Source organism: Motacilla alba, chromosome 1, assembly GCF_015832195.1.
Source record: "Motacilla alba alba isolate MOTALB_02 chromosome 1, Motacilla_alba_V1.0_pri, whole genome shotgun sequence".
Taxonomy (NCBI): domain Eukaryota; kingdom Metazoa; phylum Chordata; class Aves; order Passeriformes; family Motacillidae; genus Motacilla; species Motacilla alba.
This window is the reverse complement of record NC_052016.1, coordinates 52,412,597-52,534,492: the sequence shown is the minus strand read 5'-3', so window position 1 is coordinate 52,534,492 and position 121,896 is coordinate 52,412,597. Positions and strand designations below refer to the sequence as shown.

General features: G+C 39.1%; 2 protein-coding genes across 3 annotated transcripts; one reads left to right on the top strand and one right to left on the bottom strand.

Annotated features, from left to right (window-relative positions):
• Positions 1 to 6,042: 6,042 nt before the first annotated feature.
• On the top strand, positions 6,043 to 23,171 carry CENPJ (centromere protein J). Of its 2 annotated transcripts, XM_038157824.1 has the most exons (17): positions 6,043 to 6,082; positions 7,614 to 8,124; positions 9,209 to 9,332; positions 10,126 to 10,359; positions 11,021 to 11,168; positions 12,315 to 12,420; positions 12,718 to 14,341; positions 16,414 to 16,546; positions 17,375 to 17,540; positions 18,587 to 18,826; positions 19,442 to 19,541; positions 20,728 to 20,834; positions 21,527 to 21,628; positions 21,739 to 21,879; positions 21,986 to 22,070; positions 22,165 to 22,285; positions 22,847 to 23,171. In XM_038157824.1, the coding sequence occupies exons 2-17, from the start codon at positions 7,747 to 7,749 to the stop codon at positions 23,037 to 23,039; spliced, it is 4,002 nt and encodes a 1,333-aa protein (XP_038013752.1). In that variant the 5' UTR covers positions 6,043 to 6,082; positions 7,614 to 7,746; the 3' UTR covers positions 23,040 to 23,171. The 2 variants fall into 2 exon arrangements, with proteins under 2 accessions (XP_038013752.1, XP_038013760.1); XM_038157832.1 differs by lacking the exon at positions 6,043 to 6,082 and having other exon boundaries at positions 7,607 to 8,124.
• A 1,113-nt stretch (positions 23,172 to 24,284) lies between these two features.
• RNF17 (ring finger protein 17) lies at positions 24,285 to 64,749 on the bottom strand. The gene is made up of 36 exons (XM_038141708.1): positions 64,673 to 64,749; positions 63,983 to 64,074; positions 63,247 to 63,305; positions 62,242 to 62,297; positions 60,895 to 60,994; positions 59,721 to 59,798; positions 58,226 to 58,323; positions 57,256 to 57,427; positions 55,869 to 55,945; positions 53,517 to 53,591; positions 52,257 to 52,348; positions 50,552 to 50,713; positions 49,765 to 49,957; positions 49,134 to 49,299; positions 47,621 to 47,811; positions 46,908 to 47,046; positions 46,276 to 46,429; positions 45,464 to 45,579; positions 44,406 to 44,526; positions 43,545 to 43,662; positions 41,692 to 41,913; positions 40,568 to 40,718; positions 39,401 to 39,519; positions 38,666 to 38,756; positions 37,660 to 37,775; positions 37,044 to 37,351; positions 35,747 to 35,910; positions 34,840 to 34,959; positions 32,358 to 32,438; positions 31,583 to 31,708; positions 29,133 to 29,237; positions 28,411 to 28,561; positions 27,374 to 27,509; positions 25,872 to 26,061; positions 25,452 to 25,553; positions 24,285 to 24,554 (listed from the first exon to the last, which is right to left on the bottom strand). The coding sequence occupies exons 1-35, from the start codon at positions 64,747 to 64,749 to the stop codon at positions 25,455 to 25,457; spliced, it is 4,515 nt and encodes a 1,504-aa protein (XP_037997636.1). The 3' UTR covers positions 24,285 to 24,554; positions 25,452 to 25,454.
• Positions 64,750 to 121,896: the final 57,147 nt, after the last annotated feature.

The window sequence follows — 121,896 nt, the reverse complement described above, 5'->3', positions numbered from 1 at the left end:
GTACATGTTTCCTGGGGAAAAAATACTTCTAACAGCCTTTACATATTGACCCTCACAGAGTAACAAGAATTAACTTACATAATTCAGGCTTATGTTGTTTACTGATTCAATTAGTAAACCATCCAGGCCTTTCATGGAATTATCAGATACATGGACATAACAGTCTGCAGATCCCAAATTCTTACATTAACAATAACATAACTAAAACCCAATTCAGTGATGTGTTTTTTATTCAGAGTTTCCTCTCTCCAACAATGAGAGAAGAACAACAGCATAACAATTTTAGCCAGGGGAAAAAACCCTCCCTAGTTCTTTTGTGGAGAGAGAATATATTGCTTTTCATTTCTTTATATAACATTTCACTACTACAGCATCACATGCATTAAAAATATAAATGGAATATTTTAATTGAGTCAAGATACAATCTCTACAGTTCTTGTTTCTCTGCATGAAGGCAAAACTCTACAACACTTGCATCACTTGGTATTTTCCTTCTGAAATCTCAGAAATAAGTATGGCACTCGCTTTGTTATTCAGCACAAAATTAACTACTCTGCCATTTTCCTTTATGGATGCTTTCAAATTGCTCTTCTCCTGAATAGGCATGAATTTTAGTTTAATAAAGCACACACAGTTTGCAAAGATTGCCATTGCTGTTCTGTTAAAAGAGAAAAGATTTTTTTTTTGGCTGAGAAAACTTCTGTTCCCGATAATCCACCTAAGTAGTCTCTTATATTCTTGTAATTCCAGGGAGTTCCAAAACAAATCCCATTTTATCAGCATGCTATTCAAAGCTAATTGGAACATATCTTAATCAGTTTTATTCATTTTGTTTAATTACGTGGAAAATTTAGTGTGACCTACATTTTCAGTAAAATCATGGCTTGAACTAAGTGCAAACTCTTTCCCTAATCTCTTGCTGCTAATACATGCTGTTAGTAATGTGGAATTACCTTAATTTGGACTGGAACAACCTTGCCTTCGGTTCTCCTTTCACACAGAACCATTATAAAATAACTCTTTTTCAAGAATGTAAATTGCATTTCATGTTTCCACTCACTGATTTATAATCTGAAATTATTAAAACAAAAAACCCCAAACAAAAACCTCACTGCATATTATCTTAAAAAAACCTTTGGAAAACTGATCCAGACTAAACTCAATGCAGAAAACACACAACACATGTCTCAACCACAACAAAACCCCCAGACCCAAGAGGACATGAATCCAGATCTTTTTTCTGATAGAATTCACCTCTGGCAGTGGAAGTGAGGCTGAGGCAGGGGAGACATGGAAGTAGGAGTGCTGCCCTTCTCAGCAGTGTCTATCTAAATCATCTGTAAAACAACTTGAGTGAAAATCGGCTGCCTGTCATTTGTGACAAACTATGCTAAGATATGGGAGACTGGGAAAGTTTCATTTAAACAGGAGTAGAATTTATGACAACAAAATGTCAGTATTTGGCTTAAGTGATTAAAATAAATCATCAATGTCTATTTGTTTTCCTGGACACCTATGAGTGTAAGGTTATTTTAAAAGCTGATTTTAAAAGAATGATAAATGCTGTGTAAATGAGCACACGGCAAAGCAGTGACCTCTTTATATAGCATATGAGCTCCTCAGCATGTCATGGGGCTTTCTAGAGTTTCAGAGCCCGTCAGTGGTAAATAAGTCTTAAGTGCAAGCTAGCTGGTCTCATGACTGGTCAGGTTCAGACAAAACAAAGCCAAAAACAATGCACCCATTAAGCTTATTTGAAGCACAGGGCACAGTTTAATTTTCTCTGAAAAGGCATTCAGAGGGTATGCTTCAAAACTACTCTGGGAACTTAATCAACTTTAGGAAGCTCTTGATTTGGCTGAAAACTGCATTACTGCTCCAAGCCAAGCTAATGCAGACACCCTGCTAATGCTACAGTAACTAGTGTGAAGAGAACACATGCTGGTAAAACAAAACATACAAGTCATAAATTTTTTCACCAAGGAATGTTTGGATCCCAGTGCACCGTGTCCATATCTCATCCAGAGGGTATCAGTGTCACTTGGGAAAGACTTTTACTCTACTTATATTTCTGAAAAGGCTACTTGATGATGCAAATTTTCCACAGTGACCTAAGGCCAAGTAATTTTATTTGTGAGATAACTGGACAGAGCTGACACTCTAGAATACTTGGCCCCTCTAAATTCATCCCGCACTTGCAGGATGAGGCAGAAGAAATCAGAAACTTCTTGTTCAAAGGTAACGTGAAAGGAACGCAGCTCTTGTGCTTTGCAAAAACATCTGATGTTAAACTTCCCTCTCTCTTGGAGAGGCCCTTTGGAACAAAAATGCCTTTTTTCTATCTTAATGAGAGCTCCACATAGACTGCAAATTCTGATTAAGCTTCTATCCTTCTATAAATAAATCCACACTAAGGACTGAAAAAAAAAAAAAAAAAAAAAAAAAGGGAAAGCAGATGCTATTTGAAGTACTTGTGTTCATTTCCTAATTCATATTTTTATACCCTATGTATGTACAAATGGGGAAACAATAATTAGAAAATATAACTTAATTACCCAATAGGTCCTTCCGGCTTTAAAATTATTGGTCAAATTGTGCCAAAGCCTTTATTGACCTGCCAAGGTCAATAAAACCTTTGCACAAACCCTGCAGAAAGATTTTGCTTTAGTGCAGAGAAAGAATAAATCAAGAGACAGTGACAATGCAGAGGAGATGTTTAAATGGCACTGACATCAGCACTTGACAATCTGATATAAGATTATGATTTGATTAATTTATCAAGGGCCAAGTTGAGAGGAGATGATTAGGATAAGGTTTCAGATAAAAAAATAAAAAACTCCAACAAAACACATTACCCTGAGATAATTTTAGGCTGAGACTGAGAGCATGTTACCTACACTACATTTAAAGAATAAGTTTATTTTCTTACTCTCTGACCTTTTTGATTTTCAATGTATGCATTGTTTCTACAACCCAGTAAAAAGGAAATCAGATGGCTGCTGAGAGCATCATGATTCATTTGAATTTGTGTTTTTATTAAAACCTGGAAAATCAACACTACAAGATGCAATTTTACACACATCTGTATAGACTATACACCTGATGGAACTGGCAGCTCTATAATGGTAGTAGGTGCATTTAGGTCAGGTAGATAACAGATCAAAGGGCACATGAGGTCAATACATACCTATCTATGGTGGTTCTTGTTTTTGGTTCGTTGTTTTTGCATTAGCAGTAGTTTTGGTATAAAGCACTCTCTGCTCACACACATACAAAATGGGACAATGCAGTCATCAGTCACAGCCAGCATGAGGAGAAAGTCCTGCTTGACTAACTTAATTTCTTTTTATGACAAGACCCCACCTAGATGATCAAGGGAAGGCAGCTGATGTAAATTTTTTGGATTTCAGCAAAGCTTTCAGAACTGTCTCTCACAGTGTTATCTGGCTGAGGGGGGCAATTGTGCAGCTCTGCTTGAGCTGGTGTGGCCTCACCTTGAGTCCCACGTGCAGTTCTGGGTGCCACCATACAAGAAAGACAATAAACTACTAGAAACCATCCAAGGAGGGCCACAGGGATGGTGAAGGGCCTTGAGGGGAAGCCTTATGAGGAGCTGAGGTCACTTGGTGTGTTCAGTCTGAGAGGAGGAGACTGAGGAGAGACATCATTGCAGTCTGCAGCTTCCTTGTGAGGGGAAGAGCAGGGGCAGGCACTGATCTTTTCTCTGTGGGGACCAGTGAGGACCCAAGGGAAGGCCTGAAGCTGTGTCAGAGGACGTTTAAGTTGGACATTAGTAAAAGGTTCTTCCCCCCAAGAGGGTGTTTGGGCACTGGAACGGGCTCCCCAGGGAAGTGATCACAGCACCAGCCTGGCAGAGCTCAAGGAGCATTTGGACAGTGTGCTCAGGCACATGGTGTGACTCTTCGGGGTGGTCCTGTTGAAACACAGTCCTCAATTGACATAAGCACGTTAGCATAGGTATGAATTAGTAAAAGATTTAAGTGTAACTGCTGTGTCTGAGTGTAACCACTTTTGCAAGCAGAGGCCTAGCCCTAGCAGGCTAAGGTGGTAAGAAAGGAAAGGCATGTTGGCTGTCACAAAAGGAGAATGCAAAGTCATAGGGTTTGTTTTCATAGATAGAAGAATGTAATCAATAAAGCACAGTTATAGAAAAGCATAACAGCAGTTAGGGGAATGTGATGAATTGTTAGATAGGAACTATTTACTGTGTTTGTAGCCCTAGGATAAAGAAACCACACATTGTGTAAGACCCCATCCCTTATAACTGCAGCTTTTAGATAAGCAAACAAACAAGGGTGGATGCCAGAACTGTGAAGTATAAAAGCCTGTGCAAAATGAACCCCATCAGATGTGCACTTGGAGTGCTAACCCCTGCATGATTTCTTGGCTGCAATAAAAGTGTGCTTGACTTTACAGTACCTGCTGTGGAGGAGATTCCTTTGAATCACTGTACAGGGCCAGGAGCTGGACTCTATGGTCCTTGTAGGTCCCTTCCAACTAAGGATATTCTATGAGTCTATGAACTTTGGAATACCTGACAGAGATCAAAAATTCGAGTTAAAACCTGCTCAAAACATCTACCCCGCATCTTTTCTCTCCCTTGATTGAGGGAGATTCTCCCTGATCTCTCTCATTATCAATTAATGCTATCACTGGATTGCTGGCCCTTTTCTCCTATTCCCTAGAGAATGAAAGTTCTTAAAAATTTTAGCAGTGTTTGGCTGTACTAGTTTTGAATGGCAAAATTTACAAAATTCAAAATCAGAATTTGCATTTGAATTAAAACTATTGTATTTAATCTGCGTGTTCAGGATTGATTAGCTGGTAATAAAAAATTTTATAACTGGAACACTATGTCGTTGTAGCATCTAATAAGGAAGTTATGCAAAGTCTCACTGCTGACAACTTTCCCTGTTTTAATTTTTACAATTTTATATTGGTGGAGATCCTTAAGGTCCCAACAGCCTCAAAAGGATTTCACACAAGCACTCAAGCTTGTAGTTCATGATTAAACCACAAACTCAACACCGCTGTCAGTAATGGATTATATTTTTAGCACAAAGAAAGAGCCAAAAATAAATTTCCATGATCCAACAACAGAGCATCATTAATCTGTAGTCCTGCAAGACCATAAATGTGTAGATAAACTGAGAAAAAAACCCCAAACCCATCTAATAGTATTTTCCTACTAAAGATGTCAAAGGAGCTGAATGTGATGCTGTGGTTTAGAAAGGCCAAGTACAGATCCTTCTGTATTCTAGCACATTAGCTTTTCAATGTTAAGGAAGATTCGAGTCTGAGGACAATCATGAAGACACTGTATTTGTAACTTGCTAAACCAAAGTCCGGGAAAGATGGTGGCAGCATGGCAGAAAGAGCCCTATGGGACTACAGAAAGAATCGGCGAACATTCAGACTAATAGAAGGCACCCGAAGAGGCTGTGCCGGGCTTACACAGCCCAGAGCGCTGCCCACAAGAGCCGCAGCCCCAGGACACGGCCGGAGACGCCCCCAAGGCTGCGGCTGGTGCTCTATGGCTTACTGGAGTTTCTAATTTCGCTCAGCAAGACAGAGCACGCCTAAAGCACGAAATGTCAGAAGGGCCCGGGGCTGCCTTTCGCCCATTTATCTTTGCGTTCCTCCCGTCCCGCTGCTGTTTAAAGTTTAAAAGGCTGTGAGCAGCCGCAGCTGAAGCACATTGGCGTCCGCAGCCTCTCCCCAGCAGCGGAGCGACGCTGCCCCAAGAGGCCAGCGGGAGCACCCAGGAGCCACGCCGAGCTGCGGGGCGCCTTCGGGAGCCGGGACAGCCCCGGCTCCGGAGCGGCTCCCGCCGCCGCTTCCCGCCCGGACAGCCCCGGCACGAAGCGGGGCACGGCCGCCGCTCTGGGCGCCCATCAACCGCCTTCCCGCCGCGGAGGCTCTTGGGAGCTGTAGTCCCAATCTGCGGTGTTCCCCGGGCAGCTGCGAGGCGGCCCTGCGGCGCTCGAACTACAGCTCCCAGCATGCGGGGCGGCGGGGCGGTGCGCGCCTGTGGCGCCGGGCGGCTGTGCGATGGCGGCAGGTTTGTAATAGAAGGAGAAGGCTGTGGCAGTCGGAGCTGGGCGCGGTTGTGGCGGCGGCCTGAGGAGCGGGGCCGGAGCAGCTGCCTCGCTATATGCGCGGGGCTGCGGGTCGGAGCTGTCGTGAAGCGGGTGCTTCGGGGCCGGGGGTGCGCTTGGGGCGTGCTCTGTGAGGGCGGTGTCGGTGAGGGAAGGAGGGCGCTGGGCCCGACGCCTCGGGTCGACGGAAAGAAAGGGGCTGTGCTCATCTCATCTCCCCGCTGTCGACCTGTGTGGGGATCCCTTTGTCCCTCGTCCCCTTCGCGGGACGAATCAGCCTGATCCCTGCTGGCTGCTCCGCTTGGCACGAAGGTGCTGCTGCTGTAAATTTGATGGGGAGGTTCAGACTGGCAGGCGGCCCTCAGAGGGTCTCCCAAGGGGAATGAGTAAAACAGACCGTGAGCCTTGCAGACTTCAATATGCCACTGCGAGGATCTGCACCATGCTGGGAAATGTTCAGATGCAGGGCCAGGCAAGCCAAGGCACGTCCCATCAGTATTATTGGTAATTAATTCCAATAGGGAAACAGAAGGCAGTCGTTTCTATATGAAATATTTGTATGTGTCTCCAAGTGGCGGCTTCAAACTCTTGTTGGAAACATGAGCATTTTGACTGCGGGAAAATTAAGTGAGAGCTGGCATGGGCTGATCTCTTGGGAATGAGGAAGCTTTTAAGAAGTTATTTCCTGATTAGCAGGACTCTTGAACCTGGGCTGCTGTGGTTGTTTGTCCTTGGAGCCCTGGCCCCTTTTCTCCTCTGTGTTCCCCCTGATACACCACATGCACGGGCAGAGAATCATTTGCCCTGGATTATCTTGAGGAAGCATGGCTGAGCGGCCCGGCTCCTGTTGCCACACTGTCACGGGCAGCAGTTTTGTCTTTTTCTTCCTAAGTGAGGAAATCACTTTGGGTCTCCTTCCTACATGAATTCGTTCATGTTTTATGGCACTTGTAGGATTTGTTGCTGTATTTAAAATTTCCTCTGGATGCATTTTAAAGAAGCTTTTTGGGAGAAGGAAGATAACAGGCATCATAGTTGCAGCATTTCCTTGAGAAACTAAGGAAGACATGAAAATGATAAGTGTTGCATTGAAATACGTGCAGTCAAGTGTTTGTATTTAGATGGACATATCTGAAACTTTGCATTAATATGGAGGTCACGTGGCAGAAATCTCTCAGCTCATCAAGTCACTTTTTTTTGTTGCAGATGTATCAAAAAAATTTGAATCCCTCTCAGTACTGCTGAAGAAAATATTATGTACAGCTTTGTGATATTTGAGATTATATTGGCTGCACTCAAATAATACAATTAAGAGCTGGATTGTGTTGATTTTCTGCACCAAAAGTGTTTGTTACTTATTATCCAAATTGTTTCTATTGACTATGACTTGTTTTTATAAATGTACTAGGTTGGTTATAACAGAGTTGGTTGTATTCTTTTGCTGGGAATCTGTTATTGTAAATTTCTGATTTTGTTTATCTGCTTAATTTCTAGGTGCTAGAAGTAGATAGATAACTGTCCATACCAACTACCTGGAACTTTGAAAGTGATATTGTCTTAAATCTACAGAACGTAATATTATTGTGTTAATGCTGATCAGCAAAGAAATTGGAATACAATTTGCAAGATGCCAACTGTTGAAAATCTGAGTGGTGAGCAAAGCTTCAGTGCACATTGGATGCTCAATAGTACCCGTGCTGGAGTTTTACTGGGTCCTAGTTTTACTGCTTTGAACTTTAGGAAAGAAAATTTGTTACCTGGACCTGAAAACATCACAGCTTTACCTGAAGAAGTGCTGCATCTTTCAGACAGCTGTTCTGTAAGTGATGACTCCCTGTGTGAAGAGTCTGCCAGCTCTCAGACACTTCAGCAATGTGCCGCTGGAACACCTTTTCCAGCAGCAGCTGGAAACATAGAAAGCTCTAAACCAGACCTAGTCCAGGGTGAAGTGGATGGTCAGAAGAAATCCAGTCACAGTGATCCACTCTTACAAAAGCTTGAACAGGTAATAAATATACCTAGAATTCCTTGACATGCTTGCAGTAAGATTTATTTTGTTCCTGCATATGATTTGTTATGCCTGCGAGTAAGCAAGCCCCTTGCAATGAGTGCGTAGGGCACAGCAAGCTCAAAGAGCAAATCCTAAGTTCCAGTTATGCTCACATGGAAGGTGGTGTCCTCCTCATGACGCGCATTTACTGAGAGTGTTACTGCTGTTGTTTCCAAGCTGCACCAGTTCCAGTTTAAAATGAAATTGTTCTCAAAATCATTTTACCTGGCAAGGTGCACTCGGTTCTAGTTCGAGTTCTTCACTTGAGGCTGTGGAAATGGGGTGCTGGTCATTACAGTGGTAGTGCTTGACCACAGGTATTCACAACTCAGTGGAGCTGAATGTTCTTGTATCTATAGCAACATCTTTTGTTAGTTCTCAAAGTAGGTGTGGCATACCTGGTTCTGTTTAGATGAGGAGATATGTTAGTGTTGAATGTGATAAAGTTTCCAAGACATCAGGATAAAAAAGGCCTGGAATTGTAGTGCTGTTATGTTACTTACTTTTTTTTTTTTCTAATGCAATTGTGTCAGTCAATCCACTGTAAGTGACTGTTTGTTCACTTAAAGCTCTTCCCAAATACTGGATACAGATTGTGTTGGCTGGAAGTCTTCAGCAGCACTTTAGTAGATCTTGCAGTTAAGGACTAAGAAGTCCTTGTCCACGCTGCCAGCAGTCCTTGTCCACGCTGCAGCCAGTCCTTGTCCACGCTCCACATCAGCATAAATCCCTGTGTCTGTTGACTGGAGTGGAGAGAGGGAGAGAGTGCGTGTCTCTCTAGAGTAGAATTCCACAAATTACCAGGTGCTATAAAAGTTTTCTCCTGTATTTTACATGACAGGAGAATACTTGCCCACTTTTTAAAAATATTGTCAGTAGTATCAATCAGTGACTAAATAAATATTAGCTGATTTATTGGTATCTTAAGAGGAATTATTAAGTGTCTTTAGAAAGTTAATGGCAATCTATAACAAAATAATTCTGTGGTACATTATAAATAAACCTAGCCTCTAATACATTTATTTATTTGTTTGAAAAGCTGAAGGAATTGCAGCAGCAGAAACAGGAACAGTTAAAGAAACAACAGATGGAACAACTTCAAAGGTTAATGGAAGAGCAGCAGAAGCTACTTAGCATGGTATCTGGCCAGCCAGCAGCTCTTGGTAAGTTGAGAAAGAAAGCACAGGATTACTTTGTATAAACTGAAAAATGTAATCTCATGTTCCAGTTAAAATCTGAAAGTGTCTTCTGGGTTCTTCATTTTAAGATGACTTGATTAGTCAAAGATAAATGCTGCATTGCTTCAGTGCCTGAAAGTTGAGTGCTGCTGAAGAAGGAATATTGTCCTATTTTTATAAAATGTCAGCTGTAATTGTGGCTTGGTCAATATGTGCTGTGATGGGAGCCCTTGCTTCAAAGTAAATGTATTGAAGTGCAAAACAGTTTCTTTCCTTTCTGATTAGCTGCTTCTCACAGTACTTCTGATTGCTTTTAGCTTTCAGTGTAGCCAAATGAAATGGTCCCTCCTTGTTTGTGCTCACACATACCCTATTCAGGTGATACACTGAACAAGGATAGAGAGCTGATCTGTGTTTAAAAACAGAGACTGTATCGGTTTTCCAGTCTTGTTTGCTGGGTGCAGGGAGAAGGGACAGCTCCTGGCTGGGAAAAACTTTTAGAGCTGAGAAGTGGTACTTTCTGCTCTTGGCAGTGTCAGTCCAACCTGACTTAAATGATTGTCTTTCTTTCACTCTGCCCACCTGAGAAGATTACATTGGGGCTTATTTTAAGAGACGAAAATCAAGATTGTCCAGTCACTTATTCTTGGTCAGTGACATAAGGGTGGAGGCTGGGTGATCAATCCTGCCCTTCAGTGCCATTTCTTTTCTCCTGTGGAGCAGTAGTTTTGTGCTACAAATAGAGTGACACAGCCATTTTGTTCCTTCTCCTTTCAAGATTATATTGTAATGGCCGAAAGTCAAAAGCTGAGACCTGGGCATTCCACAGGCGTAGCACCTTCACCTCAGTTGCCATCGTCTGGATATCAGAATATCTTTGAAGACAGAGCTCGTGCTCTGGTTGTTTCTTCCCATACACAAGACAACGATTCTTTACAGAAGCTGAACAACAGAGAATGCACCTCATCTTTGAAGAACAATCTTTCAGAAGTGTCTGCCTGTGAAAAGCAAGGTCTGTGTGCCTCTGAAAAGGCCAAATTGTTTGAGAAACTAGGAAGACAAATACATTACTGCTTAGTCATTTTTAGAAAGATAACTTGATGTGTGGTGCTTTTTTCCCCTTGTCACTGAGAGTAATTTTCTGCTACTTATTTTGAAGGTTTTATGATTTTATTTGGTTTACTTGGTATGTTGGCTTGTTTACTGACAGCTTACGGACCTCAGAATCTTCCTGTTGTTGTTTTCTGTTCAAGTTTGGTTAAAAGCAGCACGAGCCAAAAATCAAATTCTTCTCAATTTATGCATATATGTGTGGGAAACAAGAAGCTTGGTAAGAGAGCTCCCCAGTACAGCAGATATCAGCGTTTGTTCAGTTATGTTTTTAAGCCATACATTAACAATAGCAAAGCAGATGAACAATCAGAATGGATTATTTAAGGTCCGTGGAAAATTTTTAATGCATAATTGCTTGTTCCATTAAAAAGAGAGTGCAAATTCAAATAAGAATTAATTTGGGGAAATCTTAGAACTGTTTTATGTAGGAATTCAGATCACATGGCAATGAAGCTCCCTTCTGGTTTTCACCTGACCTGAATGCTGTTTAAAGTATGTGCTGAAAACTGATTTGTTGTTGGGATGAAAAAAAAACCCAAACGACTCTGTTGCTTTCACAGGAAAAAACCTGTGGTGTCCAGAAAAAAAGATGGAATTATTAATGGAGAATGGAGATAATCACATTGATCACCTATTAGGTGTAAGAAGTGCAGATGTCTCTGAAAATTCCCGTGGAGGTGAACAGTTGTTGACTAATGCAGAGGAAAGGTAATTCAGACTATGATTATGGATTTTTTTATCAAATTACACAAGATTGATTGAACTCTGAGTCCTGAATGAAAGAGTATGATGCTCTGAATTTGTGCAATTTCTTAACAAAGGATTTTATTTTTCTAGGTACTGTGGAGACCTGTGGTAAGAGAGGTTCTTGCTTGGAATTGCTTGTGCTGTAAGAGATGAAATGTTGTGTGTTGGATGAAGAAGTGTGTGTGCAGCCTGGGGTAATGACAGCATAGAAGCACCTTTCAGTATAGCTGGGTATATAAGCAGCGATGATTGCTGTTCCCAGTTTGATTTATTACAACTTCCTATCCACTGTTATGTTCTGAAAGTAGTACTGTGAGGGAGGAGGGCGAGGCTGTGACTTTTTAGTTTATTATGGGGAGTTATGAGTGTTTGAAATGTCCAGGGCCGGGCTGGACAGGGCTCTGAGTGGAAGGTGTCGCTGCCCACTGCGGCAGGGTTGGGAGGTTGCAACAAGATGATCTTTAAAGTTCTTTCCAACCCAAACCATTCAGTGGTTTTGTCATTCTGTGAAATGTGGCTGTGTCTTCCCTGGAGTGGGTGTCTTCCCACCCCCATCCTGCTTCCTGGGGGGGGGGGCAGATGCCTGAAAAAGCAAAGAAAGCCCTGATGCTGTACAAGCAGGGTTCAGTAATAGCTAAAATATTATGTTATCAGTGCTGTTAGCTATGAAAAAAGTTCACACCGCTCACACCATGCCAGCCAGACCCAGCACTCCTGTGAAGGAGGAGGAATATCAAAGAGGGAGACAGGGAACATTATCTCAGTAGCATTCCTGAGTGGAAAGGTGACACTGGAGGAATTGGCAGTGTGACTAAATTATGAGTGGAAGTTTTGGTGATTTGTCTGAAAGAAAGGGTCCTTAAGAAAAGCAGTGAAAGAAAAAGCAACAAAACCTGCAGACAGTGTCTTTTAGGTATGTATATTAACTGTTGCAGGGACTGGATAAACATGTAGTGTTAAAATGCATTTCTCAGATTAACTTCATGCCTAAATCACCTCAGAATTTGTCATCTTTTATGCAATTGCACCATAGGTCTTTGATTACCAGTGATGTTAAACATAGTTATTTTATAGAGAATTATAAAAGTTGTTTTTTAATTACTCTAGACCTATTAAAGCTGCAATACGTGGGAAGAAACAAACTTTTGAAGAGTTCTTGGAAGAACAGATACAACTAGAAGAACAGCGCCTGGAGCAAAACCAGATGTTACAGGTTATTGATTATTACTTTAAAAACCTTCATTCTTCTTTATATATTGTGCTGAGATGTGATAGGTGCTTTAAAAGTGTACAAGGGAGATGCTAGCAGGGAAAGCTAACACTGAATGCAACATTTACATTCTGAAAAATAATAAGCCTCAAATACTCCACTTCCTTAAGTCTTCAGAAATCCAGTAGAGATGTACCATGTAAATTTCTACTGATATCTGGGATTTATTTGAAGAAATCTTCAAACTGTGTATGGAGCTTTTTAACGTTTTATTGTTTGCTTTTCTTTATTCACTTTCAGGAGACAAATGGATCAGCTGTCCAAAAACCAGTGATCAAGAGACCCTTCCTGAAAAGAGGGGAAGGTTTAACAAGATTCACTAATGCCAAGTCTAAAATGACAAAACTTGGAGAAAACACCTCAAAACTTCAACAAAGGGCTTTAGATGATAGAAATGTTATTAAAGTGGACAGATTACAAATACAGAAGAAAACTGCACTTCCTGGCAAAGAACTGGTTTCTGAAAATCCTCTTGCACCATGTAAAAAATACAGCCACCCCCATAAAGTAAAACGTTGTCCTATTCAGAAGACAATGGTACTCAGGAGTCACAATGGAGAAAATATCTTGCCATTAGAAACAAGAATGCAATCAGGAAAAAATCATGATGGACAGATGAGAGATTCTTACCCATCAGAAATTAACAACAAAATAGAAAATACAGAGAACAGAGTAGAATTTGCTAAGTCTAACACTGGCAAAATCAAAACCAAATTACCTGGTGCTGAAAAGTCTCAGTTGTCTCAAGAACTGACCAGTGCCTTTTCTAGTTCTAAACGTCCCATAGGTCACCCTGTAAAAGATTCAGAACTGTCTTTTGAACTTTCATTTCAGAATAAACTGAAGAACTGGGAAAAAGAAAAAGAAAAAGAGAATCTGGAATTAGATGAGTTTTTGTTTCTAGAACAAGCTGCAGATGAAATATCTTTCTCAAGTAATTCCTCATTTGTGCAAAGGATCTTGGAACGAGACCAGCAAACTTCAAAAGGCCGTAGGATGTCTTCTACTCCTATCAAGGCAAAGGAGCAGCAAGTCAAGGCGCTGGCCGTCGAACTTACAAATGAGAGAAATAAAAGGGCAGACAGCGTGGCACAGGAAAATATAAATGATAGCCCAGTTATGCATACAGCCTCAAATTCAGGAACAGATTTTAGAATGAAGGATCCATTGAGTAAAACAGATGGTGCAATATTCTCAGCTTCTTCCATGAAAGCAGCTCCTGCTTTAAAAAGTAATCATTGGATTGTAAATGAAGATAAGAGTGAGGGCAACAGTGATACTGCTACAGATTCTGAGAGTGAATTTGGGGCCACATTGAAGCATGACAACAAAGATGCTAAGACAGCCCTTGTGACCCATAGAGAAAGTGATCCAGAATTTTTTGATTGTGGAAGTTCTGTTACAGACATCAGCAAAGAGGGCAGAAATGGAGATGCTGACCTTGGGTTGTCAGACAAAGACTGCGATGCACTGTCAAAGCAAAAGATTAGAAAAGCTACAGATGAGCACAGAAGCTTGTTGTGTATAAGTAGGAATAAATTTGAGTTTGATGATGAAAGAACATGGAGTGATCTTGATGAAAATTATGTTAGCATTGACTTACCTGAAAAATATACTAAAACACCTTTGCAGATGGACTTTTCCTTTAAGAATGATACAATGGTCCCAGACAAAGCAATAAAGAGGAAAGTTGCCTCAAAGAAAGGAGATGAAATGTCCAAAGAGTTTGCAGTGGACAGTGATTCAAATGGACCTCCTGTATCAAACCTGATGATGAAACTGTTTCCTTCACTGAAGCCAAAGCAGAAGGCAGGCTGCCATCCAGAGCATGAAACCAAACCAAATGTGGAACCAGAGCTGGGAGGTGAGAGAAGAGCAACTGGTAGGAAGTGGTGAGGAAGGCGTGTCGTACAAGTCTTCCCTACTAGTGCTTAAGCTCCAAACTGAAATTACACCAGCGGGTTTAAGTACAGAGCTCTGCTGTGAGAAATGGCCCTATTCTCCCCCTGCATCTCTGGTTGCATGTCTGATGCCAGATCTAACAATTGCACAGCTTGCAGAATGACTCTGATTGGTGAAAACTTCTTTTAAAAAATTATTTATGTAATTGGTGGGTTTCTTTCTTTTCCTTCCCTCTGGAGGCTTCAGCTCATTGAAGTAACTTGATCTGAAGCTGCTTGATCACTGTTTCCAAATGAAGGAAAATAGCAAGGGCAAGCTGAAAATGAAGTGGTACCTTCCTTTCCACCACAGTGGATTTATACCACAGGAGGGTAATGCTATTCACTGTTAGGTTAACTTTTTCCTCTTTTGAAATATAAAGGAGTGGCAGACTAAAACTCTGTGTTTTCTGAGAGTAGTATAGTATCTGCAGACTTCATTTGGAATATGGGATATGTGGATTCATTTTTCTGCTTTGCACAAGTTTGATTTCATCTATGTGGTTACAGTCTGTGCAGAGCTGCCAATAAAACCCCCTGTTGCAGCTGTTGCATTTCTGCTGTCATTAAAAATGGAGTTGTTCAGCGAAAGCATGATGGCACAGCCTCGTATTTAAATCTTTTGTTACTGAGGTTGTGATCTTTGTTCAGACTGCTCTAGTGAATGTTTAGGATTTTGTTTAGATTTTTATGGTAAGCCAGTTGATATAATCTTTTTGGATTTCAGTAAAGCTTTTGATTTCATCTCTCTGTGCCCTTCTGAACAAAATGTCCAGCATTCAGCTGGATAAACACCATCATGTGATGGGTCAGCAACTGGCTCACAGGTCAGGCACAAAGGATTACAGGGAATGGGGTGACATCAGACTGGTGACCTGTCATTACTGGGGTTCCACAGGGCTCCATTCTCTGCCATGTGCTCTTCAACATCTTCATAAATAACTTGGAGACAGAACTGGAAGGAATACTAAGGAAGTTTGCCTACCATACTAAATTGGGAGGAGCTGATGAGTCCCTTGAAGGCAAGGAGGCCATGCAGAAAGGCCTGGACAAATGAGAGGGCTGGGCAATCACCAACCAGATGAAGTTTAGCAAGGGCAAGGGTTTAGCAAGGCTCCCTTCCAAGTCAGGATATTCTGTGATTCATATGAAAGCTGCTACTTCTGCTTATTGTTTTCTGGAGAATTGATTGTGTAGGCTGTCTAAAGATGGCTGCTTAAAGTTTGCAGGAAGAGGGGTGGGGTTGGGGTTTTTTTTAGAGCATTTCAGAGTAAAGGTGGGCAAGGAAACCACCTACACAGCAACATCGATATTTCATCTGTTTTGTTGCATACTCAGACTCTGAAATCCCGTGGATTCTTAAGTAGTGACTGAACAGCAAACTGGGATGGGAAAAAAGCTCACAAAAACCCCTCCCTATTATCAGCCTCTGCAACAGATTCCCCATCAGGGATGGGTGTGAACAGACTTTGTAGTGACTAAAACTTGAAAAAACTTACAACCATAAACTCTCCTGTTTGATATCCCCTATACCATCATACTGTATATATGTACCTGGCATATATATGTGGTATGTACCTACACATGTGCCATATGCACTCATTACACCCTTATACCTTCATTTAATTTCTCTGGTTTGACGTGAAGCCCTTCACATTCCGGTTCCAATATAGCTTTAGTTCTACCAAGATGAAAGATACATTCAGTACTTAAAGTACTACAAAAGTAATGGATCTACTCCATATTTGAGGTCCTTGAGTAAATAGTGCAGTGTTTTAAAACATAACTTTTGTGTTATTTGGATAGTAGAAATTTTTTTGCAAAATTTCTGCTGTCTCTAAATGGTATTTACTGTGTCTCTGAAAACAGTATTTACTTGGTTTTTCTTTTTTTTTTTTTTTTTTTTTTAACAATTTTTAAGCTGGTGTGTGATAATTGTTCACTTCAGCCTTATGAGTGCCATTTGGATAATGCGCATGTGGCTGTGCTTTGACAGGAAACACTGTTCCATCCCAGCTACTGAGAGAGAGACTCGCTGAGTTGGAGAAGGAAATTGAGAGATTCCGAGCTGAGAACACAACTCTGAGTAAGCTCCGTGAAGAAAGAGAGCACGCCCTGGCAAATATCAGGTAATTTTTACTTGAAACATTTTGGTGCATTCACTTTCACAGCGCGTTGCAGACTCTCCTGATGTCCAGTTACCAACAGCACAGGTAAACAATTCACGTGCTTCAGTTACAGTGGAGATTGGTCCAGACACAAGTTGTTGCTCTTTGTGTATGTTAAAATGTAATTATTACACACAATTTAATAGTGTTAAGAACCCCTGCTCAGTTAATATGATGTCCCTAAAGGCTGTATTTTGGAGAATATGTACTTTTGTTCTAAAGGATAATACAATCCTGAATTAGCCTTGCAGAACTGGTCCTAATGTTTTCGCTTTGGATTTGACATTTGTGTGTACGCACTGAGAATCTTTTAATTTGAACAGGGGCATTTATAAGTGGCATTTATAAATTATAGAACAGAATAATTACCTCTAATGACATAAATGGGGTACATCTGTTCCTACCACAGCCACTTTTGTTTTGTTTTGTTTAGGAATAGCATTGTGACTTTAGCTAACGTTTAATTTTTGACCTCCTATTAGCAGATTCTTTTCTCTGGTGTTTTTGGGGGATGGTGTTCTAATGTTTTGAAGAATGTGGCAAGATTTTGGCCAAAGCTTTTCTAAATTCAGGATAATGTTTGTGACTTGAAAATAGAAAAATATATATTGTTGGACTTCAAACACCCGCTGTGTGACAATTCTTAATCCTTAAATAAGTAATACTGTTTATAATTAAGTCTTCCTGGGGGTAATAAATGCTGAACTGCATCTGTAACCACAAGACACTGAGTCTTCCAGATATAAAGGAGATTTGGGCTAAAGCAACAACTTTGTTTCATAATTACAGGAAAGAAATTGCAGACTTTGAACAGAAGAAAGCCCAAGAACTGGCTGAAATAGAAGAATATAAAAAAAAGGAAATAAAAAAACTGCAAAAGGAGCGTAAAGTTTTTGAAAAATACACCACAGAAGCTAGAGCAATTCCAGATAAAAAAGAACGGGATGAAATTCAGGTATAAAAATATATTATTATTCTAGTCCACATAGGAACATGTAAGTTCACTTAAAGGCAGTCAAGAACTAAATTCTGACTTAGTTCAAAGATTACAAGTGATTTCAAGATGTGAACTGCTAGCAGACCTGGGTTAGTGGTGAAGTTGGCAGTGCTGGATTAACAGCTGGACTCCATGATCTTAAAGTTTTTTTTCCAATCTAAATTATTCTAATTGAGGAAGGGAACTACAGTCTTTACAATGCTGTTTGATGGTTTTAAGGCAAAAACTCCTCATGAGCAAATCTTTTTGTCACATTTCCATACGAAAAACTGCTAGTGACTGATGGAATAGCTTCAGCTTTGAAACAAAATTACTGAAGTTAAAATATTAAGTTGTAAGTTTTTATTCACGGTAGTGGATCAAAGTGCAAACTAGAACTCCAGAAGGGTTTTGTTTGTAACTCTTGTACAGCCTATGTAGTAATCTTCTACAATTTTCAAAGTTACATTTTATTATCACTTATAGGTCTTTAGGTATCAGTGATGTAAAGAACAAGATCTTTTTCTTCCTTCATTGTCAAGATGTATGGTATATGAGATGCATAAACAAACCATATTAAACATCACACAGGGATTTCCCTCTTCCTTCCCTACAAATTTCCCTTCAGAAAACTGAACTGACATTTTCTAAATTAGGCAGATTTGCATGTGGATTTGTGTGTTTGTGTCCTCCCTGTTTTCTGTGCCAAGATTTTTGAAGGGCCCTCCAAGGGTAGCATTAAGGATTTTGTGTTTGTATTTGTACTAGCTAATCTAGGAAATGTAAAGGATGCCAAGAAAGCAAGAAAAACAATTCCTGTGATTGGAGTAGAGCTTATAAAGTTGGTATTTAATGTAAATAATCACTCTTTCAGGAAAGAAAACTCTTCCTCACCTTTCACGCCTGCACTAATAAGCTGATTTGATCTTTTTGCCACTTATGCCTTTTTTGCTTCTGTTTGTATTTCTATTAGAAACTAAAATATATTTTATTATATTAAAAATGAAAACATGCATTTTCCTAAGGCTTTAAAACAGCAGATTGCAGAGTTACAGGAAGATCTAAAACGAAAAGAGGCAAAATGGTCGACCACCCATCGACGCCTGAAAGATCAAATAGAAGCTTTAGTAAATGAGAATTTTGAGCTAAAAGAGGAAATCAGAATTATGGAGAAGTTTCGTCTAGAAGCCTGGAAAAAAGTAGAAGCTGCTGGAAGCAAGAAAAAAATAGAAAATCCTGGGATGAGTCTAAATAGAGCAGAATCTGTAAGTTATTAATCTTGGTGCTTTAAACATACTTGTGTGAGTACTGGTGAGTTTTCTGTTATATACTTGGTCTCTAATAGCTACAACTTAGCTGTTTACTTTTAATTTACTGATGTGGGGACAACACTAGTGGTGACAGACACAGAATTTTGTTTATGTCATATTCACTGCAAATGTCAATGCTTACAATGTGCAGCATCCCTTTTGTTGAGGAACTCGTCTTGGAAATTAAAAATGATGCAAGTATGAAAGAAAAGTCTGATGGAGTCTAAGCTGTGAACCTCTTCCCCTTTGGGATCAACCAGCAAACCAAGCAGTTCACAATTGTCTAAAGCAGTTATATAAAGTTTTGAAACTATAACTGTTATTCTGGATTACTTGCATCAAATTAACATTTGAGGTTTTTGATAGCGAGGGAGCTGATGGAGGAAGAGTTCAAAGTGCAGCTTGGGCTACATCACACAAACCCTTCTGCTGATCAAGTCTCAAAACTGTATAGTTTGTGAAGAAAGCTTCCAGTAAATTTAATGTCATATGGTCTATAAATTTTATGGACTCTGTGTGAACAGTTATGATTACATGTCACATAAACCACAAATACTTCCTTTCTTTTAGTGTCTACCAAATAGAGGCCTAAAAAGTCGAAGTGCATCTCCACTTCTTCCAGTACAGAAGTGCAGCAAGATAAATGGCAAAAGTTATTCACAAGCAAAAGGTAAAAATATTTGTCTATGCAGAGAATTCTGTTAAGTCTTTAAAATAAAATGAATGTGAAGTTTTGCTTTGTGGAGCGCATTACCGCCTCAAAAGGAGATAAGAGTGGGAGGTGTTATGGGCTTGAGCATGTGGATAAATACCTCATAGGGTGGGATTCTGGAGAATGCTGTGCTTTCACTCCAGTTTTGGAGTGAAAAATGCTTCTGGTCATACTTGATGGTCTGGAGCACTGTAGAAGCTGTTTTCTATAATCAAAAATGACATTCATTACTGGTGTTCTCCAAGCTGCAGATGTTGGTTAGATAAGAGTCACTGAGTGGTTTGGGTTGGAAGGGACCTCAAAGATCATCCAGTTCCAACCCCTTGCCATGGGCAGGGACACCTTCCACTAGACCAGGGTGCTCAGAGCCCCATCCAACCTGGCCTTGGACTGTTACGGGAAAGGAGCATCCTCAGCTTCTCTGGGCAGCCTGTTCCAGTGCCTCACCGCCCTGACAGTGAAAAATTTCTTCCTAATGTCTATTTGAGTGTTTGATAACATCAGAACTGATGTGTCTCTTCAGAACCTTCTGTTAGCAGATCTGTAATCATATGGGCAATGCTGTGGCAGGTGTTCCTTGTTCACAGTTAGTTAGTGTCTGCCTTCCTAAGGGATAATCACATATGGAAAGTAACTGCAGGGTGCTTTTTTGACACCTCTGACAGCTCATCCAACCATCATGTTATCTGTTACAGGAGTATGTTCCAGAATTGAAGATAGTTTTATTTTGGTAATTTGATAGGAGAGACATGGGAAAAATATGCTGATCAGTTCCTTTTAAAAGCTGATATTCCTCTTTGTTCATTATAAGGCATCACTAATAATGTTGTCTAAATTTCTAGGAGGGGCAAATCCTTTATAAATCTACAGAGATTAAATAGGAGAGAAAGTGCATTAAATGTCCATTGTAATGATTCTTCAGTTCTAGCTCCTTGCTGACACACAAAACAATGTCAGTGATTGATTCTTTTCTGATTGATTCTTTCTTTTTCTGCCACATTCTGGGCATGTGCCTACCCTTTTAATAAGTATCCTGCTTTCAGTTTCTACTGCAGTTAAGAAACGTGAGTGTCCTGTACAGCTTGACCTCCTATATAACTCTTAAACCACACTTTAATTTCTCTGTCCAATTTAACTATTACAGGTGTCTCAGTAGGAAAACTTTCTAGAACACCTGCATCAGGACCTGCTAATGAGAGAAAGACCTCTGAGGCAATGACAGCACTGGAAGATTCTTCTCCGACTTTTATGGTAATAAGCCCTGTGTCTTGATTTGATTTTCAAAGGAGGGAAGAAAAAGCATGAAATAGAGAAGTTAATGAGTATCTGGAGGGTGATTGATGAGGCTGTTAACTCATCTTTTTGTGTTCTTCAGCTTTTATTGTCATAACAGAAAATGGCTATGCACTAGTCAATGAGGAATGTTTTACCTTTGTCTAGTAGTTGCATTATTCTTTGGCTCAGGAAAAATACAAAGTAATAATCTCCTGCTCTTTTGAATTTTTTACCTTTTGGGAGGGTTAAAGAAGGATGGATGTTCATATGCTCCATTTAGGGCAACTGTGCAAGGATCTTTTAAATAGTTTAATTCTCTCTTACATTAATTGCTGCAGGTTACACTTAGGCTTTAGAGAACTTGATAGTTTCATACCACGATGTGGATTTCTTAAGAAAATTGAGCACCATGTTACAACACATCACCGAATACCACTTTAGTCCAGACCACAACTGACCACAGATATCCAATGATAGCTCAGTCTCCATCTCTTGTACCACTTGAATTATATTTTGAGTTGCTTAAACCCTAGATTGTGTTTATGCCTCCCCATATTCATCTTCCTTCTGTGATGCTCCTTGTCTCCTAAAATACCTGTCACTCTAGGAAAAAAGTATATAAAGACAAAGCTTGATTTGAGGATTTGAGTTTTTGCTTGTCATCTCAGGACACTTCTCCTAATGAAGCTTATGTGTCACCACCATCTGCTCCTGTATTCACTTCAAGCAGTGAAGAGATACAGAGAGAAACTGCTTATCCTGATGGAAAGGTAAAATGAGAGCTTGGCACTTGGAAATTCTGGAAGACAGCTGTTGGGAAAAGATGAGTGAGAATGTAAGTGTGAAGGCTCAATACTGACCCCACTCGTGTTTTCCTTAGGTTGAGAAGGTTTTGAAAAATGGCTGTCACCTTATATTTTTCCCAAATGGAACATGGAAAAAAGTGGGCTCTGATGGGAAGACTGTAACTATAACCTTCTTCAATGGAGATGTGAAACAGATTATGCCTGATCAAACAGTGGTAGGTATCCTATTCTGCATTTTTCAATAAATGCTTATTTAGCTGCATGTGTACCCTCATTTAAAACTTCTCAGTAGTTACACTAAATCTCAACTGTTGTCTGCAGATTTATTACTATGCTGATGCTAAGACTACTCACACGACATACACTGATGGCCTAGAGGTCTTGCAGTTTTCAAATGGACAAATAGGTAAAAGAAATCATCCAATCCAACTGTCAGAACTATTGCCCAGATATAAATACGTGTTTATGTAATAAGCATATTGTCTCAAAATACATTTCAGAGAAGCATTATCCTGATGGCAAGAAGGAAATAACCTTCCCTGATCAGACAATTAAGAGTCTATTTACAGATGGCCAAGAAGAAAGTATCTTTCCTGACGGCACCGTTGTTCGTGTGCAGCGGTGAGCTTTTCCTTCTGGGCGCCCCTGGGCCGGGCAGGGGATGGGAGCACTGGGGCTCGGTGACAGGGGCACTGTATGGTGACAGGTGTGTTTCTACATCTGCAGGTTTACATTTCAATGGTCTACACTGCGAACACATATTTACTGCTTGAGTTTTGGGGTTTTTTTTGTTTTGGTAGCATGGAAGAGGCATAAAGAGTGTGTTGTCTCATACCCTAACCTTGGAGACTTCTTGTACATAATTCTAGAAAAAAAAAAAAAAGGAACCTGGATGGTGTGGGAAGCAGGTAACTGATAGTGCTCAAAATATCAAGTTTTAAAATTCCCTTGTTCACAGTGATGGATTTGATGCAGATAAAGTGCAGTGGAGGCTCTCAAGTATAAAGGTAGTCTATCGGTTTTGAAGAAACACATTTTTGAGTATGAACCAGCTGAGATATTTAACAGATTTTTCCACAAATACTGTCTTCCTTCACTTAGGCTTACATATCCAGTGCTGGTTCTGAGAGTAATCTTACACCAATGCATAATCCTTGGGGTTTTCTTTCCCCTTTAATGCAGAGATGGAACTAAAACAATAGAGTTCAATAATGGCCAGCGAGAACTGCACACAGCACAGTTTAAGAGACGAGAGTATCCAGATGGGACTGTCAAGACTGTGTACACGAATGGACAGCAGGAAACCAAGTACGTCTCTGGGAGAGTCAGAATAAAGGACAAGGATGGTAATATTATCATGGACACTAAGTTGTAGACCATTCAGACTTCTGCTGAAGTGTTAGCACATCAGCAAAAATAATGTACATTTCTGTAAACAAATGAAAAAGCTTAAAGCTTGTTGTGTATATATTATTTATAATTTTCTCTAAATAAATTTATTTTTCAGTGGGTGCTACTACATCAGCGCTTTTGCTAATTCTTTTTTCCCATTTCTATGTTTAAGAGACAGTTTATCGATTTGGTATTCGGCCATGGCACTAAAAGGGTGTTTTTTAAATCAGCTGTCAGTGAAGACTCAAACAACTGCAGACTACACCTTATTCTGGACATCAGTTTACTTACTGCTTGACTTGAAAGACCAAAGGAATGGCAGTCTTGGTTTGGACTATTATTTTTCCTTCATCTCAGAGTTAGGAGGCAACAGCATTAGCAGACTGCAGTGTCTGTTCTACAGACTGCTCTTCTATACTCACAGGGCTAACACAGGTGAGACTGGGGGACAGGTTCATTCTCCAAGCTACTGAGAAACACCAGAAAATTAAGAAAAGTCATCTCATCCAGTCTTCCCACCTAACAGGTATTTTCAAGCTGACTTGTCTTTCAAAATTCTGCAGTACCTACTATCAAAAGGTTGCTGCTGGGCTGGCTGCTTTAAGTCTCCATTCCTGTGCATGTTGAAAAATTTGTTTCCTTCTCTCACACAGCAGAAGATACTTTCTTCTCCTTGTCTCCTCTGCCCCCTCCCCTTTTTCTCCTCAGCAAAGACCAGCTCTGTCCTTACAGGGTGGCAACGAGAACTGTGCTCACTCACACCCAGAAGTTCCCTGGCTGGGTGCAGAGACGGGTCGTGGCCTTTAGGGTCAAACTGCTCAAACAGCAGCTGTTACATAATTCAGGGCTGAGTTGCTTTCAAGAGGGGTGATAAACAGCAGGGTTTTGGTCTTCTTTAAATGAAAACATTTTGAAAATGAGCATGAGTTCTCTGGGACAGCACCTAGGACTTGTCTAGTTAGTACCAGAATATGTACTGGAAGTGTGACAGGCTCCTTCCATTGCTTGTCCCATTGTGCTTTCATGGGAGCTTGAAGGAAGAGATGTGTGCAGGGCTCTGTGTGTATGAGCACAGACTGAAGCAAGCAGGTTCCCTCTCAACAGCCAGAGAGCCAGAGGCTGCTTTACTGGAAGGGTGACTGAGCCCTGGAACTGGCTGCCTGGAGAGGTTGTGGAATCATCACACAAGTGTTCCTTGATAATCTAGACAAAGCTCTCCTTGGAGAGACTGAGCTTTACAGGTAAAGGATTTAGTACAATGAAGAGACACCCAAAGAAATCTCACATGCTACAGCAGTAAAGGAAAATAAACTTTCAGGTGCATGCTGACCAAACTGTTTATTCCCAAACTCTGAAGTGAAAGAGGTGTAACAACACCTGAAAGTGAAAACAGAAACCAGCAACAATACAAACGTGTTCCAGAACAAAGACACTAATGCAGCCCCAGCTGTTTGCTCCCTGTCTGGTGCTGGGTGGAGATGTCTGTCACCAAATAAACCTGAAACACAACAAGAGTTCTGTCACAATAATATAACTTCATCTTCCCTCCAAGTCTTTTAACAAGATGCTAGGAAAAGTGTCCCAGCATCAGCTTTTGATCTAATTCTTCACCCCTATGCATTAGGTCCATCTACTCCTATGAGAAGGTTATCACAGAACGATACTTAAGGCTCCAAGGCCAGAAAAGACTGAGATGTGGATATATAGTTTCACTATTCAATATTATAAAGTGTTAGGAAAATCATCTGTTCACATCTGCTAGAAGAGTGCTTATTAAATGGGGAGGAAATGGGAATAAATAAATGGGAAGGAAAAATGACATAACAGGGTTGGGCAAGAAATCTGAAAATCCAAATCTCTAGTATTCCCCCTGGATACCACATAACCCTAAAGAAGAGCTTTATACACATAGTATAAAGCTCTTCATTAAAAATATTCCATGTGTGTCTAGACATGTGGACACCAGCATGTTATCATGGATGTTTGCCTGAGCAACAACCACCGAGAACCACCAGCACCTGACAAAGATTAAAAGCAGAAAATAAAAGATTAGTTTTGGTTGGGCAGAGTACACTGCCACATCTGCAAACTGCCTTTTTCAGTTACTGGCAGCAGAAGCTCTTTATGTTATACCACTCCAGGGTTCTTTGTTTCAGTGCCTGTTAAGTTCTTAAAACTGTGGGTTTCAGTAATGGTATGTGAAGAAGTTAATTATTAACAACTTTTTGTTTTATGCTAAATCCTTTACTAATAAAATAGATATGTGGACAGAAGGGATTTTTTCTCAAATAAACTTAAGTTGTCCACATTACTGGCAGTTTACACTTCACTTAGAACTTCTGAAATCATCCTGCCGCAGTGGTATGAATTTGTAGTTCATGTTCACTGTACTTACGTATCACTGATCCAACTCTGCAAGACCCATTTCTATCAGCTTCAGATGAACCAGGTTTTTGTCATCTCCATACAAAGAAATGGTAACCTCCGGTGAAACAGTCTGAAAGTTTACAGTGTTGACAGTTACGGATTTAAATCTCAAGCTGATATTGAATGATTTCACTGTCTAAATGGAACCATGAATATAAAAAGAATACCTCTGTTTTAAAGTAAACTAGTTTTAAAATAATAGGAATGCTCGGAAACTTTGTGACTGCAGAATTAAGAACATCACCCCATTTTCTCTTAGTTTTCCTTCATGGTAAATGGTTTTCAATTTTAAAGTATGAGAATTCACAGTAAAACAAAGACTTAGAGTGCTAGTAAGAATTTTAGGCTCAGCAAGAAGCAGGGAAAGAAAAAATAAGGCATTTCTTACAAGTATGGAAGCAGAAAGACGCTTTCCTTCAACACAGTCCACCATGGTCCACAACGCTTTCAGGCTCCATTCTGGGGAATAAGGAATTCTTTCCACATTTTTATCATCTGAAGCAGGTCTAAATCCAGCCAACAGAACTCGTACTGCTTGAACGGGGTACTTCAGCAGATGACAAGGTATGTGACGCAATCTGAAAGCAAAATGAGAAGCGTTTGCCCACAGCAATCCACTGGCCAGTAAGGGCATCAGGATGGCTGAGCAGCTGATGCAGCACTTTCATGGTGTGGGAACCAGGATTGGAGTCTGGGCTCTACAGAAAAATGCCAACATCAGACCCAGCAATTCCTCAGGCAGGGCTAGGCCCTCTGAAAGACAGCACAGGAGCTATCAGAAAGTAGCCCAGCATTAGAGACTCCTCCCCAGTACCCTGCTCAGGGAGGAGTCCCAAGAGCCAAACAAAGACTGCAGCACAGGAATCCAGGAATCCAATCATCACAATGCAGCTCCACAAACCTTTGTGGTCCAAATGCTTCACACCTGAATGTGCTCTAGACACGCTACTGGAAATAAGTACCTGGGGTTTACACTGTCACCTCCCCATTCCTTATCTTTCTATCCCAGAAGCAAGGGAAAGGGGAAGCAGAGAAATGCAGCTCTGAAACAGAAGAGACTGTCTCCCAAGACCCTAACAGACTGTAAAGCACAAAAATATGTAAATGTGTTCAAATCTGCACTTCTGCATCATCTTCAGCAAGGAAGTGTACATTCCACAATAAGTCACTGTGATTAAGCAGTACATATGTGCGTGTATATATACATATATATAGGTTCTATATATGTACTGTAGTACTATGTCTTATCCACATATATATATAAATGTATATGTATGAGAAATTCAGCCTAATTTTAGGCTTATGGAACTCTAAAAGCCTGGGATGTTTGAGACACTCAGCTGACATCTGTGTCAGCACAGGAGCAGTCCAGAGCATCTCAGAACTGCAGAGAACAGGGATTTGAACATCCATTTTCCACACAGGCAGAGCAGGGTGTGTCCCACTCAGATACTCCCTTATCCCTTGGTTTATTCCCCAGAAGTCTTCTGTGTAGACGACAGTCACACGGGATTGGGATTTGTTTGTACACCTGGAGGGCTCAGCCCTCGTTTTGAGTAAGGTTCTCGGATGCAGAAGCAGATTAACCTAAGCCCACTAACAGGTTAAGTAAGTGGAGGTAATGGAGAAATCTGGTATTATAATAATGGGCTTCTCAGAACAACCTGAAACAGAGAAGCAGGTGCACAAACCCCACAGCCCAAACCAGCCAAACCACTTTCTCTCTAACTGAAATCCAGTAGTAAATGATGGTAAAAATAATACATGTAGTTCTAGAAAAATTAATAATAAACGTAACATATATTTATTTATAAGTATGTATTTTATGATTTAAGTGCATACATACATACACACAGACATTTTACATGCAGTTATTTCTTACTTCTTTACCTGCTTGTTGGGGCAACTAAGTAAGTACCATAGTCAACAAACTGAACCAGAATCTGAACAGGCACAAGCTGTGTAATAGAGAGGAGCTTTGCTCTATACCATAAACCATCCACATACTCTGCAAGGCAAGGCAGTTCTGTAAAAGAAAGAAAAAACCAAAACCATCACATAACCCCCCACAGTACTCAGTGCAGTACAAACTGACCCTGAAAATCCACTTTACTCTGTGACCAAGATTAAGTCTCCTCTTCCTTATCAAAACTGTACTACAATTTTGTTCTATGCATCCTCCAATTCTATCTGAACTCCAATCCAATCAGTACTATGCAATTTAAGTCAAGTATCTCTACCTCACATGGCAATGGTGAGAATTAATAGCAAATTGCTTGGTTAAAAGATAGTGATCCAAACAGCTTAATGTTCCAGCTTTTCAACTTGGACTCATCTGCACAATCCAGTTAGTAAACAGATGGATCTCCAGGTGAACAGACTTGTCTGGAAGACAGGAGGCAGATAATGCCTAAAGCCTCACCCAGAGTTTTATGAGTTGGCAGAATAAAGTATGAGTGAGAACTGCTTTCTTCACCACGTTTAAGACAGCCACACTTGGGTTAGCTTAGGCCCAACAGCTGCGGACATTAAAGTGGTGCTCCTTAGGGCCACACAACTTCTAAATATTTATGACATGATTTTCTGTACATAACTTTTGTCTTTTGAATATTTAATACAATTGTCACAGTTCAGTTACAGGTGCCTTTAGGGTTAAGTTTTATTACTGCCAAATGTGATCTAAAGTCAATTCATAACTCTAACAGGCATTGGGAGTTCTGTCCATCATTTTCCAGTGGAGGAGAATGACACAAAAGCCTCAGTTTAATCAAGAGTAAAAACCTATTACAGTGTATCATGTAATTATAGTGTGATCTTACTCCTTACTCTCCACAACTTTTATTTAAAGATACATACAAATACAAAAGGAAACTCAGGCTTTCTGAATATCCACACAAAACAACAGGGAAAATAAATACACAATGTACCTTTTTTGAAGTTTGTTAGATGAGGAAGTGTCTTTACAATTTTATTGCACCACTTCAGGGCTTTACTAAGGCTCTCTGAGTCACAGCTGGCAGATCTCTCAGTGGCAGAGCACTTTGTAAGGTTCTCAGAAGAATCAAGACAAATATAAACCTATTTAAAGAAAAGGCTCTGATGTTACTATTTTTTGCAGTCAATTTAGAAATGAGGAATTCCAACCATTATTAAAAGATTACTTTTAATCCAGATCCCATCTTTGAAAAGTCCAGCATCTCCTTGTTCCCCCTTTCTTCTCTATTTCATCATTCAACATTAAAAGTCCACATAGGAATCTTTTATTCAATCAATGCACATGACATTCTGCCTCTTTCCTGGGAGACTGGCAGAACTCCAGGAAGTTGTGTGGGCTTACACATAACTCATTCTTGTTCTGCCACGTTAAATTCCAACGACCTATTTTCTTATTAAAAAAGCTAACTACCAGACTGCAGCAGTGCAATCCTTTCAATTAATTTTTCTAGAGAAATGATTAGTGTTTCACTGCCCCCACCTATGAGGTTATTTCAACTAAGTGTTCATCCAGAGAGCTGCCCCACACAACCCCCTGCACCAATAGCTCAGGACCATGTTGCAGCCTCTAATGCTCTAACATTGCCAGCTGTGATCTCCTTTTCACCAGCTCGATGGGACTCCAGCATGTGAGATGTTGACCAGACACACTCACCTCCTTGGGGGACACCAAGTGGGTAACTGTGACAGGAAAGGTTTCTCCTGGAACAGGCAGTGGTTGCAGCAGGTATGAAGGTGAAAGGTCTCCTTCAAATACCCCCTAGACCAAGACAGACTTCAGCTGAGCATCATACTGAATACCAAAACAGAAACTATTAGGTATGACTTCTGGTTCAAAGGAGTTACCTAAGAAGGTGTATAATAACAATAAGCAGTGTGTCCTTGATGAAAAAAAACTGACATTGCAATGTACAGATAAAGATTTTTCTCAGTAGCACGGCATTGCCCATTGTATCTTCTTTTAGAACCATGTATTTTACAGTCTGAATTCTACATGTCATTACTGCATTTGGTTCACCACGAAATAAACCCTGGTGCATTAAATTATACTTTTAGAAGGATGTATGGCACACAGCTCAGGTAGATCATAGGTCATGAAAAGAGCTCTTAATATCTCTTGTACTTAAAACATGAGGAGTAACAACATGTACTATTTCTCCAAAATACATTTTTACACATTTACTTGAGGAACACTTTCCATTATGCCCCAAGAGAAAAGTAGAAGCAACATATATATCTGAAAAATGAAACAATAAATTGTGACCCTTTGTTTCCCTTGCAGGATTTGACAGAGGATGCAGTACAAAAAACCATTCTGCTCCTCAAACTTAGCTAGTATAAAAAGATTTTTTTCCATTCAAAGTATGTACTCCTACAAGTAAAGAAAGGATGTCTAACTAAATCATAGATACACAAACTGAATGCCAGATTTCTGCAAGACTTATCAGGAGCACTGTGCGTCAGGAGCCACCTGACTACGCTTGGACACACACACCTGGAATAAGAGTCACTGCTGTAAAGCTCAGCACACTTGGAGGTTCTGATGCATTCTCCAACATCCTACTGCCATTCCAGAAATCTTTCAGGCTAGTGCCTAAGCTAGGATTGTCATATGGTAACAAAGACCAGCTCCTAAGCTCATCAGTGAGATGTGCTTGCCCTGTGCTGCAAAGACAGAGACGCTGTCTCTGGGTGCAGTGAGCTCTGCATAAGCCACCATTAGCCGTTGCAAGGCTCACAAAACAGAATGAAGTCCTTATCAGCTTAACTTACCCCAAATCACAGATTTGAAGCCGGGAAATAAAGTTACAAAGCTATAGAATAAAATAATAGATAATGGTTACACCTTACATAAAAATAATTCACTTTAGCTGTCTTGCGAGCATGGCTGCTGAGTCTCTACAGCTAAAACCAGAGCTGATTATGTCTGAATGTGTTCAGAGCTGCTTGCTTCCCACTTCTGCTGATCCTGAGATTCAGCTTGAGTTCTGGATACCTTGCTTCTTCTCTGGTCTACAACTGAACACTTCTGGTGTCTGTTTTCTTACAGATTGTTCTGAGTCACTTATTCCTGGAATGGATCCGCTTAATGCTATTATTCCTTGAGGAAAGCATTTCAGGCTTTCTGAATGCTTCTTGCTTACAACGTTCTTACACAGCTTCATTTTTGTTTTCCAAATTTAATTTTTGTGTTAAAGGCACAAATCTCATTTCCAGATCCATATTTAGTTTGCTGAAAGCTGTGCGTCCTGCTGACTTTATGAAAATGCAAGAAGAGATTGATTTACAATGAGGTTTTCCATGGTTACTCAGTTCTAATATACACTGAGGGATTTTTCTAACTGCATCAAGAGCCCAGTGGCAGACAACTCACGCTTTGCACCAGCAGTGACAGCAGCAGACTCTGTACTGGAAAATTATTTTCTGAAGCAAAGATGTACATTGGAAAGAAAAGTACATTGGCAGACTTAAACAAAATTAGGAGAAAAATGCAATAACAAAGTCTTAGCAATTTAAATAAACCTGATCCTCAGATTTCAATGAACAAAAAAATGAAAACAAACACAGAGGAATTACTTATGTATGGGTTTTTTGTGTTAAGACAATGAAGTTAGGTGGAAATTTCAATCCTCCCCTAAAGATGATTAAGTAAGCATCCCAGACTATCGGAATAAAGAACCTAGGTAACTCCCCTATAAAGCACTGGTTTTATGATTAAATACTTGATTTAATTTACTCCACCCTTGGATATATTTCTATGAATAACTAATCCCTTCAAGTGATAAAAGTACTACCCTATTCCTAGTGTTCTAGAGGAACACAAAAACTAGCTGGACTTTAAACAGAAGTGCAAAAACCTCTTTTCATTACAGAGCCCATGAACAAACTCTTGGCAATTTGCTATTCCACACAGTCTTACCAGCACATTGTAGCTCCCCATGTTGTGCTGCAGACCTGTGTGCTCAGTCCTACTGCTGCTTACAGCACAAAACCACACAAATATTAAAAAAGTAACAAATCCTCCTAGGTCACAACAAGCAACTGAATAATCTTTCCAAAGTTAGAACAACAACAGCAAAAGGGACACACACACACAGGTCTCACCAGCTTTTGTATGTCCTGGCAATCTTCAGCAACACAGTACCTCTGGTATGCCATGAAGGACGAAAGTGACATCCCCCCAAAATACAGGCTGATGGACAACTTGCCCCATGGGTTATCTGGTAACTCCTGTTTTACACAGGACAAAACAGGATTGTAAACTAGGACTGAAGTTTTAGAAACAGTGACCAAGAAATTCAAACCTCTCATGTTGATATAAGCATAACACTCAAAGACCAAGATGCCTCTTAACACCAGTTGTAACACAAATGGGTGTCTCTCTTTCTGACATGGAAGCACCAATTGCTCATCCTAACACTGAAACATTATCCTATGTTTGCTCCCTCAAACCCTTCCCCTTCACAATTTATCATTAAGCTGTCTGAAATGGCTTGTTTTCAGACAATACAGATAATGTGTTTCCCCATAATTTTAACAAATAAATTTAAGCACATCGATACTTAATTATGCCAGAATTTTATCACTTAGAATAGAATTGAGAACAGTTTATGCTGCCAATAGGTAGGTTACTTGTCAAAATGTCAACTCAACATGAACAGGGTGAAAAAACAGCACTAACCTTAATGGAGATATTTAAGGCCTAAAAGCTATAATAAAGGTAAAGTCACAGGAGAATTAAGTTTAGTTGAGGTTTTTCTTTTGTCTAAGAAATACATTTACTGCTATACTCCCTCATGTACCATTCCTAATGCCAGTTAAAAGGAAAAAGAAAACAAAAACTTTGCTTCATTCCACATCTACAAATAAATTAGGCTACCTTAACATGAATTTCAACCTCTTCATTTTTGAGAAGTTCTTGAAGGTATTCTACTGCCTCCTGCTGCCAAAAATTTCCAATCTATTTAGAGAAAAGCAAGAAACCAACACATTATGATGCGACAAGTAATGTTCTTCCTATTCTTATGGTAGATGGAAATACACAACTACCATTAAAAAAGAAATCTGACTAGAAAACACACATCTTTAGTTTGATTTGTCTACAATAATTTAAATATTATCTGCTATTTGGTGCATTATAATTTAAGTCACAATGCAACCCACAATTTTCAGATCCTGAAATGGCTTAGAAAGAGATGCTGCTTGCCAAATCTAACCCATACTATGTACACAATAATGCACATGTACCAAACTGTCTGAAGCATAATCCAAAGAATTACAGGAACTAAGGTAACACTCAACAAAACACAGAATACCCTTAAATACTTTTATTCTCTGCTGTCCAACCTTTATGCTTACAAGCCTGTCTTTCACAGAATCGTGGACTGGTTTGGGTTGGAAAGAACCTTAAAGATTGAACTGGAACCTTCTTGTATGGGCAGGGGCACCTTCCACTAGACCAGGTTGCTTCAAGCCCCCTCCAACCTGGCCTTGAACACTTTAGGGATGGGGCATCAGCAACATGCCTAGGCAGCCTGTTCCCATGTCTCACTATCTTTGTAGTTAAGATTTTCTTCCTAGTATGAAATCTAAACCTGCCCTCTGTCAGTTGGAAGATATTCACCCTTGTCTTATCACTCCAGGACCTTGTAATGAGTCCCTCCCCAGCTCTCTTGTATCCCTTTAGGCACTGGAAGGTGCTGAAGATCTCCCTGGAGCCTCCTCCAGGACGAACCAGCCCAACTCTCTCAGCCTGTCACAGGAGAGATGCTCCAGCCCTCTGATCTTCACTGCCCTTCTCTGGACTGCTCCCACAGGTGCTGCTCTTCAGGTGCTCCCTGACCTGTGATCCCTCTCCAGGCTTGGCATGCCTACAGACCAAAGAGGCTCTTCTTCTCTGGGACACGGGCCCCACAGGGCCCCACCAGAGCAGGCTCCTCAAAGTGAGCGCCATCATCCAAGCAGCCCAACCGCTGGCTGTGGCAACAGTCCTGTAAGGATTTCTTAACTCACCAGCCTGGAGTGAACCTTTCAAACCCCTTCCCTCTGCCAGACAGGACTGATGAAAAAACTACTGGCAGGCCACAGATCCTTATAAACACTCTTGGGATCTGCATCCCCTGCAGAAACAGCCAGGAGCAGTCTGAGGAGTATCACTGGTGTCACCAGGAGTAGGTAACTAACTCATGGCACTGGGTAACAGTGAGAGGACTGCACAGGGCCTGGCAGCTTCTCAGTGATGTCCCCAACACAAAAAGGCAGGAGCACCATCCCTCTCTAGAGAGTGCTGGGTCAGCACGTGGGCTCCTCTGAGCCTCTCTGAAGGGAGCACCCACTCCTGTCTCCCACTGCCTTTTGTCAGCTGCACTGGGGGTTACATGGGGAGCAGAGGGTGCTGCCCTCCTCAGCCCTGGCCTCTCTCCTGATGTGACAGCTCTGTCCTCACCAGCCTGCAGAGTGACAAAGCAGTGCTGCAAGAGCACCTCACGCTCTGGGGAAAATCTCTTCTTCTTGCAGGTCCTTGCCATTGCAAGCTTCCATTCTTCTGCATTACTGCCCCTTCTCTCTTCTCCACGTGCTGCTGGGAGGGTTTCTGGCTGTTTGGCTGCAGGTCCACTGCAGACTGCACTTGGAATCAGCTATCCAACCCCTCCTCAGCCTCCCTGATGCTACACAGCCCTCTCACCACCTGCTGCAGGAGCTTTCCTACCTGGGTAGGCTACCTTTCCCTGTCAGGTCTGCTGCCTGTCCCTGCCCCACCAACCCTGCAGCCTTCCTAACTCTATCAGTTTAACTATTTCCAGCAATAAAAGTAAGCTGGTAATTTCAGTATTTCACTTTTGCTAAGTGCACCACTCAGAGTAAGCAAGGTGTGATGGTATGTGAAGATGTTATTTACATGGCAATTACTTACTGACAAAAACCCCTGAAACAATTCAGCTGTATTAGTTTAGATTGTTTCCTACACAGGCAAGATCAAAATGTTAGAAACAGAGTTTTGCAGGATTTGCAAATTTCAGACAGTCTGGCCATTCTGCATTAAGAAACCCCGGACTAACTTTATGTTGCTGCTACTGCAAACTGAATTATCATTTCAGAGTATCTCCCTGCCAAGCCAGCAGTGTCCTGTCTCACAAAGGTTTAACTCCACTGACAGCTGCCTTTCAAGCATGGTCCCTTCCTAAAGCAAACCTCTTGGGCCCTGACAAGGACCTGCTGAACCAATCCTCATCAGCTCTTCTGTGAATCCTTGCAGGCAAGAGAAGATACCAGAGGTATCAGTTCCACTCTCAGCCTTTCTGACTAAGCAGGGTATTGATGCGAGTAACCACCCACCTACACACGGATGTGCCACTACTCACCGGCAGCGTCTTGTAGAGCTGACATGGGATGCAAAATGGAGGAATGCCAGTGTAGAATGTAGTCGGATACAGGTGACACTGAGGAATGCTCTCTATGTAACCACGATCTATGTACTGTACCTACAGGAAATGCAAAGATTTCCTGAAATACTTAAGTTTAGTAAGGGAATGTGTTCGTTTACAGCATTATTTTTATGGAGGAAAAAAAAATAAAGGTTTGATGGTAAGTAGGTGATGTGACAAAGGGAAAAAGTGAGAAAGTATTAAAAAAAGTGGTGTGGCAGATTAGAAATTTAGTTTATAAAGTTCTCTTGCAAGAATTCCTACGTTTTGTGGAATAACCAACATCAATTTAAAACTGAAAGGAAAAAAATTTGTGAACTAGGATAGATTTTTCAAATCTGCATTCAAAAGTCATGAGCAGACTCAAGAGCTTAGGTAAGATAAACTGCTAATGAGAAGAAGGCTCTATACCTGTGCAGCAGAAAGAATTTGAAACAGACAGCCAGTACTTTTTAGGTGGGTATTAGGGCAGGTGTGGGATTCTAAACCTAATTCTTTTCAAAGCATTCCACATATTGTAAGAACAGTAAAAGAAAAAACCTAAAAGGGTTTACTTACAGGAAATCAAGAGCAGCTTTTTACTTAAGAAAATTAATCATTACTAGGGAAACTACAGGAAAAATTGTGACAACTGAAATAGGTAGACAGATTTGATCTTTAAAATAAATGTAAAAATGAGGACAGTAATCCAGAGCTTTAAGCAGAATGAACAACTGCACAGGTCAGCTGAATGAAACAATGTTAAATCCATTATTTATTTTAGAGGATTGGATTATATACCTTTTTTAAACACACATATGCAAATATCATACACCCTCCCCTTACCCCATACAGTCAAACTTACCTGGAGAGTACTACCGCTGACTTCTACTATTTTAGCTCGATACCACACAGTATCTGATCCTCTTACAACACAGGCTTCTCCCTTCTTCCAGCAGTAGGGTATCAGAAGACCAAGGCCTTTGAAAGTATTTTGTATTTCAGCCATCAATTTGTTCAGTGCAGTTTCTTGGGAGAGGAGGTGGAAAAAAAAAATTAAGAATAGTCTCTAACATTCATGCAAAATATTTCTATCACTAAACCCCATCAGATGCAGATGACATGTATAAACATAAACACATGTGCAGCTCTAAAATATATTTTCCAACACTGATACAATATGTATGTTCAATATGTAGTATATACAGAAGAGTCACTAACAGTAAACTGCATTTCCAATTCTGAAGCCATTAGAAATTCTAAATTCTAATCTCAGAAGAACTTGTAGAAGAGTCTATAAATTTTGGAAGTGACACCTAGGCAGCACTATATCAGAGTAAAACAAAGCATGAACCAGACAACAAATCCCAAACCACTGTTTCAGTGGTAGGACACCATGAAACAACACAGAAGAGGAGTCCAGAAGAACCTCTCCTGCTATGGTGCAGCCTACAGCAAGAACTGCAGGAAGAACACACAGTCCTGTTCAAGTGGGGTGACTGTACTTCGAATTCCAAAGTTTTAGGAATAAAAACAGTTACATAATCTAGTAATTAAATGCACTTGCAGAGCAAAAAAGATAGAATTAATGTTCTCATATGTAAGTATTTCTCTAAAGCACAATATACTAACATGGAACTGACAAGTACACTGCATCAGTCAGAAGAAAATGGACTTCTTTCAAACAACACAAACAGGAAACATTGTGAGATATGGAATGTATCACAATGCAAATAAAGGGCCTGAAGAAACTGAGTACTGAGCTTAAACTGAAGGAAAAAAAACCCAGCAGTCTGAGAACCAAGCTAACTTCCAAGACTCTTTATGACTGCATCTGCATCACTTTGAAGTAAATTACTACATTTACTTTATCAGCCAACATTACAAAATAAAGCCCTTGCTGCTTTACCCACTACAGTCCAGAGAAGAAAGACAAGTAACCTGCCTATCCAAGCGCTTGGGGTTTTTGGATTTCTTGGGAGAGTGGGAGGACAGGAAAGCTGATTTAAGGACAGAGAGAATCCCTGCCCCTCACACCAAAGGACATCACCTCCCAAGGGGAATCTTCCAGACCAGTGAACATGTACTAGATAGGTGTTCTAGTATTCATTCTGATACCCAAGAGCACTCAGATTCATGTATTTTCTTCTATGTAAACTCACCAAATGATTTTGGTATTATATAAATAGTTCCATCACCTCCAATACAACTCACTACAGCCTGGAAAATTTTTGCTTCAGGAACAATGGGAGATCTGTATACTTCATCCATTTCTGAATGAGGCAGTGGCTCATGTATTTTGAGTGATTTTTGTTCACCCTCTGAAATAGTGGTATTTTCCTCTGGAACAGTCCCGTTTCTTGCATATGCAATTTTGGAATTACAACCATCCAGCTGTGTGCTCTCCTGCTCAAAATGTACTTCAAGATGTTCCTTGGAGACTAAAGAAGCCCCATTGGCTTTACCAGTTCTAGGAGATTCAATCAAATATCAATACATTAACTGACAAAGAACTTCAAAAGTGCAAAACTACAAAATAATACAAGTAACACAGAGAAGTGGCAAAGGTATCTCAAAATACTGTCAAGTATCTCATCTACAAACTTAGAGAACTGAAATGTACCATGGATACAATAAATAACATCATACTCAAGTAAGTCCACTGAAGATGGAGGTCTATTGCTAGAACTGTAGAACACAACCCAATTTTTTTTATTTACTTATTAGTCAAATATGAACATCAGAGTCTGAGAAAATATAAAAGAAAAGTATCCAAACCTTCTGGTTCTAAGAGCCAAACCCTGTTCAATAAGGTATTCAGAAGTATCAGTCATTTTTCCTGTTTCATCTTTGCAAAGAATTTTCACAGGCAATGCACAACCCACAACATTTTCCTGGAAAAAATGGGAGAGCTGGACAACATACTACAAATATGCATCTCCTCTAAACGACAGGCATATTTTTCATTTTATTGGTACTGACTGTCAATCAGACATCCTTGAACAACTGGTGCCCATATGAGAAGACACAAATTTATTTAATCCATATGACAGCTCCAATCATTTTACCAACTGTTCTACGCTATACATGACATTAAAAAGGATTTGTAGAGTAAAAGCTTACTTTTCCCCTCAGCTTTTCTAATAGAATTGAGTGCCAAACACTTATTTTTCAGCAGGAGATTTAAACCCATGCATAAATAACTCCACTCCACTCATCACTGCTTTTATTTCCACACACACTGTAAAATATCACTGGCAGCTGACAACAGATGCTGAACAAATCAAACCCTTCTAATAATCTTTTTTTAAACCGTGGAAGAAATAAATTACTAATGATATTCTTACAGCAATGGATTAATTCTTCCAGTTTCTGAGGCTTGAAAACTATTAAAGTAGCTGCTGAAATAATTCTCATAAAAAAAACTGAGCAGCTTGCTTATATGTCCAAAAAAGGCTGTCAGCATCCAGTGGTCCCAAAGATATATTTGGTTACTGAAGAATAGCAGATGTATCAAATATGAAGCTCTCTCCACACTGGGTAGCCAACTGCTCTAATGCTCCAGTGAATAACAAAACTAAAGCAGAAAGAAGAAAGCACCTTTTCCCCTAGAGCAAACAGCTATACAATCAAGTTCTAAACACGACTTTTCCAAAGGTAAAATATTCAGAAAAAAACCCCCAAATTAGCAGACAGCCTGACAGAAATTTTATAAATACCACTGGTATTTATTACAAACCTGTATTGTGGTTTTTATTACAAACCTGTGGTTTTTATTACAAACCTGTATGACCATTTTCACTTGTGCTCCAGTTAGGTAATAGGACAAGCATTCACACACTGTTGCTGTCCACTGTGTGCTTCCACCTGTGGGTCTAACACAGAACAAATGATAATCTCTAGGTACAAAAGAAGTTGGTAGAACTACCAACTCTTCCCTCTACTAAAAACTTGGTTTTTTTTCTAAACTGCCTAAACTATTACAGGAAAAAAAACTCCATTACAGTCAAGAGTAACATGAAATCACCATTAATTTCTGGATCTCTACAACTGGAAAAATTAAAAAATACAAGCCCAGAATTTCAGAATGAGGAGGATCATGAGTTTTAGAAGTTATGACACCTGTCATAACTAGAGAAAAAGGAAAGAAGAGAAAAAGTCTAGAAGAGAGACCTCTAGAGAAAAAGTCTAGAAGAGAGACCTTCTGTACAGTTTCATAAGATCCTATTTATCTCAAATTCTGAGTCAAGGGAAAAAAGTATTCAATGAAATAAATCTGTTCAATATTTTGTAACTCAACCTATAACATTATTTATTTCTACAGCACAGTTTCTGCTTTACTACTATACAGTATAACCCGTAGAAAAAACTCCAAACCTTTATTAAAAATATATCACAGCCAGCACCCCATTTCTTCATTCAAAAAGCAAACCACATCCAAATCTTACATAATCAGTGCTAAAAAAGATATGCCATTATTAGTTTCTAATGCTGCCACTCAGTATAAGGGAAAAGCTACCTTATTTCTGTCAGTGAACATTCTACTGCTAACATCCTGATGGTCTTCATGTTTTCCTCAAGTTTTCTTAGACAGCTGATCTCCACTGTTTTTTCAGCTCCAGAATCATAAAGTAGTACCTGTTACAGGCAAGAAACCATAAAACAGAGAAAAAAACCCTCTCTTACTGTTATCTGTAAGAAGTGAGAATTCAAAGCATTCCTGAGAAGGTTAAAAAAATTTCAAACATAACTGGGATTTAACAAATGCCTTTTGCACTGAAATACTTCACCACAACTAAAACAACTACCACAGCGTAGCAAAGGGACAAATCATACAAATGTGCTCCAAGGAGGTTAAACAACTTTACTGACTTTTTGGTAAACCAAGAAACACTGAAATAGCTCTCCTCCACCCCTCGCTTTTTATTCTGATGGGGTTAAATAGCTGTTTGAAGGCTCTTGGGCTCAGAAAGCAGATAATGCAAACCTGAAGTACACAAAGTCCCATTTCTACTTCCAACTAAAAAGACCCCTGGGCACAACCTGATGATGGTGGAAAAAAAAAAATCAATAGCAATGCAGTCCTGCATTATCTGTATGATCAAAAAGCTATTCTTACTTCGGAGACATGTATCTAGTCACAAAATGCTTTTTTTGGTGCTCATTATTCTCAAATTGGTACAACAAAACACATGTTTCAAGCACTGCTGTGTGAGGTTACTGTGGAAGATGTTGTAGCTACATGGTACAGTGCATCACCATCAGTTTAGGGTTCATGCAACTGCCTGCCTGTGGTGTTGCACTTGGTTCAACTGGCTCCCTCTTTTAACAAGGATCATTAACTTTGAATTACTGCAACCCTCAGTTTCACACACCTGCTGGAATCTAAAACAAATTGTTAAGACTATAACTTGGGAATCACTGCCATGTTCCAAAGGACAGTGTAAATAAAGAGGAAGTCAACTTCATAAGCTTCCTCAACTACCAGATTCCCTGCTAAAGGCATCTGAGCTTTGACAAGACAGTCAACTGATCTGCAGCAAGGTACAGCATTACTTAAACTCTCAACACAAGCAAAAGAGAAAATATGAACACAGAAGAAACAAAGGTTTGACCTTACCGTAATCAGTGAACACTTTCAAGTCTAGAAATAAAAGTATGAACCCTGTTAAGATAAGAGCTTTACCTCTGCACTTGTTTCAGAGACAATTCTGCTTATCTGACCTCTCTGCCACTGTCCCACATCGTGAACGTAAACTGCACAGTGCATTTCCCTCTCCCACTTCACAGACTGTGGCTGAGACTCTTTGTAGATGGAAGCCATCTCCTCCTGTAAACTGACATTCAAAAAAATGCTTTTCTAGTGATAAAGTTTAATGCAGTATATAAAAGCTTATTCAGTCATTGTTTAACTAGCATACAATGAAGTTGTACTGCTGTAACAGACGCACAGTGTTGCAGTTTTTCTTCATGACATGTTAGAAATACATGAAATGGGAGTTACAAAACACATGCATGCTGATTAAAAGTATGTAAACCTATCATGTTAACTTAGACACTGGAATTAATCTGAGCAATCCCAAGTGCTTTGTATAGCACTATGTGAAAACTACACTGTTTGCTCTTGACCGCTTGAGAGTGTGGTCCTCAGTGTCATGACTACATAAATGGAACTCCAGGCAGTTACAGCCAAGAAGATTAAAAGAGAAATGAATACATAAGCAACTTGCACTAAACCCTGACACACTCTTTTAACTATTGCCAAAGAGTAGGCATGACTACCTAAATGTTACCTAAATATCTACCAAAGGCAGGCTGTCTAGAAATATACACTGTGTCTAGAAATTGTGTTCAAACTTCCTAACAGGGTACTGGAAACATTTTGAAAAAAAAAATAAACAAAAACCCTGCTACTACCACTAAGACTAAAGTTCTAGGACTTCGGATACAGGTTTTATTTAACCAGATCTCTAATGAGGGAATGGGAAGGAGAGAAGAAAGAGCAGGAAGATATTATCTTTTTGGACACTGTTGCATTCATCAGGCTCCAATACTTACTACAATAAAACTGATTTGAAATATGAATGAGATCATATACTTAATGTGGAATCAGAATTATTTAATAAACCACAATATAGTGCCAACCTCTCTTCTGCTCCTATACTTTCCTCAACAAAGGCAAGTAAGTCAGCAGCCTTCAAGAAGTACACAGTATCAAATGCAACTCTCATCAGAGTTTGTTCTAACTATACTTCAGCAGTTTTTAATAAGGACACTTTAACTAAAGGAAATTTCTTTGAATTTCAGTACCTTTTCAGTATACTTTCTGATGCCAGCAATTGTACAAAAATTTTACTAGGAGATACAACATGACTAACTCTCCCATGTAACTCCTTGTTACAAAGTGATCTGAAATCTCCTTCATTCACAGATTCCATGTCTGCAGGAATAAAAGCTTCCGAAGTTTTAGAAATTTCTTCTAGAGGATCATCCCATATTTCATTAGGCTTTACTTCAGTTCTTTCAGTGTACCTGTAAAGAGCACAAAATAGTTAGAATGGAAAGTTGAAACAGATTTCAAATGAAGTGAAAAAAGCTCAATAAAAAATAACAGGAATTATTCAACATGAAAAAAGTGAGATGTAGCTTAGACAAAAACATTTGTAAGTGCTACTTTTGAAACACTAATGATAGTAACACTTTTATTCTCCTTCAGAAGGTATCCTTGCACATTCAGGGAACAGAAAAAAAAGCATAGGGAACACCAAGATCATAAGAACAGAAGATCTGAGTGGGCCTCTTGCCCCATAAAATAAGGGACAAAGGCCTGTGGGGGGTCCCTTCTAAAGCACACGAAGAAAAGAAGGAAGGAGCAGCACGCATAAACTGCTGTGTCCTGACCCCAACTCCCTGCACTATTCACTGCCTCCCTGAATGGGCTGAGTGTAACTCAAGTGCAGGAGAGGAATGAGAGCTGCTTGGAATAAATTTGACCCTGGGAAAGGGGGTAGGTGCTATAAATCTTTTCTTCTGTGTACCACTGCCCAAATTAGTAATTCAGTGTTTATGTTAATTAGTAATAACTAAGTAAAATCAAGTCTGTTTTGCCTGCAACAGTACTTGGTAAGTGATTTCTCTGTCTTTATTTTGACCCACGAGTTTCTTGCTTGAGTTTATTTTCTCCCCAGTCCAACTAAAGAAGGGGGAATGAGCAAGGGATCATAAAATCCATCTTATTCAAGGGATCATAAAATGCACCTTATTCAAAGGATCAGTGTTACACAACAACTTAGGGTAAAGGAACATACCCCCTTGACTGAAGGCTGGGAACAGGCATCTAAGTACAGATGGGACACAACAAAATACCTCTGTGACAGGGAAAAAACAACTCAGCTGTTCAGGTTGCATAATTTACAAAATCTTACTAAAAACTGACTATGACCAGTATTGGAGTGTTACTAAGATTTAGTAACATTTCTGAACTAGGAGAGAAAATCCACTTACACGCTTCCTCCTAAAAAAAGCAAATTCAGGAATTTCCTTTTGGAATGAAAACTCCCCATTATGATATATTTCCATCAGTATTAAAAAAATATTAATGAAACCGTAACCACAGATTTTCATGAATACAGCCCATGGATTATCTTGGTAAAAAGCCAGCAAATTAAATGCAGCAGTGTTATATCATCTTCCCCACCACACTTCCCAACTCTGCTGTCTTCCCAACCCTTCTGTTGCTGTCATAGCTGGTTACCCAAGTGTTTTCTAGTAACAGACCTCCCAAAGAAGCGACTCACCCTCCGTATGTGCAGGTTTAAGACACAAATTATTTTTCTTACTACCTGGGAATGGGAACTTAAAGAGTGAACACTTTGGGAAGATTTGGCACTTAGGGACACTGCAAGTACAACAACGCAAACATTTGATTTCATATTTTTTCACAGGTACAACTTCAATACATTAGTTAAGGTTTAGTTAGAGGATTTAACTATCGAACTGCAGTTACACTCTAAATTACACCAGCTGATAGATGTGATCTTAAAATCAATTTATTGCAGATGTGGTAAATTCCAGCCACTGGAGGTGACGCACCAGAATCAGCAGTTTCAATACACAAATTCTGTATTTCCAAATACTTTAAAAGTAATGCACAATGTATTTACCCAGGTATGTAGGATGCTAAGTCTTCCTCAACTAGCTGGCAGTTAATACTAAATTTTTTCCCATTATCAGCAGAGGCATTGAAGAGTTCAATAGATAAGACATTATTATCTAAAATTTCTGTGAATGAATAATATCAACATAATTAGTGCCAATCAATGACAATAAGAAGACTCTGGTTTTAGAGCAATGACAAACAGTGCCAAAAGACAGAATTATCCAAAATTACATTTGATGTACAAAATAATTGATTCTTAACATCAACAATATGCAGACACTTAGCTTTGCACATATCCATAAAATTAACTTAAAATACACCAATAATCACAAAATGCTTTTGTACAAAAACTCCAACTGCTACGCATAATTCCATTTATCAAATTGGCTCCAAATCATCATCCCACACAAGGGCTGAAAAGTAAGTAGCTACATATGAACAATATATGGTATTGAGAAAAATCCTACTAAGACATACATATGTTATCTGAAATTATTTTTCTTTTTTGGCAATATTTTAGAGCAGCAGCAATCACACTCCCAGCTACCAATAAAGTCAGGAAACATCATGGACAGCTAGTGCTTTTGGGAAGAAGCCCACCTGAATAATCAGAATACTTACATAATGTAACACTGGTGTGGTCTGTAAGACAAGACATGAACAGAACTTTTGTTTCAAGTTTTGTGTGTTATGCCTCCTCCAATCAGAGGAGAGAATTTAGATATTCTCACTCCAGGCTATCTCTAGCAGGTACGAGCACCAACATTTCAAATAAATACTACTTTAAATATCAAAGTGATTGCTTCTACATTTGAGACAACTTAATAATATATAAATAGAAATTAATACACTCCTGATAACTTACCAATAACTGAACACAACATAAGCTTATCTTCAGTCATTTCTTCAAATCTTTCCTTGGCTTCTCTGTTCCACTCATTTGCCCCTCTGAATGGCTCAATGCAAGCCAGCCTACACCTGATTGCCTGAAGAATAACCCAAGGTTATGCAACTAATACCACATACAGATCAAGATCATCTCATTATGACTGGATCACAGGCTTTGCTTTGCACTCATGCAAGACAGCACAACCTTGGCTTCTGGTTCCACATTACCAAAATCTGATTTAGCTCAAAATGATCCCTCCCTTCCCAGTAGCTGAGCATGAACCTCACATTCAGAGACCTTCTTGCTGAAATACAAAGAGCCTAAATCTCTTTTTCTCCCTTTATGGTAAGGCATAGAACTGGTGCAGAGATCAGTAAAGATTACAGCACAGAAGTAATAAAAAAAAGCCTACTGGTGCCTTAAAGGAGTTAAGAAAAACCCCTACCAACATATGAAGTTTCAAAGTTCAGCAAATTGTGATTGGTGACCAAAACTATCAAATGAATAGCAAAGAAAAAAAAATTCCATGTATGGGCATTTTTTTATTTGACAGAAATACTTTGCCATTTTCTTTCCCAGTCAGTTTTCCTCCTTGTCAAAAGGGAGACACTCCAACCATTCCTCAAGTTAGAAAAACACCAAATTTTAAATGCAAACAAAAATATATACAAAACCCCCCCTCTTATTATGAGATTATCATTTAAAAATGAAAGAATGCAAAAATTCATTTGGCTTATTATGGAAATAAGTGAATTAAATACACATGTATATACACATTGTATATATATACCTCTTCTGCAGTATATATACTGCAGGGCAACATTAGACTTAATTTACACCAGAAAGATACAAAAAAAATTTAAAAGTTTTCAATATGCACCCAAAGCATTAAGTGAGACACTTCATAATGGTGGGCAAAAATGAAGTTCCTTAACATTTTATTTATTTAATATATTTCAGAAGATGAACAATTCTCTTTCCCCTCTCATTCACTGAGATGCTGTCAATTTTGAGTGTTTAATCCAGGCATTTACCTTTTCTGGAAAGCTCAGAAACTCCTGTTTCACTCTGCGTATGTCTTTATGAGTTAAGTTAGCAGTGTTGCCGTAGTCAACGTATTTTACCAGAACTTCCTGACAACTTGGAAGCCCTCCAACAAAAACAACCCAAGATATTTTAATAAAAAATTAGTATCTGATACAGGTTAAAGCATCAGAATTTCAGAGCAGATCCCACATTCATGCCATATGATTAACCAGTAATTTTTTTTTTGAATATTTATACTCAAACCAAAATGAGTATTCTTTAGGAGCCAGCTCTTTCAGGTCCCTGAAATGACAGCCCTGGCATTTTGGCCCCCTTTGTGAGACACTGGCACACTGAACACATGCCAAGTAAACATAAGCAGACATGCTACACTGCCCACACACAGCCAACACAGACTCAGCACAAGCACAACCCCCCAATCCCTTTGGAATGACTGTGGATAATTATGAGCCAACACCAGATACACTCACAGGTTGGCTGGAATAGCCAAAGCTGGGGTTCACACTGTAATAACAAGAGAAATGCCACGTAAAATAATTACGTAATAGAACTTCAATAATCTCTAGAGAATGGAATATGTTGCATCTCTGTTTAGACAGAACAGGTGTATAAACCAGTCTATTTAAACCAAAAGAATGTGAATTAGTACTACTGGCTTTATGAAGCTACCTGGTAGCACCATAATTCCCAGTAAAAATACTGGCTGGATGTTACTGCTGATATCCAGTGTGTTAACTCTGACCTACCAGCACATCTGATTTTGCAACCTAGCATTAGAGCAAAAGAATCAATACTTCACCTATAATCTGTGCTCTATACCAATTCCCATCCTCCTGCTTTGCAATGCACGCTTGGCCTTCAACTGGGTAGAAAATTTGGAAGTTTTTACCATTCTCTTGTTTATATATCTCCTGAATTTTCTCTGGGAGAGCTAAAGATTCCACACTCTCTCTCTGAAATAAAAAAAAACAAACCACACATACACAGCAGATGATCTTTTTTAACGGCATTTCTACTCTTTTAAGGAGAATTATTTTCCTAGTACTGTACTTTCCAGTCTTCCCTCCAAAATTAAAGTGGTCATGAATATACAAAGTGAATTAAAGAGGCTAACAATTATTGAATAGTGCCCTGTTCAATCAATTCAAACCAGCAAAATACTGCACACCCACAAAAAAATGAACCATGTTACATAACTGACAAAAACTTCATGGGATTTTAAGAATTCCTGAATTTTAACTAGGCTGTTATTCGTTATTTGTTATTATGTGTTGGAATTAATCTCATCTACTAATTCTAGGAATCCAACCACTGGTAACAAGTCACAGAACTTAACCAAAGTTGTAGCTTATTTAGTGTGAACTACAAAAAGCTCAACATTAAAATGTTTATTCATAGTTTCATCTGAACAGGCTTTATTTCTAAACTTACCAAGCGAAGATAGAAATCACTTGGACTATTAATGTGACAAACCACAACAAAGACCTCCTCTCCTTCCTGTGGAATATTTGGTGGACTGTACTGCAAGACGGTGCAGTTTTCCAACTGGCTGGGAAGCTGTAACTTAAACCTAAGGTGAACAAAGTGAAATTTTGAATAAAGTCAGTCAAAATGAATGGCAAACAAACCCTTTTATATTCAAATGTCAAATTTCCCATTAAAAAAACCACAAAATGATCTTACAAAAATGACTTGATTCATACTTATATGTATAGCTTAAACTTTCCTTCTGGCAGGTGGTGCAGCCAATTATCTGTAATGCTTCTCCCACTGCCTACCAGCCAAATCAAAACAGATCCTAGGCTCATTTCTGTGTGGTCTTCTATCAGTGATAAGACATCAAGGGCTTCTCATTTAGAGAGCCTCCCCAGTTATATATTTCTGTGCAAATTTTAAATATTTTGCCATTTTCTAAAATAAAGTTTCCTATCTAAATGAAGCCTGACTAGTGTAAATGAGTATAGCATGGTGCTCACTGGTAAAGATGAAAAAAGGAAATCAGCAGACACTGCTGAAGGTTAATACATCACACCTTAATATATGGAACACTGCAGAAGCAACCAGCTTTGTAAACTTCACTTGGACAGCATTACTCTGTTAGCAGTTATGGCACAAAAGAGCAGGAACCAAAGGAAGACACATACCTTGCCAAATCTAAGAAAACCAATGCATCCTTGAGAGACAGTGGTGTATTACTGCTTACTTCATTAAACGGAGGTTTTCTCAGATCCACAATGAGAACACCATCCTCTTCTCTAAATACCATCATTGAAACAACTTTATTATTTACCATTTCTAAAAATTTTGTCTTTGCCTCCTCTCCCCAACCTTCATCCTGTATTAGAAAGAAAAAGTTACTGAGGATGTTAGACAACGTTAGACAAAAAATACAAACCTTAATTAAAAGTAAGATAAAGTAAATGCAAGGAAGAAAGCACAGATGCACCTGAGCAGATTAAATACTGAGCATGGTCAGACTTGTCTAGTCCATAGCCAGCACTGAATGGAATGCTTTCATTATGGATTAGTATGTGTATTAAACTGTATAAAACTGAGTAATGTCCAAGGATTGCAGTTTCCACCATGTTTCTTCTGAAGATCGCTTCAGATTGTTTTGATACATTAACCAGAATCATCTTACCTTACTTTCATTACATGACTTTCCCATGAATTGAGAGAGCAGAAAGCTAAGTTTGTCTTCTTGTGTCTTTACACAAATGCACATCCTGATTTGATCAATTCACACACTGCTGCTCTCCACAGCATCCTGTGTAACATTTTATCTGCCTTGAAAAAGCCTGTCTGAATTTATTTCTCTGGGATCAAGTTAATGCATTTCTCATTTGATACTGCAAATCTGTGCCTTTTAGGCACAGAAAAAATTGAAAGCACATATAAGGAAGGCGTTTTATCTATACTTGTGAAAACTGTTCCAGGACTTTCCTATTTAAATTACTTCACTCAACATCAGACTGGTAAAAACCCCTCAAACTGACCAACAGTTAATACTGTCAGAAATGCACAAGCTGTATTGCACTAAGTTCATTTCCACGTGAGTGTGGCAAGAATAAAGCAAGCCTAATAAAAAGTAATACTGAAGAAAATAATTCTGCAATATAGATGCCTTTTTTTGTAATGGAATAAAGGTTGACAGTACTTTACTTGTGGTTATACTGAAAAAGAATAAATAACACTTTACAATAGTGGCAAAAAATTTTAAGTAACAAGTACAATCCCTGAAGGGATTCTCTTAAAATTTTTAAGAAGCCATTTATTCTTTTTTTGGATGATCTTTGAAAGTTACTACTTTCACAGTATCAGACAGACACAAAATAAGAGGATCAATTTTGCAATTACTTTTTAAACTTCACAAAAGAACATGTCTAAAGTATGAGCAGTGAAGATTTAAGCCTGAAATATGCATTTGTAGTCTCACAGGCTTTTTAAGACAGATTTCTATAAGCCTTTGTTTCTTTTCCAATGAAAGCAATGCAACACATCTTTTTACAAGAGAATTTAACTTAAAAAAAATACACCCTGTACTCTTGAGTTTCCCTCTGTTTATGCTGGAATAAGAATTTTAAATGCCATATTTAAATTCTTTAACAGAAATCTTATGAAGAAGTTCCTGAAATACTTCAAGCAGTTTGTACTTACTTCATTTTTGGGAACAACATCCTTCAGTGAACACTGTACTGCTAAAGGAGGAATGGCTGCAAGCTCTGCCTCAATGAGCTGGTCAGGCTTCCTCACAAACAGACAAATGTCATGGGTTTCAATAGTTTGCAGAGTAGCAGGATCAGGCCTTTCAGTGGGATCACATCTAATGTCAATGGGAACAAATGCAGCTCTAGCTTAACAGCAAAAAATCCCAAACCCAATGCCTATAGCCCTCCAAACCAAATCACAGACTTTTACTGTAAGTTATTATTGCAGTAATTGGCGTAACGTCATGTCAATAAAACAGAATTTTCAAGTCTCAGTGAAATGCATTTTTTTAAAAGGATTTAGTACTTACATGCTCATGAGTTTGTTTTTACAATTCATGTCTCAGTTAAATTTAATGTGTTAATATTTTAATGTGTGCAGGCTTGTACACTTGTGCACTTAAACACAGTGCCACTTTTTTCTGAGGGGAATATATATGAAGAGAATACCAGAGCCATTTGGGTATCTGGTTATCCGCCTGTGTGAAGGTGAGGAAGAACTTGTTTCTCAGAGGAGATCTTGAATAACAGCCGTCAAAGACAGCAACTGCAGACAAAGACCCCTCTCTCCATAAACATACCCTGAGAAAATCAGAACTACAGAGCTTCCAAAATCAATCAGGAATACTTTCAGCAATGCAACATCACACACTTTGTATCTTATTGGACCACAAAGCTTCTTCCTCTGATTTTTACTTCCTATAGGAATTAGTTCAGTGATAGTTCCACGACACCACATTCCAGTGTCCTTACTCTTAATGAAGACTCTAGCACCTATATGGAAGCAAACACAAAAGGACTAAATTTAGTATTTTAAAGTATTTCACACTGAAACTATTATTACAGTTCTGCATAATGCTCCCCTGTTCCCATCCTCCATGCAGGTAATAAAAGTGCTACTGCTACAATGAAGACACAAAGACTATAAATCTGGTCTCCATAGCCACCAGAAGCTCCCCTCACATTCATTTACACAGTGTCTTTAAGCCTAGCAGGTGCTTGGCTTGTATCAAGAAATAATTTCTGGTATTTCTATAGTTCTAAGTAAAGTGGCAAAAACCCCACTGACATACAAAGTTATTACATACTTTCCATCAGTTTCCTGAAGACATTATGGAAGTGGGTAATATTATCAACATGTGGGCTAGGAAATAATGATTTAAGAATTATCAACTGACATTTGTATTACTGTCTTTCATTTTTCTTTCTAGAATGGTTTCTATTCAGTCAGTGAACTTCATAAGGACTGCTTTAGCACATAAAGGAGTGGCGTGGAGGAGAGAAAAAAAGACAGAACGTGATACTAAGGAAGGTATATTACAAGGTAGTATTTTAAGCTGTCTAGACCTTTAGAAATTAACCATTTACCTAGTTCCAAAATATCTGAAGGCAAGAGATAGGAGTTCTTACTACCGCAGAAATGTTCTAATTTTGTCTGCAAAGCAAATGCTTCTTTCTTCTGTGAGTATCTCCGAATATAGAAATGGCATGGATTTATAACATGGCTTACCAACACCAATTCTGTCAGACCTGAGTGAGACATCACAAATTATCAGACACCCTCCAAGTGACTCCAACAGATATTATCAGACATAGGACTGAGTTTATGTTGCATTAAACATGATATTAAACAAACAGATTTTAATCTGACAAGTCTGTTCATACTTGTTTCAAACCATCACCATGTTTGCCTCCTGATGAAGTTGCTCTTTTGAACTACCTCCCTTATGCTACCCTCCAAAACAAAACACCAACTCACAAAGTGGTAGCCTGAATTTAAGTGGGTAATTCAGAGTTTTCATTTCCTCTAACAAAGACATAGAAAGCAAATTAGAGATTAAGACTTCTAATTTTAAGCACTTTCCTATAGTTACTCAGTGTTAGTGCAAGAAGACCAAAGAACTAGCAAAGAGATGACCCTAGGTAAGACAGGACTTGTGACTAAGCATCCAAATCCTCTGTACTGCAGGTACCTCCTCTCCATTAGGGATACAAAAGACAGGTTTCTCTTTCTGAAGCCACTCAACAAAGTTAATGGGTCAGAGGGTTTTAGAAGCCCCACAATGCAATTATTGCAGGAGTATTTACACCACAAAGCTTCCTGCAAAGAGTGGACAACATCATCTAGATTAAATGTCACCTGCATGATCAGGGCACACTGACCAGACAGACTTGCAACATCCTGGAGCACTGCCACCTCTGAACTGCAACACATCATGGGTGAAAGACTACACAGAATCTGGCATCTGAAACAATCGGAGCAGGTATCCAGCAATGTGCTTCCAAGTTTAGGAAATGCTCCATCCAGAAGAGATGCAAGATTTCTCTTGGCCATTTCCAGTGTAAAAGGTGGCATCTGAACAAAAAGTCTGAATGACTCGAAAGACTTCCCCTATAGGGACACAGCCTCTTTTGGATCACCCCTGGTCACCATCTCCAAAGAGTGATGAGTCAGCTATCTTGTCTTACATACAGAATCATGGAATTATTAAGGCTGGAAAACATCTCTAAGACCTTGAGCACCTCCTGCACACCAGCCTGGCAGGCTCTGCTGGAATCCCTCCTGTGTGACAGTGACGTTCAGTGCCACAGGGTCCAATACTGGACACAGTACTCCAGATTCAGTCTTCTAACAGAGGGGAAGATCCCTTCATGGACTTGTCAGCTGTACTCTTACTAGTACAATCCAGGGAAAAGCTGAGGAACCTAGCTGTTCCTGCCAAATATCATAGTACAATGGCCTGAGAGAAGATTCAAGAAGCGGAGGTAACTGACAGAAAAGAATTCTCCAGGAGCCAATGACAAAATCTGAGGGGACTGCAATAACCACAAGTCAATGTAAATCACTGTACAGCAGATAATGCTTTTGAACTTCTTTGGAGAGCATGTGATAAAGTTTTCAATAAGCTAAACAAGAGAACAACCAAAAAAAAAAAAAAACCAACCTCAAAAGAATTCCAACAGACACCATTAAAGAACTTGCATGAGCCAAACACACAGCACAATACAAGACTCAAAGACAGGATAACACTCACAATGGAACACTGAAAGCATGAGGTACTAAGACACTTGCCTTCCAAGTCGTCTTCAAGTATTTCTTCTATTATGACATCAGGTGTTTCTTCCTGATCATCAAGGATAAGAGTGTCTTGTTCATTATCTTCACTGAATTTGGGAAAAATTTAATTTGGAAACAAATTAACATAATTCAGTCTGTTTCTAGAAAAGCACGAGTCAAAGCAGAGCTTTTATTAAGAATGCATCACTATGTAAAAAAATGCCTCATAAGACCTGCTAGAAATAAACTGAATTACGTTTTTTAAGACCAAGACAACTAAAAACCAGTACTATAACTCTGAATCCGAGGAAGAATCGTCACAGACACAGTACATATGCTTGGGCACAGCTTACTGCAGAGCTATGCCCCCACCTAGATGATCAGAGACCACAAGTACAAATACTAACTGTTTGAAAAAAATGTTCATAATGTGGTAAGATAGCTCATGTTGAAAACAAAAGGCATATAAGATGCTTTTGTTCTAACAGATACTACTCACTCTCATATGTAGGATTTTCAAATATTACAGCATGCAATAAATCTTTTTTAGCATACTCAGTGTTAACTACAACAGCCCTAACAGGAACTCCATTCCATTTTTTCAAGTATTAGTCAAAGACCACAGAAACAAACAAACAAAACAACAAACAAAAAGCCCCCAAATAAAATAAAAACAATTGTAATTTAAAAATAAAAGGGTTTTCTTTGTTAACCTTAAGAAATTTCTCTTGGCATTTGACAAGATCTGTATTTAGACTGTGAACTGGAAATACTACCAATTTCAGTACTTGCTGTTCATTAGAGATTCATTTACATGCATTTTCACGTGCTGAAATGACTAACATCTCTATTGAATGTAGAACAAACATAGCAGACACAGCACCCAGGGAGATAGTTGAGTGGTTGCCTTGGCATTGACAGGTTTACAGTTGGACTCCAAGACCTTTTCCAGCCTAACTGGTTCCATGGTCAAATCATTAAGTGCCAATCAAAGTTGAAAAGTACACAGCATAAATGAAATATGGATAACTTAAGTGATTCAGCAAAATATAGTAGGGCAAAACACAAGCAAAACCAAAATGTGACAACCGAAACAAACTGGACTGACTAGAATGCTGATTGAAATACTAGTATATAAAGATTTGCTTTGCTTCAATAAACTCTTAGAATTTCATAAGCACCTACAGTTTTTAAAATTTGATCTCCAAAAAATACTTAACCACTAGAGCAGTTATAAATTACTATACCTATTCTCTTTCATTAAAAAATACTTACTTCCTTGTCATTCCCCTTTTAATCTCTCCCAAATTTTCTAATGAAGATGTAGTCTCGAAAGTGTTCAGGAACAATCTCAAGAGAAGAGAACAAATATTATAGAGGGTGACAAGAATACCTAAATCACTTTGACAGTTTGAGATCTATGGTGTTTTTCAGCACAATATTCATGGAGGGGCAAAGTAAGACTAATTACCTACTCCAGTTTATTTCTTCCTACTAAAAACAGATTTGGCTGCTCATTTATCTTCATGTTCATATTAAAAAACTCTTGTCTTATGCTTTCTCCCTCATGCACAGAGTAGTGCAACATTCACTCAATTTTTTCATCTATACTCAGTTTAGTTCAATATATAATTCTGCACAAAGAATTCTTTCCTTTGTACAGAACAAAACTCAAGTCCAAAATATAAGCTTCTGTTTATTGCTACACTATTAACTATTTTCTTTACCAATGAAAACCAGCAAAATCTTTTAAGCACTTTTACATTTAGACTAATGGAACTGTGAATATAACTTAAATAAATGCCTTAGCTTTTCTATCTTGTTTTAATTAATGAAAACTAAAATGTAAATAGAACAGCTATCAGGGCTTCTCTCCCACTGCCCCTTCAGGAACATATAGACTCTTTCTTCTACAACATTTTATGCCTGCAGCATGTGTCTCAACTTCTATGCACCTCCTATTTGTGGTTTTTTTCACCTCTGGTGTAATTTTGGAGTGGCACAAGGTACGTAATGCCTTTATAGTTATCCTTCATCAGGTCTCCTTTGTCATCTGTTCAGCTGAATTTCTCAAAAAGTTTTCCAATGCAAAAAAAAATTGGATTTTGTTATGTTTCAGCTTTCTTTTAAGTTAGGAGAGTTTACCATTATGCATTTAAACAGGCTTCTCTGATACTGCCATTCTTTACTGGCAATATCTTCAAAGCAGGGACTTGGTAGGTAAGGTCCAAGTTTTCTAAAAGAGGATTTTACAGATTGCTTTATCCATATTCTAACTCAAGAACGCAACTAACATGACAGGAGGGGTCCTAATTTTTGTCTAGCATTGGAACAAGCCACCCATAGATTGGCTGAGTCACCATCCCTGGAAGCATGGGGCTAACAGAGCTGGGGCTGTTCTGCCTGGAGAAGGCAAGGCACCAGGGAGACCTTACAGCACCTTCCAGAAACACAGGCACAAAATTTCTGCTAGAGCCTCCTGCAACAGTTTAAAACCATTACCCCTTGACCTAAGGGAATGTTGATTCAGAGCAGATAAAAGGAATTTCTTACACGAAGAGTGGTGAAACAGCAGAACAAGTGGCTTGGAGAGGTGGTAAATGCCCCATTCCTGGAATGGTTTAAGGTCAGACTGGATGGAGCTCTGAGCAACCTGATCTAGCTGAGGATGCCTTTGCTCACTGGAGGACACTTGGGACTATACAACCTTTGAAGGTCCCACTCAAACCAAGCCATACCATTCTATGACTCTGTGATTTAAGATATGCAGACACTACACCTAAACACATGGTAAAGGTGGAGTTCATAGTGTTAGGTTAATGGTTGGACTCAACAATCCTAATAGCCTTTTCCAACCTAAATGATTCTATGATCCTACAAAAATTGTTTGCATTTAGCATGTAAACAATCAACTTGCTAAGCTTCATTTCTCTGTGCCAGTCAGATTCATACTCCCCACTCTATTCCCAGTGTAGTTTCACATCCTGAAATGTAACAAGGAGCCCCAAAACGTTCCAAAGTAGCACCATCTTTGTTCTGTCCCTCCATCATTTTCCAGTGTGGCCTTTATGCACTAGGAACTGCAGCACTCTTGACCAGCCTTATGACCAAGGCGCACAGGGTCAGGTTACCCCAGCTGTGACCTACTTTCTTACTCACTTCTGCTACAGAATCATCAGTTGTTTCCAGTGAGGATAGCATGGCAACCGGAATTTTCCACAACTTTCTTTAGACATCAGCAGCCCAAAAAGCATTTAATGTTTCCTGAAGGTCAGAAACTGATTCACTAAAAAAGCAATTAAGCTCTTGTTCTCCCAATATATTTCTATTTGTAAGGAAAGGAGGATTTCAGAAGTGGCAGAAATCTGTCAAGGATTTTTAAAACGCATATGCATTGGCCTGTATTTCAGCAAATTGTATGCGCTTTCTCCCCCATGTCTCACATGAAGGCTATTGCCTACTTTTAGTAAAGAGTTCATACTCATGCCTGAAGTAGTTGTTTTTCAGTCAACAGCAAGTGAAGAAGCTCAACTTCTGCTGTGTAACTGTCCCACGAACAGTTTCTGTAATTAAGATAACCCGTGCCTCTTTTTACCTCCCTGTATATCTCCCACTCCAGTCATTTACCTTGAAAGTATTTTGTCCTTTAAATTCTTCACTCTTGAGAGCTCAGCCTCCACTGGCAACTTCAAGTCATAAATAATCTGAAATGAAGAAGTACATACTACTTCCATTAAAAAGAAAGTTATACAAGCATCTATTATCTATAGCATGACACCTTTAATTTTATGGTAAAAACCCCAAGAGTTCAGCCAACAGCCAATTTTCAAATATCTCTTCCTGTGTTATTAAGACTTAATGGTTGGGATTCTGTAATCCAAGCATATAAACAGAAGCAAAAGTCAGATACTCCTTTTATTTTAACATCTAATGAGAGAGTGATCTCCAAGTAAAAAGGCAGGCCTATGAGAGGAGAGTCATGGCTGCCAGTTCCCAAAAAATCACAGTGGTGAGATGGAAGTAAATGACAGGAAAAAAGGAAAGATCAGACTTCTTTTCTGGGTCAGAAGACCCAGTTTCTTCTGCTGAAAAGCTGACAAATGGATGCAGGGTAGACTATTCTGAAAAGCACGTTTCTTCAAAGAATGACAAGACCAATTATTCATTCCTTTTCTCAACACAAGGACTACAAAGGCTCCAAATGAAATAACAGAGGAAGCTATTTAACATAAACCTAATTTTAAATAGTAAAAGGTGGAACTCACTGACATGAGTGTATGTACTATGCATACATACACATATTATGCACATATGTACACATCCATACACACTGCCACAAGCTTTACAACGACATTAAAGATGATGTTCCACAATCTTATGACAGAATAAGGTAATGTTTATTCAGTGTAATGAGCCTGATGTATCCTACTGATACTAAAATCCTTAACCTTCAACTTCCCCAGTTTCTTGGATGCTTCTTCCAAGCATCTTTCCTCTCTGTTGCCAGAGACAACAGACTTCACAGGATGGACCTCTGCTCTGATACAGCATGGCAGGTAGCATGGGTTTCTATGAACAGCAGATATCATGGAGAGAAAGAACAAAAGTAAAAGCCTGGGACCAAGAGGATCAAGTGAGCGTGGCAAGGAATTCTGGAGTAGTTCAGTGAGAAGGTTGGAGAGCTCTGGAATGGAAAAGGTTTGAGAAACTGAACAGATCCGAACACCACCTTTTTGATCAGCACTGTGCCAGTTTTCTTATCCTCCCCCTCCATTTCCTGTTTCAGATGCCAAACTCTTCAAGAACCATCTTTTTTTTGCTTCATATCAGTCACCAGACTGTAACTTGTGACTAAGACCAAGTAAAATTCTGTGTCTGTGAAGAAGCAGGGTAAGAATATAGTAGCCCAAAAATGTCAGCATTGAAGTCAGAAAACTGGGACCACAAACTTTCAATCCAAATTTGAATATATTCCTTAAAAATAAATTATTTCACAGCGCAAGAATGTTACTACCTGAGCAAGATCACAACTGTTTCTTAGAGAATGTGAAAATTTTAATTCCTTTGCCGTCCTAATGGCACCAATCAAGTGCTTCTTCTTCTCTTCGATGATTTCCTTAGTTTTTGCAATACTGCAACTGTAGTTGTTGATGTTCTCCTTTAATTCTGCGAATGATTTCCTTTTCCTGTGTTAAAAACATTACTTTTCACAGAATTTAATACGCACTCAGCTGCACAGACTCAAATCTGAACTGTTACACACAGCTGCCAGCCACACAATACAAAGTGGATACATCTTACACACAAGAATCATCCTCCCCAAACAGTGTGAAGTACAGGTGTGAGAAATGCACTCTGTAATTGGAGGAACCACAAAAATTAAAGAGTTCACACGGAAAAGATATTTATTAATTAATTATTAGGAGCAATCTTCCATTTCAGCCTCCTCATATTTCCAAACACATCCAACTGAAAAATAAACAGCTGAATCTTACAATTAATTCTACTAAGGTAAGATTGAAGACCATCCCCCTCAGAGGCTCTTCTAGAAACCTGAGCTTTAATATCTCTCTCCCCTCAATCTGAAGACAAATATTTGTGAAAATCCAGAAATGAAGTGTCCCTGCATTTCTATCAGCTTGAAAATGTGCAGGAAGTAAACTAAAAAAACCCTGCTATCCCTGCTGTTAAAATTTATCATCCACTAATAAGAGTATTACAGAACCTCAAAACGGAGCTTTTTCAGAAAATTAACATTATGAGTAGTTTTTCTTATTTTTTTTAAGAGCAGAGGCAGTATAAGCTAGTGTTTTCCAACCATGCAAACCAGCTCCAAGATGCCACAATGAAAGGGTAAAAGACAGGTACTATGAAATACTGCTATGAGAATATTCTAAACAAAATTTTAGTCTTTCACCAGAATTAGGAAGAGGTTTGTGGTAAAAGTAACTCACCCGTGCCATACTACAAAACTAGATTACTACCTTGACAGAAGAGTAATAAGTTCATCAAGTGTTCTATCTGCAGCTTCTGTAACTTTGTCTCTTTTATGCTTTACTTTCAACTCCAAGTATTCCAGCACCTATTTTGTTCAGTATGAATAAACATGCATTATTTAATTATTATTTTTTTATTCTCACAATACTACTACTACTACTACTTTCAAAATTCATAACAGAAGCAATGAACAGTAAGACACTGATGGATACCCCAGCAGAGTTACATTAAACCACTTGTAGCTCATTACAACCCTCTGTTTTCTCTAACTTGGAGTCAGCTGGCACTGTTTGAATCCTCCACTGAAGCTTTTAGGTTTATGAAGAAACAGACAGATCTTGGGCCCAGTGTCTCACTTTCCTTACCTGACATTTAAACCTGCACCCTACAGAGAATAGCATGCTGAGATTTCCAGTTTTTTTAAAACTCATTGTGAGCATAAAGGAAAAATTAAAAAAAAAAAAAACAACATTCTTCCTCCGGCTAAACATCACTTTTGTCACTACAGTTACATTTCATGAAGAGACTATGCGAAAAAAAAATCTAAATACTGCAATACTGCTTTGGCAATTTCTCAGTCTTTGTTGAAAGCCTGCTGCAAGATCACAGTCTTGGTATTATAATATAATACCCATGGGTTATTATATTATAGGTGCTGAAATGGGAGGTTTTTACAATATGCTTTTAGTGTATGAATTAGGAATCCAACACAGCTTTGCTTAACAGAAAGACTGGCCATTAGACAGGGAATGGAGAACAGGCCTCACTGACACTTCCCACCACACTTAACAGAACTAAGGTTTTGAAACATTAAATACTTCTATACTGTGTATCTTAAAGTAAAATGCAAATGGATGGCAAAGACAGAACTGCAAGCTTTTCTACAGCACATTTAAGAAGAGCTAAAGTTTAAATAAATTAATTATCATTGATAAAGTTAAAAAGTTAATTAAGAGAACCTATTAAGAGCATAGCTGGTATTTTAGTATTCTTCTTGTGTTTTATACTGTGCATATAAATGTATTACTTGATTTACATTTTTCTGCACATTCTGTTGCATTTTTTACTTCTGCTGCCTTCATAACATCTCTTCCACCTTTAAATGCAGAAAGAGGCAAACTAGAATTAAAGTTAGAGTAGCTGCTAGAGCAAAAACAAAAGCAGAATTTTACCCTGATCCAAGGAAATACAAACTTAGTACTTAAATACTGGCTTGCATATGGTTCTGCTAAATGTATGTATTGACCCATTAATTTCAAATTATGCACAGGCCTGTGTACTCCTCGGCAGACTACCTCTCAGGCAGTAGCCTGGACTTTAAGGCTGTGTACTCACAGAAATAACATGAACAGTTGAAAGATAAAACAGGCAACAAAACAAAGACAGGAGAAGCAAATTTAAATAGTACATTAGTGTGTGACTACCCTCCAGTCTAGGAGAAGACTGATTATTTAATGATTTATTTAACTAAATTTCACCCACCTTGCTTGCATCATGGAAGTGGCCAAGATTACTAACAGCTATGCCCAAAGCTTCATCAATATCTTGCCCAGTGTTGTTCTCCTGAGGAAAAGTTTGCCAACAAACATAAAAGTTGGTTGCACAACTAAAAGACAAGACGGTCTTTAACTATTTGCCATTTTAACAGAAGCATTTGGTGTGGATGACTGATGAGCTATGTGAAGACTCTGAGCAGCTCCATAGTGGCCATCAGGCACAAAATACTTGGCTCACATGAATTTCACTGAGAACACTTCTACTGTAGTATTTCTGAAACAGAGCTAAATTTATTTCTTAAAACAATTTAATTGCATACTTACATACAAAAGCCAAATTAAAATAGTAAATGAAAAAAAAAAGGCAAAATAAAGTTACTAATACAGAGAAAAGAAAACATGGAAGACTGAAGAATGGGAATACTGCAGCTGAGAACAAAAGTGAAATATTTAGGAATATCACTTGGGGAAAACCCCTCAATAAACACAGCTAGCTCCCAGTAGTTTGCTGATACAAGAAAACAATTTTCAAACTTTAACAGGCACTGTAACAAAACTACCTAAGAAATCACATCAGACATTTGCAAGGTCATTTGCAAGTGTACATGACAATCTCCACAGAAGAAAACATGACTGGCACTGGATATACAGTTCCTTTATAGTCACTTTAAAATATCCACAACTTGTGTGTTCTGGTCTAAAACCTCACAAACCTATTCAGAAAGATGAGGTTAGGAAATTTAACAGAACATTTAAAGAGGTCCATTTGTTGACCAACCTTGTTGCCCTGAATTACTGTTTTAAGGATGTGAACATGAGCCTTGCAGATGCCCCAAATTTAAAAACAAATAAAGAAGTCCCCAACTCAAATGTTGTGAAGCCTGGGATATCTTTTAAGAAAAGCTAAATTCAAAATATATTGTTTCACAGCAGCTGGACAGAACTAACAGTCTTCAGCTATGATCTCATTGGGGGGTCTGAGCTGCACTCATTTTGTCAAGTTATCTTATGAACACTGCAGCTGCACATTGTTCTCTGGTAAGACAGAACAGTAGCAAGTAACTGTTAAGGCTGCAGGGCTTTTTATTTTACAAAGTGCACTATAAACTATGCATATACAAAACCAAGTGAGCGTATAAGGAAATTCCATGTTAACAGACCATGTCAGATGATGGAGCTAGAGCTGATCCATCACTCAGCCCACCATTGGAAGAAAATGGGTACTTAACATTTTTCTCTTTGATATTGTGACTGAAGGGCCTGCAAACAAAACAATTGTAAAGAAAAGACCTATGCATTTTAAATAAAGTACCAAACTTCCTACAAATACTTTACACGAAAAATCTATCATTAAATACATAGATACACACCTATTTATGTAACAGATGAATTCACACATATAGCAGGTATCCCTTAAAAAAAATCTCCTTTTTACTGTAATCTCCTTAAATGTAGCTATTTTTCATTTGACAGTTTTGACAAGGCTGAACAAAACCTTGGTAGCTGGTAGTGATTCTTATCCTCAGTGAGAGTAAATGCATGACTATGAATATTCTAGGATTCACTTTTTGTTTGTTACTGTTAAAATCTTCAGAATACATGACCAATGACACCAAAACCATTTACTGGCAACATGTGAGGAAGGCTCTTAAATTTTATTGTATAATGAGCCCCAGCTGCTCTTCTGCAACAGCTGACATGACTCCCACAAAAGCAGTATGCATAAACCAGCCTTATTCCAGGAAGGAAGCCTTGTGTTGTTCTTCCTGGGCTCAGTTTGTTGCTTCTGACCAACAGTGAGAGCATCTGGAGAACACTGCTGCAGAGACTCACAACCACACATGAAATCTTTCACTTTGAGCAGGGCTAGCAGTGCATGTTACATGCACCAAACTCCTACATCTTCCTTTCAGAACAGGTTCCTTATGCAAGAGTCCTGAAAGAATTTTGTGGGACTATCCTTATTTGCATGAACATCAATCTCCACAGCAATAACACTGAGTGGGGAAGACAGCCACTTCAAGACTTCCTTCAGGTTCACACTGACTGGGCAAATAAACAAGCAAATGTACTTTAGGTTTGACAAGACCACAGAATATTGCTGGCATCTGATCTTCATATAGTTGTGACTAGTTATCGTAACAGAAGGAGCAATGGGATCAGCAGGTGTCGGGTGGAAGGAGGTAGAGTCCTTCCTACCACGGCCTGGCTGTTCAGCAGATCTCTCTCCCTCTGAACCCTTATCAGCCATCCACCACAGTGCTTAAAACTTTCAGTTTCACACATTTTCAAGCCAAACCAATTTGTTTTTCACTGCCTCTCAATGAAATTATACTCGTACTCAACGTGTTCTTACAGTATCAGACACTCATACCAACAACATATTAGTGAAGTTTAAAAAACACACCAAAAAATCAGCCCAAGAAAAATGTCTGGAATCACTTACTTGGCCTAGTCTTCCCCCAGGCTGGCATTTGAACACATGAAAAGATTTAATAAATGTTTACCTTGCTTGTCTTTCTGAGCTGCTGCCACACAGCCCAAATTTAAAGTCCAGTCTGTTCTAAATTCAGAAGGGAAAAGGAAAACAATTTCAACCACAGGCTTACAGCCAAATCCCAGGAAAAAGTATTCTATAAACCTGTTTTCACCTTCAGTATCCATCTCTGCCCACCATTTCAATTAGACCAAGCTTCAAAGTTGAAATGTAAAGGGGAGGTCTACGGAAAGAGCTCAAAAGTGGAACATCTGTAGCCATCAGTGCACCTTTGTGATAAATAAAAAGTGTTCCAAGTAAAAGGAATCCTGACTTCCTGCTTGCACTCAGTATTTTCCCCATTATTATGCAAAACTAGTAACATACTTGATTCCTGAGCCAGATTCTACAATGTACCCTTTCAATAAGACTTAATCTCAGGGCTTAAATGCCAAAGATCTGACTCATTTGTATTTTGCAATAAATGCTAAAACTGAATTTCATAAGAGGAAAAAAAAGGCATTTCATGTTTGTCCAAAATATAAATTTCAATGAAACATGGCATTAACGTGCCATAACACACAAGAGTCATGTGCAAGGCATTTTTTAAGATGCAGAAGCAGAGAAGCTCAAAATTTACACACTACTGGGCAAAGTGAAGTTGTTTTTTTTAGTATCTTTTAAATATTTAGGTACATAAAATGTACATATTAATGAGTTGCTTTCTTGCACACTGTGTACACACAAGAGGGTGGAACAGATCTGGCAACAACGGGCACTAAGGAGAATTGTAAAAACACACCTTTCTAAACCCAGGCTCTGGACATCTGATGTTCACTACACAGGCACACTGTGTAATGAGAAATGCTAGCAAGCACCTGCTGAGGATGTAGGTGGTCATAAAGCACAGATCCTGAACTCAGAGGGGGCCTGAGCCTGCTTTAATCACTCTCAATGAAAATTCACAGGCTCCTATAAAATTGCTACTTCACACCACCGCAGTGACTACTGAACTGAAAGCTTTAGATCAATTTACCTCTGCAGAAGAGAAACAAAACAAATCAGTGTCTTCATCCTTCTCATCACCATGCAACACTGTAAAAGCAAGCACAGAAAAACCTACTCCTGTAGGGCATCCTAATCCATGAGACAATAGGAATACACCATCACCAGTGCAGTCTTCAAAATAGTATTAAACTAGTCAACAGGAATTAGAACCCTGACTTTTTTAATAAGAGAATTTAAGAGGTAGGAATAGAAATCCAGATGGACAGATAAAAAACTTAGCTGAGAATTACAGAGACTGACTTGCGTGTACTGATTAGGGTATTATCTGTTATCATTAGCTATATATATTGTTACTACATTCAGTACCAGGATAACGATGTGAAAGGAAAAAAGGCAAAAAACCTCACACCTTCAAAAAGCATAATTAAGTACAGGAAAAAAATTGCTTCATAAACACCCATAAATACTATGCATCCCATACAATTTTTCAAGTCTTAGAAAAAAGTTACTCATGCAGAAAAACCCAGAAAAATTAGGTTTCTTTTAGAACAAACCTGACAATCACTTCACCAAGAAAAGGAGCTGGAGAGGAATCAAAAGGAATTGATTGCTCTTGCTAACTACTGATAAGTAGCAAATAAACAATATGTTAAGCAAACCCAGCAGCCCATCTACTGTCCTTAAGAGATCATATAAAATAAAAATTAACAGTGGGTAGTGCACACTATAAAACTGCTGGAAATAAAAAGATCCCAAAGCCTTACCTTCCACACTGTCTGTTTTTGACACATGACACATATCTCCGTTTCTCTGATGTGGCTCTGTAAAATGCTCTTCTAGTATCTTAGGACATTGCCTTCAGAGGTAAAAGTAAAGATATAGGATCATCAAGAATATTAGTAAGAAAATAATTCTGACTTCCAGCTCTTTCAGAGCTAAGCTAATCCACTTTTACCAAATGATTTTATGAAGAAACTGCAGTTAACAAAACATACCACAAAAAATTTGTTACCCTCTCTTAACTGGGGAAGTACTTTAGGTCTGTGACACTGAATTCATCATACAGAAAGGTGATACTACAGCTGCTAGGCATGCAGTATCTCAGGTAACTAGACCCAGCACAAAAAAATAGTTATGTAATCAGTTTTAATCACATTCATTATAGTTATTTAAAACATACTGAATAAATCAACAGAGCTAATTTGTAAAAAACACATACACACCAGTATGATACAGTATCTGACAGCATACCGAATTGCATTTAAAATGTCTCTTTCCAAACACTGAAACTTTACCCAAACTGAGTATTTCACTCACATACATAACACAGAAAAACGGTCTCACAACATTGCAGAACACAAACATTACTTTCTACATTTTCTCAATCCTATTTCCTGGTAATTGCACTGTCAGAGCTTAAAAATATTAAGGGCACCATCTCAAAATCCACATACCTCACACCTTTCATTCGACTTCTGGGAAACTCTTTATTACGATCATCCAACAAGGAGAACTTTCCCCTTCCACTCATGGTGCCTGATATATAAAAAAAAAAGGCAACAAATTACTTTCAACCTTTCAACACAGCCCAGTTCACCACTTGAGCCAAGACCACAGGTTTGTATCATTTTGCGTAGAGCAAAATGGAAGCGACAGACCCAGAAATCATACCAAGCACACACCTATTTCTTCCTTGACAAGCAAATCTAAACGCAACAGCGAAGCAGCCTACCCTGCCACTGCTCAGCTGCTCCACCCCGACCCACCTGCCACTGCCGGGCACCCCGGGCAGCTCCCACCACTGCCGGGCACCGCAGGCAGCGCCCACCACTGCTCTCCCCACCTCCCTCGTGAGCGCGTATCCTCAAGGATGGTTTCCCCTTGCTGCAATTATCTCCACACTCACTCCCTGCCTGCAATCCACCCCACTTACAGACCCCGACTCCCATCCTTGGGGACTGCTGCGGCCCCCCGCACCTTGCGCGCTTTCTCCGCTGGTTGTTTTCGCCGCCTGCCCGAGAGCAGCTCTCTCCCCGCGGCGCCGCGGGCGGGCTCAGGGACGCGCCACCGCGCCCAGCCCCTCGCGCGCCAAGATGGCGGCAGGCGCGGGGCGCCTCTCGCGGCGGCCGCAGCCAATCGCGGGCGGGCGCCAGGGGCGGGGCGGCCGCGCGCGGGCGGGTCCCTCAGCCGTCGTGCCCCATGGCGGCGGCCCCGCTCCGGAGGGATCGTGTTCCCTGCGGGCCCGGATGGGACGCCGGCCAGCAGCCGAGCCCCGCGCATCTGCTCGCTCGCTACCCCGGAGCGGGATCGGGGACAGAATCGGGAGAGTGAAAGGTAGAAAAGCCGTGGGTTGAAGTTAAGGCAGCTTAACAGAGAAAGTAAAAGCTACGCACACAAGCAAAGCAAAGCAAGGGATTAATTCACTGCTTCCCATGGGCAGGCTGGTGCTCAGCCACCCTCGGGAGAGCAGGGACCCATCATGTACAATGGTAGCTTGGAAAGACAAAAACCAAACATCCTGCCTTCCCTTCTTTCCCCTCTTTGTACACTGAGCATGATGTGAGATGGTCTGGAATAACCTTTGGTCAGTCGGGGTCACCTGTCCTGGCTGTGTCCCCTCCCACCCTCTGATGCACCTACAGTCCTCACCAGTTCAAAAACCGACGATATAAAAGCAGGAAAGGCCTTGGCTCTGTGTAAGCCCCGCTCAGTAATAACAAAACCATCTCTATATAATCAGTGCTCTGCTCAGCACAAATCCAAACCACAGCCCCATACCAGCCACTGTCACTACCCCAGCCAAAACCAGATTAGAAGCCCTTATGTCCATGCTTTGGGGTTACTTTATTCTACATGCATTCTCTTTACTTGCAGAAGAAGCAAGAGATGTTTTTGTGGTGTTTTGCCACTCATGCTTTGGCTGTCACAAATGTAGCATGACACTCTCCAGCTATCTGTTTAATCACCTGTAGTGCAATAGAGTTAAATTTTAAAATTATAGATGAATTGATTTTCCTCTGCTGATGTCCAGGTGTTAACAAGATAAGTTTCTTGTTAGAATTGCCCTGTTAAGGTTTTGGGCTTGACATGCTCAGGGGAAGATTACCAAAAGCTTATCACGGTTACCAAAACTTATCAAGAAGGACATACCACTGATAGTGGGCACGGGGAATGCTGAAACACAAACCTTACTGAAGGTTTTCTTAATAACAAGGTGTACTGCAGTTGGTGTGGCCAAGGCAAACAGTATTTGTGTGGAAAAGAGCCAAAAGAAGAGAGACTACAGTCTTGTGTGCTGAAAGGATGGGAGAAGAATTTCAGGAGTAATGAGGAAGAAAAGCATGAAGAAAGGAGCAGTGAAGTTCAAAAATTACACAATTCTATGGAGTAGGGCCTCACCCCCTTTTAGTAAAACACCCAAATCAAACAAGTTTGCATGGAGTTTTTTAATCTGCACTTGAATAAGCCTGATTTGTGTGTGAGAGGTGGAACTTTCCAGAAGTTATCTTCAAACTGATTCCCCTTGTAAATAATTTCCCTCAGATGGGAAGAAATTAATCATCTGTCGCTATGTGATCCATAAGAACTAAACCCCCTTCTCCTGCTCTGTGAATACCAGTCTTTCTGATTCTCCTATCACTTTTTGCAATGAAGCTAAAATCTCAGGGGTTTTCTCAACATCTATTTAGATTTGGAAATTGCTTCCTCTACTTCCAAGGCGAGGGCAGGCTTGCACACCCAAAATTTGGTTTTCATCTTCCTTTTTATGTGTTAATTCCCATTTAAAATCTAACTCACAAACAGTTCGTTAAGATCATAATGAATAACAGCTGAGGAATAAAATGTAGGAATGGTGGTGGCAGACCTGCTGTGGATATAGCAGAGAAAGGGAAATTACAGGAAGGTTTGCCTTGATTAGAGGTCTGAATGCAATTTTAAAGCAGCAGAACATGATTGTCTGAAAAGCAGTGTAACTAGCTATAAGAAGCCTAATTAGGCCTAATTAGCTCTTTGGTGGGAAGACAGCTCATTCTTACTTATATTTAAGTGAACAATAGCAACAACGAAGTAATAGTTTTCTTATTATTAATTGTGTAAAAAATTTAAAAAAAATACAGCTTCACATTTTGCTCTCCATGTCTTTACAGAGAATGATGAAAACGTGCATACAGGTTATGTTACGTACCATGTACCCCCATATTGTGGGGTACAGGCTCTGTCAGCCTGTATCTGAAAGAATAAGCGAACATTCACATCCTCCCTTCAGTTTTGCGCTCACACCACTCTGAAAATCTGAAGACAAAACGGGCGGTTCGGTTAATCATTCCTCCAAAAGCGGTAATTATCCTGGAAGGAAGGCACACCGTGTGCCGGTGCACAGGGGGCACTAGCGATGTTCCCAGTTTTACGCGGCGGTGTTGGAGCAGGAGGGCGGTGTGTCGCGGCTGGCTCCCCAGCAGGTGGCAGCCTGGGCTAAGGCTGGCCGCGCCCGCCCGCCCGCCGGCGGCTGCGGCACCTCGCCTGCGGGGCGGTGGGAGGTGCGCTGCTGGACAGACTGACGGCTTGCGGGTGAACTCTGCAGTTGTACTCCAAAGTCATAGTCAAATGCAGTTTGAAAACATATATTAGGTCACGACGACCTCACGTAGCGCCACAGGCTCGGAGAAGACTGTCTGGAAAGCTGGCTGTTGGAAAAGGACCTGGGAGGTGCTGTACAACAGCAGCTGAACATGATCCAGTGTGTGCCCAGGTGGCCAAGAAGGCCGATGGCATCTTGGCCTGGATCAGCCAGGGTGTGGCCAGCAGGAGCAGGGCAGTGACCGTCCCCCTGTACTCAGCACTGGTGAGGCCACACCTGCAATCCTGTGCTCAGTTCTGGGCCCCTCAGTGCAAGAGAGACATTGAGGGGCTGGAGCGTGTCCAGAGAAGGGCAACGGAGCTGGGGAAGGGTCTGGAGCACAAGTGCTGTGAGGAGCAGCTGAGGGAGCTGGGGGTGCTCAGCCTGGAGACAAGGAGGCACAGGGGGGACCTCATCACTCTCTGCAGCTGCCTGAAAGGAGGGTGCAGCCAGGTGGGGGTCACCCTCTTCTCCCAGGCAACAAGTGACAGAACAAGAGAACACAGCTGTAAGTTGCACTGGAGAGGTTGAGGTTGGATGCAGGAAGCATTTCTGCATTGAAAGGGTGGTCAAACATTAGAACAAACTGCTCAGGGAAGTGGTGGAGCCAACATCTCTAGAAGTGGAGACTGGATGTGGCACATAGTGCTGTGGTCTAGTTGACAAGGCGGTGATTAGTGTCAGGTTGAAGTCGATGATGGAAGTCCTTTCCAACGTAAATTTTTCTATGATTCTATTCCGATTCTATGTTTTCTTGGTAATCTTTCCAGCCATCTGTTATGTCTTCAAATGCATAATTGCATCTTCCTTTCTTATTGTCTGTATCTTGCCTTTTCTCAGCAAGAATTTCTGCTTTCAAAATCAAATTACTAAATGCACTAAAACTGCCCAGTTTTAAATTTTTTAAAGTTGTGATTTAGATGACAGATTCTGCAAATGTCTGTCTTGGTTATTTGGTATGTAATCACTATTAGATTTTTTTCCTGTATTCTGGCTGTGTGATTAAGTGCTAAGCAGAGCCTTCCTCTAGATGCTGTGTGACAGGTTCCATGTGTGTTTGCAAAAGAAAGGAGACCTGTTACATTACTGCAGGCAGGGCCATATGACACAGTTCAGTAAAGTTTGTAGGTAGGGGTTGTGCACTTGTATTGGAAGTATGGTTTCTTTAATTGTGTAGCATTAACAGTTGGAGGTTTACACATTAGACAAGTAACTTTAAAACGTTGTGGTGGCCTAACACAGAGACACTGATACCTGAGGGAAATGTTCTTAGTGTTAACTCCTGGCTCATAGTACTTATAATTACCTTTCTGAAGTATCACAGATTTAAGTAATTTATACTGTGAAAGAGATTTGACCTTTCATGATCATTAGATTTTTTTGTTAGCCAGTATGTACATTTGTGATTTCTAGATCTACTCAACGTGCAAAATTTCTGCTCTAACAGTACAGCTGGTATTTTCTTCTGTGATGTTTGTATGATGATAAATAGTTAATTTTTACAGCTCTGGTATCTGGCAGCAGTCACTCAAATAAAATTTAAGAGTTATGGCTTACCTGTGTTCATTTATTCCATTGCTATTATCGCTGTGCCTAAAATTACTTTTAATGACCAGTTAGTGTTGCTCTAAACCTGTGCTGTTGCTGAAAAGGTCGGTCTTGCATTTTTCTTGTCCCAGGTGTGTGTTCACCCTTTCCTAGTGTTACCACTAGTGTTTCTGGCACCTTACTGGATGGATTACTGAGCTGGTTGTACAGGTTGTTGTTGAGTAACTGTTCAGTTCCCTCATAATTTGTGCCAAGAGCCTTGGAGCCTTGCACTTAATGCAGTCAGTGGCTGTTCTTACTTGGGTTTAGTAGTACCGCTACCCAATAACCACTCAGTAGTAGTGGTGGTTATATTCAGTAGCTATTTTTTATCTAATCTTCTGTGAATGAAATTAATTGCAGGGTATGGCAGATACATTTTCTCATCCACCCTGTTGGTTAAAACTAACAAACTATGTCTAAGTGTAACGGTGGACAGTTTGGTCCAAGGCACTTCCATGGCATTGGTGCTGAAATCACACTGCTCCTTTGCTCTAGACAATCTTACTGTGTCTGAAACACAGTGTAGGAAACCTGCTGAATCCAACTTCAGATATATTTATAGTAATAATACGACAAAATTCAGAGGGATAAGAATGTTTAATTTAAAATGTTGCTGTGATTTTTACCATACTATTAGTGTTTGAATCAAGCAGCCAGACATGGAATGGTGAGTTAGCCTGGCACATTCTACTCAGCTGCTGGGTCTTGTAGCCTGACAGAGCCGAGACTGTTGAAGCTCCATCTCTCCAGGTCCAGCCAGCAGTGACGTTTGAGTGTGTATTCCCAATTTTGATGTATTATTGACTACAATGCACCTTGACCACACAGTACAAATAGGGATATCTGGAAAGAAAGACTTGTTAAACACTCAAAAAGTCTTTTTCTAACCTCACCTTTGCATTTCTGAAACTCAGTATGTCTGTACTAAGGCACTGATTTGGGTCCCGTTACACAAATAAGTATCAAGTACAGAGATTGCTGTATCCTGTGGGATCTGACTGAAGCCTCTGTGTGGGCACTGAAGTTGGTTTGGGGGTCTTTCAATTGCATTTGTTTGTATGGGAAGGTATAAAAGATGTTCAAATCTTTCTGCAGATCAGCCATTGTTAGGCTCATTGAAGATGAAATTCTGTCTCTAGGCAAACCAAGCTTTCTCTTTTGTTCATAAAATCTTTAAGAAACTTGGTTTCACAGCAAAAATGCCACCTGGTTCTATGATAAAAAGTACTCCTCACAAATTATGTTCTCTTGTTAAGAAACAAATTTATTAGAAGATCTTTTGGAATCACCTATGCAAAATGAAAGTGAATATATCAGTGGTATTTTTTCAGTGCCTGTACACAAGGTTTCAGCAGTTCAAGGTGTAAATATGCAATGATATTCCCTTCACAGCAGTTGTTGTAAATATTTACCAGGTGCATTTGTATAAATTTCTCAGCATCCCCCTGAGCTGCTCATGTGTGATGTCACTTACTGGACCTCCCCACAAGACAAAACCCTTTTTTTTTTTGTCTTTTATAATAAACACATAGAAAATTGTTGATGTCATAAGAAGGCATTTAGAGGATTTACTAGTTAAAATTCTTCATCATGCACTGAAAATAGGTAGTGGTGAGGGAAGAGTATGGATTATTTCTATGGTTAAGGCTTTATCTGATGGTCTAAGAGCTTGATTACTGAAAGCATTGAAATGACAGTTTAATACCATATTCCTCCACTAACTCCTTGCTGGACCTTGAGCTAGTTATTTAGTTAGTTGATCATCATTTCCCCTTGCTTATTTTGGTTTCTTTGTGATGTTCCTCCAAAAGTATAGACAAAGGACACATACACATATATGACAAATACCACATACCATTGGTTCTGAATTCTGTTGTTTTACTGATGAAAGTGATGTCGTTTAGAAAGAACAGGATTACCACCCTGTGGCACATCCACTCCAATCCCTGTCATTGTAATTACTATCAAATTAATTCTGGCTATTCTAGGAAAGATAAAATATTTTACTAGAAGGTATTCTGTGTCTTAAGGTTTTTGTGTTATTCATGCATAAAAAAAGAAGGAATGAAATCAATGACAAATGGAGAATCTGAATTTAAAATGACTGCTAAGAAAATGGAGCACATCCTCAGAACTGTGAGTGTTTTACTTTTCAATCTGCACAAGGAATAATATTAAAAATCCAAGAAACAATATGTTTGTGGTCCCAGAGAAACAGGATTATATGCCTCTTGTACCTTGTGTTCCTGGAAATTATCTTTGTATTGTTCATTTTTTGGGGTGCACATCTGCCATTTGACAGGATGTAAAGCATTGCTGTTATTTATGGAGCACGTGAGAAATAATATGCTCAGAGCTTTTGTGGAATTAAAAAAAAAAAAAGAAAAGAAGAGATGTATTTTAAATTTCACCTCCTTTAAAAATACAAGAAGACATCAGGAACAGAAAGCCTTTTTTGTTTATTTTGGCTGGTGTAGCTGTTTGCTTCATCTTTCATTATTTTTTTTCTGGAATAATAATTGAAATGCGTGGTTAATAACTTCAGTTGGTGTAAAAGCTATCTTTTAGTACATTCATATGATGCTGAGCATAAAATTGAAGTTGATAATTATACATGAAGAAAAATTACTCCAAATCACAGGAGTATTCACTTTTATCCTTTGTATTTGAAGATAAGAAATACCGTGAATGATCAGAAATACACAGAGATTTCTGTAGAAAAAAGCTTCCATGGGCTGTAACTCTTAGGGTGACTGTTGCTGAAGAATGGAGTATAGGATGGAGTATTTTGTAAGAACTTGGGCAGGCATGGTTGTTCCGTTCTTCTAAGTAATGTAAGTACTAGAAGGCATGTGATTAAATGATAAAATGACAGATCTTAAGCAAAAATCACTTAATCACAATCCGTAATTAAACATTAAAAATTACTTCATACAGAATTATAAATATATTAAGATATGATCAGTCATTTTTATGGTCCATGAATTAGAACTGTTAGAAAGAATGGTGCACACATGATAGATTGTAATTCTGTCTCTCAGTGCTCACAGCAAAAGAGTTTACTGAGGGAAACACCATTCCATAATGGTCTATTTTTATGTGTTTGCTCTAAACACCCACTTACAGCCACAGTCAGAGATAAGGCCACTTGCTTTAATTTTCTCTTTGTATGCACCAATTTGCTTGTATTTCCATGCTAATAAGTTATGACCCCAAGAATCCAATAAAGGTCTAATACAAAAAGTTAATATTACTGAGTGGTACTGTGATTTAGGAGAACTAAATTCAGCCATAGCACAATATTATTAAGTATAGATATAATAAAATTTTAAAACACATATACTTAATTCAGGTGTGTAATTAGTTTTTTATACATGGTCTAAATGCACTTTTAACAAGTGCATTTGTGCATTTGTGCATTTGTATTAGCAGTAAAAAAGTAGTTACGTCATCTCTTTAATATCATCACTGAAATACATTTTGAGCTTAAGTGTGTTCCATGGTTGGGTAAACATTGCAATTAACATATTGGTTAATACATTGACTTTAGCAAAAATGACACTGTGGGTTGAGAATGGGAAAAAGGTTTCCTCACAGGAAGATATAATCCTTTCAGTATAGACTGAGCACTTGGAATGCAGCGGGGAATCATTAAAGAGCAGTTAAAGCCCAGGATGACATTTCTTATGGTAGTTGTTCTGGCACCTTATTTCATTTAGACGAGAGCTTTTTTTGTGAATACTTATAGTGTGCCTCAGGTTTGTAGTATTTTAGAGAATATACAGAGAAAATTTATTACATATCCTCAATCAAAAACTTGAGTATTTTCCAGTGTCTGTTTTCTGTGAAGGAAACGCTTTGCTGGATTTTCTTTCTGTGTTATTTTCTCCATTTTTTCAGTCACACTTGTCAGGCTGAAACAATGCGTGGAAGCTCTTCGCCGTAATTCGCCCATGTTCCAGGAATCACTGGAGTTCTAAATGGAAAATGTGAAACCTGTTCTTCTGTACCAGGCAACATCCACTGCCAGATTGGAGTGGTAGAGCAGTGGCTGGAATGAGGAGAAAAATAAATCCCAAGTTTTCAAGCAGACTTCAATTAAAATAATGGAAAATACTAGAATATCAGCAGAAATGCTAGAAATTCTTCAGAGTATATTTCCACGTATTTACAAAGCAGTTCTCAGTTACATTCCGGGCAAAGTTGATCAGTTCATCTCTGGTCAGTTGTTTTCAGTCCTTCCAAGGTTTTCAGTCCTTCCTTTTAGTCACAGGTTTAAGGGTCCTGGACACATGTTTAGGAATTCAAGTCAAGTTATTTTCCTGAAGTTGCTGATGAGTCCAGGAAAGGGCCTACACATTGGTTTGAAAATGTAGTTTTGTGTGTGGGTTTGTTGATTTTTTTTTTTCCAGGTGCTTTTTAAAACCATCCATCTTAGATGTGGTTCTGCATGGAGTTTGCAGTTGAGGAATGCCATTAGGTAAGACAGGTTGTTTCAGCAGCTTCTGGATGTAGGCTTGACAAAAAGTGTATTCATCCCTGCCCAAAATAGTCTTCTGAAAATATTATGTGGTTTTACTTACCTTGGTTTTTGTGTTTTGCTGATGTAGCCATAGAAGCTCTTCCTAGGACTGATAAGACCCCCTAAGCTGCAAGAGTTATTAAGGCTAGTAACAGCATGCTCTTTTTCAGGCTTCCTGTGGTATTATTTAAGGGTACAGCTTCAAAAGGAGTTCCAAAGCATATACAGAATACTGTTAAGCTAAGGTTGCTCTCCATTACAATAGTTATTTTGGTAAGGCTGGGAAGAAATGAAGTTGGCAAAATGTCAGTATGACTTCACGGAGGTAACTTAGAGACCAGCTGAGATTGAGACATCTACCCTACAACCTGTCATTGACATGAATTCCACCCAGATGATTTAGCTGTTTAATAATGTGTCTGGAAGAGTTTTCTCTTCTCTCCAACCTGTACAAATTTTTTTGCATTCTGTCTGTGCTCATTAGCCATGTCCTGGGTTTGGGAGTTATTGGTGCTTTCAAGCATGACTGAGAAAAGAGCAAAGTGCAATTGGTTACTACAAAGGAAATTTTGAAGGAGTATGCAGAAAGTGCTGAACATACCTGAAATCTCAGGAAAAAAAAGCAAAGATTTCATTTTATGCCTATCCACAACTGACTTTGCAAAGTCAAATTAATTCAACCCAAATGGTAAAATAATCTGACCACAGAGAGCATACTTCAAGGGTGTCTTTCTTTTTGCAGAGTAGATAAAAGAGCATTTTTCATGCTGCAGTATTAAACAGACCATCTTTATGCTCCACAGGTCATGTGATTTTATCCACCCTGATGGCAGATTTCAGAATTATCCTTCTGGTATGAAAATTTACAGAACATTATTTTTCATATATTCACATAATAGCTTTATTAAAAAAAAAGAGGGGATTGTGATGCAATTACTGATTTCTATCCTTTGAGTCTAAAATTCTTTACTGTAAATTTATTTGCAATTTGCTGTAAACTGGATTGATATAACCACCATTCTGGAATCATTCAATTAAATTAATAACATTATCTGAAATTACATGTTAACTTTTTGCCAGGTTTTTCAAAGATAGTAAAAATTAATTCAGTCAGCTTGGCTTTTCCTTATTTTCTTTGTTTCTTTGTGTAATTGTGTTTTCTGTTTGCACTTATTATTCTAATTAGTTGATAAAGATTTATGGCAAAGAATTAATTAAAATGCACAAGAAAAGCTTGTTTGTATTTTTCTAATAAGATATAGCATTTGTTTTCTCATGATTCAAGTGTCAGGTTATGCAAACATTTCTATTTCTGATCCTTCTAAGGCTTTTGTCTCTTGTCTGCTAAGTATTTTGTGGGGGAAAACATGATCATCAAGTCGGCAATCTGCCTAGGATTTCAAATGGCATGAAAATAAATAATTACACATGATGAAAACATTCAGGATATAACATTGTGATCATTTCATGTCACTGGCAGACCCATTTCAAGAAGAAAAACAACATTACATAAAGTCTAGTGGTACAGTAAACAAGGAGATTTAAAGACTGATGGATATCACTGTTCTCTCCCTAGGGTAAAGTATCGACTGTAATACTTTAAATTACTTTCCTTTTTTTTCCTTTTCCTTTTCCTTTTCCTTTTCCTTTTCCTTTTCCTTTTCCTTTTCCTTTTCCTTTTCCTTTTCCTTTTCCTTTTCCTTTTCCTTTTCCTTTTCCTTTTCCTTTTCCTTTTCCTTCCCTCCATGACAGAGCAATCTGCAGGTGTCTGAAAAATACCATGGCTTTGGCAATCTGTAATAGCTGTTATTGGTACAGAAGACCTAATTACATAGAAGGATTTCCCTTCAAGATAACCTGAATTTGTAAACAACTTACTTTGCTCACCTACCTCACCATCAGGAGGAACAGAGCTGCTCAGTTCCAGAATCAAGGCCTGAATAGTAGACTGTCTTTGTAATATTCATCATCCTCTTCAGAATCCAAATATATCTGTTATTCCCCTTTATTTATGTCTTTTATGCTTGCTCTGACTTTAATTCTAATACCCATCTGAGCTGCTGCTCAGAAGGCAAGTTTTACTTATGTGCCACATCAAAGGAGAAAGTGAAAATGATCATTAAAATACAAGGTGACCTAATTGAATGTAATTAATCTACTATGTTTAAAATAGCTTAGATGTGTCTGGCTTTCAGAAGTATTACACTTCCTGAAGACTGGTAGAAGACAGGGGCATTAGCAAGCTCATGAAACAATTCATATGCCCTTATACATATGGAAACAGTGGTTTTTAGCAACTCCTATTGAGCTATATATTTATCTATAATTTTATATGTTTATCTTACCTCTGATCTTACAAACCGGATCTACTTAATAAAAAACACAACTTGAAAACTTTTTAAAACAATGTTTAAGAAATGTTGTTACATCCTTGGCTTTTATCAGCCTTTGTGCTTGGAAACCCTTGGAGTCAGGAGAGCAACTTCCATCCATCTTCTAGTGTGAACCTGTTTTAATATAACCGGAGTCACCTTGGCTTCTCCCATTTGGGAACTGCCTACTACAGAATGAGTGATGCAGGATCTCTGTTTCACATTGCTCTTACCCTGAATTAGTGGAAGTTCAGGCCAGTGAAAGTAGACTGACTGAACATATTTTCTCTTTGAAAGAAACAGGACTGAAAGTTCTGTCAGTAAGGAGTCATGGAAAAAACACTGGTTATTCATAATGAAAAATTGCTTGCTTTAATTTGTGTCATACAGATTTTATTTACGAGGTGGATCTTGTGGGCTTTATCTTCAACAGTAGCATAGAAGATAAACAGGTATTGTACACTTTGTTCATGCAAGATGATACAGTTAGATTCACTTTAGAGAAAGACAGGAATTCTTTGGGGCAGAGTGCTTCATGGTGCAATAGATTTTTGGGAAAGAGAAATGTTTTGCTGTGTAGAAGGAACATGTCCTCTCCTGCCTGTGTGATATTGCCTTTGTGGTCCACCTGTTTTCTGAGTGACAGCCTTTTTCAGATGTTTTTCTGTTCCAAGACCATTAGACATCTGGATGGAATGTCTGCACTTTCTTCCATTAGACATTGCATTGTGGATGTCTTCAAGTAAGATGTAAACTGGGCCTGTAAATTTTCTATGAAAGATTTTACAATCATGTAGTTTAGAAGTCACCGAGTAAATGGGAGTCCATAATGGTATGTTACTGTGAACAGGGCAAGTGACATCTGAAAGATCCTTAATGTACTTTCTCTGTTTGGCAGCTCTCACTGCTCTATTATGTCAGTTTTTGGGGAAGCACATGAAGAAAAAGATGGCCTGGTTGGATAGAGTCCCAGGGAAAGCAGCCAGACTTGTCAGGGGACAGGAAAGCACAGCTAATGAAAAGAAAATTTAAGGAATGAGAGTAACAGTGAGAATTTGTACTTTAGCTGAAGCAAAGACTAATTATGTTAAATACTATGGAGAAGTTCAAATGTTAAGGAGAGATAAACACTTAGTGGGATAATTAATATTTGAAACTACTGCACACCTTAAGAATATTTTAAAAAGGAGCAATATTTGACCATAGTGGAAAGCAAGGTATTGGACAGTGACCTTATAATGTTTGTTCTCTACCTATTGGCAATGATTTTTGGTGACTACCTGCAACATTTACCTGGAAAAGGCAAAAACTCTGAGTGCCGGTTTATGAGAGTACCTGGGCTGATCTTGGCTGAGATAGAGTTAAATTTCTTCACAGTATCTGGTGTGGGGCTGTGTTTTGGATTTATGCTGGACACAGTGTTGATAACACAGGGATGTTTTTGTTATTGCTGAGCAGGGCTCATACAGAGCCAAAGCCTTTTCTGTTCCTTGACCCACCCCACCAGCGAGTGGGCTGGGGGTGTGCAAGGAGTGGAGACAGGGCACAGCCCGGACAATTGACTCCAACTGACCAAAAGGATGTCCCAGGCCGTGTGGTGTCATGCTCAGCAGTAAAGTTAGGGGGGAAGGTTGGCCTGGGGGCAGCTGCTTCTCAGGGACTGGTGGGGCAATAGTTAGTTGGTGGTGAGAATCTCTTTTCATTTGCATCAGTTTTCTTTCTTGGGATTCACTTTTTAATTTGTTATATTTTTCTCACTATTATTATTATTATTATTATTATTATTATTATTATTATTATTATTATTATTATTATTATTATTATTATTATTTCTTAACTATTAAACTGTCTTTATCTCAACTTACACATTTTCTCACTTTTACCCTTCTGATTCTCTCCCCTATTCCACCTGCAGGGCAGAATGAGAGAGCATCTGGGTCAGCGTCCTTACAGGATCAGACCAAAGATTGAACTAAGCCACTAAACCAGCATGACCAAATACCTCTCTGGAGTGCCTCTATGCGGCTGCATGCTCCATGGGGAGCAAAAAGGAGGAATTATAGCACTGCATCTAACTGCAGGGTTGAATCTCATGGTGATCACAGCAACATGGTGAGATAGCTGTGTTGGAAGAGCAAGCTAGGAAGACAAGAAGGAGTGTAAGAATATGACACACAAACCAGAACAAGTCCACTAAGGGGCATGTAGATGATTAAGCACTTGAAGCATCTTCCTCATGAGGAAAGGCTTAGAGAGTTAAAACACTTTATCCGGAGAAGACTCAGGGGTCCTAATCAGTGTTTATATCTCATGGGAGGGAATAAAGAAGATGGAGCCAGAGTCTTCTCAGTGGTATCCAGTGAGAGGACAAGATGCAGTGGCACAAGTGGAAAAGTGGGGAATTCTGTTTAAACATAAGAAGAAACTTTCTAGCTATAAAAAGTGGTCAAACATTGGAAAAGGTTGCCCAGAGACTTTATAGTCACTTTTCTTGAAGATATTCAAAACCCACCTGAGAACAACCTGTTCACCCTGCTTGGAGCAGATATGTTGGAGTAGATTATCTCCACAAGCCCTTCTAACCTTTCTGAATCTGGGACTCTATCAAGTGGTGGTAAATAGTGGTGCATGGAGAAACAGTAGAGTTACACATTGCTCCTTTTCTTGGTTTGTCCTTTTAACTTCTGCAATCAGTAGATCAAGTATTACGTTTAATAGTCATTGATAGATCCTCTCTGTATAGATTTGTTTAATTATTTTAAATCTATTTATGCATATGATGTCTCTGGCAGCTTGTGATAATGAATGCCATAATTTGATTATGCAAAACATAATTCATGCAGCCAGAATTATAAAATCAGGCCAGTGAATTCCCCAAAGCACAAAGTTCTTAGCCATTGATATTGGTAGGAAGGTTGCACGGGAGTCAGAGGGAGAGTGACTCTCTGTACTAAGTAAACACTTACATCCCTATAACATTCAGTGCTTTTTGTTTATAGTTGCAGATCACTGAGAAAATCTAGTCTGCTGCTGTGTTTTCTTCACTTTGATCTCTCTGCTCATTCTTTCCCTTCACTGTCTTTGAAAGGCTTCTCTCTCATTTGTGTAACTCGCAGCTGCTAATGGAGCCATTTCACTCAGTGCCCACCCTCTCTGAACCACTAACATGACTGCTTCTTGATGAAGGAGTTTTGACTCCAGATGACTTTCATGTACTTTAAAGAAGATAGTCCAGCAAAGGAGAATAATATTAGATGAATTTGCCTCTCTGCAACCATGATAAAGGCTTACTTCTAAAATAAGTTATTAGGTGAATTTCTAGAGATCTTTATATACACTTATCTATGGCTATTTAAATGTATTATGCCACCTCACACGTTTGAAGGCCTTTCTGTAAAGCCATGTGAGTTTAAAAGAATACAGTGCAAAGTCTAGTATTAGAGTATGTTTATACTTGGACAACACAATCTAATTCATGTATTGAGTTAAAGTCTTAGAAAACTACTCTTAAAGCTTTCCTCAAGCAATATGAGATGAATAACTAATGAATTTTCAATAATGTAAAAAATAAACTCTGCTTTTAAAAATGCTTGAAATGCCAAATAAATTACTAAAGCTGTTTTTTTACTGCTACAGTTACTATGATCACTACCAAAAATAACAAAGCTTTGTAACTGGTCCTGATCCAGTTGAAGTAAAGATTGTTTTTGTGTGAAAGAACCTAGTTAAGGATTAACTGGAGTTATATTGGATGAAATCCATATAGTTTTTTAAAACTAGCTATTATTATGGACTTAATTTCCTACTTTTATCTTCTCTAGTTTGGAACATTATTGTTTTGTTTTAACTTAATGTACTAGGAAGTACTCCAGTTCTTTTTGAGTAACTTTAAAAATTACTTGAATTTTAGGAAAAAATTAGAAAAATAAGAAACAGAAGTGTGAAATAGAACAAGACAGAGAAATTGTGTTAGAGAGGCTGGATTTCTAGTAAATTCTATGCATTATGTGGGAGGAGCTATGGAAGGTAAATTTGCTCATTTGGCCTTTAGCTTGGGCATGACTTTATAGCCACAGCTCTCGTGGACCTATGTAGTTCAAGCAATTTTGCTCTGTATCAAATGGTAGGTTTCCTTGCCGGTCCCCACAGGATTGTCAAGCTGGCTATGGTGCCACAAGCTGGGCTGCAGGTGTGCTGCCCAATCTGATTCACTCCCATCCTTGCTGCACCCAGGTCTGCTCGTTCTGCTCACGTTGAGGCCAGTGGAGAGGAAGGCAGAAGGGTCTGTGTGTGAGAATTCATGTGTGAGGGCCTGTGATGGAGCATGTGTTTCAAAGACTGCACTTCAACATTAATATAGTCCATTCAATGAAACAAAAATGTCCATGGAGGGAGATTTGGAGAAAAAAGTTTAATGAGGATAAACTACAAAACAAGAGAGACTGGGATTAGGAATATTTCCTGTGAAAATTTTCCCCTGCATTGCACTGATAAGGGGGTGAGGTACGTGCACAGCAGCCAAAACCAGACACAGAGGGAGTATAACCCAGCATCCTGCAGAGCCACAGGGCATTAACAGCATTACCTTTATACACCTTTCTGCTTCCCCTGGCCCTCTGTGAGTCTGCTGATCTGTAAATTACAGGATGACAAGCGTGCAGGGAGCACAGCTTTCCCATGTGTGACAAGAGTCTAAGCAGATGAATATTTTCAGCCTAAGAGATACAGGAGGGCTGGAATGTGCTGTCTCTATATGGAGAAGGTCAAAAAGCATCTCTCAACATCTCCACCAGGACAGCCTTCCCAACTGAGCGTGAGGGCTGGCCTGCTGTGCTGGAGGGGTGGGGGAGAATGCACAGGTCTAACCACAGTCTAGTGCTGGCTGTCAGAGCTGCTAAGGCTTGCATAGGAGTTACAGGGAATGCTGTTATAGTTCAGACCAGTGCCCTGCATACCCCCAGAATATTACTGGATAAGGCCCTGGAGAAGACCTTTGTGAAGGAACAGGGAGGTAGAATACATTAGTAAGGGCAAACATTGATAATTAACTCAATTCTTTATTTAATAGCTTTATTTTTATAAACTGAAAAAAGGGCATTTCACTATGTCTCTGTGGAGAAACAAAAGTCAGAATCATTTGAAGTGTTTGCCCCTTTGACAGCCTTTCCTCTCAGTTTAAACTGTTGAGTTGCTGTGCACTGTGGCAGAGGGCTTCCAGTGCTCAGCTCATTGCAGGAGAAGGAACCAATGCAGAAGGGGATGGATTTTCATAAAATATTAATCTCACTTACAAATATGCATAAAAATTTAGCGTAGCAGCTATCAAAATCAAATAACATCTAATAAAATGTTTTGCATGGTCTTTTCATTTAAAAAAATAGGAAGAATAAAATTACCTTTAATTTGACAATATCAAGCATGCAGATTTGAATGGGATAAGGAGAATATCACAGTTACTGCCCAAAAGTTTTGGATTACTTTATCTTGTTCTACTCAGAGGTTTCATAGATTTTTATATCTCTGATATCCTTTTTTCATCTTACATAACTCTTCTGAAACTGTTTTGTTCATGGTGAAAAATGAATACAAGGTTCTGGAAGAAAAGTAAATACAAGATTCAGTATAAATCCTTGTAATATCAGTCTGGCCGCATTAAGTAATAACTATAGAAGCATAAAGAAATTAATTCCAAATGGAGTAGCATACTTCTTATTGCATGAAGGTGAAAAAGTTCTCAAAATACTGAGTCTGCCAGAGGCTACCAGGCAGTTAGGAACTAACAACTGCCATTTAGAAATGTGAGCAATGTAGAAAGATACACAAAATGTTGTCAGATCAAGCCTCTAGCACAGACAATCCATTGGGAGCAGATTCTTGTTCCTATTGATGTAGAATTGCCAATCTGTAAGCCAGCAGGGGATTTGCCTCCAGCAGCTTAGCTATAGCTGTCCCCAGCAGACTTGTGAAGAGCACTGGATTCGTGTGTATGGTTGGGTATCTTATAGCAGCCTTCTCAGTGAGCTACTGTCTGTGGTCTCACTACTCCTACAGTCTTAATATGTAGCATCTTGAAAGTGTTCCCCATATGCTTGAGAATTTAAAACAAAACCTTTGATCAAAGTGATAAGTTTGGTAATCAGCAGGTTGAGTGTCAGCATCAACAATGAAGACAGTCTAACAAGTGAGTTTTACTGAATACACAATTATACATAGTCAAGAGTTTATTGTTAGCTGTGTGATGGTCAGACACTAAACTGGATCTGCAGATTTGCCAGTCAGTGTGAATGATGGTTCTTCCCAGGCTGCTGGAACAGATATCTTAAAAATTATGAGAGAAATGAAAAGTGTGGGAAATAGAAAGTACATCGGAAAAAGAAAATCTTCATGCAGAGCTGTTCTCTTTATAATTTAAAATGTTTTAAAAGTTGTGCTTGGAAGGCATTTTATATTCCTGTCTCCTTTTTATTAACAAGAGATGAAGAAGGGGTTTCTGAAGAGAATGCTAGAACTGTATGAGGACACTTGCAGTGATCCAAACACTTCAGAATAATGCCATTGAGATGTAATGGCTAACTTAATATTTGTAAACAAAAGAACTTAAAGGTCAAAGATGATGATATTTTACAAGATAAAGAACAGGTAATTCTTGTATCTTGATACTATGCTAACATAAGGCATCATCTATCAGAACTAATTTTTTTTTGAAGCAGAACTAAATTGAGCAGGTAAAACTCGTACAAGAAAAATGCGCGTTATTCAAGGAAGCAAGGAGATGTTACTGCTCGCAGGTTTTACTGTTCTGGTAGTGAGATCTCAGTGTGCCTGAACCCTGATATCCTTGCATCCTGCTGAGCTGTGTCCAGCTGTTGGGTAGGTGAAGTTTTGTACTGGAGCGGGATTAACTTGGTTAGAATTTCTTCCTCTTCTACTTTGCTCCATTTGTCTCGTCTGAAAATGGACATTTTCTCATTCTTGTTCTCTGTACATAATGTGACTACTTATATTCTACTGCTAGTGATTAACATCAGCAGAAAAAACACGTTTGAGCAGTGGCATGTGGGAAATACACTTGCAATGTGTGATTTTCTTTAAGTGGTAAGAAGCCACTGGCTTTGGGAGAGTAGTCAGCTGGAAGTCAAGCTGTCTCAAATATGTTCTAGGTCAACACATTTAGCTCTAATGCTATAGTTTTGAAAGTCTTTGCAATAATTTTTTACATCTTGTAACTTTTGTTATCAGTTATGGTAGGCATGATTTAAGCATGCTGAATTAAATAAAAGTTATCTTTAAAAATTTGTTCTTACTAGTCCTCACTGTCTTTTGTGCTAGTTGCTAATGGCTATGAGTGTTAATAACCTTTAAGAACTGCATTCAGGTTTGCTTTTAATACTGTAAATTTAAAAGAAAATAAATCACATTTATAAGAAAGTTTTTTAATTCCTTGTTAACAGTTTTCACCTATTTTTAGGCCGAAGTCTCCAGTTTCCATATCTAGATATTGAATCTCATAATGTCTTTGTTAGCTTAAAGATTAATCTACTTTCAGAAATATCTCTTGCTGTTTGGATATCTAGAGACTGATCATGCTCTGTTTGCCTTCCGCTAGAGAAACTGCTTTTAATTCTTTGATAGCAAAGCTGTATCTGGATGTGCCAGTGTAATTTGAACAGCTTTCTGAATGTTTGTCTGACATGAGTAGCAGAAAAATGCTATGTACTGAATTATTACCACTTCACCACTTCAACTGTGTAATGTCTCTTAATGCACTGTGAGGTTGCCTTTTTGCTCTCAGCTAAAATTAAGTTGCTCTCAACTAAAATGAAATCACTCTCAGCTCATACTCAGTTGGTTACTCTGTCACATCCATGCCATTTTCTCTGCTTTCTGAAGCTTTCATCTGCCAAATTAAACAAATTTGTTTTCCCACTCAAGTTTGCAGACACAGGTTTGTCCAAGTTATGTATCTGTTTAGTTAGTTATACCTTTTGAAAGGTACTTAAAAATATCATTATGAGTGTATGAAGATTTTCATGACAGTATGTGGGGGAAACAAGCAGAGATCTAAAATTCAAGTGCTTCCTTGTTATTCCTTGTTCTTGCCCTACAGGCTCTGAATCTTGAAGTGTGATGTGCCAAAGATAAATAGAGATAAGGAGCCAGAGATTGTTTTAACTTCACTAAGAGGTTTTGCATATATCAAAAAGTGTAATGACAAATGATCTTAGCAATATAGTTCCTCTACCTGTCCATATACCCACAGCTGCCTGATATTTTCAACCAAGCATTCTGAGCAAAAAGCTGAAGTTTCTGGATTGATTGCACTGAAGGGAGCTGAATCAATATTTGGGCGTCGATTCCTTTTTTTGGTTTGTTCTTCTCATTTTCTGCTTACCAGTTTGTAACTGTCCTTCTGCAAGTCTAGTTCACATTTTCTGGATCACTTATGGAGGCACCAGACACCAGGGAAAGTGTCAGTTTTGGTTTACATCTGAGAACAGCCCCAGATATTGTACTGTCTGAAATATTAGAGAATGGCTGAGTTGATTTCTTCCTCAAGTATAATTGACTTTACAATTGTTACAAAGTCTAAGATATCTTACAAAGGGAAATGTTCCCTGCAGAATTTCAGAAATCATTATTGGCTCCATCCTTGTGCTGTATTCCTCTTTTAAACATTTTTCAAAATTTACAATTTCTGGATGTAAATGAAGTCAAACTGGTACAAAACTGATGTGAAGGAATGGAAGACCAGATCCTCTCTGAGTGCACTGATGTATTGTGACTGGAGTACTGTGTTCTGACATTTAGAGAAGACAATGTAACTGTGAAAATGTCATGTTCATTATCAAGATCTGAATGTCATCATCCTTTGACCTCAGAGTTCTGTAAAGTTTGTTAACTATATAAAAAAGCTGTTGTGCTTTCCTTCCCTGTTTGTCTTCTGAGTAGAGTTTCTGCTGCTTTCAGAACAGCACTGACATTTGCTTGAGAACTTGGTGGCAGGCACAAAATCACATCCTGAAAACAAACACAGAAATTTGTTGAAACATGCTGACAGCTAGATACTTTCAGCTGTGCTACTTTTAAGATCTCTGTAGACAGATGTTTTGTAGAAAATTGATGTTACAGAAGAGATGTGAACAATATGGATAACACTGACTTCTTGATGCTCATGAATTTCTTGACTTCTCATAGAATCTGCTCTGAGTCTGGGCAGGAGTGAATGTGAGAAAGATGATGGGTTTTGTACATGGTAGCTTGTCTGGCAAGTGACTGACTTGCACAGCCTCTACAAAAACCTGGTGTATTGCAAATGCTAATGCAGTCTGTGACCTTTGCATAATAAGAACATTGATAACAGATTTTCCAGTGGTGCTCTCATTAATAAAATGTAGGAAATGGGACTGGTGTGATGGGTGTGAGGCAGATAGAATTAGCCAGGATCTTTAATCATCTCTTCTTGATGACTGAACTCTTTTACACATGTTAATCTTGGAGGCATGGGCTGGAATTATATATCAGATCTCTACAACATTACTGATATCCCAGAAGGCTAATACATTTTTCAGGATAATGCTAAGCACCTTTCTACCTGGCCTGATGTCTGAGAGACCAAAGGTAGTGAATTCTAACACACATTGAAGACTAACAGAGATAGGATATATGTATTGAGAGATCCAATTTCCATTGAGGATGAAGGATTATCATTGCAGAGTATTTTCTAGAGTTGTCCAGATTTAGAAGTCACATTGGCAACAATGTTCACTTAGAGCAGGAGATGAATTAATTAATTTTTGTTGAGCTGTTCTGGCAATGATCTTTAATCATTGATCTGCTACCTTGTGTTGAATCTTCCTAACAAGAAGCAGAATATTGACTCTGTTCACCTGGTGAGGAAGTCACTGCTGCTGGGAACAGTGCTTTCTAGGAAAAAGGTAACACTTGAATGTGGTAGATGGCATGTGTTTAGGCAGTACTTAGAGGCATCAGGGGTGTATTAGTATTGTATGTACCATGCACAACAAAATCCTTCTGTGGCAGAGTCAACCTGAAGGAGAGCATTTGGCCATGCAAGGATTCAGCAGAATCCAAAAAATAAGGCAGTAAATGAAGGAAACACAATCTATGATCAGCATATGGATTTTATACTTCATTTAGATGAGAATGAGGCCATTGCTAGAGGCATGGCAAATCCAGCTGGTATAGAAATAGCCCAAGAAGGTAAATATTAACCTGTAAAGCACTGAAGTGGACTTTATTGTGGCTGTATAAATATTTGGGAAGGCTGGATGCAGGCCCACTGCTTTTGTTAAAAGTAATTTGATGTTCTTTTTGAAATGTGGATCTGAGATTCTTGGTAGAGTCCTCTGGTCTCATAGTCACTTCTTTCTTTACTTCACTACAGACTTATTTTGGTGCCTCTTTTGTGGTACAAGGCTTTACATTCACTCAAATGTTTCCTGGAAGAGGTTAGTTTTAGACCAAAATTAAGTTCAGGAGTGGACTGAGTAATCAGCTGAGGCTGAGGATGTTGATAGTGATCTCTTTGTTGACAATGTAAAGGTGTAATTATTATAATTATTATTTCTGGAATTAGTTTAGATACTGTCAATTTTGTTGCCGAATGTCTGTGGCATATACAATATGTTAACAAAAGAAATGTTGCCATAGACACATATTAAAAGCACGTATTACCTGTCAACCCTCTAAAGACTGAAATGCAATCTGTAATGAGAAGAAATGGTCCAAAGTAAAGAATGAAGAACTGCACAAGGGATTTCAGATGGTCTGGAGTCTGCTCTGAATTTCTCCAAGTAATATCTATTACTTCATCTTCGTGTTTCAATTACCTATAAGAGAGATTGAGAATTAAGATTACTGTAAATGTGTGTTTTTTGGGAATAAAGCTGTAAAAAAGTACAAAGAGCAAAGTGATGAACAAGAGGCCTGTTTTCAGCAAACCGTGTTACTTATGTGCTCACACAGTCCCACTCCTCAAGTGCTTATAGTGCCTGGTTCTCCTCTCTGAGTGTACTTGACAACACCTTTGTCAAGTGCAGGTGACCAAGCTCTGGAACAGATTGCCCAGAGAGGATGTGGAGATATTCAAGAACTATCTGGACACAATCCAAAGCCATGTGCTCTAAGAAGACTCTTCTTGAGCAGGGTGGTTGGACCAGATGACCCTGCCAGTGCACCTTCACACCTGACCCATTCTGTGATTCTCTTATCATGAGCTGTTTACTTTAAACAACAGATCCAAAACACCCAGAGTTGCCCTTCAGCCTGTGTACACAACCTTCATCCAGTGTGGATGGATGGATGGATGGACGGATGGATGGATGGTTATGATTTCCCTCCTTTCTGTAATTTTAGGTTTACCTGTACTGAACTTGATCTTTCATTTTCTCCCTTGATCACTTAGCGATAAAACCCTTCTGCATTTCTGCAGTCAGCTGGCATCTGTATTACCTTGCACACCTTGGTATTCTTAACAAACATTGACAACCCTATATTATCTATCTCTTTAAAAATATGGTGAAGCCCCAGGCAGGGCTTCATAGCAACTTTCCAGTCATAAAAACTAAGTAAATATTCTTAGCCTTTGTTTTCTAGCCATGTAGCCATGCAAAGACCTTTTCTCTTGTCCATTTTAGCTTGTTTCTATAAACCATCTCATAGTAAGCCCTGCCAAATTTGTTTTGGAAATGAAAATAGATTATATTAAATGTATCTTCTTTGTCCACATATTTATTAAAGTATAATCAGAGAATTCTGGCAGATCTCAGATGCTTGATCTCTGTAAAGACTGTGTTGATCTTCCCCACTTTGTACCTGTTAATTCTATTCCTGGGAAGAATTGCTACCAATTTCCTCAGTGAAATGTTGAGGTTACTTGCTTAGAGTTCCTTAAATCTCTTTTGAAAACCTTTATAAAAAACCATTGCCACTTTTCTGCACATGAAGCAGCTTTAAAGGATTTAGTGGTTTGGCTTTTTTATCCTTGAGAGTACTTCTAGCAATTGCAAGTTCCTGTTGTCCTGTTCCATCCGGTTGTTGCTGCTCTTTCTTTTTCTTCACTTTGTTACTACTGCTACTGACACCTTGGGTTGAGACACATCTTCCCCATGCTTACCATAAAAAATTTTTCTGATAGGTGCCAGAATATCCTCTCCCCACCCGCACCCTTTCCCAACAAGTGCAGTTACAAAATACACTTGGTTTTTGGGTGTGGTTTCATTATGTTTCTGTGTCTTTCTGTTGTAGATTCATCATCTGTTGTCTCTGCAGAGTGTCTGATATATTTTTGCTCTTATTGTTGTGTTTGAAAATTTATGATGTTTTTGTTTCTTGCCACGTTTCAGTTCCAGTTATTTGATTTCTTCTCTCTGTGTACCTGAACTCTACAAAATATTGCAGCTATCATCACAAGAATTGTTGCTTGTATAAATGTCTGCTTTTCATTCTTTTCTTGTTTACAACAGGGCAAGCTAAGAACAATACTAAAATCCATAGAGTAGTTTAGTGATCTCTTCAGAGGAAAAGAAGATTTTGAAACCTTGAATTTGCCAAAGAATTTCTGTGACCTCTAGATACAAGAATCTCAGATCTGTTGGCCTAGCAACCCCAGGATGGGGTCGTACCTCAATCTCTGATAAAGAAATAATGATACATAACATTTCAGCCTTATGCCCTTTTTGATCCCCTTTTTGATTCAGAACATAACAAATGTCTGACACATGTTCAAAGACACACTACAAGACTTGGCATCTCTAAGACTTTGTATTTAAATGCTTACTTGCCCCTCCTTACTCCCTACCACCCCTGAATCTGAATGAGGGGACCATGAATCCTTTGTCAGAGAAACCCTGATCCAAGTAGTTACTTGTACCAACTACAGTCCAATCAGTTCTGTTGTTCTAGACCTGCACTTTTATGAAAAAAACTGCTCTTCAGTTTTTGAGTGTGTTGGTTTTTGCTAAGGTCATCCAGATGACTTCCAAAATATGGGGTCCAAAATCAGCAGGAGCATTTGAAATTTTGGGCTTGTAATTCTTGCTTTCAGCTAGAGGAATACTGTAAAAAATATTATTACTGAAAGTAACACAAACATATCCCAATACATCACATGTACATAGTGAAATGTCTTCAGGCAAAAGTGGCATTTCAGGCTTTCCCTTTCTAGGGCTCCTTCATGAACATGATATTGAGCTGGCTAATCAAGTTTGAAAGGCTGAAACACCCATTCTTTGCTTATGAGCTTTTACTGGAAGCCCAGCAGTTGAACAGCATATCTTAAGCTTAAAATATCGAAATGGAAAGATTTGAGGAGTCTTTTTGTTCCCTGCTTCACCTTTCAGACCTCTGGCACTATTTCATCTATTCTGGATTACACATCAAATAATTTAATGAGGAAAAATGTGAGAATATAAGATGTGTGGATAAATGGTTCAGAAATTAGGTTTATGAAACTTTTCATGCCCTGTTACTGGCAAATTTTACAATTAGTGGGGCAAAGCAAGCAAAATCTTACCTCTTTTGCAAAGAGTAAAAGCAGGTCAGTTTTGAGCAGACTGGTTTCACAGATTGTCTCAGATGAGTGACAGGGAGTTCTGATGTCTGAACTACAGTGAAAACAAATAGAAATAAAAAAGGTATTCCTTGCTCTTCTCTACTTAAAATTAATTTGGGAAAATTTACTGGTTTTGCTCTATAGAAATAAAGTTATTTGAGTAAGAGGTAAGAAGAGGATACCAGACATATGGCTTTATTAAAATGTACTATCATAACATCAATTTGTTGGAACAGTAATTGCCATACATTGTACTAATGCAGCATCTGCTTATAGGACACATTGCCTTTGATTAAGTTCTTCAGTATTACATACCTATAAAAGATGCAGAAGGTGATGTATTTAATTTTGGCCCCAAGGAGAGGCATCCTTGCTGGTTTGCATGGGTGTTTTGGAGATAAATGATCTCATCTGTATATCCAGGAGTCTGGCTTTGTTCCCACTTTCTCTTCAGACTCTTCTTCAACAAAACACAGTGGAGACCTTTCCTATTTCCTTTATTTAGTTGAAAAGTACTGGAATCTCTCCTCCCCTGAAGGAAACTCATTGTGGCCTTTGGTTGCGTGGCTTACTGGAGTCACCTCTTTATGCAGCAGAAGTCCCATGGCTTTTCCTCACTAACCAGAAGAACCCTTCAATCAACAGTCCTCAGAACAGTTGGAATGCTGTCCATGATGGGTGAGACATTCCCATGATGAGAAAAAAAGATTCCCATTTTCAGTGAAGCTCCACACTGGAACCTTGTTTAGAAATGCTGCAAAGGCAACTGCAGAGCCCAGCATCTTAATAACTTTGGCAATGAGGGAGGGGTACAGCTTTCCTTCCTTTGAGAGTCGGAATAGCCAAAACTTCCCTGAAGTAAGCAACAACTGAGACATGGGTCATCCTAAATACTTATATGACATGAAGAAATACTTTGTTGGAAAAAGAATAAGTTACAGAATTACTTCTGCAGGGAAGCAGGAGGAACAGTGAGACTTGCAACACTGACAACTGGGAGGCTATAAAATATACTTAAAGCAAGAAAATGTGTATGCAATTGTGTAGTTATAAAGAGGCAGATTTGGTTGTCCACTTGGTGTTCTTCCTCCCTGACTTCATAGAATCATTTAGTCCAACCATTTACCTAGTTCTGCTAAATCCAAATATTCTTGCCTGATATTCATGACCTCAGGATTTGTTCAGAAGCTGAAAACAGGTTGCATCAAGACAGAGGATGAAGATAAATTGATAGCAATATGAAGACAAGATTTTTTAAAAAAGTGGGTCTCTTTAGACTGTTAGCAGATGGCAATGCACTCCACTTCTCAGCAAATTCTTTTAGCAGGCTCTCTGAGCAAATGCACGAGGGGGTGGAAGTTATGATGCATTTCTAAAATAGGAAAATAACTTATAACTCAAGATTTATATACTTTAAGCTATTATGAGCAGCTGTGAAAACACTTGTTTATTTTGACTATTTGCCTTAGCTTCAAAATTTGTAATTGCAATGAGAAATCATAGGGTGTTCCCTTTCTATTTCCTTTCCTAAGGATTTGTGTTCAAGGCTTCTTTACCCCTGTAGATTCCAGAGCTATAAGTAATGCAATAAAAACTTGATCTAAATCTCACTGAAATTGGAAAGTGGCTATCCATGGGCTTTATGGGGTTTCTCATGGACTCTCTCTAGCTTTGGACCAAGGCGGTGCTTTCCTGTTTTCACATCCACATGAAAAGCTTTGCCTATTTTGAAGTCTTGTTAGGAAGCTGGGGCAAGACTTGCCTCAGTTTCAGGCTCTGACATGCCTGCAAAAGTTGCGCATCTGTGACCTTCCAGTTACAGCTCTGTCCACCAGAGTTTAAACTGAAGTAGAAATGGCAGCATGAGGGGCCTAATATCTGATCTGAAAGAGGTTTTAGAAAGATACTGAACTCTTGGACTGTGTTACTCTGAGTATGCACCAAAGCACATGGTAAAGCAAAGTGGACGTTTGGTTCCACCCCACCCATCCAGCTGGGAAGTTTTGGCAGTGATAGGGTAGAGTCTTCTGACTTGGTTGTTGGATTTGGAGACATAAATTTCCTCCACAATCCCAGTGTGAACACTTCTGCATCCTGCTATTTTAGTATTTTCCTCATATAGTCTGCCATCTGCTTCACTCACTTCATTTAGCAACGGAATGAAAAAGTTGTTTTAAAATCCAAATTGGGACTGTAGAGTGATTCATGACCAGGTATAACCGGAATAGTTCAAACAAAACTCATTTGAGAGTTTGTTTAAATTTTGGGAGTAGCTTTCCAGAAGGTGCAGGAACCTGTAAATTCAGATCACCAGAAGAAATTAATTCTATAAATATGAAGGAACTGATTGAAATGTAGTGATGAGCAGTTCTGTGAAACTGACTTCATTATCTACAAATGTAAAAGGAAAGATCTCCTGTGGACCTACATAATCCTGTACCTCAGTGGGGCTGCTTTGAGAGTTACAGGTGTCACACTATTACTAAGATATTTACTTGTATTAAATGAGAGCAGCTCCTCAGAGAAATACATTGATTCAAAAAAATGTCGTGTTGCCAGTGGTAAAAATTTCAAAGAATTTCTAAGCTCTTAGGATTAAATTTTTGATGTTGCCACTTGGTGTTTCACAATGAAGAGTTTTTCATTTTTCTCCCATATCAATCCTGTAAAATTGTTACAAAATGGACTTAGCTAATAATTTATCTCCTCAATGTGTACATTTTTTAATAGACAAATGGACAAAATTCTGTATTTGTAATACTTTAAATTTAGCTTTTTCGGGATTCATGAACTAGATCTTTCTAATATTTTTTCTCATTTTGTGTTTGTTTGATTTGGGTTTTTTCCCAAATAAAAATATGGTTAAACTTCTCATTAAATAATTAAATTGAAAAAAATTTGCTTAGTACCTACATGTTCCAGAATTACTGCCAGCACTGTTGGGAAAATTCTCTCTTCTTATAAAAGCATCTTCAGCAGCAGGAAACATTTTAACTTTTCAAATGTAATCCTTGAAAATAGTCTCTCTTGAAGTGTGAGCATACTTTGCACATTTTTTTTCATGAACTTGAAATAGTTTAATATTTTGAGATCAAGATTAAAAATAGCAGAGCACATGAAGCCCATTGGTTACTATTGATAACAGAGTTATGGATAATTCTGGCCAGTGAAGGCTTGCCATCAAGTTACCTTTTCCAAAATCTGAATAAACATGTGCATACGGCTGAGTTGTCTCATACTTTCATTTGCCAACAACACTGGATACTATGAACTCCCTTTCCCAGAAGTATATTAAACTAGTGATTTTTAGTGCTTGTAAAACAATTACCCTTTACATTTTCTTTACAATTTTCAGTAATTTATTGTTTTTTTATAATTTTTGGTTTTAAGTGTTTCATTTACTCTGAACTGTTTCATGTGTGGCAGTGAAATACCGCTTGAATTCCCAGTTACTTTTCCATAGGCATCAGAGTCCACAAATATCTTGGACTTGTTTCACCATTTTTAAGGAAATATGTGGGGTTTGAAATAATAAAATAATTTTCAGGCATGGAGTCGACAAACATACTTGATTTTGTTGTTTGTGGAGCTTAGGTACTCTTTTCATACAGTGTGATAAGGATATTATTTGTAATTTTCAATATTGTCTCAGAACCCTGTCATCTATAGACAAGGTAAAAAGTATTTTTCTTTGCCCAAATTATCTTGCAGTAGATTTTAATATCGTATCTAAATAGGCTCATTCATTTTTAGCTGTATCCTGCACCATATTTTAATGCATTAATACTCTTACACCTGTATTTTCAAGAACAGCATAGCAGAAAGCAATATAGTTTCTATTATGCAGTCTTTGTCAGATAGGAGCTTTCCTATTGAACAATGGAACACGGGATCTGGTAATTTATTAAATAATAAAGTCAGTCTAGTCCTTGTTGTACATCACATTAAAGTGAATTAGAAGTTTTGGAAAGAATTGTGAATTTTGTGTTCACTAAAAAATGAACTTATCCTTCTTCCCAAAATACTGTAATATCACATTACTTCAGTCAAACAAGTAATTTCCTAAGCATGCTGCTCAAGAAATAAAAAATATTCTTTCTTCCATTTTGAAAATAATTTTTTTTCTGACAGCTTTCAAAATGGCATTTAACAATAAGCACTCAACATTTTTTAAATAATGGTTTGTTCTTTCATTCAATCACTATGTGCTTGAGTATTTATCATCTTTGAAAACTTCTCCCAGCACGTGGTTTTCCTTTTTTATCTCTAGACTTCACCCTTATGAAGCCAAACAACTTAAGGATCGTGGTGTACGTACATGTTATGCCATTCTAGCAGATTCTTCGTTCCTTCTTTTTGAAAGTTTGTGGTTAGGAAAGCTTTGTATGGATGTGTCATGAAATAAATCTTGTTATAATCAGATGTGCTGGAAGCATTTTTACTGGTGCCCACCCAAACCTCTTGCAGGGCCAGTGGTGCTCGTGTTTAATTACTTCTGGCTTCAATGGCATGTGCAGGGGAGATACTCCTTGGGCTTTTGTACCTCTGGAGTGAGGTGTCTGAAGGAGATAATAATTGTCCTCTCCAGTTTATTTCAGTTCTATCTGCCTCATTTTCTTTATAGCCTTTATGGTTCTGGTTTTCCATTTAATTTCTGGTGATGTTCATTCCATCTTTTGAACATTTCTCACCTCTGTGCCACCTTAGACCTCATCCTATGTCTACAGTCCTCTTGTCCAACCATCTGCACTTCTCTCAAAATAAACTCTTCAGGTCATTTGAGTAAAACATTGATAACAACCATTTTCTTTTTATTTGTTCATCTTTACAAAACTGAAGTCTTTAGTTAAGTATAAAGAGGTAAATCAGAATGCAAGTAAATACAGACTGAGCAAAGTTCCTGGAATTAAATATATGGTACTAAGCATGCAAATAATTACCCTGTAAGTTTTTGGGTTGTTATACTGGTGTAATGCTAGCTAAATTCTCCTACTTTAAATAGTGAATGATGTAAATCTAACTAACAAGCATGAGGAATTCCTCAGAGCTGATGTCAGCAAGAGACTTTCAGTAATTTCAGAGGGGAAATATTTGTAAGCTGAAAAAATGTTTTTATTGTGTTTATTATTAGGATTGGGAGAAACAGACCTATTATTCCAAAGCATTTTTAAAATGTAGTTGCACAGCATTAAGACAAAATTGAAGGGAACTTCTGTGAGGTAACAGAAACTCCAAAATTTTTCTTATCCAAAGACATATTTTACTGTAATAGCTAAAGCACAACTCCTTTGGACTGTTTTCTGCGGTGGCAGCAGAACATTTTTCATTCTTACACCTTCCAGTATACAGATGGCCTGTGTCAATGCAATCACCTTTCTCACTCAGCAGAGGAGAGAACAGATGATAGAATTCAAATTAGAAATGTGAAAGTGCCAAGTAAGAAAGTGCGAGAGAGAGATCTGCTCATTTCTCTCACCTCCAAGACTGCAGCAGCCTCTGTGCACAAAACCTGGAGGTCTGTGGTCTGCAGGACCCTGAGGGGTGGCTGTCAGAGTAGCTGGAAGCCACCAGAAGGCAAGCTGGGAGGCTGTGGCTTCAAACAGACCTTGATATGCCACAGCAAAAAGAGGACAGTCTTCAAAAGTGCAGTAATAGAAAAAGTGCAGTAATAGAAAAGGGGAAAAAACCCAAAGGGAAACAATACAAAGCAGAAGTAATAAGAAAGTATCTTGTGCAGTAATGTCTTTCAACACTAAGAAAGACCTAACCAGAGAGAAGGAGATGTGTTGTTAAGAGCTGGATGAAATTAGTAGCCACCATGGGACCAGTGTGAGGAACAACTGTATTACAGCTGTGAAACAGACAATTTTGTTAAAACAATGAGCAAGGCAAGATATTTCCACTGGATATAATCTTACCAACAAGTGTGCCCATGGAGCGTAACTCTCTGCTTTAGCTGGGAATGCTCAAGGAGGAGTTAATTGCAGAGGAGTAGACACTGTTTAAAAAGGGTTGTTTGCATGATGGAGGAAATAGAGGGAATCTTCTTTGAGAGAAATAAAAAAATTCAGTTTGCTGAACTGAATTTAGAAAGTGGACATTATTGCTTTCCATAATTTAACTGGAGGTGGCAGAAAGGATAGGAGGACATGAAAGAGAAACATAATACTGGAGACGAAATAGGATTATTTAAACAGTATAAACAATTCTGTCACAAAACCTAGTCTTGCCTTGAAAATTCCCAGTCACACAGATGAAATTATTTTGCTGGAAATAGGGTCCTTCAGGCTGTAATTCAGTTTTGCACTAAGGGCAGAGTAGATGCCATAAAACAGCAGGAAAATATGGGCACCAGGAGTCTTCCTAGGTGGCTCTGCGGTTTTGTGGGTGCATTAGGGAGGGGCTGGGAAGGGCTGGCTAGTTCTTGTGGGGATGTGGGAGGTAGGGCTAAAAAAGTTTAAGGGAAAGTTTTCAGTCAGACCAGGCCAGTATCTTTCTAGAAATTTAAGTTGGTCAGCTGGGAGGGTTGGCCATAGTTTGGTGGGAAACTTTGGATGTGGGTAAGGTGATGGGAGACACCAATTTCTGTGGGCTGGGGAAGGCTCTCTTTGTAGGCGGGGAGATTTTCATTATTTTCCTCCTGTGCTCTTCAGAAGAATGAAAAGCCTTAGCCCACCTCATTACCAAGGTTCAACAGACCCTCCCCCACCTCTTCAGTTGCCAGCCTACTCCTTATCCTGCTGAAAGAATACATATACTTGAAAGAATACATTTACTTATCCTGCTGAAAGAATACATAGAAATTAGAAGAATATTTTTGCCATCATGGAAAGGAGGCTCTGAAACAAGAACAGTGGAACCAAAATAAATAGCAAATTTTGAGGTGAAATTAATTCAGTTCCTAAAGGTCTTTATGGAATATTACTGCAGAGCAAGGCGAGACCCAGTGACCATGGACATCCTTTTCAGTGATGCACTTCTACAGAAAATATACTCTTAAGTTTGTCTTCTGTTGCCTTGAAGAAATGTTTTATGCTCAAAGAAACAAGACAATGAAAACATTACTAATGTCCATACACATCAGTGATTTCTACAGAAAAATCACAAGGCTTAGACAGCCAAAGGGGTACCCTAGAAATTAAAGCACTTTTATGGGAATATCTGACCCATTCAGTGACCCCCTCTTCTATCTTGCTCTACTACAGATCTGACTTATACCATACAGGACCCTCCCTCTCTAAGTTTAAGCAGGAATAGGGGGGCAAAACAATGAAGTGATGCTTCCTCAACCTAGGTTTTCTGTTCACACTGTTGCCTTCACCAAATCAAAATATCACTAGATTTTATTCGCTTTAAGATGAGGAGGTATTGGGGAAAAAAGTCTTTAAATTCAAATCTCTGTAATTTTCCAAAACTATGAAGTGCAAACGCAGGATTATTTTGTAAAACACAGGTAAATATTAACAGCATGAAACTGAACAATGATCAGTCAAGCCTGTCATCTTTATCTGCATCAATAAAGAAAATCTTTTTTGTCAGAAAGAAAGCTTTGGCTGAGTGGTCATGCCCAAAGCTTTTGACATCTATTCTGATGAATAGCCATCCTGAATTTTCAAGATACAGCTCTTCTGTCAGGCATAATTTTTCCAGAAACAACAAATATGCTTTGAGTATATATTGTGGAGAGAGGTCATCTGTGATGTGAACTAGAAAAGTCTGCTAATGCTGGGCTTGACTTCCCTCTGTCATGCCAAAATTAGTGGTTTATTGTCTGCAGCCTTCAGGAAAGGCTGTTGGAGACTTTAAGGTTATTTTTGACAAGGAGGTCTTCTCCCATTTCCCAGCAAGACTTCCCACTCCATTTAAAGTATCTGCCCAAATGGAGATTAAACATCTTTTAAGAAAGAAGAGGAAAAGCTGTGATGGGTGTTGAAGCATTTAGTGCTTCCTAAGCCAGAAAGCTTTCCACAAGGCAATTGGTGTTGGCAACGGATGCAGCCTCCACCCCAAAGCTATTCCTTGGACAGTTAAACAAGATGTTGGACTGGTTTTGAGGCAAAATATAAGGTTTCACTTGGAAAGAGAAAATCAAGATCAATCCATCAATACCATTAGCAATCAATAGTAGATTTTGCAGAGGGAAGATGGGCTGGGATGGTTACAGTCATTACCCCAACCCACAAATATTGCACTGCTGAGGTCAACAGAATTGTTAAATTATTTATTTATTTATTTATTTATTTTAGTATGAAGAGGGGGGACAAAGGTTATACAGAAATCGCTGCTCTTCCTTCTTCTTTATAAATGCAATCAATACAGCTGCCTTAAATTAAGGAACCAGTCTTTCCTTTCTGCTGTCAAGGATTAACATCAGTGTTAATAAGGCCAGCTTCTCTTTGGAAGAGAAAGTTTCTCCCAAATCAACTGAGATGTGAATCAAATCAATGATAATTTGAACTCCAGTGACATTCTTTACCTTTCTTTTTTTGAACACTGGGAAAAACTATTTTATTACATGCTACAAATCGAGGCACACATTCAGATGCAAATAGAAATGTTGTATGGCCAGTATGGGACTGGTTTTCAGAAAAGTGAAGCATCCATAGCAGACACTCAGGTCAATATGAAACCTGAGTTTCATATTGAATACTCAGCACCTCTAAAGAAACCAAGGCCAAATTGTTTTAAACTGAGTGTCTCTTTGCGTGAATGAAGACCATGAAAAGTAGTGTTTAGTCTGAAAATGTGCATGCCAGTGATTTCCCCATATACACATTGAACCTCATAAAGTTTTTGAAATGGCACTAGCAATTTAGTTCATCTAACATTGTAGTGGTGCTTTCTCCTTTTCTCTCTTCTTTATTTTCTCTCTGTTTCTCATGGGCACAAATTTTAATCATTACTTATGAGAAAAATTTAAACACAAAGGCAGTGCCAGAAAGGTATTTTGCTTTCAAGGCATCTGTGTACATATTGGCAGAGGACATACTGAGTAGCTGTTTAAGCACACAGGACGGCATAGCATGTGTATACACTCACGTGACCATTGCCAGCCATGCACAGGATTTTTCTGCTAAACAGTCACAGTCTAGATTAAATTGATATTGCTAAGGGGAAAATTACAGTGTGCAACACAAGGGGCATCCAGTATCAAGGAATGACACATCAAGATTAGCCTTTAAAAGAAAAAGCCAGCCACCTTTTGTTTTCTTAATTACAAGGAGCACAGCAAGAGGATGGACGTAGGTGCTTTCCTGTCTTGCAAAAAGTGTTAAGGTTAAGTGGGAAAAAATAAGCAAAACTGGCAGAACAGCTTGTGCTCCTATATGACAAAGCCACTGTTGTCTGTGGGTGGAACAAAAAGATAACTGTTTGTTTGCATAGCTGCAGAAATGCTGAAATACAGCCATGAAAAAATCCTTACCTTTCTGGACAGGAAAACTATTGCAAAGATCTCCCTATTATGTGGCACCAGATCTTCTCATAAACCTTGCTCTCAGTCTGCTCCTCACTGGGGTCGGTACTACAGCAGCCACAGCAGCAGCTCAGGGATGTGTACTGATTTTTCTTACTCTGGCAGCCGGGGTTCAGACTTTCCTGGTGCAAAGTCTTGGTGCAGACCCAGCTTGCCGTACTGCTGTATATGAGCCATGCTCACCTGACAGAACTCCACCAGCTGCACCAGTGACAAATGTGACTCCAGACAAGAGGTGGGTTAATGACCTCAACTCGAGGAGCTGCCAGCTCAAAACGTGGTTTTTGTGCTGACTGGGACATCTGCAGCATGTGCTTCCTGCACATTGAACATTACTGCCCCATCAGACAGCGTTAGCCTCTTTCATCTTAACAAATGTAGGTATCTGTGGTTATGATTAAGCAATCACATGGCAGAGCCTGTGTTAACTGTGTTGTCTCCTTCTCCCTGCTGATTTTTCAACCCCCACTGAACTTCCCCCATCTCTGCAGTCAGCCTTCCACTATGATCTGCTTCTTGGGGCCACGGCTGCTCTGATGTAATTCTGTGTAGGCATCTTTATCTGGCACAGTGAGCTGTGAAGCTCATTTTGCATTAACTTGCACCACGCTCCCTCAATCAGCGGCGTGTGAGACAAAGAAACATATGGGCCTTTATTGTTGTCATTACTGTGATGATGATTACCCAGGGAAAAAGGGGAGATAAGAGCAAAATCTAAACAGCAAGATTCATATATTAACATGCCATTCTAATAAAGTAATCTGGATTAAGTAATTACATTATGAATACTCAGAATGTATTAATTTTAAGATCCAGAAATCCAAATGTTTATAAGGCCAAAGCCCTGTAGCATCTGTGTTATTGCTGCAATGCATAGTCATTTTATGGAGTAAATATGGGAAGAGTTTTGGAATAGAATTACATTATAGAATATGGGAAGGGTTTTTTCTAGAACATTTGCTTTGCAGTGGAAGCAGGTATCTTTACAATGTATAAATAAATTGAAGTAATCCCTTTTCTAAAATAAGAATTTTCCTTTCTTCTCTTGAGATTTTAAACACAGGTACATTTAAACATCTATGGTAAATTTCTGTAATTTCTTCTATGTTAAAAGGAAGATAGAAACATCTTCTTTATAAATGTGCAGCAGTTAATAGTAGCCAATATTTTGCATAATGTACCAAAATCTATAAATAATAAAGATTAGCTAAGGAATTATCATTTTTTGCTTAAAATATATATAACGCTGCACTAAATAGCTGAATATAGCTATTTAGTGTTGCTCTGCTGTTTTTGAAATACCTGTTTACTAGCAGTTTATCAGGCATTTCTAATGGCAGCCATTAGAAATTTAAACAGTAAATTTAAACTGTTTCGTTCTCTTACTATGTCATCTAATTAGTTTAAGCATATGGCAGAGAACAGAACCTGCAGTTAGTACTAGACTCAAAATGCAGTTCTGGCTTCACAGCTGCATAATTAATTTCTTTTGTTGCTGAAAAAAATGTGTGTAGGATTCATCTGCCTCTATTATTTTATGTTAGATTGATTATTTCCCTTTAGTTTTGCTCTGCTTCGTATCAAACCTTGTCCTCAAGGATGTCCTGCTAGTTTGATCTGTTGAGAGCTTCAGGGCAGCCCTCATTCTCAGTGAAACACCTTCAAGAAGTGATTGGTATGAGGTAAGGCCAGATTTAGGGTTCCTGCTAAACTTCCATGAACATTTTCCTTCACTTCTATGCAGAGGCTGTTCCCTAGCCTTGTCTTTCTGACTGTCATCCTCTGCAGTGACTGCCTCCAAGGATACCTGTATCTATTTGCTTCTTCAGTCTCCAGTTCTGTGCTCTTCTTTTTCACTTCTCTCAGACTCTGCTATTTTCCCCTGTAGCTGAGTTTTTACTTCTGAAAAGGCTTTTGGACACAATTTACATATAAAATGTCAGACAAAAGAGACCATATTGCATGAAGCTTGGGTTTGCTCTGCATCCACAGCTGTTAGCAATAGAAAAACTGAAACGTTATCAAGTTGATTGTGATACTGCTTGAGTAAAGAGCTGTGATTTCATCTAAAGTCTCCTTTTTTTTTTTTTTTTTTTTTTTATTAGAAAGCTCTAACATGTCTTTCTATGCAATTTCATTAAAAAGGCACATACTTCAGTTTTGTTTGGCAGGAAACAATGGGCACTAACAGCCCAGTGACCAGCATTTGGCAAGTATGCTGTCCAGAACACATATTTGCTGGGTCAACAAGTTATATGGAGTTAGGAAACTGCTGATTTGATGGTGCAAAGACTGTGAATATCTTCTCATGTAGAAAGCATGCAGTCCCTTTCTCATAAACCCTACAGGTAGAGTATGTGTCATTCTTTAACGCTGCTATGGGGAAAATTGCAAAATGGAAAAAATACTAATAAGCTTTTCCAGATGGCAGTATAAAAACATTATTGCTTCTGCTACCATGTCTGTTATTTATTACATCTCCTGTTACCCAAGCATGGCGTAACTCCATCATAAGTTCTTCTCAGTTCGGTTCTGTTGGGAATGCCTAGGACAGAAATATGGGGACTGTTTTCTGCTGAAGGTAGCTTAATTTTCTTTTTTTTTTTTTAATTTTATTTTGAGACAATTTATTTGGTTCTGAGATTTGAAACATTTTTTTTTCTTAGTTTGATTCTAATTTTTGTATTAGCTATTCCATCAGTTTTGGCATCAGTTAGGGAAGGACACAAAATGCCAGCACGTGGCGATACTTTTAATGTCATGGTTTAGCTAAACTGTTAGGCTCAAGTCTTTTGTTGGTGTGACAAGAGGTGGGGCTGTGAGCCAGCACTACATAAATGTTCTGCAGGACAGGTTCTCAATGCTCAGGGCTAAGTTAGGGACTGTAAGGGAAAAGGCACTTTCCCTGGGAAGTCACACTGAACACCACGCTGAAGGAGGACTGATGGCCCGGAGGTGCCCAGTGAAGGAGGGGTTCAAAAGGAAGCAGAGGACCCCAGGAAGTTACAGGCTGGAACCATCCTGCAGGAGGCATCATCCCTATCTCCAGAAGCCTGCAACCTCCTGCCAGCTTTCCCAGTAGTCAAGGTTAAAGTCAGAGCAGCCATTTTTGCCAAGCAAGAGATTTAGAAGGTGAGCGGCCTAAAAGACTAAGATAGAATTTTTCATTGTGGACTCTTCTTCCAGGAGGAGGTCTTGGGAAGGTTCTGAACAGTCAAAGACTGGTGCCATGTAGCTCTCCAGGATGGGTGAAGTTGTTGACTTTGCTCTTTTGCAAAGAATAAACCCAAGCATGCCATCTGAAATTAACAGGATCAGTAAGGATGGATTTCTGGACATCCAAAAAGACATTTTCCTCTAGGTGTTTAGGTCCTGTAATCTGTGAGATCAATGCTTGATCCACTTATTTTAGAAGACAATTGTTACACACTAGTAGAAACAATATCTTGATCAAGGTTTGTAAATTTTTCTCTCTGGTATTGGCAAACTTATGTCATTAAAAAACCCTGCTTGAAATCTTTTCCTCCAGATTAATGGGTTTGATTTTCCTATGCTGATGTTATTTGTATTTGGCATAAATAATTTTGAATTGAGCTGTTCCTGAGTCTGAGAGATGGCTCAGCTGCATGTTGCTGGCTTGCCTTCTCTTTAGCTTAATTGATTGCTGGGTCAGGTTCTGAGAGTGTTTCTGGGAGAACAGCTTCTAGGAAATCTAGTCCTTGATTTGTCCCAGGGCAGAGGAATGTCTGTAATTTCTAACAACCTTTTCCCTCAGTGGCTTGAAGTATGTGTGCTCCTAGGCCAGTCAATTGCCTCCCTTTTTCTCCGGCTCGCAGTAGTGCCTTAGTCCCCTGGGACAGCAATCAGCTGATGTAGTAATGGCATGTCTAGTACAGAGGAGTTAGATACTGACATCTAGAAATCTATTAAGTATTTTAATTTTTTAGAAATCTATTAATTAAAGAGTTAAGAGTGAAAAGAAAGATAGCTTTTATTTGATGAGGAAGATGGAAATTATTCTGTGAACAGTGTGTGGCATTTGTGTCCACATGCATAAAGGAAGCTGGAAGAAACTGAATACCCACCACTGAGCTGTCTGAATTAGTCTTACTGTAGCTGAAATGGTAAAAAAGCTTTAAAGAGACATTGTTAAGATTGAAGATGAAGATGACCCCCTTCATCCTACTTCTCAGCAGAAATACCTGGATTAGAGAAGGAGCTAAGTGAGGCTGGCTGTGGAGACAATTTTCTTACACATCCGTTAAAGATGCCAGTTACAAACTGCTTTGGATTAGGACCTGGCAATATTGGATCTGCCATTTTCTTGGTTTCTTTGCACAGAAAAGCAAGCTGATTTAAATAGCTTTTCCTTCCTACATTATGCAACCTGTCTGAGTAAAATGCTGCAGGACTTTCTCTTAACCTGGATGTGGATTGTCATAAAAACAAAGCAATTAGGGAAACAAAAAAAAAAAAACAACACCAAAAAAACAAAAACAAAACCAACAAAAAACAAACAAAAAACCCCCCAACAACAACAAAAAAACACCAACAAAAAACCTTGACAGTCTGTTTAGCTTGTCTTTCCTCACTCAGCCAGGATTATTTTGTGTCTATATAATTAATGATTCTTAATCATTCAACATTTTCTTAAAAGCTCTTATTGTAGACTGCACAGTCTTCTCAGCTGTCCTCTTCCAGTGCCTCACTGTGCCCATAAGTATGGAGTTTATTCCAGCCTGTCTAGATACCCAGTGATGACTATTTCTTCATGTACAGTGCCCAAAACTGGACCTGGTGCTCCAATCAAAGCATCCCCAAAACTTTTTGTTTGCATTTCACAGAATCACAGAATAATTTAGGTTGGAAGAAACCTCCAGGATCATCGAGTTTAACCTTTGACCGATCACCACCTTGACAATTGAACACCTTCAGGGATAGTTCATCACCTCCCTGGGCAGCCAATCTCCACTGTTTGAAAAAATGACCTGTTTATGTGTTTTCTTTGCACTTCAGATTGAAAAGAACATTTCATCCTTCTGTAGGTTAGTGACTTGCTAATACTCAGTCAGACACTGGATTTATATTTAGCAGATTCTGAGAAGTGTTCAGCACATGATGCCTCCAACTGGCTAACCCCAAGGGATATTTTCAAAGCTGGGAAGTTTTGATAGTAGCATCGTGGCAGGCAGGTTGAAAAATCTTTCCTGAGTTGAAGATTAAGAAATCCTTGTGAGGGGAAATATTTGAATCCAAAAAACTCTCTTAGTTTGGCCTGGCTTCTAAAAGCTGGCTCTTCCTCTGTGGAAGCAATCTAAGAACATAATAGAAATAAGTTCTCCATTCATTTGATTGCAGACCCTATGAAGAACACTAAAGAGAATATGGAAGAAACACACTGAGCTGTCTGTCAAAACTGCTCTGTGTGTGTTTCCATGTGATGCTTCTGTAAATGTGATGATCCTAAATTTCTACTGTTACAAAAGTTTTCTTCCTTCTCTGTGAGAAGCAGAACTCATGTGGTCCCTAAGCAGATTAATGACTTTGCAATAATGTGGATACCAAGAGTCTCATTTGTGTTCCTGATAGTATTGCAGAGCAGTGGGAGCTGGGACAGGATTTACAAAGAAGACATGAAGGATGTGTATTTTTTTAGGACGTTCTCTGAGTTGTATTACATGGGATTTTATGGAAAATTTACTGATTTTCACTCTTCAAAAAATGTTATAAATAAAATGAAAAATAAATAATGCGGGGGAGAGACTTTTATATGGGGCCAGACTACAGACAAATGATCAGTTTCTGCATCATTTTGCCATGTGTAACTTCCTTTTATATCAAAGAAGTGGCATTCCCCGCAAAAGAAGAATTTATTTTGGCCCAATATTTGAAGTGTTATGAAAATATTAAGAGAAGATACAAGAATGACAGACTAAAGGGCAGCAGTGGTTGAATACCTGCACACTACCAAACTGCAGGCTGATGGAAGAGATTTGGTGCACCCTGCCATGTGATGTACAGATGTACAAAGCTGCCCTACACACTGCCCCTGGCACTGAGGTGGGAAGCTAAAAAGTCCTGTTACCCCTTGCCCCATGCTGAGAATGTGGGGTGCTCTGTGGAGGATTTAATGTTCTTTGGCCTTGCCAGCAGTGTCTCATCACCTTGGCAGGCAGAGGCTGGAGATGGTCTTCAGGTGGATTGGGCTGTTTTAACTTCTGCATTTCTAAAACTGGAGATCATGTCTTGCCCAGCCGGTCGGTTTTCTGACTGATCTGCTTCAGTGCTGTGACTCCTCATGACACACCAGCGTGGTAGGAATAGCAGGAAAAGGTAGGTGAGGTCAAAGATGAGGAGGCAGAAATACAAGGGTCTTCTCCTGTAGTAGTCTGTCTAGTCCCTTGCAATGGGTCTGAACGAACACAACTGCTGTGAACCTGACTGGGTTTGCCCTCTGTGCCTTCAAAAATATTGGGAAGTTGCTTAGGCTGCTTCTGCCTGTGAGATGATGTGTTTGTGCTGGTAAAAGCTTTTATGAAAAACTTATACTTGGAATACATAAAACATTGATATGTGTTGTTCCCGAAGGAATGAGTTTAAAGACTATTACTGTGTTAGAGCCAAATGCTTTGGTTGAAGCTGTATGCTCAGTTCTTCAAAGAGACTCACTCTGAGTACAGCTTTGTTTGCAGGAAGGTTGGTGTTCTGCCATGGTCTTGGGTACTGGGAGGCTCAGTCATGAGCATAAAAAGATTTACCTCTTCCTATAATCCTTCCTTGTTTAGCTGTTGAGGTCATTGCAGATGCATAACTCTGCTATGTGCCTCCATTGAAAGAAATAATTCTGTGACAGGGTATCCAAAATCAAACAAAAGGTGAAAATAATAGGAAATAAAAGTATTAATCGGGAATAGCAGAATACAACATTTTATCCATTTTTAATTTCCCACCACCAATTAAATCAGCTATTTATTTTGCTTTCTACCATATTTATGTCTTAAAGCAGGCAAAATGTTTAGAATAATCAAAGTAAAGAATGTTGGGAAGCTAAAAACTGGAAAACAAGCTGCTTTTCACTTGCTTTTTCCCCATGGACTTCAGAGTGTGTTTGTTTCTTTTGATGTGATTAATGGCCCATTCTTTCAGTTTGCTCCATGAACTGGTCAAGAATTGGCAAGTGATAAAATGTTATTCAGTGGCTTATCAGAAACACTGCCAAAACATATGACTGGCAGCCCTTGAGGTAAATAACTAAGTAGCTGTCCCTTGCAGCTTGGGGAGGACTGGGGCATTCCATCCTCATCAGCTTTGACTTTTTAGAATAAGCTGTTGGCATGGATCTCACTGTGTCCTCACTCAGACTAGGACTCTGCAGGATGATCTCTGCCTTTTTCCAGACACTTTATTGGAATTATCTGAGAAAAGGAAAGTGCCTGAGCCCTGGCTGTCACTGCTACTGCCCTGCTGGCTTTGCTAGATGCTGATCTGTACCATGGCAACAGTAATGTTGTCTCTATTGCTTTTAACCTTTTCATATTCTTGCTGTGCTTTCTTTTGATTTTCTGACACATGCTGTCACTTAGTAATAATAAAGCTGTCAATGGTATCAACAGCTGATCTTTTAAGATGGGATCAAGAAGACTGACAAGAGCAAAGGAAATGCCAGATTTCTCGTGGCAGTTTAATTTATTCAAAGTGCTCTGAAAATTATTTCCATGCCTGTAACACACAAGTGATGCCCAGCAAGACCAAGGCATGCAAGATGGGATGCAGGCTGCAGAAGGATTCAGTGTGTAGGAATTCTGTCCAGTAAATGATTTAGCTACAAGCCAAGCTAATAACTAAAAGCTGTTTGCTAAATATCCTGAGGCAGAGCCTGTAGGAATAAGTTGGAATTGCTATTTATTTGAATAGGCTATGAATCAAATTTTCAATTCCCCATCCGTATTTCTAGGTGGTCTCAGCAAATAGATAAGCTGTTTCAGAAGAGCCCAGCACAGCAGCAGGCTTTCCTGGGAAGAATCATTTCCAGAGGATGCTGGGTGCTGCTTTGTGCTGAAGCACATGACAGTGCTTGTTTTAAGGAGTATTTTTCAGATCTCCAACAAGAAGATCTGTTAGTAAGTGACACCCAGGAAACACTGGAGAGAAATAATTTACTTCAGTACATTAGAATTATAATGGTAAATTTTGTTGTGTGGTTTTTTTTTAAATTTATTTTTATGTAAAAGTTCTCGGTGATTTTAAGTCTGTCTTTTGTATTCAGACAGCACCTAGTTTATAGAGGACAGAGGTCATTGCTTTCTGAAAAAGAGGCAAATTTAGATATCTCCAAAATGAGGCATTAATTGTGTCCATTTAAACCAATTCTTAAAATATCTGGAAAAGCATGTTTACAGGATGCCACACAATTTGGAAACATTTTATATATGATTGCAGCCATCAGAAAGATAAAGTACTTATCTGTGATTTGCAGGGAAAGACTTGAGTAGCTCTCACTGATATTTTAGCATCCCTTTTGCCGAGTTTCCTTTGTCACCAAGGAGGGCAAACATAATAGCAATGGTTTTGAACTGAAGTGAAAGGCAAAACATGGATTAGATTTTGAAATAGAATGAATTTTGTTTATTTCTTTAATTTTTTTTATAGCCAAGAGGGAACAAGAGATCAAGAATAATATGGAAAATTAGGCCATCCACAAGCAAACTGAATGAGTTTAAAAAAAGCTAGCAATCTTTGTGCTTCGATGCATAGGCCAGCGACAGGGTATAAGAAGACTATGTTCATCATTCTGTTTTCTCTGAAGCATCAAGTAATTAATTAAATTGGACTGATTTGTTCCACTGTGTCAATCTCCATGTTCGTGTGACAGATAAAGACTGTGCACAGCAAATCATGCCTTTCAAAATCAACTTCACAATTTAAAATAAATTATTTTCACCTTTTAGTCTCTTCTACCCTCTCGTGATTCTCTTAGTACAGGCCTCCTTAACAATGTCAAGCAGTGTCCAGGATTTTCCCCATGACCTAGTCCCTCCAAGATGTGTTTCAGTGTTGTGGCTCAGGGATGGGGTGTGCCATGTCTCAGGAGCACAGCTGGAGATCAGGTGCTGCGGCTGCACGGATGAGCTCGGCTCCAGCTCAAATCATCCTGACCTTTCTTTGTGCTCTGCCTTGCCAGGCAGAATGACTGCTTCTTTCTGCTCCCTCCTAGTGCCCTGTGGCATTCAGAGGGCATGGGCAGGGTGTGCAGCAGCAGAGCTCAGGCCGTGCTGTCTGTCCCTGTACATGTCTCAGTTTGCTTTTCCCATCTCCCCACCAGACTGTTCCACATGTCCCAGCTCTTATCCTCCCAAATCCCAGCTGACATTGGCTCGCATACCTGCTGGCACAGACATGGTTATTTTTGTTCTGTTTATAACAGTGAACAATTCTGCCTTTGATTACATTATTTTTTGATAATATTCACTATTAATTTCTCTTCACTTGGGGCTGAAAGCTGAGTTAAAACGTTAATAGCTGGCAATCATGAAGAGAGTAGACCTCTGTATTGGGTAGATCCTGTTGTGTACATCTCTGCGATCATCTAGCCATCTAAAAGGTGTGATATGGTTTAAGCAAGTCATCAAGGCTTCCTTGTTCCTTGTTTTGGAGAGAAGTAGTGTCCTCCGGGGCATGAATCATCCCATTTTAAGGCAGGTCTGTGATTTTACCTGCTCTCATTTTTCCTTTCATTTTCCACAGAAGGTCATGGCTTCAGCAGATGTATCAGGTCAGTGGTCTCAGAAGAGCTCCAACCTCAAAATCCAGGAGGCTGTGTTAGGGTCATGGACCCCAGTTTTGTGGGACCCTAAATCAGAGTCTGCCTTTGGAGTGAGACAGATGAACTGTGGCAAATTTAAAGAGATATCTAGCTTGGAACAGAACAGAAATCCAGACATCCTTGGGGTTGTTTTTAGTTCAACACGCTGAAAAAAATCTGAAGGAAATTTTTCCACCAAGTTTTTTTTTTAATGCTTAGCTTCAAAGACATGACTAGATTGGATTTTGGGAGATTTGGATTGAGCTTCCAGTTTTGTGGCTGTGGATGAATAGCGTTGATCTTTCAGTTCTTTATTTGTTGTCCTTCTCTCCTTCACTGTACTTCCATGCGGTACCCTCACAGTAAAACCAGTAATAATATGCATTTAATAAGCCAGCCTGCTTCTAATTGTATCATTTGTTATGCAGGCTGATAAATACATCTCCATTTCACACTTAATGAAGTATTCATTTAAAATAAACTTCAGTGTAATTCAACACATTATTTCTTCATTAAAGAAAATCTGTCCTTTTTGTCTGATCAGCATTGATGGTGTCTGAATACTTAATCCAGTCTTGATTTTCCTGCAGTAGATGTGCATGTGCATGAGCAACATTTACAATACCTAGAGGTGATTATACATCCTCTCTAAATTAAAAATGTAGCCAAGCTCTAAAGCACCATAGGTGCCAGTCAGGTGAGTGGAAAAGTGTGTTTATCTATTAACAGCAGACAAACAGTAAACTCAGTGGCCAGCTGGCTGGAAAGCAACTTGGCAGGGAAGTCAGACTGGCCATGGACCTGAGCAACCTGCTGTAGCTGACCCTGCTCTGAGCCGGGGCTTGAACTAGGTGGTCTCTATGTGTCCCTTCCATCCTCAGCTATTCTGTGAGTCTTAGCAACCCATCCACTATAAATACAGTATAAAAACGGTGTGCAAGCATTATTCTATGGTTGTTGTGTTCACCTCAAGATGTTTTACCTAAATCTAGGCATAAGAATCCCAAAGTATCTGCCCACATTGTTTTTAGTTGAGTAACAGAATACTTTCCAGAGGAAGATTTTATTTTGAGGTTTTTCTCCAGGCTAAGGCTCCCTAACAACCAAAAATGGACAGGAAGAAGAAATGAAATCTGATTATTTATTTGTAGTTAATATTGCCTGCTCCCATTAAGTCTGTGAAGCAAATAAAAACCCAATTAGTGATGGAATTCCCTTACTACAGTCATGAAACATAACCTCTAGCTGTAGGAACAGACGTCAGTGTTCGCACAGTGCCTTGGAGATAATAATTGTTATTAATTCTTTTTCTCATCTTTCACTTGTCTTGTACATGATTACTTCACTAAAACAGGCTAATTCTGTCTTCTCACACGTGGGTCTCACTGCTTTCCACTGCTGCTTCACACTTGGAATAATTCCACTGCTAATATGGGTTCATAAAGACAAAAGGAAGGATAGGCCCTCCTTCTGAACATCAGACAATACTCATGAAACTGTTCTTCACTTCAGCTTTAAGAGATATTTAATTTCTCTTCAGGAGCCAAAAACCTGTGCTTTGTTTCATTGCAGCTCTCACTGCAATGACAGGGCTTTCAGTCACATATAATTCAGCTCAAGGAGTGTTCTGCCACCAGGAGATTACATGTCTTTTCTTTTTCACAGTAACATGCCACCTGCTGCAAGAGGAAATACTTCTGAGAATGATTTTAAATGAAGCAAGGATTTATTTTGAATTCATTTTAGCACTGGTCTTAGCATTTTTTGTATCCCACCTGGAGTTCAAATAAACTTAAAGAAATAATGGATTTTTGCATAGCTTTGGACACAAGGGTAAACTTAATGTGGTCTTTCAAATTAGCTTTGTTCCTGTATGATTTATTTAAGCAGAAGTCATTTCTCTTCATGCCTTTCTGAGAATCCACTCAGTTAATATCATGACCTGCCTCATAAGTGAGGATGTGCCCTTTTGACACTGACTTTGTTCATGCTCCCCTAACGCTCTGTTTGTGTAAAAATGCAGGTATTTATCTGCCTATACATTTTATACCTTCAAAATTGCAAGCCAGTCCCAAAGTTGTGTTGCAAATGAAAGAAAGATAAAACTAACATTCATAGAATCATAGGATGGTTTGGGAAGGAAGGGACCTCAAAGATCATGTAGTTGCACCCCCTGCCTTGGGCAGAGACAGCTCTCTCTTGGATGGGTTTGCTCAGGGCCCCATCCAACCTGGCCTTGAACACTTCCAGAGATGGGGCACCCACAGCCTCTCTGGGCAGCCTGTTCTAGTAATTGCTACTAATTTCTGCTGTCTGATCCAATCTATTTCTCTGTGAAAGTGTCTCTGCCCTCTCAGAGAGCCCAGTGAACAGCAGGGATTCTGTGCCAATGCATGAAGCTGATGAATCCACCACACCTTTGCTTGCTGGAACTAAGTGAATGCAGCAACCCTGGCAGCCAGAGCAGATGGATTCTCAGTTGCTTAATCTTGCCGCTGAAGTCAGAACCAAAATTCATATAGATACAAATGATTTTTCCCTTTTCAGTGTTTCTGCCTGGGAATCCACACAGACTGCTCAGATTCACCCAGGCTCATGTTCTGATATCAACAATGTGTAAATTAAGGCCAGATGGGGCCATCCTTTAGTTCAACCTTTTCATACCACAACTCATAGGATTTTGCTGACTTCATGGATGTTTGATCTAGAGCAACATTTTTGAATTTTCAAATATACAGAGAGAAGGATTCGAGTGTGACCCCCAGGAAGCCTTTCCTATGGGTAATTGCTCACTCGTTTAACTTCAGCTTCCACCCAGTGGATCTGTACTTGTGGTTTTTCAGCATAATGAAAAAAAAAATAGAAGTAACTGTCAAAAGAACCCCATTATGACATTATCTGAGATATTAAAAAGTGATGATCAAATCTCTCTAAAACATCCTTCTTGGAAAATTGAGAGATTTTATCAGTTTGGCAGCTTTTAGTCCACCTAATACATGCCATGTTGATATTGTGTGGTTATATTTTGTTTAAAATGTCATGCAGTCTTAAGCAAACTGGCTTACTTAGCTCTGCTGTAATTATATCAACACTAGTCATTTTATCATCCACATATATAAAGCCATGAAAAAAATGCATTCAGCTGCTTCACCAAACCTGTTTTCTATAAATGTACATTGATATTCAAAGATTGCACTAACTTCTGTCGTTCTGTGTTAACTGAGTGTATGTCACATGCATTCTTACTTTCCTGGGGATCAGTGCCAAGCTAACAAGCATGTAAGTGCACAGGTCACAGTAGGCAAACACTATTCCTCTTAATGCCAGGACATTTTAAAAGGCCCTAGGTGTTTTAAAATCCACATTCCTTACGGACTAAACAAATAAACTCAGCAGGAATAAACCAAAAAAGTCCTGGGCTGGCTCCTTCAGACTCTCTCGTGCCGTTTAGACAGACATGTCTAAATGTTTATCTTTATTTACTTATTACATAATTATTAACTAACCAACTAATTAAAATTAATAAAATTAACTAATTAAAAGAAATTAATAATGATTTTATTCACTTGTTAAATAAATAAACAACCTATTATTTAGTTATTAACTTGATTTATTTATAACTGATTGACATTGTCACTTGTTGCTCTATTGATATAAAATTATTTTGACATAAACTTGATAGCAATATATTTTTTTTAACCAAAGAAGAATCATAACATTTCTGGAACATTTCTGCCTACTTTTCATAATTGCCCAAGATTAAAGTTTATCTGCAGCAGAGGAATTTAATTGTTGGTAAAGTTGGTGTTATACCTGAGATGCTTAAAATCCAGCATGTTGTTCATAGGTCTGAAGGTCATGGAATTGTATTTGTGGCTTTGTTTTCCTTTTCATTCTTCTTAAATTTTTGGGGTTAATGTGAGTATGTTTATTTGCATAACCATTATCTCTGTGTTACTTTCTCTTTTCTTTCTTTTTCTTTCTCCAGCTGATTTGTTAATTAGCCCTATTTTTCATTAGGCCATTTGGGCACCTTGGGAAGTGTTCTAAACTTCTCTCAGTGATCATTTATGTCTTTTTACTTCATTGTCACAACTGATTTAGTGAATAACAATCTTTGGCTTTGTGCCATGTTTAGTGGTCAAGACTTTTGCCACATGACCTGTAATCAATGCTCAAGCACTTCTTCTGGAGCAGCCACTATAATTGAAGCAGCCCCTTCTATAATCTGCTATATTTTCTATGTCAAGATGAAGCCTAATATAGATTTTTTTCCACAAGTAAGGAAAGTGAGAGACATACTTTAAAAAATCTTGGGCATCGCTTAGTACTGACGGCATAAAAAAATTTGAGTGCATGTCACTTAAATCAAAGGGTGTATCAGAACAATTTTCTTCCTGCTATATGAATGGTAATATTTTTTTAGGAGCTGCTATGTAGCAAGATATCAGCTCTTGTTCTTGACAGTAATAGTTGAATCCTGAGCCCCTACCCCAATTTCTGGGAAATGTTTTTAACTAGAATTAATTTACTAGCTCTATCTGAAATTTCTGTGCAGAGAAGTCAATTTGCAGGTTTTTTTTGTCAACCAGGTTGAGACAAAGAGTTTGCCTCTTCTAATTGTGCTCTGTGGTAAAGGTAATTACTTCTTTAGGCAGGGTCCCTGTGTGCAGCTAGCTGGTTTGCAGAGCCGAGAGCTGGATGGGATGTGTCTGCTTTCTCCACCAAAAACAGTGACAAGGAGATGTCACTATCATCAGGAACAAAAGCCCTGCTCTGGATATAAGGCGTCAGTATGATGCCTTGGAATGGCTACCTGAAAGAGAGGATAGACAACATTAAGAGAGTAAAAGTGGGTATTTTTGAAGGCCTTCAATGGGTACACCTTGGGCAGTCCAAAGCCTCTCAGGGGCTACACCCAAGACAGATGACGGTCATGAGTTTTTCACACAGTTGTAAGTTTGGTCCATTTACATATCAGGGGTTAATCCTCCAATTACATCTTCAGATAATGAAGTAATTTACTCCAAGTTTGCCCCCCAATTCACTGTTGTTTACTTCTCTCAGGAAGACAATGAAGTGTCCTTGAGTTTCTGGCCTAGAGAGGAATTGTTTTGTCTGAACAAAATGGCAGAAGAGTAGCTGACACTCTATATGAAGTTTACGCACTAAAGAATTGCAGGATTACAAATATATGAAAAATATAAAAGCTAAAATCCTTCAGCAGCAAGTAAGACTGACAGAAGACCCTTTCATTTGATAAGCATTGTAGGGTTTGAAAGGCCCCCAAAATCTGTACCTTGACTTCCTATTATTGAGAGGTTTTGAGTGATTTTCTGTTCTCTGTATCTGAATAAATCCACTAAATCTACTCTCCAGAGACCACAGTACCTTTTCCACAATGCTGCATTTGGTGGGGTTAAAATCTGTACTTGTTTTCATACCCATTACTTTCCTTCTGCTCAATTGGCTATCCAATAGTACCAGGCTGTGATTTTGCTTCCCAAGTAACTTCTGAGCCTTTCCTTTGCTCAAAGGGCATTTTCTTTCCCAAATTCTTTTGTGTGTTGTTCTTTTCAGTGCATTGTGTTCCTATCTGTAGTGCTCTTGCTTCAAAGCACAGAAGCCATACAAGTGAAAAAGCCCTGCTGTTAATTGTTAACACCAAAGTTAATATTTCAGCTTCCCATATTGGTTCTTAGCAGACAATAAAATCCCTCTTGTTTCTTTCACCTACTCTGACAAAGCAGGCTTTCATGTAACACCCAGAGCAGTAAGTGGGTTACACTTGCCTTCCAAAATCCACAGCCCTGTAGGTGGATTCTTTCTAAAGAGTTTGATCTTTGTGGAGCACCACTATGAGATGGTACAGTCTGTTCCTTACAGACTATTAGAGACAATAAATAACCCAAGGAGAGCTCAGGGCCCACAGCTAGACCAACTTTATATATCCCACTGAAATTAGTGGGGCTGCTGACTGGAGGAAAGTTTGCTTCCTTTGGTCAACCATGATGACTTTAAATTGAAGAAGTGTTGCTTTCTCTTGAATAAATGTCTGCCCTGCCATGCTCCTTGTCTCCATTTAAAGCTGGCTTCTTTTTGTCCAGATCCTTGTAGTATGTTCCTCATGCCCTGTGCTGTAATTACTGCCTTTTTTATTTTTCCTTCCTTTCCTCTGTGAAAATTTGAATTTCCATAATTTGAATTTTCCTGCTGGAGCCCTTGCTGGGATGGTCAGACAGATATCTGCCTCTCCTTGCCTTGTGCAGGAAGCCTGACTTGTAATGGAGCTGGGAGAGCCACGTTACGTGACTGGAATGCAGAGACCGGGCCAAAGAGAACAAGAAGAACTGAAGGAAAATGACACATCTAAGATGTGAGCATGTAACTCTTAAAATTGGGCCTGGCAGGTAAATGTTTCACTCAGCAGCTGTGCATGCTCTGAAGAAAAGTGTGACGCTGCACTGCAGGAAGAGCTGAAGAGCGCAAAACCTGCATCTCTCGTCTGCTAAGTTGTGCTGCTGGGAATAAGAGAGCTTGACGTGCAGGAATCAGTCATTGGGATGTTCCTGGGAACAGTTTTACATGGCCAATCCTGTCTATTTTTTTGATAAAGAAAAATGATTTTTTGCCTGCTTTCATGGTCAGCTTGGCTGCAACTGCCAGTACTGCCTCAAGAAACACATGGAGATGGAATCACAAATTTTCTGTGGATAAGTAATAACTTACTAATGTCTAGTTCTTACATCATTTAGTTTCTTATTGGGTTGAAAATGTTTTACAGAAATGGTCACAAATCCATTTACAGAGAAGAGGTCCATGACACAGGGGAGTGAAGTGACTTTCTGAGTCCACAAGCTGTCCCAGAGGAATGTCACATCTTTAGGCTCTCAGCCCAGCATCCTGCTCATGTTTCCCTCTCTCCTGCAGCTCATCTTTATTTCTGTGGCAATCTTAGCAGTCATTTTTATGTTTTCCTGTATGTTACCATAAATACTGGTTTTTCTTTTTTTTTTTTTTTCATGCCTTTTCTTTATTGCTGCCCATGGATTCCAATTAAATCAGAGTTGAAAGCAACTTCTTGTGGCTTTCTGGATGATTGTTATCACTTCCCTGCATTCCCAAATGAAGAACTGGAGGAAATGGCTTCAGATGTCCTATTCTTAGCAGCTATTGAAAAATGTCAGGAGCACCACTGAGCTGTCTATGGTAACAGGCTTCTTACACCAGCCCACATACAGGGAAATGTTCAGTGCTGTGATTTCTCTAAGAGTATTGCTGTTTAAAGAAAATATCTCAGCTGGCATGAAACTAACCTGGCCAGTTCAAAATGACATTTTAGAAATGCAGTAGCTGCAGTGATAACTGGTTTCAGATTTCATCTGAAAGCCGTAATTTTCCTAGAACTCAAGGTTGATGCAGTTGGACAGATAAAATAAAAACCTTCCTTCACATAAACAAGGAATATGTTCTTAATGTAGGTGTATTTGTATTTTACCAGCACTTGGATTTTAAAAAATGGTCAATACTTCATTGATAAAGCATTAAACTCATGCCATTGCCCCTGACATAGGCAAGGCGTAGTAAGAAAAGCATGTTCTTTCCTTAATGAAGTCTCTTTTCTGGTAGAACTCTACTGTTGTAACTAGTGAATCACAGTTTAAGATAAGAAGTGAAAATAAGGAGATCGTAGGTATATGTACGGAGGGTTTGAGCTGGATACTTTCCCTGATTTGAGTGGAAATTGGCCAAACTAACTTGCTTTGCCTTCTTTGCTATGCTATTCAATGCTTGACTGTGCTTATTTCTCAACATCACAGAACCTTATGGCAGTGAAATCTTTAATGTGACTAATATGTAGTCTTTTTCTGCTCCTTTCTGTTGAAGATTTTCCAGGTGGTTGTTTAATTTTGAATGCCCAAAGAAGATGTATCAATATGCACAGGTGTGGCTCTTTTTAGAGGAGACAGGGTCAAAAAAATGTGCTCTGCCCTGGGAGGCTGGGGGCTGTCTCTGGTTTCAATGCAAGCACACCTCAATGTTCAGTGCTGCCTTCCCAGAAAGTCTGGGAGCTTTTCTCCCCCGTACAAAGAAGTTTTTATTCTTGCCTTACTGAGTTTTGTTGTGCTGAAGACATGAATTGTCAGCTGAGGACTTCATGTAGTAATAGGTGCAGGCTGCAGTGTGCCTTCGAGACCTGTGTGGGATCTTGATTTATGATTTATTGCTGGGGAACACTGGGATGGGAGGTACTGTGTGAGAATGAAAGCAATTTGGATTTGTTTCTTAGAGCTAGCATGGCTGAGGATATCTTGGATGTGCAGATTGTGTGCTAACTGGAGTCTTCCAGGTCCTGAAAGAGTCCCACCAAGTGCATTATTTATTTAACCTGCTTATTAGCAATACTGCTGACATTATTTGTATTACCTCACAGTGCAACAAGGAGATAATGAAGCTGTGGGAAGCAATGGCCAGACCACAGAGTTCAGGGAATGGAATCTTCTAACCAACCACAGAAAATTAAATGATCTGGGGTGATCTGGGGCCTTGGACACTTTCTTGTTTTCAGAAAGTCAATTTTTCATTTCTTGAAGTACAATGTGATCATATTGAGTTCCTGGAAAATTGAGAGTGGAATATATTTTAACTTTAGCAAGGAATTTACTATGGATATCACATGGTTTTCACCATAGAAACTGGAAAAAATTAACTGGATGGAACAAAACAATGAATAATTATCCTTAAAATTTCATCATGAAAGTACTTTATGTGTATCAAATAACTTTGCTACTTGGATGGAGGTAAACAACTGCTTAAAGAAATGTTAGAAACCAAAAATCCAGAAAAGCAGTCATGCTGATCTTGCTGGTACAAGTGCTACATTTCCAGTGCATGGAAGGACTGGACAATTTGGAACATGCGGTGTCTGTGAAAGAGCATATATGGAAACATGCCTCAGAGAGTAAAGTTCCAAGGAGCAAACTTAGCTTACTTAAAAAATTTCATTTCCAAGTACTACAGTGAGTTCAGACCTCAGAGATGAAAATACTCCTCATGCAGTGCTCAGAATCATATCCTCTGAAAGATGAAAGAAAACGTTCAGGTTTGAGAAATTTCGTGAATTAGCCAAAGTATTTTTGAAAGCTGAAATGATGAAACTCCAAAAGGCTCAGCAGCAGTTAGATCAAACTCAGTCTTCTTGATAAAACTCAGCGTCTACTGTTCACTGACAGGGACAGATAGTGGAGATGGAAATGTTTTGCTGGGATGGATCAATTCTTTTCTTGTCCATAGCAGAGCTTTCTAAGTGCTTTTGTCCATCTGTGTATTCAGTGCTACAAGAGAAAGATCTTCCATGAATTCCTCCGACATGCTGTTCCAGTGTAATGAGCTTTCTAATTAGTTAATAGTTGCTAATTTTCAAGCTCCATTTTTCTTTCAAATTCCATATGAAGATAATCCTAACTTTATGGCCTGCAGCCCAAACTTAATCAGAATTTCAGGGCTATTAATAGAGCTGGTCAAAATGCACAATTACCTCCCATGGGGCTTTTTCTCACTGTAGTGCTTGTTTGTGTTCTCAGCTTGGAACTGCAGAAATTTTGAACATTCCTTATTATACAGAACATAATATATTAAAATAATTCTGCATGATTTTGAAACATCTCTTTTTTTTCTGTAAATCACATTATTTGCCCTTCATATTTTAATGAAATGGTGCTGTATTCTAAATGAAAAAAAAGACAAGGACTGTGTAATATCAAAAGGTGCAACTGTTTACAGTAACAATTTCTTCCAGCATTTTCCTCTATGTTGAAAACATTTCATCCTAGCACAGAATATGGTGCTAAATGAATGTCATTGCCAACAAATTTTGTTGCTTCAAAACATTTTTTTTTTTTCTGGGAGAAGCCTATCCCATGAGGTTTTGATCAGAACTTATCACGGTCAGAATTAGGATTCAGATCTCTCCGGTAAGCAAAGTGAGCGTGACCTGGGAGGCCAAAGAACCATTTTCCATGTTTCTTCACCAGAAATTGTCGATTTGAAGACACTTCAGAAGAACTGATACTGCACATATTTTTCTGTCTGTAGCTCTGAATCTGTCAGTAGTCATAGCAGAAAATTGAGACTAGCTCTGATCCCTCTCTGACTTATGCTGCTGGTAATGAATAATAACTTAAACTGATACAGTTATAAACAGAAGTGATCAGTGAAGTGAAGTCTGGGTTCTGAAAGCCAGAAGCCAAGTTAAGGACACATAGGTCTGATATCTATGTCTGTGAAAGACTGCTGGGATTGATGGAAGTGTAAGAGCTGAATTTCAAGTTCAATTTCAGCTGAAAGGAAAACACTGTTACATTGAAATTCTGTATTTATATATTCTAGTGTGTATATAAAGATATACTATCTTTTTTTCCTTTTCAGGTATCTTCTGATATGTTGAAAGCACATAGTTCATACCTTTTCACTAAATTCTAGTAGGTTAAAACTATCTGCTAACATTGCCTTAAGAGTGTCTGATTACAGTAAAAGCCTGATTGGTCCAGATGGGTGACCAAAGGGAGAATAATTTCCAGTTCAGCACCTAGCATATTAGCCAGCATTTTAAAATCCAGGAAGAGATATGGGATGAGCAGAATGAATACCAGCTATCTCACACCTTTGCTTTTCTGTTGTCTGAGAGCTACCCACTGATGGTCAGTGTAGCAGCCCAGAAGATGTACAATCTGTCTATGAAGTCAGAGAAACAGCATCAGTGTTCAAGTACTGATACATGGTCCTTAAACATCTTAAAAATCTCGAAGAAAATTATCAGTATCTGGTGATAACCTCGCTGGCCTAATAATATTTCTGTAGTTATGCTCATATTGAGGGGAAAAGGGAATACTCACAGTCATTCCTCTGAGGAGAGAACCAAGTCTGTCTCCCACTGCATTCAGTGACATTTTCACAATGGATGTTAGTAAGACCAGGATTGACACCCTAGTCATTTCTATGGAAAACATCTATCTGCGAGGCCAGGCTGACATAGTGTGCAATAAATTCTCCAAGTCCCCTTTTAATTAATGAGTTCAACATTCATATGGAGGTAATTGCATGTAGCACATTACTTGTGTTCCATCAAATTAGACAGAGCTGCTTCCATCGGAGAACAGGTTCCAAACATCTGCTTCCAGAGAGCGTTATTATTGTTTGTTTGTACAGGACTAACCATGTGCCAGCTGCTTTACCAGCAGAGAGGAGCCAGGTCCTGGCTTCAAAAAGTTTGCAAACTGAATAGACTGCTTGAGCAAAAAGGGGGAGAAAGGGGAATGAAAGAGAGCAGTGCTGTTGAGAGAAAGAGTTTCCCTTGATCCCATTAGAGCTCTGACTTCTGCAGTGCTAGTAAAAGACCTCATTCATTGAATATATACTACCCCTACACAGGCTGAAGAATTTTCATCCTCATCGAAATTTAGCCACTTGAAGGACAACCTAAGGACATTTGGTCCCTCTAATTACTGGAGAGAGACAGGCACTTGCAAGGGATGATCCATCCTCTCCTGAAGAAGGGCAGGAAGGGTAAGTTCAGGTTCCTTATGAGGTCTTCTCTCCCCATTAGCCTAGCAGGATCCTACCAGCTTAAACTCCCAACTTTCATATGGCTGACGCTGGATGAAACAAGCCCTACCCTGGAACCTCATCCTGTGAGCAGTCCTCTTGCTCAGTGCATTGCTGCTGTGTGTGTTTAAATGAATCCCAAGCAGAGGCTAGAAGCAATCCTGTTGGGAATGGGCAGCAGATCACATCCCAGCACACACCCCTTGTATTGTTGATACTCAATTCACTGTCTACATACTGTGCTCAGCCTGGCTGGAGAGGGTGGTCCTGGAGAGGGGTTCCATCTGCATTGTTCTTCCAGCAGTATGGATCTCTGGCATCTCCTCTGTCACCATGGGCAGCTGCCTCTGACACTTGTGGTGTGTGAGCTTCTCCTGGAGCATGGATGTGGAAGTGTGGAAGCGTGCCTCTGGCACCCACTGGCATCCACAGAGCAGACACGGCTCACACTGCACAGCACATACGGCAGAAAACACCACATGGAGAGAACATCAGAATAAACACATTTGGGACAAAACAGATATGAAATCAATGTGTCAGAGTGGAGTGCAGCCATACTCCAGCGGGAAAGAGGATTTTGGATGAATAGGCTCTTAAATAAAAAACATTCATAAAATAATATGTGTCTCTTGAAAAAGCAGGTAGCCATGCCTGCAGGGGCTGCTTGGATGTGCGTTTTTGTCAAATTTGCAGATGACAACAAGTTGGAGGAGCTGTTGGTTCACTGGCAAATTAGCATGTAACTCAGATGGACCTAGCCAGACTGGAGGAATGCACTGACAGATACTTCATGAAATTCAGCAAGTAATAGAGCCAAGTCCTGCCCCATGGATGGATGAGCCCTGCCCAACAACAACCTTAATATCTTTGGCTCTTTGCTTTGTTCGGTTTTCCATGAAGTCCAGCCAAGCACATTTTGCTCCAATGTCCCAAAAAATTTCCTATTACTATTTATGCTGCTGTAACTCAGAATATAATCTCCTATCTGTACACATTTTAGGACAAGAAGAAATAGCCTCAGGTTTCATCAGGGTGAGTTTAGATTGGAAATTAGGAAAAATTTCTTCACTGAGAGGTTGGTCAAGCATTGGAACAGGCTGCTCAGGGAAGTAGTGAAATTAC

Excerpts from the sequence above, each read along its gene's own strand:
- RNF17 (XM_038141708.1), bottom strand. The coding sequence starts at position 64,749 with ATGAGTGGAAGGGGAAAGTTCTCCTTGTTGGATGATCGTAATAAAGAG. Across the intron at positions 59,799-60,894 it reads TAGCTCCATCATCTGACATG|AACAACACTGGGCAAGATAT; the intron begins GTCTGTTAACAT and ends TTTCCTCAGGAG. Across the intron at positions 37,352-37,659 it reads TTGGCTCTTAGAACCAGAAG|AACTGGTAAAGCCAATGGGG; the intron begins GTTTGGATACTT and ends TGAATCTCCTAG.
- CENPJ (XM_038157824.1), top strand. The coding sequence starts at position 7,747 with ATGCCAACTGTTGAAAATCTGAGTGGTGAGCAAAGCTTCAGTGCACAT. Across the intron at positions 8,125-9,208 it reads TCTTACAAAAGCTTGAACAG|CTGAAGGAATTGCAGCAGCA; the intron begins GTAATAAATATA and ends TTGTTTGAAAAG. Across the intron at positions 21,880-21,985 it reads TTATGCCTGATCAAACAGTG|ATTTATTACTATGCTGATGC; the intron begins GTAGGTATCCTA and ends TGTTGTCTGCAG.